This window comes from Medicago truncatula, chromosome 4 (assembly GCF_003473485.1).
Source record: "Medicago truncatula cultivar Jemalong A17 chromosome 4, MtrunA17r5.0-ANR, whole genome shotgun sequence".
Classification (NCBI taxonomy): Eukaryota; Viridiplantae; Streptophyta; class Magnoliopsida; order Fabales; family Fabaceae; genus Medicago; species Medicago truncatula.
The window spans coordinates 60,719,469-60,853,003 of NC_053045.1; the positions used below are offsets into that span (position 1 = coordinate 60,719,469).

Genomic DNA, 133,535 nt, shown 5'->3' on the forward strand with positions numbered 1-133,535 from the left:
TTCTTTTTTCCTTTGATAAAAAAAAGAGAGCAATAAGTTTACGTGGGAACTCCCAATTCATGCATTGAAGGCTGCCTTTATAATTATGATATTCATGTCCCAAACAGTGGTAACTCCCAATTCATGCACCTCTTTGATTCATTTTTTTTTTACTTACAATGTCCGTCAAAGACCTATAATTTTTCATGAAGAATATGTTTAGTTCTCTATATATTTATATATTGTTGTTTCATGCTCCTTGTTCTTAAAAAAAAGCGCCAGAAATTTAAAAATAATTCGTAAAAATTTTAAGCTTGGAGCTTCAAATTTAAAATTTTGGGAAAAAAAGAATGATTCCAAATTTTTGTGGACAAAAAAAAATGGAATGGTTATTCAAGTAGTAGTGGTTATTCACGTTCCAATTTTTTTTGTGCAATGGCCTTTCCAAGTTTACATTCAAGTAGTAGTGGGTAATTAATATAGGAAAATAGTGAATTGTGATTTCAATTATTAGAAGGGCAAACATGGAAAAAAATTTCATTTGTCAACAAATTTAATAAAATAATCAACTTTCTTAAAATCCGTGTTTTTTCTAAAAGAGTCCTATAATAAGGGACGGAGGAAGTATATTCTTAACTATTTCATCAAATTGTCAAGAACATTGCTTGCTGGAATTTTGACTAGAAGAGAATAGAGATGGAATGTATTATGTTGCTGGAAATTTTTTTCAATTTTTCAACAATGACAAAAACACCCGAAAATTGAATCCAAAATCAAATGCATTTATTAAATCAATATTATATGTTAAAAAAATACAAGCATAGTGGGTCACTTAGCCTATTAATCTCAACCATTGAAAATATTCAAACTTACATCTAATGGATAACATTCCTTTTATAAAAAAAAATTCAAATCTTGCACCGGTAGGAGGTCCATGAAGGTCATACCTTACCAAGAGGGCGCTGGGTGTCTGTTCATGTTTATTTAGTTATCAGCTCTATAAATAATAATATATCCTCTATTATCTTTTTTTGACAGGAAATCTTCTGTTATTTTGGTATGTGAGGATATATAGTTCGATCAATATTTATACACAAAAATAAATATTTTTAAATAAATTTATGATGTATATTCTCCAATTCTTTGTATCCACATAAGAATTAGTCTAGTTCAGTATGCTGATAAAGAAGTAAATGAAAATGTAGAAGATTAATTTTATTCCTTTATTTTTTGGTCAAGTAATTTTATTCCTTTATATTTTCACATATAATATCACCACACAAAAAAAACATATAATATATTTTTTTTTACAAACAAAACATATAATATCTTGGTGCTGTGAACAGAACAAAAAAATGTCTTGGTGTTAGCCTGATATAAACACACCGGAAACATCCATATAAAACACTCATAACCACTCAAAATTTTCCTATAAAAAAATATATTTAAAACTTCAAAATTTGAGCAATTTGATTGCATAAACTCTTTTTAGTGGTGGTCGGATTCGAATTTGGACCTTACATATATTATTTTTCTTATCATCACGAAAATTTTGATTGCATAAACTAAAACACTCATATAATATCTTTTTTTTTTTATAAAAAAAAAATAAAAAATGTTAATGTGGTAATTTGATTGCTAAAAATAAAAGTGGTAATTTGAGCAATTTCTCATAAGAAAAGAGAGTGCAAAAACCGTGAAAATTGAATTTTTTTTCTTCTAAAATTAAGTAAAGCATTGAAGGACTTTTTTATTAACGTATTCGTCAAATTTCGTGCGTGAGTTTGTCACACCATATAACATTTTCCTTAATACTATTATATTTGTGATATCTGATCACAACAATGAACATTATCTATTTCAGTTAGTCTATGTCTCCTCGCGAGTTAGACCCAATATGACTAATCGGCTGCCAGCTAAGGACAATCTCCATCGGCGCGGTGTTATTGATCTTCCTTCCACGGTGTGCGTGGCAGGATGTGGGTCGACAGAATCATTAAATCATTTATTTTTACATCGTAATTCTTTTGGGTCTGTTTGACATCATATTTATAGGTGGATGGGCAGCTCAGCGGCGGTCCCGTATTATGTGTCGAACCATTTTAATCAATTCAGTTTCAGTGGTGGTATTTTCAAGGTGCGATGTTCAATTCTACAGGTCATTTGGTTTGCTACGGTGTGGGAAATCTGGAAGGAAAGAAATAACAGGCTTTTCAATGATAAAGTTTGCTCGGTTCTTCAGGTGATAGATAAGATTAAGTCCCTTGCTTTTACGTGGTTGAAGGTGAAGTTTGTATCTCTTCCCTTCAATTATCATGGTTGGTGGCTTAGTGCGTTTGCCATTCTAGGCATAGGCTAGTGGTTATTTCTTTTCCTGTTTTAATCTTGTACTGGTTCCCTTTATAAATATTGTTTCGACTTTGTTGTCTACTCCCTTGTACATCTTGTATTAGGGAAGACATTTTATTTTGGTAATATATTCCCTTATAGTCTCTTAAAAAAAAAAAGACCCAATATGAATACTTTTATTAAAAGAAATCAATTACATTGAAAAATAGAGATTAGAATAAGGTTCTATAACTATTTGGCAAAAGAATAAATAAGTCTGAATAACTTTTTTAGCTAGTTTAGAAGTTTTTTCCATCAAAGTAGTGATATTTGGTAAATGAGCTGTACTAAAAAAAACATTTCAAATGGTGGTTGAGATAGTTTAGAATTCATTATGTTTTTTTTAGGAAAGAATTCATTATTTTTTTTTTTTTGAGGAAAGGAAAGAATTCATTATGTTCTCTAACACATTTTTATCCTTTGCTATTTTGTGTTTACGTTTCTTTTACCCCCTTTCAAACTTTGAATAAAAATAATCTCATATTACGAGTCTTACATTACATAGATAAGAAAGTATAATATGATATTTAAATTGTGATACTCTCTCACCTAATAAACTAGTCATTTTGAGTTGAATTATCCGCATAAAGTTAAGTCATACAATCACCTGCAATGCTAGTTTATAAGACTCATATTTCTCCTTCTAATTTACCACATGCATTCAAGATAGAATTGATCAATTGTCAGCTTGTAATAAAAAAAGTATAATAAATTGTCAGCAAAAAAGCTATATAGAAAATTTATATTTTCTGTACCAAAAAAAGTTTTTATGTATACAAAATTATATCAAAAGTTATAAACGTGTCATTTTTCTATATTATTCTATATCAATGAATAAAAATATGAACAAATGGGTATTGGCAGTGAGAACTTCATATATGTAACATCCTTGTGATGAGACTGGTGGTGAGGGAGAAGCTACAGCTTTTTAGTTTTGATTTTCACGGTGACACTGCGATTCCAATTCATTTCCACGTACATAGGTAATAAAACTTTCGGCACATTATTAGCAAGACTTCTTCAATTTATGGTAACAAGTGATTCATGCAAAACACTTGTCCATTTGTTGAATGCAGATGAAACCACGTCACGAATTGAATCAAATCCAAATCAATATCAATATTACCATGATCCTTATCGTCTCTCTATCGGTAGTAATTGACAAGAAACTTTATATTTATTTCGGTACAGAGGGACAAATGAAACCGATTAGTTATTGCTGGATCCGCAATGCTTGCAAGTAAAGTATTAGTCCAAACAAAATCCTTTAAATAATTCTTTATAACTTATCTACTCATATGGGTGACAAGACAAGGACAACCTCGGAGTATAAATAATTGAGTTCGTCTTTGGTTTTCCAATATTAATTATAAATTATTTTTACTGCTTAAAACTCACCTGAACATAAAGTGATCTATATCTTGTTCAAGAAAAATATAAAGTGTTCTACAATAAATTTAAGACACAAAATTAATCGTAAAGGGTAAAGCTTCAATTATATAGTCTCAAGTTAGAAATAATTCTCCGAAAGGTTGATAAAATAATACCTAACACTAACATGAGATATCACAAGTTGTAGATGATTGTGTTTGTTAATTTATTTGATTAAATGTTCTATTTCTAACTGGTGAAAATAAATCATAAGAAAAATATATGTTTAAAGAGGTCAATTCCTCTAACCGAATTCAACTATCTTAAAGAATTAGTTTTTGCAATTGTGAGAGAAATAATCTTGACTTAAAAAAAACCTTGCCACTTGCACCGTTAGCATTGAAAGATAGCTATACTTCATGCATTGCTACAATTTCGTCATATTTTCCAAAGCTGAACTTTAGTGCTAAACATAGTCTATATTATATACAGTATATATAAAAGGAAAATATCAAAATTGAAATGTTGAAAGAGAAGAGTGCAAAAAAAGGAAAACGACGGAACTAGAGCCAAATATTTAGTATAGCTTTGGTCTTAAAGAAAATGTGAAATAGAAAAATGTTGGCCCAAATACATAGCATCAACCGTCACCTAGTTGACATGAAACAAGAAGACGTTTCTTTCGATTATCTGTATAATGTATAGAGAGACAAATTAACAGTTACTTGTATAAATTGTATTTACATAAGTTTATAAAATTCATTATGATTATATCATCATGTACAAAATAAACATTGTGCCCACTACAAAACTTTCAAAATTTACTATTTGAGGCACAAGTTTATTATTGGTTAGTCCAAAAGAAAAGCTTAGAATTGAATCTTTGCTTGCAGCTACGCCTTGTAAGTTTTGGCTTAGTGCTTCGTGGAGTTTCCACTGCCTCAGGCTTGAGGTTTAAGCCTAACATGTTCCACATCAACTCCACATCTCTGTAACCGCACATTTCTACATCACCTCGAAGTTTCATCAATCCACCACCAACACCTCCACCTCCACCGCATTCGTCACCGAATTCAACCACATCGGACCCTCGGCATCCAGCAACACCACCAGCCCCTGGGGAATAATAAAATGGTTGAAATTAGTCAATGATTCAAAAATAAAAAAGAAATAAAGTGTATGTTTGATATTACCGAACATGCAAGAAAAAAAGAAATTATAGATGACCTACCAGATTTGCGAAGCTTGATTCTGGTGGAGAGAACAGTCAAAGTTCTCCTAAGCTTATGCCACCAATCCATCTGTGTAGTGAACTGGCGCAAACACATAGTATGTTATAGCAATAGCAATATATAGTAAGATTAAATAATTGAATTCCATGTAGTGTAGTATGTGAATAATGAGAAATGAAGCATTAATTAAATTAAAAAAGAGAAAGGCACCGAAACCTATAACACGTTGGTTGAATGAGGTGCCAAGCGTCTTTGAGTAGGTACATTCCACAAGGACCCTTTTGTTTTGCTGCCAATAATTTAAATGCCATGTAAGCATCACGATTTGACTATTCTTCAAATTTTCCTAAATCTTAGTATATATTATTGATTCGGCTTCGGCTGCCCTTGTCACATTCTCATAATCTCTTCAAAATGGTCCACGTTATTCATACACCACCCTTCACCATCCTCTATTTAATTTAATTTCCTCCTTTATTATACTATTTCATTCTTGATTTTTCATTATTATTTCAAAAATTTATAGTTGACTCAAAAAACATATTTACAGCTTTTTTATGTATGGTAAACTTTAGACTTTTACCATAATATTTCATTCCATTCAAAAGATCTTCAATATTTCATTATTATTTTTGAATTAATATATTAAAAAAAATTATAGTTGAGTCAAAAAACGAAAATTAAAATTTATAGTCCATAAACATCATAAACTTCTATATACAGTGGCGGAGCCCTTCATGGGCTGGGTGGGCCACGGCCCATCCGGAAAAATAAAAAAAATCAACGATTATAGGTCTATTTTGCAATATTTTATGGAGTTTTGTGTCGGTTTCATGTTTTAGTTGATCCAAATTCCTGCAAAGTGGTGTAGTCGCCCATCCAAAAATTTAAATAATTCAATTATATGTTTATTTTACGAGATTTTATACAATTTTATGTCGGTTTTAGGTTTCGGTAGATCCAAATTTCCACAAATTGGTGTAGTGGTCCCACCCAAAAAATTTAAATAATTCAATTATAGGTCTAATTTGCGAGACTTTAAACAATTTTTCAATAGTTAATTTTAGTGGCCCACCCTGACATTTTTTTCTGGCTCCGCCACTATCTATATACATATATGAATATCTTTATTTATTAAACAAAAATGAATATCTTTATTAAAAAGAAACATGTATACGTGAATATCTTATAGCGATTGTCTCTCTTTTCAAAATGATAAATTTCTATATACATGAACTATTTGGTTAATAAAAAACTATACATGAACTTCCTTAAAAAAAACTATACATGAACTATAATCAACCGCAATAAGACGTGGCAAAATTGATGGATATAAATTTTGATCTTAATGGATGGTTAAAAAAAAATTCAATAGTCCATTATAATCCAGAATTTTTTTAGTAAAAAAAGTCATCAAATCCATCCATTAAATAAAATATCAATTCAATTCATCAATTACTAAATTTTAATGGATGGATATCTATCTGATCCATCAAATAAAATGTGTTTTTTTAATTTGTTTTGCATAATTATTTTGTTAATAAATTGAAGAAAAAGAAAAAAATATTCAACTTAATATAAAGCCCAAAACATTTTTTTTTGTCAATCCCAATTTTTTTATAAAAATTAAATATATATTAATAGGTGGTGGTGCGTTGACTGGTGCTGACCACGACGGTGATCCGCACATGTCACGGTGGTCAACGGTGGATCTCCGACAACTTTGGCGGAGACACACGATGGTCGGCGACGGAGCTTCGACGTTAACGATTGTCAATAATAAAATATTTACATAACGTTGGTTGGAGAGAGAGGGTGAGTGTGGAGACGTCGACTATTAGCTTGAGAGGAGATGGTGCGAGGGAGTGCACTTTATTATTACATAACGTTGTTTTTGGAGGATAGTATTTATGATGCATGGTGTTGGCTTTTAGACCTTGTTCATGGTTATTCAGTTCAGGAAGCATATCGTTTTCTTACTTCCGGTGAGCAGGTGGATAGAACTCTTGTTGATGATGTCTGGCATAGACACATTCCAACAAAAGTGTCTCTGTTTGTGTGGTTCGAAACCGTCTTCCCATGAAAGACAATTTGATGCGTCGAAGGGTTATTCAGGTTATTGACACCGCATATGCTTAAGGTTGCGGTGACTTGGAATCAGCTAATCACCTCTTCTTAGAGTGTGAGATTCCCAATTTGGTTTGGTTACATGTGCGAAATTGGATAGGCTTTTCTACGGTGTCTTATTGTTTAGTTGCGAGAACATTACACTCAATTCTCGTTAATGGCAGGTATGTCTTCAAAGTAATTTGGAATGTTTGTGCGTGGATGATTTGAAAGGATCGTAATGACCGAGTCTTCAAGAATATGGGATCAAATTCTCATGTTCTCATTGAAAAAATCAAACTGAGTTATTATTTATGGCTGAAAGTTAATAGGCCGTCCTTTAATTTATGTTATCATGATCGGTGGTAACACCCGCTAGCGTGCTATTTTTTTGGTGTTGGAGGTGGCTCAACTTCTTGGCATCTCTGGTTGTATTTTTTGAGCGGTGTTTTCCCTTTGGCTGCAATTTTTCTGAAAGCATGATGATAGCCATAAGTGACCCTGTACTCCCCGCAATTTTTTCAAACCGCCATTACTTGCCGAGAACAATTCAACTTCACAATCAAAATCTCATACACGCAGTATCAACTTTCCGGCGGGGCGCTTGGATTATCCGTGCAAGCCATCCAAATCGTCCGATTCAACACAGGTCCGTGCCTTTTTTTTCTCATTCTAATTTCATTCAATCCAACAAACACAATTGTAAAGCTAACACCTATTATTTCATTTTTTAGGGAACAAATGTGGCTAACGTGTTTTCATTTCTCCTGGAAATGCTTCTTTTCTAGACTTGTTTCTTTTTACTTGTTATTATCTCTTAATCTTGTTGCTGTTGCCTCTGAATATCCAACTCCTTCTACTTATTCATGTGAGGATGTTGCCAATTACTATTCCCCTTTGAAGCATTTCAGATTAAAAGGTGAAAAACTCAAGAGAAAATTGAATTCCATCATTGCTCCACATCATTCATTGTCCTACCAAGAGGTCATTCATATTTTTAAATATATATATATTTGTAGCCGTGATTTTGATTTGCTTTGCTAAGGATTTTTGTGTAATAACAGGTGTGGGATGCTCTTAAGGTTCTTGATGCGGCTGATATTGATAAACCAGAAGCTTCATTGGGAATGTATGCATTCCACTTAACATTGTGTCTTTCTTTTTTTTTTTTTTTTTTTTAATTTCTTTATTTGCTTCGCACTTTACATTGAGTAATGCTTTTTATTTTATCACATAATGTTAACTGATTTTTATACGCATGGTGATTTATCATATGCAGAGTTGAAATATACTCACTGAGAGTTGTTCCAAAATGGCTATCAGGAAAACCAGAGGGATGGAATAGTGAGTCATCTGGTCAACTCATTGGACTTATCATTATTTTGATGTTGCTGTTTGATTACTTGGTTTTTTAGCTGTTTTGTTTGCCCTTTTTATTTGTAGCATATACTTTCTCAGTTGGTAATTGACATTTGTAACAAAAGGGTAAAAAATACATGTTTGATGAGCATGTCATTGATGGCGAATGGTAGACCATGGTGGAAAGCCAAATATCCGCCGTGTAAATCGCATAAAACTCGATGGCACCGCCATCCTTCACAAATTGGTCATGGCGGTTGTAAAAAAACCGTCTGCCACAATCTGCCATGGCCGATATTTGACGACCTACTGATGAGAAAATGAACATGTATCTGATCAAGTTCCTTTTTAGGTCATGTCAAAGTAGAAAGATTTGTGTTGAACTAGTGTACTCTATAACTTGTTTTGAGCAATTGATCTTTAACAGTTTATGAACTTAAAAGAATGTTCGTGATAATAAGATAAATTAATCACATAATTTAGGATAAGAAAAATATTATTTTGTCTTGCCTAAGGTCTCCTTTAGCAGTACAAACACACAGAGAGGGAGTGATAGAAATTAATAGGAACTGGATCAAAATATATAAGAAAATGGGAGATTAATGATTGAACATGTCTAGTACATTCCAGGTACTTCATAGATTTTTTTGGCCACTCTAAATTCCTTTCCAAAACCAAAGATATCCCTCACCGATCTTCCTTTCTTCTTATTTGTAAACTTTCATTTCACTTTCTCTAACTATCTTAACAGCAAACTATGTATGTGAATTACCCATGAATACCCCCCTAAACATTCACTTTGAACAGTTTGTAGCTGTGGAAAACAAAATCCCAAGGTTCCATTATTTGAAACATGATGACCATGACGATGATGGAAGACTTTGAAGTCACTGTTATATCTCTCTTATTACACAGACTCATGTGATAGTTCAAATTCTACTTTGTTCCACTTTGATCATGTTTTCCTTGGAAAGTCCTTTTCAGTCCCTTCCAAATCTCCTTATGTGGAAGAACTTGAGTTCGGCATCCTGTTGGTGATGTTGGGTTGAGTATTGAAACTTTAACCATGATGGTTATCACTCGTTCTTCCTTCCCATTATCCCAAGTTCCCATCTTGATCCCAAACTAGAATATCTGAATTAAATTCTAACTGAATCTGCCTGACCACCTCCTTCTCATAGGTCCACCGTGTCTGGTTGCTCCCTTTATACTATGGCCACCATTGAGGCACTCCCTTGCAATGCCTTCTCAACCATGATAGCTTCTCCTCTTCGGGTACCCTGTTGCCTCAAGATACTGATTTACATTGATCAGCCACCAATAATTCTCCCTTCCATCAAATGTTGAGATCGTTTTCAAGATGCAATACCCAACTCTAATAGTAGACCTTTGATACCAATTGATAAGAATTGAATCAAATATAGAAGAACCTGGTGTTTTTTGATAGAAAATTTCTATTACATTCTCTGTATTCAAGAAATCTGGTTCTCTCCCATTTAAATTCTTATCCAAAACCAAAGTTAGCCCTCACAAATTTTCCTTCTTATTTATATGTCATTTTAAATTATCTAACTAAGTCACTTATTTATGTAATTGTAAGTCACTTATTTATGTAATTATATCTTACAGGGGAGCATCTTTGGCCTCGTTCTTATGGGCTGACAACTGTTCCATCTTTGACTGATTTACACAACATTCGCCCTGCTGACGTTAATGGTAAGGGGAAAGACAGCACAATATTTTCCCAACATTGCAACTTTGGTTGATATTACTAGTTTCTTTTAGTGAACTCATCAAGGGGAAACAAGTACTATGGGGAATGCATCACTGGCTCGACCAAATGTCTCAGACCAGCCAACAAAGAAGCTGCTTTGGACACTGAAGCAGACAAGAGGAGGTGGGCACCGCCTAAGGAGGTCATATTTCTTTCAGTCATTTTTGTTTTTGATTGTCATTTTCAAATCCTTTTAATTGATTGCTGATCATGCTTGAAATTTTACTGATATCTGGCCTGGTAATTCCTTCATATGTTATCTGAGCTATTATAGTTAAAGGAATGTCAGACCGGGGTTTGAGCATTTTTAATCTTTAAGTCCATGACATTAAGATTTTATTCATTCTCTATAGCTGATATTCACAGTTAATTTGTACCTTGCAAAATCGTAACAGTTGTTAAAAGAACCTGAATTATTGGTGAAACCTCTAGTGTCATACTACTTCTCTTTTCAAGTAGCTCTGATGTCTTTTTACCTGAACAATCAGTATATTGTTGATTCAAACATTATATCGAATATACTTTGTATTTATATCTTGAAGTTAAAATAACCTCAGGTTAGAGGAGATATTGCGAGGGCATTAATGTACATGGCAGTCTGTTATGGGTTTCCACAACCAGGGGGAAGTCCAGGTCTTCGCCTTTCGGACACTCCAAATGTTGGTAGGTTAGACTGTTGAAGTTCTCGCTCAGTTAACAATAATGTTTGGATTATGACCTAAAATCCCAAGGGATGCCTTACCTGTGTTGGATGAATTTTCAGTGTATTTATCTTGCTTTTTATTTGGCTGTTTATTAAAGAGTTTGAAAAATGATTGAAGTGTCCAACTTTCATTACTTTTTTTAGTTGAAAGTTTAAATCTTTATTGCAGAAAACAGAGAGATGGGACTGCTTTCCACATTATTAGAATGGAATGAAGTAGATCCACCTTCGAGGGAGGAGAAACTGAGAAACGAAAGAATATGTAAATTTTATCAGCATAATCGGAATCCTTTTGTTGATCATCCAGAGTATGTGAATCTTGTATGGAAGCAAGTTGTTTCATGGCGTGCTCATAATAATAATGATAATGATAAAAATGTCTCCAACAAAGGAAAAAAATTAGGACGAGGAGCTCAATTACTTCACTTGTGATATTTTTTTGCCCTTTTCATTACGCCTTTCAAATGATGTTTAGATTTTTTATAAACATTAATCTGTCTTTATTTACAATAACGTGATTGATTCTAAACAGATATTTTAAGTATTATTGAAGTTATAATAAAATCATTTTACGAAAGAGATTTGATAAGATGATTCATTATTTATTTAAGTAATGATGTTTAGAACATAGTTTTTTTGTTTGGTCAGAGCCTCGTGGCTAGAATTCACTTTATAAGATGAATAAGTGAGGTGTCCGGGGTTCGAACCTCAAATCCATAATTTTCTCAAAGTTTGTTATATCAAAAAATTATATATTTAGTTAAGAACCATACGAAAAGCACCTAAGTAATACCTAAGTTTTCTCCTATTATTTAGCCTACGGGAAATGTTATTTGATGGAAATGCATATTTCCGTGAATGATGTATAAACGAAAATCAAGAATCGCACAACCACCCACCCCATATTTTCCATCAAATAACATTTTTTTTTTTTAATTTATAACAAGAAAAAAGAATTGTAAAATGGAGTGTTTTTGTTGCAGCCATGTGCATGTTTTGTGGTTCCATTAAATTTCATTCCTTTTTTTTTTTTTTGGAGTCTGGAGTTCGAACCCCGAATTTTGCTTATTAATTGAATATATAACACAAATTTAAAATCCTTTGATGTAGAGGAATGTTAGCATCAAATACACACTCTACTAAACATGTTATTTTTCATTCTATGTTTTAACTAATTATTTTTTTATTTAAAGTTATAATTGAATTTTGAAGTTTTAGAAGTTATTTTAAACGTGTTTGTAAGATCTTATGAAATCTCGGTTGTAATATGTGTTTTCTACAATCACAACTGTTACAAATCTCACTATCATCTCTCTTATCTCTTTCATGCCCATTCAACCACTATTATTCATTCAATCATCCAAATTCATTTTCGTTTTTTAACATAAGAAAGAAGAAAGATGTTCAATTCCATAAAATAAAAAAAATAAAAAAATCAATTTTTCATTTACGTACATTTTTCGTTCTCTATAGGGTTTTAGAAGAAAAGAAAAGAAAAAAATACAAAAGGCTGCACAAAAGAAGTTGCTCTTAGTTTTATTTATTTGTTTTGAAATGACATTATTTACCGTTTTTATAATAATAGAAATTGTTAAATATTAAGATAGTGGTAGAACCGGTCACACCATCAATGTTATTAAGAGGCTGAGAGAGTCTGTAACGGCACTTTTTTGAAGAATTCGTCCATTGTGAAGGCTATGAATTTGCAACGTTTAAAAATGATTTTGATATTGACATAGACTCGGTAGAAAAAGATTATGGTGAAGCAGCGTTAGATGAATTCAATGGCCTTAGGGATAGGTTTGAGCCAAAATGGTAGTGCATTTTACATGTTACCAAACACGAAGATGATGATTTATGAAGTTTTACTTCAACTAGAATCCGTTTAGTTTTGATTTCAATTATGGTGTCAAACAATAAGTTAGTAAGAAAATAATGATTAGAAACTAGAATTTAATATATATAACATAGATCAAGTTGAACATATTTGAACAAATATACTTGATAATACAAAATGTGATAATTAAACTCATATGAATAGATATATTCAATTGTCGAAAAAAACGTGGAAGAAAAAACACATTTCTTTGATAAAAAGAATCCACATATGATATAATTAAACTATAATATAGACATAAAATATGGTAAAAATTGAAGAGGAGAGTCTTATTCTTATTCTTAGTTTGTCATTTGTCCCACCATCCATTAGGGAAGAAAATTTTTCATTGGTAAAATGAAGAGGGGAGAGTCTTATTTGTGTAAAATTTTACGAGTTTTTTTAAAGCTTTTTCAGCCACCTATGTGATGAAAATTATATGTTTAAATATATGTAAAATGTATAGATTTAGATTCAAACTAAGATATTATCAAGATATAATTTATACATTTTTTTAGAGACAAGTTCTATGGTACATCCAACAATTTGAGTGTATTGGTACACCAAATCCTTAAATTAATAGTTAAATGAGTTATTTTTTGTAGGAAAAAATTATTTTCTATCACCTATAATTATAACAACTAAATCTTATTTACCAAAAACGTCAACGCAATAAAATTTGATTTTTCTGAATTCTTATTACTCATAATAGAGAATTTTGAGTATTTTTTACAATAAAATGTAAAAAAATTAGTATGATTTTTATAAAAAATGAAATGATGTTTTTTTTCATATAAAATGATATTTTCTAAAATATATATGTCAATAAACACCTATTTTCTTCATAAAAAATTATAGTTAATTTATAAAAATTATAAACAAGAGTATCGGTACACCGTAATTTACGAGTGTACCATAGAAGTCCCCTATATAATATACTATATGATATATTTTAACCGTTTAAATCTCGCCACGGTGGTAAATTGTGTTTTGAGTAAGGAGTAGATGACGAGTTTGACCTTTAAAACTAATATTATTGCAACGATGTTAAACAATTGACCAATTTCAATTTTGTTAAAAATTGCATATAAAAGTTTTTATAATCATCTATTTTTTAATTTGTTTTAGCTCATATCTTATTTGATTCACTGATATCGATAGAACATACTCATCACTTGTATACTTATTTATAAGAGTTCTACTAACTAATGTTTTAAGGATACTTATTAATATTTTTCTTTTAATAGTGAAAACAAACTTTTGAATAGGGCAAGCAATACCTACCTCACTTATATACTTGAAACTATCAAAAAGACTGATATAACCCATACAGCTGCCATTTGATTTGAAGTTTAGAAGCCAATACTTTTTAGGGAAGAAAAAAAGCTTGTGTGGTACGTTAAACCAAATAATTTGTTCGATAATAACTCTAGGATGAATGATCCCTCATTAGCTGTCATGGACCCACATACCCTACACTAAGATAGTCCTTAATTCACCAAAGAGTAGACAAGTCAACCCATATCTATACTTCACTCCACACGTTTGCAATATTTTTCTCCAACCACTTCCACCACCTCAAAAAATCCAATAGCTCTTCACATTAATAATTGTCTCCTCCCTATATATACTTTCACAACTTTGCATGCAATATTCCATTCCTTACCAAATAAACTTCTTTTCCCTTCAAATTAAGTTGCTTTCTATTCACCAACCCAAACCATAGGCATATTCATCACTAGCTGTTTCAAATGACAAATAAAATAATACTTATTAACCTTCTTCTCATTACTTTTTTGGTAGAAGCCTCTGCTGCTAGTAATTTTAATCAATACTTTGATATAACATGGGGTGATGGTCGTGGCAAAATCCTCAACAACGGACAACTTCTTACTTTGTCTTTGGACAAAGCATCTGGCTCTGGATTTCGTTCCAAAAATGAGTACTTGTTTGGAAAAATTGACATGCAACTAAAGCTTGTGCCCGGTAACTCTGCTGGCACAGTCACAACATATTATGTAAGTGTCTTTCATTAAATATGTGTTTTTATTATTTAATCTTCAATCGAAATGTTTAAGATGAATTAAATTGATGAAATATATTTTTACTGAATATTAATTTGTTATGATTGTTGCAGCTATCTTCTCTTGGTGATGCTCATGATGAAATAGATTTTGAATTTTTGGGTAACTTAAGTGGTGATCCTTATATTGTTCATACAAACATTTATGCACAAGGGAAAGGAAATAAAGAACAACAATTCTATTTGTGGTTCGACCCCACCAAGGACTTTCACACTTATTCCATTCTTTGGAATCCTCAAAGCATCATGTATATTCTAATAAGTTAAAAGATTTTTTTTAAAAATTTAATTAAATATTTCTTCTAGAAATGATATCTTACTTATTTTCATATCAGATTTTCTGTGGATGGGACTCCATTAAGGGAATTCAAGAATTTGGAATCAAAAGGTATTCCTTTTCCTAAAAGCCAAGCAATGAGTATATATTCAAGTCTTTGGGATGCAGATAATTGGGCCACAAGGGGAGGTCTAGCGAAAACTGATTGGTCCCAAGCCCCATTCACTGCTTCATATGGAAACTTCAACATTCAAGCTTGTGTTTGGACTTCTTCAGGTTCCTCTTGCTCTTCCAAGAATCCATCTTCAAATCACTCATGGATGAAACAATCCTTAGATTCTACAGGACAAGCTAGGATTCAATGGGTGCAAAAGAATTACATGATTTACAATTATTGCACTGATACTAAGCGATTTCCTCAAGGCCTCCCTCCTGAATGCTCACTTGCATGAAAACAAAAACTATATATATAATATAATCATATCATATTATATCGTGGAAAAACTAGGTTTATATATTTTATTGATTTTGTTTATCATATTATGCATTCTATTATCTTTGTCTTTAAAGTAGTATGTAAATGAGATTCATTGTTATTTTGGTACTCATAAATTTCATGGAAAAAGTTAACAAAACTTTAGATAACGCAAACACTAATTTGTAAAGAAGAATGCTTTGTTGAGTTTATTTTCCATTCTGACTTCTCTTAGTTTAGTTTTTTGACAACATATATTTGAATAAAGACCCATTTTGTTTGGTTCCTAAGGAAAAAAAAAACACACATAGACCTATTTGATTTTTAAAAATAACAATTTAGTCTTCAAAGATATTGCCGTTAAATATTAGTCTTTTCCAAAACTATTTTTAACCACCGTATTCTGTTGAAAACTATATTTACGTACATTAAGATTTAGATAAATAGTTGTACTCTTTGTATTTAAATCAATTGTTGGTATAATTGTTAACCATATTATAAAAATCAAAATTATTTTCTATCACCTATAATTATAATAACTAAATCTTATTTACCAAAAATGTCAACGCAATAAAATTTGATTTTTCTGAATTCTTATTACTTATAATAGAGAATTTTGATTATTTTTTACAATAAAATGTAAAAAAAATTTGTATGATTTTTATAAAAAATGAAATGATATTTTTTATATTTTCTAAAATATATATGTCAACAAACACTTATTTTCTTCATAAAAAATGATAATTACTTTATAAAAATTGTATGCGAGAGTACCGGTACACCGTAATTTACGGATGTACCGTAGAAGTTCCCTATTATATATTCTACTTCGAATACTACTTCAAATCCTAACTATTAATGAGAATCAATTTTAGTCTTCTAGAAATGAAATCAAATATAGACAAAGGACATAGGTGGCATTTAGCTTGGACTCATGATAGTATTGGTCCATCTTGGACCAAAAATTACAGCCATTGGATTAATTTGTAAGCAAATAATAGAATACACCTTATACATTTGATTATTTATTTACTCTCCAAAATTTCCTCTTCCTTTCTCTTTTCCTGGGATTGAATCAGAATTCATGATTGGAGAAGAAGAAGATATTAGTGAACAAGATCATCATCATGAGTGATGATCAACCTCAAATCTAAAGACTATGCTCACACCACTGGTTGTGCTCATATCGTAGATCCGAGTATCCGACCCAGATTGTACCACCGCAACTTCAACCCGGCGATGCAACCCCCACCCTCTGTGTCACTCAGGCACGAATTGCTTATTCTAGAAGTTAATTAATGTTGAAATTAGATTTAGCAAAATTCCAGCAACATAGTAAGATCTATAACATGCCATGGCGCAGGAGACCAAAATTATTAATAACAAAAAGCTGTATTAATTTTACTCTCAAGTTTTTAAATTTTGGATTAATCTTTGGTTAGCCATGAATGATGAACCATTGGGTTAGAGGGGAAAAAATGAGAAGAAAAATTGTATTAGTTTCTTAGCATACGGGAACAAAGAAAGATAGAAAGAGAAGATATAGAGTTGGGGATAGATTTGGTATGTGCAGACTATGATAAGATCTGGTATATAATCTAATCAAGCTGTCAAAAAAAAAAAGGTCCATGATGAATCAAAATTTTCATGGGTCCATTTTAAACTATATTGAGAGATGACTTTTTTCCAAGATGTTGTTAATTGATCATCAAGTGCAGTTGAGAATGGGATAGTTAGGTCCCTGCAAAGAAAAACAATGGCTTCATTGATTGGTTGTTAACTATTCTCATTACATTCAAGTTGTACACAGGGTAAATTTCAATGTGACGTACGAACAAGTATTATTTTAGATGGAAAAATTCAACGGATACAGTTGTTGAGTTTATTACGATAATATAAAAGGAATCCACTGTCTCTATTGGACTTTGAAGTTTATACATTTATAGGGGATGAGGAACGTAGAGAAATATAGTATGAGCTGGTTTAATTTTCTTGTTTCACCAAATCAACTTTCTACCAAAATTGGGTACCAAAACTAATTGGTAATTTAATACAAAAAATGTAATTATGAAATAATTTTTTCACTCTTTTGAAATTGTTATTTTCAATCATTTTGTAAGCTGGTCAAATGTGGCTTTCGTGCAAAGCTGGTTGTGAATGAGAAGTACTTAATATGCATGAGAAGTGAAATATCGTATTCCTAGCCAAGACCAAGACCATTTCCTTCTTATGGTATTGTATTGTGAATTGCGACTTAATCGAGGCTAATTCTTTTTACTTAGAATAGGGATCCACCTACTCTATGAGTTATTCAATGAATTGAGGAAAATCGTTTCAAAATTCCCTCCTATCCTATGTATCAATTTAGCACTACATCATTTTTAATTTGGTTTTGGAAGAAATTCCTTCCATCTAAATCTAAATTAGAAGACATTCATTACTCTATATACATATTTTGATCAATATAGAGTAATTATATTTTGACAATTTTCTCTCTTATATTTACCTTACGTTTTTATTCTCTCTCTACCTTTTTCTTTCTCTATTGATTTTGACCAATCAAAATATAGAAAAATAAAATTGTCTAAAAAATTGATCACAAAGAATTGTACAAATATCACTACTCATGTTCTAACCTCAATCCTTTTATATGTGCCGATATGGTCATTTTTGGCAGACAAATATCACAATCTTTGTTAACTCTGTTTCTCAATAAAAAGAATTCACCAACTAATGAATAATTAAGCAGAACGACAGGGCTAACTGCTAAGCATCATGATTTTAAAAATAATAATTGTATAAATATCAACATCAATTTCTACAATGTGTAGTAGTTAAGTTAGTCAATTTTATTTGTTATTAATTACGTCTTACTTACTGGAATATTAACAATGACCGATTTTGGAAGAAAGGAAGAAAGAAATAGTTTAATTTGGAATTTTCCTAGCTACTTGTGGCAAGTTGAGGTGGGCTATTCTGTTCCATGGAAAGCTTATAAAACATTACATCGTCATTAGTTTGCCAGCCATCAATAATACCGCTGTCTTCCATTAGACTTTGTTTGGGAGTTTGAAGGGGAAAGGGGGGGAGGACTTTCGAGGTTGAAAATATATAAAAAAAAAAAAGACAAAAAAAATTCATATTTTTTGAAAGAACAGTTTCTTAGAGAATGATAAACTAATACTTATGATTAATATACTTTTAATTTTAAGAATATTATAACAACATAGATTAGATTTGAAAAATTCATATAAACCCTCCATAACCTCCAAAACCCTCCCCAATACAATTTTTGAGTTCCCCCAAATGAGAGAGATTTTTTATTATGAGTAAAAAATTAACCTCCAAAACCCTCTCCTTCCAATGTCTTCTATTTCTTCAACTTACTCCTTTCTTTTTTCCAAAACCCTCCCCTCCCCTTCCCTCCAAACTCCCAAACAAAGCTTAAGAAGACTCATTAGTCTTACAGAATTGGATCCCAAATAACCCCCACACAACACAACAAACACATGGCAATTGGCAAATACTAGTTGAAAACTAATTTCCCTATGCAAATTCACTTTTGCTTATGTAAATCTTATTATTATTTTGGAATGCATTAGCAAGTTGGAGTGTGCTTGGTTCCACATAGATATAAATTAATTTTAAATGAGTAATTTAAAATATTGAATTTAGTTACAAATAACTAGGGTGTAAAATTAAAAATTGTACATGGATCGGTTTGAATTGAATTTAACCAAATTTAAAACCCAAACCATATAAATACTTTGATTTGCGTGAAGTAACACGATCACGTATTACATTGTTGGGTTGGTTTGACCAAACCCCTTAATTTTCAATTTGGGTTGGGTAAAAATTGTGTTGCATTGGCAAATCCAATTCTAAAATAAATAAGATATGTAAATAATATGTAAAATGATTTATATTCTAATGTATTACCGTAAAAGTGAGTTAAATAGTAAACTTAAATATAAAAATTAGGTTTGCAGTCAAAACCTACAAATCTTATATTTAAGCTATAGAATCAATTCTATTAAAAACAAATATGTCAAAATTAAGTTGGTTTCTCTTAGGGATGGCAATGGGTACGGTACTACAATGTCCGTCCCCATACCCGCATTTATAAAAAATATCCGTATCCGTGCCCGTACCCTCGTGGGCAACAACTTTAGTCCCCATCATCATACCCTATGGGTACTTAAGTGTCCATACCCGCACCCATTACCCGCACTTTAACTATGAAAAAACAAAAAAAACATCACAAGTAAAATAAAACTACAATCTCAATTTTTTAAAATTAACTCATAAAATAATATGAACCGTGGTATTTAGTCAAATAGAAAACATCTGAAATATTCCTAAAAAATTATACACCGGCATGATGAAGTTGTTATTGTATTAAGTAGTTGTTTGGTTTAAGTTTAGGTTTAGGCTTAAATAGCTAAATAAATTAATTAATTATACATAAAAAATAAATAAATAATTTATGATATTATATAAATATGTATATGCGGGTCTGAGGGTCTGGGCAGTATAGTACCCTTACCCGTGCCCATACCCATTTTATTTTGTGGGTATTACCCGTACCCGTGCCCAGATCTATAAAAGCGGGGTTTTACCCTATCTATTGTGAGTATTTTTTGCGGGTATCCATTGGATCTGGGTCCAATTGCCATCCCTTTTCTCTAAAAGTGAAATCAAAGATACAATTCCACAATAGCAGGTTGTGTTCTTTTTTGGTAGCTAGCAACTAGCAAGTTGTAGTTTTGGTTACAAGCAAGTTGTAGTTTGGCACTACCTACTTTGTCAAAAAGAGGGAGAAAAATAAGAAAAATCATACGTGGATAGAAACTTCTCTTCATTGATTTTGTGAGACCCTCTTATGTCTTATGTGCCATTTACAGCATGTTTGGAATTGCGGCTTGCTTTAGTTCACCACACAGTTGGCCGCCTCCATCCGTTTTTATAAGAGATGAGCATGGAGAACACTCTTCTTTCAAGACTCTTGTTAACAATCATTATTTCATTTTGTAAAATTATCGTGGATTCTTTTAGAACCTTCTATACTTTGAAAATTATTTTTACATTAAATGGTAGGATTTATATAATAAATTTTATTTGATAAAAGAGTAAAGGTTAAAAAAAATGTTTCGAGTTTTAATTGGTACACACTCTAACAAAAGGACCATGTTAAATTAAAGTTTGATTAGTAATCAAACCTGATCAATAATTATTTCATTTAAAAATCAAACTCGTTTTCTTCTAAACGGTTTTTTAATTTTTTTTTCTTCTTAAATCTAACCGTTATTATATGACGGAGAAACTAGGGATGGCAAAAATACCCATGCCCACGGGTACCCATGGATAAAATCCGTCACGAACACGGAGCGGGTAGCTAAACGGGTATCCACATGTATAATAAACGGGTACTTGACTACCCATTATTATATGGATACAGAGACGTATTTGATTGTACCCATACCCGATATTAAAATAAGTAAATTATTAAAATATTCTCATATATCTTATCTTATTACTTAAAGTTGTTACTTTATTGAAGGAAATTTTACCGTCCACCTAAGATTCTTCAATAATAACCAGTTTTACTTTTTTTTTTTTTTTAATTCATCTTATTAAGTTCACTGTTTCTACTTCATTTACATCAAAAAACATATCATATATATGGATTATGTAAGAATCATGAATTTTCTATGGATTATGTATGATTTATGAAATTTTGAATAGATTGTGTATGGATGTTTAAAATTTACGGATTTTTGATAATTAAAAAAAAATTATTATTTGTACAAAAAAATAAATAAATTAAGAATCCATGGATACCTCAATATCCGCGGGTACCCGCATAGTGGATACCCATGAGGATACGGGACGGGCACGGGTATCATATTTATCCAACGGGACAGATATCATACTATCCGTACCGCATTGACATCCCTAATGACGGAGCAAGCCAAGTATCTTTATATAATATCGAGAGGCCAGATTGCAGTGCATGTTTATCTTTTAGATTGTTGTTGATCCACACAAGTATGAAATATATGACTCAATTATTGTTCGAGTCAAGCATGCATAGAATGGTAGGTGTGTGTTCACATGGGAAAGGTTAATCTTTTCCCACCATGGGAAAGTTAGATTCAATGATTAGATTAAGTGAAGAACATATTCTTAACATGTTCTCTCAACACTAGATTTTTCTTCACACTATCTTCCAACAATTTAAAAATTCTGAAAATTAATTTTCAGAAATTAAAAAAATATAAAAAATTCAGATTTTTTTTTTTAAATTCTGTAATTCATTTATTGAATGTTAGAATTTTTTTTTTTGAAAAAATAAAATTATTTCAATAAAAATAAAATTTTGGAAACTAAGATAAGTTTTTATTTTTCTAAAAAGAATATATTTTTTAATTTCATAATAAAATAAGATATTCTGAAAAATAAAATAAAAATTCTAAAAAAAATATTTTGAGATTAAAGTTTTTTATTTTTCTAAGAAAATAAAATTCTGGATAATAAGGTTTTTGAAATAAAATTCTGGAATTTTTTTTTTTCATTTTTTCAAAAAAAAATTCTAACATTCAATAAATGAATTACAGAATTTAAAAAAAAATTATCTGAATTTTTTTCGATTTTTTTAATTACTGAAAATTAATTTTCAGTATTTTTAAATTGTTGGAAGATAGTGTGAAGAAAAATCTAGTGTTGAGAGAGCATGTTAAGAATATGTTCTTCACTTAATCTAATCATTGAATCCAACTTTCCTATGGTGAAAAAGGATTAACCTTTCCCATGTGAAATGCCACCTCGAATGGTATGCGTCGTAGAGCTAAAATTTTGTCTCTAGCGTGATGTGCATGCAACAAATTTGAAGCAATCCACTTCCACAGTCCAATCATCTTCCACTAAGCTTCCCCAACATGTAGTCTTTCCTCAAGTATTTAATATGATATATGGTATTCTTTTTTCGAAAATACAATATATTTGGATTATAAAATCCGAAACAGATCTTTCAAAAAAAAAAAATCCAAAACAAATTGTTAGGTATTTTCGGAATTTAGAAATCGAAAAAAGCAGAATATGAAGAATTGTTCGTATTTGATATCAAACGTCTCTGCTGACCGTCATACAATCCCCGCATAAACTACAAAGCAATCACATGGATTGTATGAGCGGTCAGCAGTGACAATGATATCATAAACACTCCTATATAACTAAAAAAAAATGAAGAAAAAGGCAAGAAAGGATGGGAAATGGAGAAAGAATGAATTTGTTGAAGCATGCAAGACTATGTATAGTCATAAACCTATCCTAGATTGTAACTACAGTCAAAAGAAACGTTTACAAAGCTCCAACCGACCAAAAATATATTGAACACACCACGAACTGTCCAAACCTCTGGTGAAACGCCACAATCCACACAGTCTGGAAGGTTTCCGATCATATAATCTGAAACTATAAATATTTTTGGATTGTATAATCCGAACACCACCAGACTCTTTTTAAGTTTGATTTTTGGAGGGTTTTCATGTATGAAAAAATAAAAAAGGTACAAAACATAATTAAATGGCTCAAAACAACATAATAACATAAGTGATGAAACTTTTGGGAATGTGTTTGAAGAGGTGTTTTTGTACTTGATCCAACTGACCTACCAACTAACATATTTCAATCGACAGACCAACTGAATTAAGTTCATAAGAACCTCTTCGGAATCAGATCTGCAACAAAATGATGAAATGCAAGGTGTTTTAAAAGAATTGAGTTAGATCGCGTTGCCTTGCCAACTGACATATTTATATTGCCAAGGCAGCAAGATCTAGCTCAGAGCAACCTCTTGGTGTTCATATCTTTCGGAAGATTTTTTAGAGTTTTTTGTTGTGTTTCACAACAAATGAACCGAAGACACCTATTTATAGAAGTTTATGTGCGTTGTAGACCACATAAACTTTCGGTGCAATAGCTCACCAAAACTTTATATAGACTAGCTCACCAAAATTGACAACAAAGATAATCGAATCTAAGATTTTGAAAAAAAAAAATTAATTTGAACTATGTAATCACTCTAAGTACGTGTACATATAACTTAATTGAGTAAGACTTAAACGGTCACACGGCCAAATATATAGTGATTTATGTACGGACGCAAAGTTGCACATATCCTCAAAATGTAAGATCATTTATTATTATTTTAATAAAATATATTTCTGTTGTGGATCTACCTTAGTAATTTAGTGAAAAATATATTAAAAGGTTTGAGAATGTCTGTATTGGACCGCATCAAAATATTCTAAATGTATCCATCCCACAATAGAATTGTCGTCCGGCAATATTACATTGTTTCGATCCATTCTATGAAGCACCCTTAAAATACAATAAAATATAATGCTTCTCCAATGGTTTCATTTTTTGTTTTTCAAGATAACAATTAACGACAACAAAAAATTGCTTAGTAGAAAATCAAACAGGAAACTCATCAGGAAATGGTTGCTGTTGCCAGTTGTTGAATTTCACCCCTTCATATTTGGCTATGTCAATACCGACCAAGACGGCTCAACTTCAACTTCAACTTCAACAAGAATACATTCTTCTAACAATGCCTCGTAGATTACTTCAACTCCAAGGTTTCATTTTTGTACCTTGCTAATCAAATGATATACAATAATGTAATAATTGGAATATGATGTAATAAGCGCATTTTTATAGCTGTGTTAGTTTTTTCGTGTTAATTTTTCTTTGATCAATAATGAATGAAATCTTGTGATGTGGCAGAGACACCTCCTTCATCGCCGCACCACGTCTCAGGAGCTTTGTACTTTTTCCTCGGAGTGATCGTAGTGCTTGTCATATTGCTCATTATTCTCTTTGTATTCTGGAAGCGTTTTAGACGTGGCAGTGGCAAAACAGAAGAACTACCGGAGGAGACAGCTCCACCACCACCTAGTCAGACACAGAAGCAAGGTAATATGATAAAACTTCATAAAAAGTTTACCACAAAATATAAAGTAAAGTCAAATTGTTTTTATAAACTTTACTTAAGAATTGATGGAAATAAACTGAAAACAACTTATGGACGTTTAAAAAACTATTTTCATAAGCTCTTCAGACTTGCAAGCGTTTAAGCAGTGGATAAAAATAACCATGGTTGTGCTTACATAATATTCAAACAAGCCTAAATACAAAATATTCAACACCTATACTATTTAATGCTTAAATAGCAACATATATAATTTAGTTTAATTTTGCCCATGGTTGCGCGGCTTATAAAAATAACCATATTTCTGTTATTTGTGCTTGGCAATTTACCAGAAGAGGTGATGAAGAGGATTATCCCAACTAATCAACAGTCAGGTAGTTGAAGTATATTTGACATTATACATATACCATAGCATTGTAAATATCAATCTGTGTTGAAGTTTCTATATGTATAACAGGATTCATGGAGTTCATTAGTGGGAATCTTAGGACAATTAGCTACTTTGATTTCCAGACATTGAGAAAAGCCACCAAGAATTTCCACCGCAGATATCTTCTTGGAAGTGGTGGATTTGGCCCTGTCTATCAGGTATAATATAGGTACTAAATCTAATGATACTTACTTTGATACACAATTTTGACCTGACAATGAGAACCTGAATTCTTAAAGTCTTAATCATGATGCACCAATGTTACTATTATATTACATAATATCAAATTGAGTTTTCTACCTTTGGTAATTGTGGCTCATATAAATTCACTTACTTATTGAGGACTACTTGTGTTTTGACAGGGAAAGTTGGCAGATGGAAGGCTAGTTGCTTGTAAGAAATTGTCTCTTGACAAATCTCACCAAGGAGAAAGAGAATTTCTAGCAGAAGTGAGAATGATCACAAGCATCCAGCATAAAAATCTTGTTCGCCTTCTCGGATGTTGCTCAGATGGACCTCAAAGAATACTTGTTTACGAATACATGAAGAACAGAAGTTTGGACTTCTTTATACATGGTATATATCCCAATGTCCATTCTATATCTTTATACTATACATTTTATCCTTCGGAAATAGTATTTTTCTTGAAGCTATGAAAGAACTGAATAGTATTTTACGCTTGATGTTCCACTGTGATCAGGGAAGAGTGATGAATTTCTTAATTGGAGCACTAGATTCCAAATTATTCTTGGAGTAGCACGAGGATTGCAATACCTTCACGAGGATTCACATGTAAGAATTGTTCACCGAGATATTAAAGCAAGCAACATTCTTCTTGACGAAAAGTTTCAGCCGAGGATTGGAGATTTTGGACTAGCTAGGTTCTTCCCTGAAGACCAAGCTTACCTTAGCACTCAGTTTGCCGGAACATTGTAAGTCCTATATTCAATTGGCACGATTCAGACACCCACACATAAGATTACATTAAAATAATTTATTTTCTCAAATTAGTACTATGGATGACATGTGAGTGTCGTGCTCAGTGTCCGTGTCACTTCAAATTTTTTATTGATCTTCATTTCTTTTTGTCTCTTATGATTAGAGGTTATACAGCTCCTGAATATGCAATTAGAGGAGAACTATCTGAAAAGGCAGACATCTATAGTTTTGGAGTTCTTTTGCTTGAAATCATCAGCTGCAGAAAAAACACAGATCTCACTTTACCATCAGATATGCAGTACCTCCCTGAATATGTAATTTCTCATCTTCATTTCTAAAGTAATCTTAGTTATTATTTGAACCATTTTTTATCTTATAAGAAGCTTGAAAATTAATGTTTCTATGAATCTTAATATTTAGGCATGGAAACTTTATGAGAAGTCAATGGTAATGGAACTTATAGATCCAAAGCTGATAGAAAAAGGATATGTAGAAAAAGATGTTATGCAAGCATTCCATGTGGCCTTTTTATGCCTTCAGCCACATCCAGATTTAAGACCTGCTATGTCACAGATTGTAGCATTGTTAACATTTAAAATTGATATGGTTACAACACCAATGAGGCCAGCTTTCCTTGATCGAAGGCGCGTAATGGACGATGAGAATCATTCTTGGGAAGTCATATCTGAGGTTTTACAAACTCCTGCAGCTAGTGATTCTACGTTATAATGTAAAAAAACCAATATATGAATATCACTGATCCATTATTTCTATTAATTAGGAATTGTAACCTTAAAGATCAAAGAAAGAAGTAAAATGTTTGAAGGCTCAAACCAAGAATGCATTCACTATGTGTATATATGTGTATGTGAAAATCAACTCTTATTGGCATAAATTTGGCAATTTTGAATCTGTCGCCCTTGTCAAGTTAAATGGAACCTTTGTACTAACAGTTTTTTAAGTTTTTTGGTCCACTTGCACTATTATCTTTTTCTGTTAATGTGCCTCATTTCAATTCTTTAGCTCTTACTCCAAATCAAGTGCAATATAGGACCTAAAGTAGTTCTTGTTGAATGTGTAGTAAGTAGATGAGGGTAATGTTAAGTTAAGTAATGATTGGAGTGTAAGATAGTTTCAAGTTCACCTTCTTTGGTATAACAAGTTTTTGGGTTCTTTTGCAAACTTAAAATTTCTCACAAAATTCCCACAATTGATGAATTTTTAAGGAAAATTATTACGGTTGGGGAAATAATTATGGTTTACACTACCAAAACAAAAGTTTACTATAGGGTTTGAGGGAGAAAAAAAAAAGTGAATCATAGTAAGAGGAAGAAAATGAATTTTGATTTTTCTTTTTTCAGCTTTGAAACACTTATCTCATACAAACACATAACTTAAAAACTTGCATATACAATTTCACCTTCATTGTCATGTCCTTGTTTCTTATATACTTACAAGTTACCCTCCTCATATCTAACGAGGATGAGAAATTAAATATCATCTCCGTCCCTGATAGATTTAGGTATCCTCGTCCTCGCCTCATCCCCGTACCCGCAATGAATCATTTTTTTAATAAAAAAAAACCAAGTTTTTTCTAACCCAGACGACAATGTTGTAATGCATTATCCAGCAATATGCTCACTTTAACATTTATTTCTTTAACCAGATATGTTGTTACTCCTTTGAATATTAATGGAAATTTTTATTAACATGGAAATTGTCAATCATTCGGGACGGATTTGGGTATGGGTTTAAAACCAATACCTATATCCCCATTACCCGTATTTTGAAATCAAGGAAAACTCAATCAAAGCGGAGAAAAATTGTCAAATCTATGTGGGTTCGTATCTATGGATGACAAAATGAAACTAACAAACTGAACCAATTAGTTTAACATTTTATTTTCAACGGAAAAAAGTTTAAATTTTAAACTAGACCATTTAAATTGGTTTGTCCCGCTTAACTTTAAGATAAAATAGGGTAGTTTCAGGATGAAGTACCACTTTTTAATGTATTAAATATATAATTTTCTTTAAAAACTTGTTTAAATTTGTTAGACAAATACTTTAATAATAAATTTATGGATATTTTGATATGAACGTACATCATTAAAACTATTCTTTTAAAATAGTAAAAAATTTGAACCGCCAAAGATTTGACATGAGTCCTAAAAAATATTAATGTCGTAATGGACAAGTAACCGAATCATTCTCATCACAACTTTCTAGTTATCCCTTCCCCTTTCGTATGTCCGAACCTTCCATAGAAACGATCATCAAAGTGTTCCAAAAGATTGAGAGTGAAAGACAAATAAAAGGAAGAATCAAACAAACAATACTTTCCCCATCCACATTGACTATTCTCTCTCCCCCATGTCATTCCTTTTTTTTCAAATAGTATTTTTTGTTATTTGACTCTGTTGAATTGCCAAAAGGGAATATAGAAATAAAAATTTACTATATGTACAGAACATAACCTCGAGATATACAATGTGAGAAAGGGACCGTATACAAGAATGGCAAAGCACCATGGTTGATGTCAAAAAGTAGCTTTTGCTGGGATACAAACAGGGAGACAAAGACAAAACCAAATAAAATTTATATGCATTGAGTGTTAACCTTACCCTTTCTAATTAATATTTGCAGCTAGCATGGCAGTGATGACATTCATTTCTCCCCCTATCCGACACACATTTAATGCCGTTTCTTGATTAACAATGCAGGTTTATGGATCATATCACAACCACCTTATTTCTTTTTTTTAACCTATGAATCACATCAACACCCCTCACCCAAAATGTACGTGACCCCTCCTCTTTACTTCTATTTTGTCATTCTCTCATAATTCTTCACGCCTTTCCATACAAATTTAATTTATGTTCTATGTTTTTATTTATGTAAAGGGGAAAAATATATCAACTTTTTGGCCCATACTGGGTGGAGCTCAAACACAAAGCATATACATGAAAATGGATACATCATTTAATTGCATATATACAAGGCTGTTTCAATTGCCTATTAAAAGAAAACAATTTCAACGTTGCTATCAACAATGCCAATGTCATTTAGTAATAATAATTCATTTACATTTTACAAAATAATATAAAGAGGAAGTCAAAATTAAAATAAAATGGGAAAAATTCAAAGGACAAGCTATAAATTAAGTAAATATATTAAAAGAAAATGCACATATTTCTTCCAAAAATTAAGTGTGTATTTAGAATCACACATTGAGTTTCACAAAATTAAGGTAGCACTTAGCTAATATGATTTTGTTGAAACTCAAAAGTCCAAAGTATAGCTTATGGCAAAATCATAATGATACAATGAGATTCTGCCTAACTATAACCTGTTAATTCAAACACATTAAATCAGCTTAACTATATTACATTACATACTCCTATATTACTTAATGGAAGAGAAAACATGTTTGTCCATGTCCATTCCATGATGTCTTGTTTGTTGAAAAACGTTGATGACTTTACTACCTGTTGTGTAGTGGATTTGGACCTGTAGGAACGACCCTTTTGTCCTCTGATGATGACGTGTTGTTGTAGCAAGAAGACAAGTGTTTTCTTTTGTGGTTGCATTTGTGAACATCATCATCAAGTACTGCCACACTGCTACTGTTCTTCTTCTTTGCTCCATCAAACAAATTTCCAACAAAAACTGTTTTCCTTGCCACTGTAGTTGACCCAATACAAGCCCAAAATAAAATGCATATCACAAGTATCACTTCTTGTAACTTCATCTTCACAATCTAAACTTATATAAAAGATATAGAATATAATACCTAGAAATTTTTGAGTCAAATAGGGAATATTGGTGGCAAAGAAAATAAGGAGATGAACAAGAAGGAGGTAGAGGAAGCAAAAGGAATTGATTTATATTGTTAGTGAGGGAAAGAGAGAGTGTTATAAGAATGGGACATTAACTATGGTACCTCGGATATATGCAGTAAAAGACTTTGAATTTGATACATCACATCTCTTTGGTCAGAAATTTCACCAAACCTCATTAATTCACTTCAATTCTATGGTGACAAAATAATAGCAATAGTAATAGTAATACTATTATTTTAACCAAATGGAATTTTGAACATAAATGATGAGTAAATTAAGGAGTGAAAAGTGCAACATTCCGTTCCTTAGAATTTGCAACCTAGTTAACAAAAAGGTCCTCTCCTCTAATATCCGATAGATTAGAGAAAATTCTTGTTGAATATGGGGGAGGTAGCTATGGCTTTATCACGTGATGCTCGAATTAAGGACCATGCTTGAAAAGCTGACACTTATTGAGAGGAAAAAAGGAGTTTGCAGGGGAATTAAATGGGTTGTTTTGACTGTAACAATGCATGCATTGAATTTAATTTCATCAATCGACGTTTTGCTTTCGAAACACGTCTTCTTGGCTTATTAGAGTTAACTGTATGTTCTTATATACTTGTGGCTTTCATATATAATTCCCACACACAAACACATGTATATTGTTTTTAAATATCTTATAAATGCAAAGTATTTATCAGTTTACCAAAAGTATTTGTATGAGATAGTAAGGAATTTCTTTGGGTTTAACTAAATGTCTTGGTTTTGAATTTAACTCAGATACTCTTATACTCCCTCCGATCTTAAATGTAGGAAGAAAAAAAAATACACCAATTAAAAAAATAAATTGATTACATTGAAGTCATGTTAAAAAAGTACAATTTTTTAATTTTGCCCTTGTCATGTTTTAGTAATAATTAATGAAAGTAACTCTTGAACTCATGGAGATGGGGTAAAATTGGAATAGTAGCATTTATTAGGTTGTTTTTACTATACTTTTTCTTACATTTGAGACCACAATTTTTTTTATTTTTTCCCTACATTTGAGACCAGAGGGAGTATTTTTGAAGGAGAACTTTATCATTTTTTGTAATCATACTCAGCTTGTAAAATTAACTCGCGTAAAAGATATTCAATTTAAAAAAAAATTTGTCAGTTTTGTAAATGATTAATCTTCATATTAGTAGTAGAGTCTCTCTTTTCAATCATCTAAATTAAAAAAATTATTTAAAGAATTTAAGTTGATGCTGACGCATGTAGATAATGTTTTAAAAAAGTGTATAGTAATAACCTCCTTCATTCATGTGACAAACAGAGACAACCTGGGATGATAGGTTAACTCAATGGAATTGCCGTGGCTATGAAACGACAGTTGATACTACATTAAGGGTCTGTTTGTTTTGGGTGAAAGTAGTAGGAAAGATTGAAGGAGGACAGAAAGTATAAGGATTAACAATCTTTCTATCGTTTGGAATATCCTTAAAAAGAGGAAGAAGAGTACTGATGGTTGGGCTCCACACTAAGAATGTTTCTGCTCTATTGAGGATAGAAAGTCTAAGGAATGCACTATTTGAGGAAATTACATAAAAGCCCACAAACACAAATGCTTTTCAACGTGATAATAAAGCATATTAGAATTAGAATATAAAGTAATGAAAATAAATTTTTATGGTCATGTTCTATCAAAATAAAAAAAACCATATGGTTATGTAGTTTTTTTTCGATTATTACTAAAATTATAACTTTAAATTCCTTGAAAAAAATTATAACTTTAAATTAGTTATATATATCACTTTTTATAGGGATATTTTAGTCTTTTTATTAAATATAAATCTTTATTTCCTTCAACTATCATTCATACCAAACAATTAAAAAATCATCACACTTTCCACTCACTTTCTTTTCATTTTCTTTCCTATAACAATCATTCCTTTCACTTTCTTTCCTTAAACTTTCCTTTACCATCCAAACACACCCTAAAGCCGGCCATTTCTGTTTAAACGGGAAGGTTACTTGCCCATCTTCCTATCTTTTTCAACTATTCGCACCCCCCTTTCCCACTTTGAAAAGGTGCAAATAAAAAGGTGAAGAGGTCAGCGCTAAGTATATATTACCTATATGGGTTAGTGTAAGAGTGATGATAAAATATAATTTGATTACTAGATGGCTTTACATTTTAATGATTCATTTATGTTTATAGAATAGATTTTATAAAAACACTTTTGAGAATACAATTACATTTATGAAATAAAAAAATAGTTGTGCATAAAGCTCTATCCCAATCCCAAGAATGTTAATGTTATTGCATTTTCAAAACTGATTTTGAATCTAGGCTATATGTTATGTTTAGTTAGGCAGAAAGAAACCTGAATATCTCACACAAGTGCTCTTAGATAAGTATGTGTGTCTATAACTTCTACGGTACATTCACAAGATGAGGTGTACCGGTACTCTTGCATCTTAATTTTATAAATTAACAATTATTTTTTATCTAGTAAATAACTATTTGTCAATATTTATATTTTATAGAACAACATTCCATAAGAAAAAACATCATTTTACTGTTTATAAGAATCATAGTAACTTTTTTTACATATTATCGTAAAAAATAATAAATGTTCTCAATTATGAGTGATAGAAATTCAAAAAAATAATAATTTTATTTCGTTGACACTTTTGATGAATAAGATTTAATTATTATAATTATAAATGATAAAAAAATAATATTTTTCTTCAAAAAACAACTCATTTAACTATTAATTTAATAATGGATGTACCGGTATACTCAAATATGTTTGGTGTATCATAGAATTTGCATATATATATATATATATATATATATATATATATCAAAGTATATATAATGATGATAACACATTTTTTTAGTAAAAAGTAAATTTTAAATGATATTAGCAAAAGAGTAGCATTCGCCATAAAAAATAAAAATAAAAATTGTCAATGAAGAGATAGTACGGGTTTTTTAGTGTGTATGTGTTTAGTTTTGTGTGATCAAAATTGATTTTCAATGGTGGATCGAAAAAAAAATTGATTTTCAATGAATTGATTATGAATAAAACTAAGTTGAAGGTAAAATAATTTAAGTTTAGAAACATTTATATAAAGATGAGTTGAAAGATAAATTTAAATGTAAAAATCAACTCTACTAATTTCTAACTTCAAAATTAAAATCAATTCTAAAGGTCAAATAAATTTTACTCGAGAGCAATTAAATATATCAAAATCAATTGTACGTATCTAAAATCAATTTTTGCTCATAGAAAAGAAAACCAAACATACATTAAAAAATATATTAAATAGTTAATTTTTTTTTATCAAGAAGAAAGCTTAAAATAGGAAAATAGAAAGACAAAATTACACTTTTTTTTTTTGTTAGTCTAATGGCTAGAATTCGTCTTGTAAGATGAATAAGTGGGTGTCCGGGGTTCGAACTCCGATCCATGCATATAATAATGCATTGTCCTACCAACTGAGCTATGCTCAAAGGACGACAAAATTACACTCTATCAATGATTAGATAGTTAAGCTTAGTATCACACCAACGTTTAATTATGGGCAAACATTTAAAAGTTAATAATTTGTATGTGCAGTTTAACTGAATTTACAAAAACACCGAAACAAGATAGCCGGCATATGTCAATTATCATCGTTTTCAGACTTCCAAAGCCCCATAGAATGAGGTAAATAGCCTTTACAAAAAATATTGTTCAAAAAGTTGTACATCTGTGTTTTTGTTTTACATTGTACATATGTTTTATGTGAAGAAATGAGAAGAAGTAAATATGCTGCGAGTGAATTACGATAAAATAGTAGATATACTGTTCCGGTAAAACAAAAGAGATATTATTCTTAAGATCCAATCTCAGACATAGTTGGAAGAAACGGCCGAAGTGGGTGCTAGGAAGTTGATGTGGTTGTTGACGACAGCGGTTCTTCATGGGTGTGGGATGTACCAACAAAGACATTCCAATACTCAAAGTCAATGATATCTCAAGGTGTTTTAAGGCTTTTCTCGAAATGAGAATGTGCACATGATTTTGCAGTGGATTATTCTATTTTTAGATTTTCAGTTCGTTCGTTGCATTAGTACGTGCTTTTAGACGGCTGCACACTATTGCCTCTGAGAGCCTTATTTAGTGTTTCACGGCTCTTTACATATATAAGAGATCCACGACTGCATTTTCGCGCCTCATTTTACCCTAGCCCCCAAGTCATTGTCTTGTTCTTTGAGGCGAAGACTTAAAGATTCTAGTGCTCTAACATCGACGATTAACTTCAGGCGGTTATTTTTGTTGGGCTTGTGCTCCAAGTGATGATCACGTTTGGTGAAAGAGTCCCAATTTTGTGTTTACCCATATGAGTACAATGTGATTAGAATGAGGAGGTCTCAATGATGCTAAGGGACATGTCTTTTCATTTCAAAATAGCCTTAGATTTCATGCATAATGACTGTGTCGGCTAATTATGTTTTTTGAGTTGTCGCTTTGTATCGCCCGTGAGGACACTCGTCAAAGGATGTTTGATGAAGGTGTGATATTTGCGAGTGCGTTTGTTTGTGGCAAAGGTTGGGATTATTGAATTTTATGTCAATATGTAATTTGTCGATTTAAGGAGAATGAATCACATTTTCCAGATTTATTGTATATTGTATATAAGTGTGGATCTTGCCTTCTAAGTGAGTTTTTGTTTTTCTTTCTTCTTTCTTGAACCTTTCAAGTGTACATGTTGTATGGAGAAATTATTGTTATTCTTGATTGAAGGTACGTTTTTCTTCTTCCCCCTTTTTTTGTTTACGTTTGAGGGTAACGAGTGATTTGAGAAAGGAAGAGAGGTTACAACTATGGCTTACTTACCTTATCGTTGATTGTTTTGTGAGATTTCTTGAGTGGAGGTAGAGTGTCAAGCCATTTGTGAAGGTAAGAGTTTGGCCAAGTCATCTTCTTATGATTTGGGCAAGAATATGAGAGTGAAGAGAGTAGAGTAACCCATTTGGGGAAGTCAAGACCTACCTTCTAATGCGAGCAAATATCCTTGGATAGCTGAGAAAGTCATGCGCCTTTGACCTTTGTACTCTAATTTTGATAATTTTTTGAAGGTTTGAGATTACATAGATCAGACACCCTGATGACTGGGAGGTTCCACTCCCTTATCACAACGTACGAATTTGTAATTGATCCCCAAAAGTGGGGTTCATGATGTACAGACCTATTTTCATGAACTTCAGTTTGGTCCCACTCTTTAGTGATTTTGAGGTGACACTAATGAGACACTGTTTTCTCGCTCATTCGCAAATTCATCCTACTTTGTGGGGGTTTATTTTGGGTTTACATAAGTTGTTTCGTTTCTTGGGTGTGCTTGTGTATGTTTTATTCTTTAGTTATACTATCTTTCAACCTTTAGTGGAAGAGAGGCCTCACAAATGTGGGTCTATGTTGACCAACCTCTCTTGAAATTGTTTGAACCGTACATGGGCTATTTTAATGGCTTAGGAACAAATATTTTTGAGTCAAAGTCGTTAGCCCTTCGATTAAGTGGGAGGCATGCGATGTCCGAGATTCAATGGTGTAAGGTGGAAGGAAAATTGTCTAACTCGACGTCAAGCCTTTGTGAGATATGTTGTTAAGTTTCCGTTAAGTTGGTCAATGGAGCATTTTAAAATACCCTCAAAGCAATTAATATTTGAAAAGGATTGGTTATGTTCAAATTGATTACAAGCACTTGCGAATGTTAAGACTAAACAAATCTAAACGAAATCACATTTTGTCATTCTTCTAGACATAACCCGTAGAAACAACATATCATGTTTATCATGATAATTATTAATTAGTAGTAAGATTAGTACTAGTAAATCTAACCATATACGTATAATAATAATTCGTCCGTGCATCTCACATGTAAGATCTAGTTTATCATGTTTCCAAATCCAGGTCTGATGATAGCAATGAACATGACTGAAAATGATTTTCCACAATAATCGTCACACTGTCGCGACCCTTTTCTTCCTCGCATTGTTCTTTCTCACTATTTTCTTCTATTCATTCTTCTTCTTCTTCAACACAACAACCACTCCTCTCTCTCCTCACACAGATCTCTATCTCCAACTCAAACCTTCTCTTCTTTCTCTCTCTCCGCCACCACCGCAACAATCCTCCACCACCGTTACCGCGATTCAACCTCAATCCGACATTGACAGTGCCACCGTCGATGATCATGAATCTGTTGAATCCATTTTTGATACTCGTACGGACGAGGTTGATGATGCGATTCTAGCTTTGAAGGAATGCGATTTATACAATGGAACTTGGGTAGAGGATGGAGATTATCCGATTTATGAGCCAGGTTCTTGTCCTTACGTTGATGAAGCTTATGATTGCAAAATCAATGGAAGAAATGATACTCGTTATACCAAATGGCGCTGGAAACCTCATGGATGTGATCTTCCAAGGTCATTCTCTAATCAATTTCTTAATCTATGTGATTTTCAACTATTTGCATGTTTGATTAGTTCATTTGTTCAATGTGATGTTCATAAATAGGATTGAAGTAATTTGGTTTTATTTAGGGATAAAACATGCTACTGGGTAATATAGAGCCTTGAGTTCAATGTTGGGAAAAATTGTAAATGTTATCTAGTGGTCACAGGACAAGATGTTGGTTAGAAACTAGAAATTGTAAGTATAAGCACTGTGCAGAAAGTCATGGTAGCACTTGTAATGGAAAAGAAGTTAAATATCATTTTGATAGGAATGAAGAATACATGCAAGTGCTGCATTATAAAGGGAAGATTGGATTAGTGGTAGATAGTCCTGTAACTGTTGATAAATGGAGACTAATGAAAACTATAAGTCAAACGATTAAGATGGATTTGGATTTAAATGAATTTTTAGTATCATAACTTTAGCTTCAAGCTAATTCTAGTTGAAGAGCTCCAGGAATGATACTCATATCCCATGAAAACTGAAAAGCATGTTCAACTAGTTAGCTGTGTTCCTTTAAAACCGTGTTTTGCCAGCAATTTTTCAGGCATTAACCATTCTATTTGTGGAAACAATTTTAAACTTGTGGGTACATTTATGAAAAGTTTCAAGCATAGCTTCTTTTGATATGGTGAGAAAAGTTAAGTTGTTGTCTAGCAAATGACAAAAATAGCAAAAGAGTCATAATGCAATAGTGTTTTTCAAACATCTACCCTTTGCTTCTCAGCTGTTAGTAGTTTGCTGGAAAGTTGGTTATTTATATTTTCTCCGTCCACTTCTTTCGCATATTACTGTAGGTTTAGTGCCAAGGACTTTTTGGCAAGACTGAAAGGTAAACAACTAATGCTGGTAGGAGATTCTATGAACCGAAACCAATTCGAGTCCATTCTGTGTGTACTTCGTGAAGGCTTGGACAATAAGAGCAAAATGTATGAGATACATGGTCACACAATATCTAAAGGAAGAGGCTACTTTGTTTTCAAATTTGAGGTAATTTTTTTCTTTTACTTTTCAATCATTTTTTGTTTGAAACACTTTTTCTCTTTCAATGAAATGTTATTTAGCAAAAAGTGCCAATTACATGAACTACTTCATATTATTTTCTTTTAGAAAAAAGTATATTTTGTCAGTAATCTATTCACTTTCTTTGTAAGTTTGTCTCTTCAAGGTTTGATGGGCTGGAATAAAAAATGTTTGCAAATTTTAATCTAGCTTGTGCTATTATTATATAATTTTGTTTCTTCTCCCAGAAAATGACATTGAATTCATCTCTCTTTGAAGCTATCAGTTCGTAACTTATAAAGTACTGTCTGTATTTTGGTAGTTATATGAAATGTAAAATATGAAAATGCTTACAAAATGATTAAGGTGCTGCACTCCATCATTTCCCTGTGAAAATAAAATCTGGATGGGCACACTGCTGTTCATTATGCTAAGATTTTGGAACGCTTGAGCAGGACTATGATTGTACAGTGTCATTTGTGAGATCTCATTTCCTTGTGAGGGAAGGAGTTCGTATGAATGCACAAGGGAGTTCAAATCCTACATTATCAATAGATCGGATTGACAAGACGTCCAACCGTTGGAAGAGGGCTGACATTCTCGTCTTCAACACCGGGCACTGGTGGGCTCATGGAAAAACTGCTCGAGGGTTAGGATACAATTATTTCGTATTTCATATTTTGATTGTGTACATTCAATTCAGGAAACTGGTTGTGCGAGTTTGTTTGTCTCCCCCATGTTTATTGAATTCTAACATGGTCAAAAAATAAAAAGGATTTATCTAAGTATTTGCTGCACTAGACTATTGACCTATATTTGTAACTTCTCTTGGCAACAACGAATGTTCGCATACACTATTCTATCAACCGATTATATGTATTAGGCAAGAATTGACACTGTTGTCTAACATGTTTATCTTGTTAAATTTTGGTTTTTTTCCCTTTCACAAATTAGTTTTTATTCCCTGTTATGTGTTGGTTTGTCTTTCATTTCATAAAATTAACAAATCGTCTATCAAAAATAAACAATGGGAATAATTTTTATAATTATATTAAATACTGTGTATGATTTCTGCAGAATAAATTACTATAAAGAAGGTGATTATCTATATCCAAAATTTGATGGAGTTGAGGCATACAGAAAGGCTATAAAGACATGGGGAAAATGGATCGACAATAATATCAATCCAAAAAAGCAGATTGTCTACTATCGTGGATATTCTTCTGCTCATTTCAGGTATCAATGTTTTTTATGATATTTTTCTGATGCTTCCTTGTCCGTTTTCCAGTTTATTTCTACCGAGGGCCTCGTATTTTGTAAATTTTTTAAATGATTTAGCTACTTTTAAGTGAAGACTAGAGTGCACTCTAGCGAGAAAATACAGTTATAACTATTGTCTGGAAATCAATGGCTGAGGTTTTATGAAAAGTGAAAACACAGTACACATATAGCAAACCATGAAGTTGAAAATCACTTAGCTGAATTGCAAATCATTAGTTATAATTTCACACTTTTCTATCTAAAATGCACCCTTTCACTTTAGAACAGCTAAATTTAGTAAACGAAATCAAAACCTTATATTCCAACATCATTATGGAGAATAGGAAAGTAGAAGAGAGAAATGCTAGCAAGTAGCAATATACTCTCAAGCACATTCTTTTCAAATAATAAAAAGTATGCTGCTAATTGTACACCACTACTAATTGCTCCATAAGTCATATCATATTGCTGCTGAATCTTGGACAGAGGTGGAGACTGGGACTCAGGTGGGTCATGCAACGGTGAAACTGAACCAGTTTTAAATGGGTCCATCCTGAATAACTATCCTTTGAAAATGAAGATAGTGGAAGAAGTGATCCAGGGAATGAAGGTTCCAGTTAAGCTACTAAATGTCACAAAGCTGACTAATTTCCGCAAGGATGGTCACCCATCTGTCTTTGGCAAGAGCATAACAGGCGGAAGGAAAGTCTCCTTAAAGCGGCAGGACTGCAGCCATTGGTGTCTTCCTGGGGTCCCTGATGCATGGAATGAGCTAATTTATGCCACTTTGGTTTTGCAACAGACTAATTCAAGGAATTAACTTAAAGAGTCCTTTCTTTGAAGGAGTTTACTTTTTGTGCGGGAAAGAAAGAAGTAAAAAAGAGAAAGGCAATTGAGGACAATGGAAAGTGTACCATTAGTTGTATATCATGACAATTCTTCAAACATGAAAAAATCAACACAATAGCTAATAGCATGATAAGGCTTTTTCATTGATGGTTAAATTTCCACCCCTTGAATTCAGCAGGATTGTGTTTCATTTCACCCGTAAGGGTCTTGATCTCATCGGTTGTTTGATGTGGAACTCCGTTGGATAAGCTTATTCATCAAATGTCTCTTGTACGTTAAAAGCATATATAAATTAACCAGGCTTTGGGGTGTAGGATTCGACCTGTTTAGATTTTGATGTATAAGTTTTTACATTTTATCTAACCTTAACCTCTCTTCATCGGTCTCATTCTCCCACACTCACTCGATATCTTGTTTCTATCTACTCCATTACGAGATCAGGTATGTCTCTCTCGTCATGACTGCATCTCTATTTTATTTTTCCTGCTTGTTGTCCTTCTCTATTTGCTAATGTCTGTTATATTTAAGTTCTTTTTTTTTTTATCCTCTTCTCAATATGAAAAAAGCACTGACCTTGGTTAAATCTGTTATTTGTGAGTCCCATGCAATTTTACATTTATCTACTTTTTTGAATTAATGGTAACCTTTATGTTTTTATTTCCTATATAAATCAATTAACAATATGTTTTTATTTCCTATGTAAGTAAAAATTTATTTCTTATTATCACTTAAAAAACTCTCTCACATTCACACACTTGGATAAATTCCATAAATATTTTAAAATAACTTTTGACAAAATTCACTTACTTCTACAGTATTTTTTATTTAAAATTCTTTAAAGTTATACAATTTAAGCACAAACTAACAAATTGACTGCTCTCAAAAAAGGCGTACATAATTACTTGTGTATTACAATTTAAACCAAATTAGCCACATAAATTGGTGTCGGGGAGAATCGAACTTGAAATAGGGACACCCTCGAAGATTTCAAGTTATCACCAGACCAACCCAAATGGGTTAACAGGCGGACAATGTTTTAGGACCATCATTTCAAATATGCTCTTTTATCACTGTAAAAGGGAAGAAAAAAAAAAAACTCTTATCATAAATTATTCATACTAGATCAATTTCCCGTTTCACCACATTGGTGTGATGATATTTTAGTAAAGTGCTTAAATTATTCGCTTTTTTAAACTATTTCACTTTTTCTCTATAGGTTATATATTTTACAAAATGAATTGTTGGATTGAGATTTTATATGGAAAATATCATTAAGATGCATCAAGATTAACTTATAATTAGAAAAAGTTAAATTAAGTTTAATAGAAAAGGTCAAATTCAAAGAGTTAAATTAACTTTTATCAGCAGAACTAGTCAAGAAATATAATCTTCCACAAGAAATATGAACTAGGAATTTTCATAATCATATTTTCAATAAAGCCTTGGTGTATTTCACACCATTATGACCCAGATACAAATCTTGCTGATGTTATTAAATTGCAGTGCAATGCCAATGGAGTTGGTGGAGGCTGATGAAAGAGATGACCAAATGATTGGTGTCCTGTGACCGCGATCCTTGTTTATTATGGCTGTGTAAAGACGCTCTTATCCCGTGTTTTCTTCATTAGGGTGGGTCTTGTTTTCACGGCGTATAGGAAAAGCATGTATTAAAAATAGTGAAATAGACAAAAAGGCAATGTAACTTTCAGTAATATAAATTAAAAATGAGATTACAACATGAACAAAAGTCAAATTTTATTTCCCTAACAAAAGTCAAATTTTATGTTTAAAGATTTTATTTTATTTGACAGATGGTAGGGAAAAATTATTAAGTCACTTTGCTTAGATGCCAAGGAAGAAATCCCAATCTTATGCACTTTGTCAAAATAAAATAAGAAAACCAACTTGTCTCAAAATCTTGTACAGTGGGAATGGGGTCCGACAGATATCATTATCATGTTGGAATAATTTTGAGGCGAATAGTTGAAATATCGTTATTTTATCTGCATTTTTTTAACTATGGAATAATTCATCTGCAAAAAAATTCTTGAGTAGGAATATTATTTAGAAATTATGTCTTTAATATAATATTAGTATATATTTTTTATTTTTTTTGAAGAAGCAAAAATGATATATATATATATATATATATATATATATATATATATATATAACTAACAGAGACGTCTCTAACACAAGACATATAATATTAATATAAATAGCTCTCATGAACATCTAATCTTGCTATGTTGATGTATTTGAGTTGTAGTTGTCAAAAACAAATGTCTAGAAAATGTTTTGAGATTGAGAGAGTATTATGTGTGGTTTATAGGGAAGAAAACTTGCTAAATGTGCTTTACTAAAAAAAAACTTGTTAAATGTACTGGTCAAATTCTTTCCAAAAAAAAATGTGCTGTTCAAATTATTTTTGCTTCAATCCATTTCACTGGCAGACTCGCCCGATCCTCCGTCTTATAAAAAATGTTTCATTTGCAATATTTATTTATCATAATATTTTCATTTTAAAATACCAATAAAACTTTAATTTTTTTCCATTATATTTATTTGTTGAATCTCATCTAAACTACTCTACTAGTGATAATTAATAAAGATATTTTAGCTGGATAGAGGCAGGTTTTGGTGGCGAGATATGGTGAGGAGGCAGAGAGGTTGGAGGTTAGAGGCCGGAGTGTTTCATCTTGGTGGAGGGAGATAGCGAAGATTAGGGAGGGAAGAAGTGAGGATGATGGGGGCTGGTTTACAGAGAGGGTGTCGAAAGTGTTAGGGGATGGAAATAACCCTTTTGCTGGTTTGATAGATGGGTTGATGATGTTACTCTTTGTAGAAGGTTTGCTCGTTTATTTGATCTTGCATCAAATAAATTTAGCACGGTCGCTGACATGTCGGCGTTAGGGTGGGGGGCAGGTGGTGAGGCGTGGAGTTGGAAGAGAAGCTTGTGGGTGTGGGAGGAAGAGATGGTAGAGGAGTGTAGGATTTTAGTTGACATTGTTGTTGTACATGATAATGTTTCTGACAGGTGGCAGTGGGATTCGGATACTAATGATGGCTATACAATGAAGGTGCTTATTAAATTCTGACATCTCCGACCTTCCTTACAGTTGATGCAATAGATGAGCTTGTCTGGCATAAGCAGGTGCCGTTGAAAGTCTCTATTGTTGCTTGGCGTTTTGATAAGTGCTCAAAAGTGATATAAATCTTGTGTTAATTTAGGCATTTTAATGATTTGTTTTACAAGTTATCGATGGAAAAGCTTCAATTATGTGCAATAATGCCATTTATACTTTACATGCCTTACTCAACCCTTTTTGTGCAGGAAAATGCAAGCAAGGATAAAATTGTACCAAGTTCACAAGATTTTCGCTATTAGCGAACAGCATTGCAAGTTCCATAGAGGTTTCGCCATCAGCGAAGTTGTGGGCGAAGTTCAGAAGCAGAAGTCCAAATTTCGCCATTAGCGAAATTGCACCAGAAGAATTTCGCCATCAGCGAACTTCAGGAAATCAAGTGGATAAGGGACACGTGGAACAACTCCATTGGTGCAGAGGCAGATTTCATACATTTCACCAATAGCGAAATATTTGGCTATTAGCGAAATTTCGCAGAAGTGGCCCATATAAATAGTTTTCTCTTCTCTTTCCAACCATTATTTTACATTGTCTTTGATATTTTTCTGGTTTTAGAGAGAGACTAGGGCTTTTCTAGAGAGAGAAACACAAAGCAAGGTAGTTAGGAGTAGATTCAACCCAAGATTCATTGAGACATCATGAATCTTGTCATGGAATCTTCATCCTTTGCAAAGCTATCATAGACATATGTAGCTACATCTACTATTGTGGTTTTGAGGTATTCAAACAAGCTATTATGTAATCTTTTGATCATTTAATATATGGTTCTAGCTATTTATTCAATATTGTTGTTATTCTTGCATTTAATGATTTATTGAGATTCAAAATGATATGGACACAAACTTTTGAATCTAGAAATAGAATAACAATCTATCTTAAGTTATCACTCTAGACATGGATGTTAATATTTGATAATCACTTTTAATCTAGGACTTAATGCTTTTGGGTAATTTAATCGATCGGGAAATCGTCAATTAAACTATCCAATCGACTTTGTGATCGTTTAAATGTTTGGGAAATCGATGTTTAAACGATCCCTTAGAAATAACGATATCATTTGGACACGAATGATATTGTCGAGTGATTGTGATAATATTGTTTAAAAAGCTAGAATCCGTTAATCGATCGAGAGATTGCAGCTGTTACGCTTGGTTGATGTCTCTGACCCCAAGCGAAATAGCCCCATCTCTTCTCGTTTTACTTTTATGTCGAATAGGAAAATAGTTTTACACAAACAAACAATTTATACCCCAACACTTAATGTGACAAATATTGTGAAAATGCTTATGAAATACGCAACTCCGTGCGGAAACGATCCTGTTATACTTACGTGTAAATAGTTTTATGACATGTAAAAATCTTACATCACGTTTGCTGAAGGACAGATTACCAACAAAACTTAACCTTCAAAGGAGCGGTCTTCTCCAGGCCACAGACATTCACTCATTCTACAGGCCATTCAAAGGCTCACATGTCGTTCTTACAATTAATTTGACTTCTTTGTGTGTGGCTGGTGTGGAATGAACGCAATAACAGGGTGTTCAATAACATTGAAACACCGATTTTACAGCTTTTCAATAAAGCTAAATTTCATTCGCTTTGGTGGCTAAAAGCCAAAAACACCAATTTTGTGTACAGCTCTCAGAGATGGTGGTCGGACCCTTTTCAGTGTTTGGGTATCGACTGACCTTTTGTTGTAATTACTCTGTATTAACTGTTTGTTAATCGGGGTGAACTCTTGGGTACACCTTGTACTGAGGAGCTTTCATCGCCGTTGTTAGGTACTGTTTGACCCGACTTTTTTTTTTTTTTTTTTTTCAGCTTCTCTACATTTTTAAGAAGCTAGGCCAAACACAGTATCAATAAAGTACCTTAAAAAAAGTACCTTTTTTAGAATGCATAAAATTGAATGGAATGAGCTTTAACCAAAAGTTGTTGAATGCTATTTTTCATAAGCACCTCTCTTCAACTCACGCATGCAACCTTTTCTTTTATTTTTTAATATTATATTTCAATTTGTTTTTTTCTTCTATTTAATTTTTTTTTTAACCGGTCCATATAATTTTTTTAAAGGAGGATCAATTTAATTTTATTATCTATTTTTGAAGGAATTTTATTATCTTTTTATCACTTATATATTTAATTTTAATATCGTTTAATTATCATAACCTCACAAATATATTTATTCATGCTGTCATTGAATGACACCGAATATTTTTATTCCCTTTCTTCAACCTCACAAATATACACACACACACATTAGCGTTTAGAGTAATATTTTATGTTTATTTTTTTTGTTACGCTAATGCGTATATTTTTTTAGTGTTGCGTAATGCGTACAATTATTATTTTTATAAAATTTTGATTTTAATTAAAAGTACAAGTGTAGATGCCTAAAAAATTATACTTATATATATATATATATATATATATATATATATATATATATGCATATCTTTTTCTTATTAAAAAAACTAAACATATATTTTTCAATGACACCAACAATGTAACAAATATAATATCATATAATATAAATTCATATCTTTTTCAATGACACCAAAAATATGGTATTCTTATAACAAAATTTGTTATACAATATAATTGGAAAAGATAAAAACAAACTATTATCTAGCTTAGCTCAGTTGATATAGACAATGCATAAATATATGCAAGGTCGCGGGTTCGAACTCCGGACACCACCAAAAAAATAATAAATTCAGAGTTTTGTACAATATTTTGCCAAATAACTTTAGAACTAAGAAAAAAATAAAGAAACCAAATAACTTTAGTTTTTTTCTTAAAGAGCTTTATTTTAACTTTGTTTTAAAGTAACTTTTAGACCGAAAAAAAGTCTGGCCAAACGGTACCTTAATATATATATCCCATTTTGATTTTTTAAAAAAAATAAAATAAAAAAAATAAAGATATTTTAGCAAATGAAATTTATTTGATAATTAAAATCAACCTAAGTAACATTTTTTAAGGAAAAATCAACCTCACCTAATTATTTTCTTAAAAATTATGCACAATTCCAAGTAAAGATATTTCCTTCAAAATAAAAGTAAGATATTTATCATGAGACAGGGGAATACTGGTAATTAAGAAGATTGTTTGATCCCTAAAAAAATGTATGAGAATACTCCTCCTTACTATTTTTTATTTTTTATTTTTGCGGTCTTCATATACTAGGTTCCTAATTCGATTTCTTTAAGAAAATAAATTTCTTAGAAAGGAGTCTTGTCTTTTGCTGTCCTGAACATGATTTAGTTTTGTTGCTATGAAGATATTTGGGAATTCCGTCCAAATTGTTTATGACATTCCACTAGAAATTGGTAAACACGTTTAAGAAATATATTCCATTTTATGTACTTAAATGTACACTATTTTGACTATAATTCTAATTTAAAATATAATACAAGGTAAAGAAAATATTATGTACAAATATGAGAGCACATAAAAAAAAATTCATAGTACTAATTTTGGAATTGCGATCGTCTACCGTCCAATTCATGCAATATCCCAGAGTAGTTAATCTCGATCATTTATTTAGGATCGAAAGATTCATATTGCACCGTCTATTTGTTTGTGTAGTGAAATAATCTCACCTGTCGATTTAAATCAAACAGATACGAACTAGTAGCTGTATGTGTGACATAGTTGCAACCGGGGAATCCAATTCCCTAATTTTGTAGGAAAGTAAATCGGGCAGTGTAAATCATGGAAGGGCTTTCTTTCCTATTAAAAATTTGTAAAAATAAAATAAAATAAAATCGGTTGTAACCTTTCAATTGAAGGAATTTTAGGTCATTACGTGTCCAAAAAGGTAGATACGAAAACGAGAGACTATTACTGTTGTTTCTTCAACGTAGGATTTATGGGATCCAACACATGTACACCTTTTGAAACAAAAATAATATTGAACTATTTTATATGGAGTCCCGTCGTGATTTAAACGATAGATAGATAGATAGATAGATGTTAGGAGACATTTTATATATTGACTCCCCAATCTCCCAAAAAAAAACACGCTATAGTTTTACATGCATTATACCAACTTGTAGCATGTATTGTGTACATCATTTTTATTTTAAAATATCATCATAAGCAAGCGCACTCATTAATTCTTTCATAGCAATGATTTTTAAAGATTAGAAACATTTGCACTTGCTTGGATAGTGTTAGGACTTGTCAATCATCCCATGCAATTCCTCTCAATGGGTTGTTGCCTTTGCTACTTTGACTTGAAAACCTACTTGCGGGTTGGTAATCATGAGTGACCAAATTACTAAAGCACGCATCCACACATTCATATATTTGGAATATTAAGATATATAGCGATCATAATCTTCCTTCCATTCCGATCCTTTATTTTTTTTGAAAACGCGTAAGTTTTTTTCTGATTAAAAATAAATCAGTTATACGTTAAAGATATATAAGACCATGGTCCCATGAAGAGAAGTTTACTCCAACATGTATGCATGTATGTATGTATAATTAAAAACACGTCAAGAAGAAATGTATTGAGAAATTTGGGTAGGACTTCCTTAGAACCCCACACACCATATTAATAATAAATTAAGAAAGATATCAAGAACCTAGTTTTTATTCAGAATATATATGAAGTGGTTCATAGATATATAGGATATGGATTAATTGAATCAAATCGATTACAAAATCCTATCTATATAGCTAGATCAGATTCATTATTCCAACAATTTAATCCTTGTTACTAATTATTAATTAGTGGACTCACTTAGGGAATTGTTTTGATCAATCTCTTTGAATTTCAACCATCCAAACACTTATTCCTTATCTGTACGTACTGACTAAATAGCATATATAGCTTCATTCAATCAAATAATATAACAAGTATAAGAAATAGTGAGTCCAATCAAAAAAAGAAATGTTGAGTGATATATTGAATCAATAAGAGAGGCACCTAAAAAATTAATTAATTAAACTACACGTGTCTAACCAACGTCCCAATTTCATATACCTAATGTGAGGAATTGGGGATACACGTGTTTTCATTTTTTTTTTCCCTGATTATTTGCTAGCTTTCTGTAACAAAGCAATCTAATATCTAAGCATTATCAATTTCCCACCTCTAATTCTAATTTAATTAATTAACCATCAATTAATAAATTATTCTTCTGATCTTCATTGTGCTTCAACGGTTTCTGCTCGCAAGAAGAGCACAAAGTACTATGAGTCACCACTGGTTTTGATGATAAACGTTGAGGGCATAACGGGAATTGTCCAACAACCTTGAGTTCCTGCAATTCCTTCTTTAATCTTTTGTTCTCATCACTTAGATTTTGACAATGTTTTTTCAACAACTCATAATCCACCTCTATCTGCTTCAGCTTAGTCCTGTGTTGTATAAATAATAAATACAACAATTTATAAACTAATGGAAATTAAATACTATAATACTACTACCTACATCCACAATCGATAACTTAGTCAACAACATAAATAAATAAATAAAATTAAATAGGTGATATATTCAGTTACGAAACCCAGATAATATGAAGAAAAATTAATGTTAGACAAAAGTAACAACATAGTTATAAGATCAATGAAATGGACCCATAAATTAATTAATTAACGTACCTTGCTCTCCTGTTCTGAAACCAAACTTCAATTTGTCTTGTCTTTAAACTCAATTGGTCAGCAAGTGCTATTTTCTGAACCTGCATATATATGTGAATCCAAAACTAACGCATAAAGTTCTTGTCAAATAGAAAAACTAATTATATTATAGTTGAACAAAAAAGAAATAGTAAATAGAAAATAATTTGTTTTTCAATTTGCCATTAAAAATAATAATATAATTCGGTCTATTAAAGTTCTACAACCTTATACATAATATTTTTTAATGTTGCTAAAATCACAATATGACAGATTATGTTACATGCCAATACATATTGGTATGAATGAATGAATGGATACCGGATTAAGAGTGTTATGGAGCTTGAAGGTGCTCTCAAGCATGGATGATTGCTCCTTTGTTAGCCTCAGTTTCTTTCTACGATCGTTGTTATTGTTGTTATCAGAATCAGTGCTACACGTTACATTTTGATAATATTGGTGTCTCTCCAAATTGATTCTTTCACCCTTGTTGTTGTTGTGTACGTTCATAGGTTCTCCTTTTGAACAAAGCTCAAAAGCTAGGTCAAAACAAGGTGCAATCACAGGTTTATTCACCAATTTCTGCTTCTTCACCTTCGTTGCACCCATTCCAAGACCGAGACATAGACCTGTATTGCATTCGTCATCACTTTCCATGGCTACAATAGTTAGTTGGTTGAGAAAAGAGAAAGAAAAGTAGAAAAGAAGGGTGTTGGAAAATGATAGTATGATTTAGTCAAATAAATATTATTGGGAAAGTTGGGATTTTATGGGAAGGGCTAAGGTGGATTTAATACAGATTTTATTGTTGGGTTTGGTCATGGTCTTGTAGATCATTCAATCTCAATCAGTTTTTTTTTTTTTTTTTTGACGAATTGTTGTTTTCATCACAAACAAATAATAATAATATTAGTGTTACATTTATATATGGAGTGGTTATACTATATGATACTAATTATTAATAATGATGTATAATAAAATGGGAGAGGAGAAGTAAGACCATGCGTTAGACTTGACTTATGACTCCGTTTGGAAAACTTTTCTTAATCATGATAGTATTTGACAATTTTAGTTTTTTAATCATTTTTATTTCCTATCATATCTTATGATTATTCCTTTGTTTCATATATTCAATATTCAATATACGTCATGTCTTACCTTATGATCGGCCCAAATGAACAAAGGTAGCACTTCAATTTTTCTTATAGGATGTGTTCTTTTTTAGTTACGTTGTCCTTTATTATAAACAGAAATCATTATTATTTTATCAATTGTCTATTATTAATTTCTATCTGATAAAAAATTAATATATTAAATCTATGAAATACTTTAGAAAAATCAATTAAATTTTGTATAAATAAAAATTAGTTATGTATCGGTATATAAATGTTAATTACTTTTAAGAATATTTGAAAAAAATATTATTTACTATTTTATTTAAGAGGTCCATATGATGTGTCTTACTATTTTAAATAAAAAGTGGATTTATAGTATAATTGAAAAGTGGTAAATTATATATAAATTATAAGAATAATTGAAAATAATATTATTTACTATTTTATTTAAGAGGTCCATACGACCTGTCTTACTATTTTAAATAAAAGGTGGATTTATAATATAGTAATAAAAAATTCTCTTAATGTTATTTAGTTTGTTTGTGTTTGGGTTATTTAGAGGGAACATAACAACCGCTATTTCTGACAAAATGAAGTATCGCTTGTTCATATCTTTGATAAAGTTAAGCTATTATCTTTTTCATGGTTGAAAACTAAAAGTTCAATGTTAGATTTTGACCTTAATCATCGGTGGGTGAATCCGTCAATTTAGCCACTTAGCTTACATGCTTTGTTGGTTTCTTTGTTGTGGTATTGTATTTACCTTTGAGTTCTATTTGTGCACATCTCGTACTAGGTAGGTAGAAGCTTTTTGTGGTTAATATGCTACATTTTGTCTTGTTAAAAGGGAAGAAATGTGATATTTTTATTAAAATTTAACTATAAAAAAGTGTAAATGTTTACTTTTGAATTATTTTAGAGTTACAGTACCAATCGTTCGGGAGAACCCGAGTTTGATTCATTGGTGGCACAATTCTTAGCCATATTATATTATTTTATGGTTAAACGCTAAATTATGAAGGTCTTTCCTCTAAAAAACCGAAAGATTAACCCTAAATGTTATATGCACTCGATGACTCGAACTACATAGTATTAACAAACATGTAGTTTGATGAATATTGATTTCCCATATAATGGAAAGCAATTTCCTCTAGAATTTTGCGGTACTATGAATCTAAGGGCATTTTAGAAAAGGAAAATTATGGGTTGACATCCTTTTTTTACCATACCACTCATATACCACTCCAAATGACATTTTTTATTTATATTTCTCTTCCCTTTTATCAATTCATTTCTCCCTCGTCCACTAAACAAATGGCACATGAGGGTGTACAATGGAGGGTTGTCATATAGGATGGTCAATGTATCATTACTTTTTAAAAAATTAGATTAGATCGGCCTAAATTTTGTGACAATGACGTAGCAACTGTTTAGATGACATAGACGTCCCAAACTGAAAAAATTCATTACATTCCTAAAACATATCCTTACTTAGCTAATGTTGCAGGAAACATCTTTGCCATTGATTTTACTATTTCCGTCCTTAATTAAAGTATAACTCTCAGTTTCAAATGACTTAGATAATAAGTCTTTTTTTCGTTTTTTTGAAACAAAATATTTTTTCCAGGACATCGTTGATTTTAGCTTATGACCTAACATTTGTTTGTTTCTGTGTATTTTTTACAATGATTTGTTAGTTTAAATTTAAAATTAATCAGTGGTAAATATAGTTTCCCCTAGAATAAGCTCGTTCTCTATGAAAATTACTACAAAAATTACGGGCTGTTATAGAATTGGTAATTATTGAGGTTGGACCACACTAATGATCAATTAATTATAGAGTTTCTAATTGTCAATAGCCAATTATTCAAGAAACGGCTTGAAATGAATGGTACTAGTATTACCTAAGGCAAAGGTAAACTGCTGCATGGTGTTAAACATTGAAATGCATGTATTAATTTGTTCTCTATATGTTGCCACTCTAAGAGGATGGAATTGAAGAGACTGATCCCCACTACTCAAACAAATGCTTTAATAATCATATAATTATGCAGCTACTTGTAACATGCAAGTTGCAACACACATGTGCATTAACAAACGACAACTCGACAAGAATCTATAATGTTGTTTATTCCTACCTGTTACGGCAATACAAGAAGCTAACTTTCATTTTTTCTTCTTTCCATTTTTAGTTTTACAACATTTCAATTTTTATCCATTTTGGGAATTACAACACCTCATTCATGATCTACCATTTCTTTCGGGGAATGCTAACTCCCACCGGACACTCTTAATAATTTATAAGTATCCTTAAAGAGTGTTAGGAACAATCGTTAACAAAACACTTTCTTTTTTAGTTGTTATTTTAGAATTATGAGATGTGTTATTTAAATACAAAAATGTTAGATATCATATCTGGTTGTATAAAACGTAACTGAGATGTGTGTGGTGTTGGAATCAAAAAGGGAGAACAAATAATATAAAAGTAAAAAACTATATATACACCAGTTTTGTCATTGGATCACTTCAAAAACCAACAATCGGTATATTAAAAAAATATTGCTTTGTTTTTTTTAACAACCATCACATATGATAGTTTAAACCAAAATCGATATTATAAGTTTTCAACCATCAAAGTGAAAGTAACTTGACTTTATCAAACATATGGTGAATTATATTCACTATAAGAATTCCCCTATTTACTAACCAATTCAAAATTGCATTACCGAGGGATTTAGACCCTCAGTAATTACTAGCGGAATAACCCCTTAGTAACAACAAAAAAATCTTCAATAACGTTATTAACAGAAAAAACCCTCAATAATTCAGACATTTACGCTACTGACGGATAAATCTGCCAGTAATGTTAATGACGAACTTGTCTCTAATTACCGGCGGAAATTTTCGGTCAGTAATGTTAATGAAGGATAGCTGCATGTGCCTTTGTATTACTGAGGAACATAAATCTGTCAGTAATGTTATGACAAATTAAATAATCCGCCACTAATCATTAATATCCGCCAATAATATTGTGCATTAAAAATCTGTCAATAACTCAAAATATCTATCGGTAATCTGAAAGGAAACTTCGTCAGTATTCAAAAAATCCGTCGGTAATGACGAACATACTAATTCAATTTAAAAAAACAAAATAAGAAAATTAGAACAATCAGAAACACACATTTGGGTTTCATTCAAGAAAAACACACATCCAGAAAAACATATGTATTTAGTTTTCCCTCTGCTCCATCTCAATCGTTCTCCTTCATCTGGTTTGCCATCCAATGGTTTAAAAGGAGCAAAGGGCTGGTGTTGAAGGAGCAAAGGGCAGAACTTGGTGAACCAGGGGCGGTTCCTTTCATGTAGGAGCTACCCCAAAAAAATAATTATTCTTCAATCGGTCGGTATGTATTTATATCCGGCTACCTCAAATAATAAACATTGAGCTACCCCAAACAAGTTCAATTGTTGAAAATTAAGATAAATAAGAAGGTAAAAATATTATTACATGATTGATATATATATATATATATTGGTTTGATACTTTCAGTCTTAATAACAATTATAGAGAAAACTTTGTCAACAATAAAAATTATCAAGACAATAGTCATAAATAAATTAAATGAACAATGAGTTTATTGCAAATAACCTATTAGTTTACATTGGAAAATATATTATTAATCTATATATTTAGTAAACACTCAATTATTTATAAAACTGGTTTCTTGAAATGCATCTTGTCCAAATTTTCTAATAGCTATTGTCAATTTTTATCCTTTGTTGTTGTTTTAATTTACATTTCATATAAGTAAAAATTATTGTGATTTTTGTCCTGTATTTATTAATCTACAATACTTGTGATTTTTAAGTTAAGTTCATACAATTTTGTTTAATTTTAGTCCTTGATTTTTTGTTATAGATATTTAATGCAAGACCAAAAATATTTTTTTGTGAAATTTTAAAAAATCGAGACAAAAGTTGCATAAAATGTCTTTAAGGACTAAACCTTAAAAATTACAATCTATAAGACTAAAAACATACTTTATCTTTCAATTTAATATGTTGGTTTTTAAAAAAAAATTATAGTTTTTTTTAGTAATTTTTTATTTTTTATAATTGGCTCCTGCATAAACTTTTTGCTAGCTTCGCCGTTGTGGTGAACCCACACGCATGATCAAAATCTCGAAGGTTCTCTACTAATTGAGGTGAATTTCTTAAATTAGGTTCTAATTATAGCAAAAGGGGACTGGCATTGGCAATTAGGGTTAGGGAAATTGACATGCAATGAATGAGGATTGAAAACCTAGTTGATTTTCCCTTTTTGTTATTGTGTTGTTACATGTGTGGATTTTCCTTTTTGTTTAGTTAGCCTGAAAATCTTTATGTGAGATCAATGGGTATTGTGATATAGAGTGAGTTCTTGTTTCAGCCATACTTTTATGTTGTAATACATTCTCCACTTTAACAGATCTGAGAATGGAAATTAATTAATTACTCACAAGTTGTTTGTTTTGTGTTTGGCTCAATTGCATTTTGGCTCTGTTCAGGTTCAGAATTAGAATGTAGAAACTTTAGTTTTATTTAGGAAGATAAATGTAACATAAACACTAATTAAGTACTAACTAAGACCATTTAAAATGGCTTCTAGATGAACATGGAAGTGCAAAGTAGGCCCTATGATTTGGAAGCCTTATTACCTTAAATGTTTCTTTTAGTCTTGCCATGCTTAATCTTACTCTCTTTTGCTACTTGTAGAAGTTGTTTTGGCTAAAATGTTTGATATTTGGAGTTTAATTCACCAAAGATAGATGAATGATAATGTCCTCTCATTAAATATGAGATGGTTATCAATACCTTAATTTAGTTTGTGTTTGCAGTCTATTTGTGTGATTATGTGAATTATTAACTCAAGTTGTTCTTTACATCTCTATTTGTATGATTGTGTTTATTTATAAAATATAGATTGAAACATATTGCAAAGATGTAAAATCTTCATTTTCTACTATATATATATATATATATATATATATATATTTGTATGATACAAAAGTAAAATTTGAATGCACAAACCATCTTGCACGAGTATTTGAAATCAAAGGGCTAATTTAAATTAATTTTGTTGTTTACTGAATTTGATCTTTAGATTTCCACTTTGACTTCTAGACATTTTACCAAGATTGGTAAGGAGCAATCTATACATATACCTATTATGAGGTCTGTAAAGTCTTCCCGGATACTTATCCAGCCAGATAAAATTACTGACTGTTCGCTTCATATTTTGCCGAGGTGTTCCCATTCATCTTCTGATCTTAAGCACATTTTTAAGGTTGTCATATTTTTAGCTGCTTAGACCTTAGTTGAGAGAGATTGAGATTTGAGAGAGAGGGTGAAAAGAGAAGAGGCGCTGCTGTTGTGAGTGAGTGTACTGTAAGTGTTTTATCTATTAAAAAAAAAAAAATAGGGAAAAGCATGTGGAGCTATAGTCCCACATAACAGCCGAGTGATCTTTCGGTTCTGCAGTTTTCTATTAACCTTGTTATTTTTTGCTGTCATGGCCTGTTGTTGGTGTATTGTTCCCTTGCCCTTTTAGATACTGCTTGTGTCGGGGCCTGTTGTTGGTGTGTTGTTTAGGCTGGCGCGGTCTGAAGGCCTTCTGCAGCTGCTGGTATGTTGTTAAAAATAAAAAAACTATGACTGTGTGAAGGTTTGAATGCATAAACTCTCACCTCAATTTTCTTTATTATTTTGATTTTGTCACTAAAACTTGGTGTTTGAGATGTTTGAAGTGTTCAGTTAATGTTAATTTCTTGTTTCACTTTTTTGTTTTCTAGAAGCTTTGATAACATGTTAATTGACATTTAAGGGTCAAGCAACATTTAAGAGTTTCCCTGATAGCTCGGTATGGTGGTGATCGCGTTTTGCTTGACACGCTAAAGACCATGTATCCTTCAAGCGTTTCTTAAGCTTGGCAGTTATCTCCAAGCTGAGGCAGATTGTACAAAAGCAATAAGAATTGACAAAAAGAGTATGAAGACATACTTCCATACAGGTACAACTAGAGAGATGCTGGGCTACTACAAAGAAGCAATTGTTGATTTTAAATATGCCCTTGTACTTGAGCCAACCAACAAAAGGGCTGCTTCAACTGCTGAAAGATTGAGGAATCTAATACTCAAGAAGAGTTGAAGGATTTGCAAGGATTTTGAGTTAGGAGGGAGATCAAGATCAAATTTTCCTATATTATGATAATTACTTTATTATGTTAGTTTTTAGATTGTACGAATATTATTGATATATTCATGGTTTTGTACGAAAATGATTTATGGATTGTACGAATATTATGATGATATAGGTCAGTTTAATTAATTTTTGTCTTATTAAATTAAAAATTTATTTCATTAATTTATTTGTGTTTAATAAATTTTATTTCTTTAATTAAAATTAAAAAGTGGAAAAGAATAAAAAAAAAAAGTGAGGAGTATATTATTGGCTGAAATTTTCGTCAGTATTGCAGATCAATATAAACATTACTGGCGGAATTTTCCCTCAGTAATGCAGAGGTAGTTTTGACAAAGCATTATTGAGGGAATGTTTTGTCAAAACTACCTCTCCATTACTGAGGGAAAATTTCGCCAATAACATTACTGACGCTCATATTACTGAGGGATTTATATTCGCCAGTAATATGTACTACTGAGGAATGTTTGGCGTTACTAAGGGATTATTTCCGCCAGTAAAAACAAAAGAATAAAAACCAGAATTCTTGTAGTGATTTTCCTTAGCTTTGAAAACTATGTCATTCCTTCATTCCACATAACTCAAACACAACATAAACCAAAAAAAAAAAAAGCTTTGGTAGTCCTCACTCTATTTCTCAATCAGGTTGGTGGTATTAACAACCACCAATATTGATTTTCACATGAGCTACACCGGATGAAATGCTAGTTCATAACAAAGATCAAATAAAAATTAATGGGTGTATCCTAACAAACTTCATATATATATATATATATATATATATATATATATATATATATAATAATAATAATAATAATTAAGATAAAATAACTAATGAACATGACATAAAATTTCTCTCCACTTGACATAAAATCTCTCATCTTAAGATATAAATTTAAAACTTAATTTTTTCTTTTTCTTTTTTCTTCTTTTATCTCGTTACTTTGTAACACAAAAAAAAACTATCTTGAACAATCTCGCAAATGCTTATATCTATAAAAAATAAAAAAATAAAAAAATCTCAAAACATTATATGCAAACAGACCATTAATCGGTACACATGTGTCTCACTCACCTAATAAAGTAATCAACCCTAATGCATGGTTAACCAAAATGTCAAGTATATTAAAAATTGATCGAGGGACCAAACTCATGGATATAAAATAACCAGGGACCAATATAGTAAAAAAAGTAAAATAGGAAATCAAAATTACTCCATTCGGAATCACTAATTTTGTTTATGAAAAAAAATAATATTTGTACAACTATTTTATGATAACTTTTTGATAACTCTCTCTCTCATACTCACGTAATGTTTGCATTCTTTCTCTTCTCTTTTCTTTCTCTATTATTTTTTACCAATAAAAATAGAGAAAGAAAAGGTTGTCATTAAAGGCTTGTTTGTTTTGGGTGATAGTTGAAGGAAAGATTGAGTAAGGATAGAAAGTAGAAGAATGAGCAATCTTTCCATAGTTTGGAACAAACTTAAAATGGTGAGGAGGGATACTGATAGGTTAGGTCCCACACAAAAAATGTTTATGCTCTATACACAATGGAAACAGTGGCGGAGCCAGGAATATTGTAAAGCCCGGGCAAAAAAAAATTTGCAACACATTTATAGGGCGTACATAAGAAATTGCAAGCAAATATTAAAAAATGTAAAGAAATTGCCCAATTTATAGGGATTTATATAAGAAATTCATAGGGATTTACACAAGAAATTTGGCCCGGAGCCCAGGCAAGTGCCCGGGGTCACCGGGCCTTAGAACCACCCCTGAATGGAAAGCATAGAGAAAGCACTATTTAGAGGAAAATTACATAATAGACCCACAAATGCATATGCTTTTCAATGTGACATTAAAATATATTAAATTAAAATTAAAATATACGATGTAATGAAGTAAATTCTTGCTGTTGTTTCTATCGAAATAAAATAAATGTGCAATTGTATAGATTTATACTATTAATAAAATTACAATCTTTCTTTCCTTTCACTTTCACTAATACCAAACAACTAAAAAATCATCTCACTTTCCACCCACTTTCTATTCACTTTCTTTCCTCTAACAATCATTCCTTTTACTTTCTTTCCTTCAACTTTCCTTTATCATCCAAACAGAGCCTAAAGGATTGTACAAATACCATTACTCTTTTTTTTTTTTTACAATACCATTACTCTTTAAGTGATGTATTCTCGTGTAAATTTAAATTTAATGTGAAATGACAACTGAAAAATTCCACAATGATATAATTTTTTATTTTCATATAGTAAATTATCAATTTACAGTATTTTTTTTTTTTAAACTAGCGGAAAAATAATATGACATTACAAACTTTTATATTGAGAGATTTTTTTTCTTCTAAAAGGGATGCAAACAGCACGAACCAACAAAGATTAAGAGAATAGATAACAAATATGAGTGATTTAAATGATGTAATATGATATAAAAAATAATGAGAAAATGAGATGAATATTTTTTTTAGTTGAGAGAATGAGTCATTGATTTTTGAGATAGATAGATATATTAGGAAAATTATGAATGAATCATTGATTATTTTTTTTTAATTGTTGCTATTATTTTGGGTATAATCGATGAAGACGATGAGGAAAAGGGAAAAAAATTAGATGTTGGTGGTTGACTGTAGGATATAATAGAGTTGCATGATTCAACGAGATCATCCATTTAAAAAAGATCAAATTGTTAAAATAAAAAAATTTATAAGGTCTATGGTAGACCACCTTCAATATTGATCTACCTTAGATAATTAAGGTTAAAAATTGACGGAGATGATTCAAAAATGTAATGACATAAAACATAAAGGACCATATTAAGACGTTTTTTTAATTATGAGACCAATTTAAAACAAATAATTAAATTAAAAAAAACCTGAATGAACAATTAAGTCATTAATAACCATACACCATATGTTTATCATGCAGAATTTTCCATTAAACCCTCATAACAATGTACACCATATGTCTTAGTTGTCCCCATGCGCAAAACCTACACCAAACTTGTGCTAGTTTTGATAATTGATTTTACTAAGAAAAATGATTATTGATTTTTTATCAAGTAGCTTTGTGACTATAAATTTATTTATAAGGTAAATAAGTGGGTAATTTGGAGTTTGAACTCCGTCACCTGAATATATATTATGATGTCTCTACCAACTGAGTTATATTTACGAGACGAAAATATTCATTAATTTTGTTTATGAAAAAAATATACAAATACAATTAATACATTTATTCAATTAAAATACTAACCTACACCCTCTTTGATTCAATTTAGTAAAAAATATAAGTAAACTTCAACAAAATTTACTATATTCCTCCTCAATAAAAAAAAAATATATATGTTTGATATTATTATTATTCTTTCAAAAATATCATTCAATGTATGTTCTTCTAAAACAAAATCACGTAGAAAGTTAATTAAAGAAAATTGGTAGTTTAGAGAATACACCAATTTGTTTGATTACATAAAAAAAAATATGATTGCTAATTTGAGTAGTTTTAAATAAATATGATATAATTTCTTCGAAAAAAACAATACGATATAATTGTAAAGGTAATGAGACAGGAAAATGAAAAAATTTATACTGAGAGAATGACTGATTGATTTACATGATTTTAAAAGATTATAATTCAGCAATATGATGTGAAAATGCGATAAAAGAATTACATCATAATATAATATACTTTTTTATAATATAATCCAAAAAATACATTTAAATTTTTTCTACGATAGGAAGGCCATCTACGTTTCTTATTCGAAAAAGTGGATTGACAATGTCTGTCTGCATGTTACTAATAATAATAATTTAAAAGCTCTTTAAAAAAAAAAGTTAAGAAAATATATAATTATATAGTGAAATTTTGCCACTCATTGATCTTATCCCACTTCAGGCATCAATCTCAACAGATAGACGTGAAGGACCCAGTTCACACCAAAAAAATCATACGTTAAAACTTAAAAGCCAGCTATAATCTATTGCAACCTATAGTTCTATCAAGTGTAAAGATATGTGGCAAAGGTTAAAGGGCAAAGGCAGCCAAAATCAATGATGCTTTCATTATATGCGGCAAAGGGTAACGGCAGCCAAAATATTGCCGAGCTAATGGTAACTAGCTGATTGCATATATGAAGAAATAACCCTCCCCAACATTTTTTTTTTGTATATATATATGATATGATATGATCACATATTAATTTTTTTTATGAAGTTAAAATGAAATTTATTCAAAACGCAAAGAACCCTAGCGAGCATAAGGAATGCTAGACTAGAAATCTTAAAGTAATAACATACAAAGAAAAAGTGTGTCGTGTATATGCGGAACACCCAAACAAACAACCATACATCAAATATAAACTTCTAGAAACAAACCAAAAACACCCTCAAACTTCCACAAACAAATCAAAAACACCCTCTACTGAGGCCCCAAAAAGCAATAAAAACTAAACACCAAAACTAAGAAGTCATTTCCAAAAACTAAAGTCTAAACATCCGCTCAATAGCAGAAACAAATCTTGTGCCAAATCGTTGCAAAATCCTCCAAAATAACCATCAAACCTACCAAAAACTCGTGTAATCACACATTGCTTCTCTTCTGCAGGTGAGTGCAATTAAACACATGTAAACAACCAAAAAATCACCACCTAGAAAACACATACAACCCCACAAAATCACAATGAACTGGCTTGAAACAAGCAACACCGTCTAACAAAAACCACAAAAAACAGAACTACCACCGAAAACCACCACTAGCCACTACACGCACCACCACAAAATTACGAGCGCAATGATGACATATTAATTATATATAACTAGCGTTTATTCGGACACTTGGTACACGTCTGTCCGTTCATTTTATTGCACTAATGTATATAAATTACGAGCGGTAGTTTTTATGAAATTTTAATTAAAATTATAGGTATAGATAATAAATGTTTTGCACTTTCATATTGGAACAAACTATATTTATTTTTTTCAATGATACGCACAATATAAAAACTATAATATCTTTGAAAAGAAATTATCAAATATAATATAAATTCTTATATTTTTGAATGACATAAACAAATAGTATTCTTTTCTTAAAGGTATAATTGGAAGGAGAAAAAATCAGTCGAAAGAGTCTACTTTCTTTATATATATAATATAGAATAGATACATAGTCCGCACTATATATATATGTGTGTGTTGGGGTTCAAACCCCGAATTATCCTGTTATTTACCTTATATAGGATGGATTTCTAGCCATCAGAGCTAGGTTACTTGACAAAATGTAGTCTTAAATATGAATTAACTAAATTTTCATTTATTAAAAAATATATTTGACCAATTATTTTGTGACAACGTTTTGACAACTCTCTCTCATACTCACATAATGTATGTACTTATAATATGTTTTCCTTTTTCTCTCTATATTGTTTTTGACCAATGACAAGAGAGAAAAAACAAGGTTGTCACAAAATTTGTTATCAAATGATTGTTCAAATATTATTACTTAAAAACAAAAATTTTAGCCTTGTTTTTACTATAAGCGTCCAAAAGCAATCTTGCTATTAGTTTATGAAAACTACTATTCTCCCTTTCAAAATTGTTTATCCCTTATACCGGTGACAGTTAGCTACCGCTGAAAAATATTGAACGACAGTTAATTGCCGCTGATATAAGGAATGAGCAATTTCATAAGTGAGACGAATAATTTTCTTAGGCTTTGTTTGCGAGTTTGGAGGGGAAGGGATGGGAGAATTTTGGAAAAAAGGACTGAGCAAGTGGAAGAAATAGAGTACATTGGAAGATGAGGGCTTTGGGGGGTTAATTTTTCTTCATAATATAAAACCCTCCTCATTTGGAGAACTAAAACTTGTATTGAAGTAGGGTTTTGAGGGATTTAGAGGGTTTATGTGAATTATTCAAATTTGTTCTATGTTGTTATAATATATTCTTAATATTAAAAATATATGAATCATAAATATTAGTTTATCATTTAAAAAAAAAATACTATTTTAAAAAAATGTGAAGGATTTCTTCATTTCCCTCTATATTTTTCATCCCCACAACTCTTCCTTCCTCTTTCCTCCAAACTCTCAAACAAAACCTTGGTGTATGGCCCTTGCCTACGGAAATAAGATAGTAGATCATCCTGATATTTTGCTGGTTGATTAGCAAACTTTGGGCCATGAGAGCTCGTGTGTTGTTGCCACTTTCCCATCCTCAGACCATGTTAGGTAATCGACTGTTAATTTGGTCCATGTGGTGTAGACCCAAACTGTCGAAATTTATGTTTTGATGTTTCTGCTTCATCTTTCAATCTTAGAAATGGTGTGGAAAAGTGTTCATTCCTTAGATTGTGGGTTACATTCCTAGTAAAAACAATATGGAGTAAATAGGTAGATTAATCTTTAAAATTGTAAGCATCAATTAAAATAGTCCTATATATTTAAAAACCGGCAAATGCACCCCTTAAATTATAGTGTTAGTCAAAATAGTCGTCCATCAACTCTTATTGTTAAAGTCTATAACATGACATAACACATTAACTAAAAATGTTGTCTACATTGATCGCACATGAATGTCACATCACCAGGGACTAATTTGCTTATAAAATTTATACATCTCACAAACTAATGTGTCAACAATTAGTCCATATATAATTGCAATTGCCAACGGATTTTCACCAAGATTATCTAAATTGCATAGATACATTAGCCGTCGGTGAGATGATATTGACGTGAAATCATTATGAAGTATAACCTATAATGTCATAGTCTTTAACGAAAATACAAAAAATATACAACTATTTTTACTGGTTCTTACCATTTTAAGAATCAATTTATCAATTCACTAAAAAAATTATGGAATGTCATAAATTAGAAAGAAAAAAAAAGGTGGTCAAAACAGATGGTTTCTATTTACTTTTAAGAATCAATTTATCAATCCACTAAAAAAATTATGGAATGTCATAAATTAGAAAGAAAAAAAAAAAAGGGTGGTCAAAACAGATGGTTTCTATTTCCTTATCATATTCATACATTTGTTCGGAGCTTCCATTTTGAATCAACTTTAATTTGTAATGTATCCATCAAATCAATGGAAGTGTTCCCATGTCATTTCATTCATGTTGTTACTAATAACATTTGAGATGTCTTATCACTCCCAACCCCAATCCCTTTGAGTATTCAAATGGGGCACATTGACAAAAACTTAAAGACATAAACATCATCAATCTTGCTCCTCAATCTAGACATAACTGTCAATAGAAGATCGTGGTAATCGCGAGCCCCTCAATGATTGAAATCATTCACCGGTTGATCTCTTGGTTCTTGACATTGTATAATACTAGCTGCAGATATATTAGATCTAGAATATATGTAAGTGGATACAATTGGATTCTCCATCCAAATTCAACAACTCTGCAGTCAATTCACTAGTACTTTCCACTCCAGTTACTTGCTTTAGGTAAACTGAGTGCATATTTGGATTGATGATGAGTTTGGCATAATTAATGTACTTTGTAACTTCAACAAAATTACATTGATAGTGATTACTGTACCTAAAGATACACTGAATCAATTGTTCGAAACCAAATATTCCTTTCTACACCAAATAGAAGAGTTGTCATAGCAAGTGCAAGTTGGTCAAAACATTTGTTTGGTCAAAATAATTGTTAGTTGCTGAACACTTCTTCCAACTAAAAATGAAATATAATTGAGTTATGCAGTAGTTGAAAGGATGGGAGATTCCGAGCTAAGAGGATACGCCTTGAGTAAATCACAGCAACAAACAAAAGTCTCAAGATAATAACAAACTATACAAATATATTGAGAGAGGGTAAGATATCACTGAGATATAGCAGCCAAAGGATGATATATCACAACCAGTCTTTATTGTTAAGGACAAGACATGAGTTGATGATGTAGCAGTATGGTTTCGTATGGCATCAAAATAGATATCTTTCACTATAATAATATCAGAGAGAGAGAGAGAGAGAGAACAGTCCAACATAACCACTAGAACCGTGGGCACGCATGTCAAAACATGTTTACCAGCTCCTTGATCAATAATTGCATCCACCTTTTTTCTCTCTCCCTCTCTCTCTCCCTCCATCACTTCCATCTGATGCACTTTCGATGCTCGACTATATAATGTTTGATGCAGCAACAATTTCCCCTATGGGTAGCAAACCTGATTTTCATCACATGATGAGTTCTTCAATCTTTCTTTTATGCTGCTTTCTCACACTCTCTTTGTATTCCATCTCCCAACACACAAGCAATACTTATTCTCTAGGTTTTACACCAGCAAGGAAGTTGAGCATGTCCGCTCCTGGACATGACCACAAATTTCATGAAACTCAGGTATGTTAGTCCCCTATTAATTATCTTAAAGAGTAAATAGTGAAAAGATAAGCAACATGATACAACTTATTATCAAGGAAATTTCCTCGGCATAACTTTTCCTTCTCCTTAGTGCATTCATACACCTTGAATTTACTGCACATGAAAAATCATGGATCTCAAACATTTGCTAAAGATCGAATGGCTCATATTCTATTTCATCATAATATGAGTTGTACGATCTTCATTCATCACCAGATATCCTTTCAATGAGTAATTTCCTTGACTAAAGGAAATTTAGGTCCACCATGCCCCTTTCCTTATTGCTTCCATTTCATAACATGAATGTATAAAATGCAGGTATCAGATGAGGCAATGGAAAGCACTCCAGCTAATGCAGATTTAACAACACTAGAAATTACCGGCAACAGTTACAGTCCTCATGATCTTGTCTATCATACAGATTATCATGGAGTAACTACTCATCCAACTCCTAAGCATCCAAAACCATAGGCTGAAGATTTAATTTTGATTTGTGAAATATGCAGACATGTATTCTAGTTCTTACCAATATATAAAATGTAATGCCCTGTGTGTGGGAAGAGGAAAAAAAAAAGTTTTGTTTATACACTGGACCTGATTACATGATTCATTTTGCTCATCTAGTTTGACCAATACATTGGCACATAACTTGTAAGCCATATATAGTTCACAGAAACATAGGAAAACTGATGAGCTGGTCAGTAAGACGCTACTGATGTCAAGCATTCCAGTAGGTGAATATGATCCAGTAATTCTTTGCCAAAGCAGGAAAAATTGAAATAAAATTAAAAAAAGAAAAAAACATTATTACAATTTATCATGAAGTGAAAGCATTCCATTAATATATTGTCTTCTTGTTTTTTTATATTTCTGAAGAAGCATCATGTGACGAGTTACAACATCCTCAAACCACGAAAGCAGCTTCTAATTTGTCCTTGTGTTTGGTACACAAAGAGCATAAATCTTCAATATTGAAAGATTTTTCTGTGTTGAATCCACTTCTGGCTTCTTTTTCCATACGAAGAACCTGAAGCCATCGGATGTGCTCAAATGGATCTTTATTTTTCTGAATTGCAACCTCTATGTTACTCAGCACTTCCGAAAATCTACATTCATTACATATTCTATCAACCAAGTGGAGAAAAGTCGTTCTCTGCTTCTGAATAAGCCTATGATAAACATCTGGCGGCAAGGAAACTGCAGCAGTCAAGCATGCTTTCCGAAAAGTAGGATTAGAAGTGCAAATAATCCCAATGGCAACATGTAAAAGATTCACAGACACAAGATCAAGTTTTTGAGACAGAGAATTAATGCAACCATAACACGGTCTTCTTTGGTTTTCATTCCAGCAATGAAGAGCAAAATGAGCTACTCCTTCCCACCTGCGTTTAGAATGATATAGAATGAGCGAAACCAGATATCTAAATCACCATAACGATAACAAGTTTCTTTAACATGTGCTACAATATTGTGAACTCTTTTTAGCAGTTCAATCTTTCATTTGCAGTGATGCAGTTGCTCCATTAAGAAATTGCCCGCCCCTATAACTGCTTAAGGTCTCTTCAATCGCCTCACCCAATTGCAAGTACAATTACCAAATTGAATTCAAACATAACATAAATCTAGCAATCAAATACAATTGAAGTAAAAGAAAAATCAAACAGAAAAATAAAAATGATAAATTTAGGAAGACGTAATGGATAAATAATCTTCCTAAATAAAAGAAACCCGGTCATAACATATCTCTCATAACATAACCAAACATAGTAAGTCCAAGTTTCACTCTCTTCATGCGGACTTGAGGACAACAAACCAGCACGAAGATGAAAGGTTGATAATATTACACACATCCTTATCAGTAGGGTAATAATTGAGGTAGATTAAATACTATGAAAACTGGTCCATGAATCAGCTTTGCATAAACATGGGTCTCTGAAAGCTTGGCCCGGTGTCCTGCAGACACACTTGTCTAATTTTTAATAATTGATTTTAGAGTGGGTCACTCCACATGCATAGTTTCAGTTTTCTGATTCAAGAAACATCTATCAAATGATTTTTTAATCATTCGATATAGTGCTAAAGCAGCTATATACAAGAACAACTTAAAGGGAAAATAAATTAAAAATAAATTTACTCATAATTCTTGGAATCAACGAAAATCTGAAAAATAATTGCTAAGGAACAAGAGGTCCGCCCATGATTATGGCCATCATACAGTGCTTTGACTAGATAGGAAAGAATACACAAAGATGTAATGATTAGTTATATTATTTTTTTGGTTTCCCAAAGGTTCCCTCCACTAGACATAATGCCATTTGAGGCATATTGGGCATTAAATGTGGGTACTTCTCCCAAATGGGAATCAAACCTTGGTTCACTACATTGTAGGAGTCTATAGGATTGTCGACTGAGCAGTGTAGAATTTTGTTTTCAGAACATCTCTTATTATTTTTACACTGAGAGAAGAAAAACTGAAACTACTAAAATATGCTTTTGTTCCCTGCAAATATATAACTTTTTGTTTATAGTCCGTGTAATTTATTTATTTTAATCCTTGCAAATAAACCACTTTTATCTTTTGTTCCTTGTTATTTTGTTGTAGTCCATGAAATATTTGTTTCCGTTTAAATTGATGCCTATATGAGCTACAAAAGAAGTAAAATGAATATTACACACATAATACAGAGACTAATTCCAACATAAACAAATTTAACAGGAACTAAAACAAAATAACAAGATCAAAAGTAAAAAGTTGTATATTTGCAAGGATTAAAAACTCGAATGAAAAATTTCAGACTAAAACCAAAAAGTGGTATATTTGCAAGGACTAAAAATATATTTAAGCCAATTGAAATTATATTATCTGAGCATTTGTGAAATCACTTGTTTGTAAGAATTAAAATATGAACTAACTGGCGCCAATTGGCCATTTTCTTTCTAGGCATATCTACATACTAGCCTCTAAATCAGTAATAGGTAGGATATTGTAATATCATATTAAATCAAACTAATCTCCATTGTAGCAATATTAATAATGCTTATAGTAAACAAATGCAAAGCATTCGACCAGGAAAAAAGAGAAAAGTCAAAATCACACTAGATAGGGGAAACTGCCAAATAGGTATTAAAGAAACTCCAAGACTAAGATTTGCTAATTTAACAGAAAATATTTCTGAAGGATTTTCTGATTCTCCATATATATTATCCATCCTATGTTCGGTGTACTTCTGATTTTCTATTTTGAAAATTGAAAGTATTTCCAGAACAAATTCAAGCAATCCATGAAATTCAAAAATCCTCAGCAACAAAAAGCCTTATTTTTGACATCGGCCACTGTCCGCACATTGGTTAAGCATCCACTGTCAATGGAAGACATGCACTGGAAACAGACCACTTAATCCAACAACCAATTGCTGGCATGGCATGTCTCCTTTCTCCGGTGGATTTACACATAAGTGCTTGACTACAGGGACAGACACTGTCTAATTTACTACACTCAATACCTGTTACTAGCCTGTGTGCACACCAAATGTGAAAGTTTTATGCTGAAACCATAATTCATAGTTTTGCAATTAAAAGCATTTTCGTCAACGTGAAACAAAGGGACCCACAAATATCTACAAAACCAGTTATGAACTGAGCTCAGAGTAGTCAATAGCGGTGCTATAGCGGCCGCGTGTAGCGTAGCGGCGACAAACCGCTACGATAATCATCGTAGCAGTGCAGAATCAAATAGCGGCCACTTCAGCTGCTATAGTGGCGGAGCAGAGTGTAGCGGATAACAACCGCTTCAGCCGCTGTTTGATTTTAGAAGGAAATTTCCAAATTGACCCTATTTTTAAAACCTTTTTGAGAGCATTTTGGGGATTTTGTAAACCCTAACACTTTTCAACTCTTTCTCTATTCTCACCTGCCCCACAAAACACACTCTTCTACCTTCCAACTGATAAACACGACATGGGGATCTCTCTTTCTCTGTTCTTTTTTTCCTTCCTCTGTTATTATTTGTTTTATGGTTTCTCTTGTTTTATGATTTTTTATTTGTTCCTATGTCCTTTGTTTTTTTGGTGTTTTGATTTATTAATGTTTCATGAGATTTGAGTGTTATATTTAATTTTATATTAAATAGAATTTTGTTTATCCTTTACAGTATTATTATTAGTGTAATATGTCCAAAAAATCATCAAATATCGGTGACTGCTTTTTGGCATACCGTTATACGCTATCCCACTTTTGGGATTGGCTGCTACACGCCGCTATCCAAGATTGACTACTATGACTGAGATTTTGCTGATTTCTTTACACAGGTTTTATCCAATATTCTTCATCAAGGAATTCTTCATGAAAGATTCAGATCGACTTAAAAATGTTGTAAATTATTTGCCTTTTCTTTTATCTTTACATTTCAATGACTAGTTTAGCAATCACATGATAGAACGGAAAGGCCAAAATACCCATTCAAAGTTCTATACAATTGATTTGCATACTTGCACCCAACATCCTGAGCGAGAATGAAATTTACACAAAATATAGACACGTCTAATTGTTTATCTACCTATAGCTCCCTCGGTCAGTCTCTTATCATCGAAAAATATTCACTTTAGAGTTCGGTTCTACTTACAAATAATACATACACATGCAATTATGGCATAGTTGCAGAAAGTCTAAAGTTTATGAAACATGAAAAACTATGTATTTTCCTTTTTTCTTAATTTGTGTATCGTCCTAATATGACTGCATTTATGTAATAGAACTTAAAATGTATACGAAAAGGAAAATAAACAAAAAAAGAAAAAGAAAAGGGACCATGGTAAACTTAAGTAAAGCTTACTGCAACCATTAAAAAAAAATTGACGTTAACATTTACTTACTCAAAAGCAGGTTCAACCTCAATACTGAGTGTAAGGTGCAACGAAAATCCAGGAGAACCATCATCAACACCATAATTTGTATAAGCCTCATGTGGAAAACCTCTGGGAATATACAATACATCACCCTCCTTGAGAAAGAACTCTCTTCTTACAGCTTTTGTACAGTCAACATCGGAACCACAGAGACTATCATATAAGCGAGGTAACAGCTGACCGGGTCGAGAAAATACTGTCCACTTCTTGGAGCCAAAAATCTGGCAGACAAACACACAGTGATCATCAAAGTGACGGGCCAACCCTTGAGAATTAGCTGGTGTTAAGTACAAATTAGCACCTACTGAAGGTTGGCCAAACATAAGTGCTAATGTATCGGCAATAGAAGCAATGCGCTGATATCGAAACTCGAGACCACGCAGAGCAACAGTATAACCCTCTTTATAAGCTTGCTCGCACTTTAAGACATCTTCATTAGTAAAATACAGAGGTTCCTTATGGCATTCCGGATGAAAGTAATGTGTCTCTTTTCTGGATTGGCTATCGGCTTTTACAACCCGTATATCCTGCTGGTAGATTATAGGACAGCCTAGTCTATCTTTCACCTCAATTAGGAAATTGAGGATGTTTTGCTCCTCTGAAGCAATAGGAAAACAAGACACGAGATCTTGAAGGATTGAATGAAGTAGGGAAGGAACACTCCCATTCCAGTTCAAAGATTGTATAAATGGGCTAAACATATCATTCACGTTGTGATCCTCCGATGTCCTTGATAGAAGAAAAGGTGAAACTTCCCAATGATTTGACAGAAAATCTTCAAAACTAGAACCACTTGTACCAAAAAGACCTCTTTGGACCACTTCAAATGGCAAAGAGACACTAAGTTGTGAAGCATTAATGGAAAGCCTAAAGATGCTGTCGGCAAGATCACAAACTCCAACATTACTCTTACAAAAACGTCCTTCTACATTAGATTTCACATCACCTCTAATCACCAAATGATGAGTAGCATTTGCCCTTATCTCTTTTAGAAGGCTCAGGAATGCTTCAGAAACACTTTCAGGGATATTATGTAGTTGCTCAACATTACAGACATTGATAAGAACAATAATTGCACTGAGCAAAGCCACCGATAGTTCATCTTCCCTAATCCCAATCTTAAGAGCGTGAAAACTTTGATTTCCCTCAGACAATAAACAAACAGATTCCACGCGCTTAAAAACCTGAAGAAACACAGACCTAAGGAAATTTTCAATATATCCAAAACAACAGATTTTCAAGTGTAAGATTTTACTTAAATAGTTTATTTTTTCCTATACAGCGATAAATTAAAAGAGCATGTTAGAAATAAAAGCATTGCATGTTAGGGCCTTGTTTGGATAAACAACTTAATTAAGCACTAATAGCATAACTTAATTAAAAACGTATCATATAAGTGTTTATGTATGAGCTATTTCTGTAACAAAAGTTGTTTGGATTGACCTCTTTAAGCTTGCCTACTTACATAAACAGTTGAGAGATTGTATAGAAAAACTTACGGAAACAGCTAATGGCATGTCCATAAGCTGTTGTCAACTTATTTCTATAAGCTCCCTATGATAGTCTATGAAAACAAGTTATAGCTACATAAAAACAGTTTGAATTGATTTTATCTTTTGTTATAGAAATAGCTTATACATAAACTGAAATAATTCAATCTAAACAGAAGCTAAAAGTAATTGCAATAGCATATAGCCTTACATTAGTTTGTGCAAGGCAGAGAAATTGAGAAGTTGCTGTTGAGCGAAAGCTGTGGTAGACAAATCCAAAATGGCATTGCAAGCGGAGGATAAAACTTTCCTATCGGGATTCTCCAACAGAGAAATTAATCCCTTGATGGTTTCGGAATCCGTAGCGATTTCTTCGTTGATTTCGAGGGAAACGAGGGAGGCAGCGCCGGTGATATCTGCGGCGCGGCGTGCAATTGGGGAGTGTGTGGAAGATAGGAGAGTTGGAAGTAAAGCGAGGATGGGTGTGACGGAGGAGGAGGAGGAGGAGTTGGAGAGGAGAAGAGAAGGGTGAAATTGGAATAAGCATTTTTTGATGAAGGATTGGTTGGTGTTGGAGTTTGAGTTTGAGTTTGAGAGAGATGCAAGTAACAGAGCGAATAGGGTGTTGGGATGATTGGAGAGTTGGGATTGAGAGGATGAACAAGAACGTTTCCTTTTCTTTTTTTTAACGCCGTCAGATACAACAACTGCATCACGCTTCTTCATTCTTCTCGCTTTTGCTTGCAGATACTCTGTTCTCTTCTCTTCTGCTAAGGGCGGGGGCCAAAAAGCACCTATTCGAGAGTTGAGATTTTATTTTTTTAGGCAAAATGTTTTTAAATTTAAATTTTAAATTGTTTTTGTTATAAATTGGTCTTTTAAATTTTAAATTTTTTACAATATTATTTTATTTTTATCAAATTCAATTAAGACATGTTTATGTGAACATTTAATATTAATTTAATATGTTTAAATTCACCCTTCTCAAAATTAAAGTTTATATGTGTATTATTCGATCTTGGTTTCCAAAAAATTAATAATTACTTGATTATTGTTGATGAATTATTTATCTCTAAAATTAAGCTTGAATTAAAAAATAATAAGAAGAAAATGTGTTTAACTAATCATGCTTGATATCATAAACACTTTTAAACTTACCAACTTAATGTTAAATGGTTGGTTGAAAAATGGGTTACAATGTATAATCATACTCTAAATGTATTGATCCATTTTCTATATCTAATTCTATGTTAAAAAAAATGTAAAATATTGATCAAAATTATTCATTGTCTAAATTACATTATAGTAAAGCAATATTTATTTGGTGGATTTGAGCGCTTTAGAAATTAACATACTCTTGATTATAAGCAACCAAAAATCTCATAATGTCCTTCATTTTGTAGACATCATACACACTAACATTACTTTTGTTAATATTTAGAATCACATTTATCATTGGATTGTTAAGTGAATCTTCCCTCAAGATGAATGCGTAAAGTTGCATGTTGATGACAGTTCTGATGCTTCCGGTGATATTGGATGATAAAGTTACATCTGATTTTTTTTTTTTTCATTTTTCAAAGAGCCTAATGATCAAGCTCTCACACTTATGAAAGTGAAAATTTGTTGATTTGAACCCATTCCGATAGCATTTTATCATTTAAGTTATGAGTAAATAGTCAATTTTTCCCTTGAAATTGTAAGTTTCGTCAATTACCCCCCAAAATTAACAAAACTTCAATTACGCCCTGAAATTGCATAACGTTAATCAATTTACCCCTCCGTCAAATTTTTCTGTTAACTGTTTACGGTTATGATCAAATCCCCCCCTGAAATTTTGCAGTTATGTGCAAAATATCACCCTAAACTTAAAAATTTAGATTTTTTTCTTACCAAAAATCATACATTTAGTTCTTCAAGTAGTATATTGTACCTATTGTCATAAAAATTCTATTCACAAGAAAATGAATGAATATATACCAAAGAAATCATGGTTTTGTCATGTGCAGCCTTTTCATTCATATTTCATATTTATCAACAAGCCTTGTTTCTTCTTCTTTCTGCAGATATTAACATATGAACACACAATTATCAAAGACTTGTGTACACAGTTTGTAACTTCGCTTATATAGCTTTTCTCTGTTACATGTGAATCACACTCCTGCTTTGCATAAATATGCACCTACCAGCCACCAAGTCAAGTACCATTTCAACCAATTTAATATCAACATTTTCTTCAAATGATGTTGTAGGAATGATGAGGGGAGTGCCTCGATTAGAGGCTGAGAGATCTTAATAGTTGTATAATGTTTATCGAGTTTGGTTGTAGCTTGTGATAAAATACTTTGTACTAGTAAAGATACTGTGCAAGATTGTACTGACGTTGAGAAAAAAAAAATGGCGGAAAGCATAGGTGAAACATATTAGGTGTGAAATCCAGCCACATGTGATTGGGGAGAATACTTTTTCATAGATTCGATCCGTGGCGGAGCTAGAAAAAATATCGAGGATGGGCTAGCAAAATATACTCTAATATATAAACATAAATTTTTCAGTTGTAATAAACGCTAAGCACAAAGTTTCATCAAAAAAGTAAACTACATACCTTAGAAAATTAAAATAATTGGTTACGTAATCCAACTAACTTGAAGGTTTTAAGGTTATGAGTTTGTAGTTAGGTCGCATTTTCAAAGAGGGAGAAGTTGTGTCCAACGTAACAGGGGAAGGGAAAAGGCTAAGAATGTTGGGTGGGTCATCTAGGAAAAATAATATAATCTGAGGATATTTTTGTAACTTCCCTAAAGAAAAAAATATTTTTTTTTGGGGGTGGGCCGTGGCCCACCTCAGCTCTTTAAAGCCTCCGCCACTAGATTCGATAGATAGACGGTCTCATTAGGGACACTCTTTAAGGATTCTAAATTAAAAAGTCAAATATTTCAATTTACAATAGATTGATTACATAAATTATCAACTAAAAAAAATTACTCCAATTAAGATTCCCCCAAGAGGTACTTGCTGGGAATAAGGAAACAGGGAGTGCCCTGCAGGCCTGCACAGGGGGCGCTGATGAGGTGGCTGGGTGTATTGTAGACAGCCTTTGTTTCAATTGGAGCCTAATCAGACATTGCACGAAGCACTAAATAACATACACAATGAAGATGTATTTGTATAGGAGGTGTGCACAGGTCTCTCAAACATTACCCTTCTATCAAATGGAATAAAATAGTATACTATTATTACCCCTTAGCCTCAACTTTACAAGGCAGAGAGAGGTAACGTGACATAATTTTGATGCGAGTAGTTGGCAGAGTGGACAAAGTGAATAGGCTACAAATTTAATAATTTGTCTTCAACTATGAGTTATATTCTATCCTATTGATATGAATTCCTTAACTCAACAAAATGTGCACATTCAATCCTTACCAGGGAATATGATTCACATGCTCGGAGTGTCAATATGCAGTAGTAGAATGCAGGTTTTTGGGTGTTCAATTCAAAGACATGATGTTGCACTTGACTTGCTACAGGGAAACGAAGATGGGGTGGATTCCATAAGTGAAATTACCTTATAGAGTTATAAAGCAAATTGGGCCATCATAATCAGCTAATAAAAACACTGAAAAGAGTTCAAAGCAGGAAGATTGATTCTTCATTCTATATAGCAATATAAATTTTTAGCAGCTATAATTTGTAAATATATTTGTTCAGAGCATTTGTAGTGAATGTAAATGTACATTAGACGCAAGGCAGAACAAATAAAACAAAAGGGCAACCATAGAAGATCAACATCTATACATAAGGATGGTACTGGAGAAAACTATACAGGAGGTATGTTAGAGAATGAGAACCCTTTGTATCCCTTGTAAGCATAGTATGCAATCCGTGTATAGTAGAAACCTGGTATGAACAAGATTGATCCCAGTATTGCAAAGAAGAGACCTGTATATCATTCAATAACAAAAATTGATCAAACAAAACCAAAAAATAAACTAATATTAGTCCTATGCTCAGGTCTAGTGAAATTGTTTTCATCTTCTTTATTATTAATTTCTAATTTCTAATAATAAAAAAATCACAATCCAAGAAATTTTCTCAATCAATTTCAAAAAAAAAAAAAAAAGTTAATTCTGAATCAGGGAAAGAAAGATGGAAGAGGAAAAGGAGGTGAATGTTACCGTGAGCAGTGTCGCCGCCGACATGATTGTAAGCCATGAGAGAACCGATGATGATACCTAGGGTTCCGAAAACGAGAAGAGCGACGGCGAGAGCAATCTCCTTGATCGGTGGTTTGTTATTCGCCGTGTATGATGTTTCCATCATCATGTCTTCATCGGAAATCGAGAATGCGTGATCTACGTACATTTTTAGAACTCTCTCTGATTTTTTTATTTTTTTTTGTTTCACCTAATTCAGATTGTAGATTCAGCTAAAGTTTTTGATGAGCACGAGTATCGTATGCGTGTGTTGATTGATTTATGCTTTCTTTTTGCTTTGATTTCTGACTTTGTCTTCAAGTTTCATTTTTTAGAATCCGTACGCTATTGGATTTATTTCTATTCGCCCTCAATAATCAAAATTATACAAGATTTCAACAAAGGTCTGCATTATTAAAGTATTTTTGTTTTTGAAAGAGCATTATTAAAGTATTAAATCTTTTATAAAAATATAAGGCTAAATATAATTTTTTAAGAAGATAAATGTAAGTGTAAATATCTTAATAAATAATCTAAATAATTAGGAAGTCTAAAGTATATTTTTGTCTCTTTATAATTTTTTTTGTTCCACCAATTATTTTTTTTGTCTCTTTTAAGAGTTTTATACTTTATATAAGAAAGAAAATTAAATTACGAAATTAACTAAGGCAAACCAATTCATCTGGCACCATCTTCTAACAAGTTTTAGAGTTGAAGGAAAAACATTAAAAAAGGGAAATGTTAACCAGTGTCTGAAAGCAATGGGTGGTCTTAAATAGTAATTTTTTATGAAAAATTGTGTAATCAGTGAATTGAAAATTGAAAATTTTGACATTTGTAAAGAATAATTTCTTAATTTAGCATGTTTAAAGAGTGTTCCGGAGGCACTCGTTAACAAGACCCTTAAAAAATTATAATATAAGGAAAAATATATTTAATAGGCTAACATATCATAATACTAATTGGTCTGGCCATAAATGTGATAGACTGAAGTGCTTCAACCTAGATCGTGGATAAAAGGCTGGAGGAAGATATTTCGAAATGATCTTCAATTGACCATAATAACAACAATCAAAGAATTCATCTAAAAAAGAATCCAAAGTTTTGCCCATGAACTAATTCTGTATTATTACGAGAGTCTCCCTCCAATCGAGATATTGATAAAACCCAAGACTAAAAACTTACTCCAAACATCTCACAAGATGAGATCGTTTGAAAACTTTTTATCTCTTCTAATTTTCTTAAGACATGCCTAACAATCTTAAAATAGTCACCACATCTAGGATCAAGTAGACCACTAGGGATGCAATACAGAGTTGAGCGTTCAGAAGAGATAATTTAGCATGTGTTTATATTCACAATTGGAGCATCATTTGCACGTTCCGATGCACTTTTCACCGTGATTTAAAGAAGGTGCAAAAACAAGCTTCTCCTCCAACGTGGTTTTTCCATAGCTGAAGTGAAAAATCCACGGTCAAAGCAAACATGCATGCTATTAGTCATTTTAATGGAAAGAAAGGATATAGTGGTCATTTTCACAAATAGTGGCATAATGGTAATTACCATATGGGGCTGAAGTAGTGGAAAAAAGGGTGAGAAAAAATTCTCTCGCGATCTGCTCTCTCTTTTCTGCTGTTTCTCTCCCATTTTTGACACCTTGGAGCTTGCATGTGTCATCCTCCTCTTTAATTTCTCATTGGAAGCAAGGTAAGTGAAAAGAATTTCCTCCCCCTCTTTTCTTCCTCTCAAATCCGAACCTAACCCATTTTACCCAATTTCTTCAATTACATGGAATTAAAGCCTTACATGTGTGATTTTCCATGTATTGAACATGAATAATGAATGGGTGTTGTTAGAAGCTGAAGGCTTGGAGTTGAACAAGAGCTGGAGGAAAGGGGGAAGGCTAATTTGAGGTGGGTTCCTTATTTTAAGTTTAATTTGAATTTGATTATAGTAACCATGGGTTGAGACATCGCTTTCTCTTATGAAATTAATATTTTCAGCCTGATATTCAATTTTTGTTTCTTTCCGTGGTTATGAATTTTATTATTTATGGAATTGCTAAACATTGCAGGAATGGTAATTAGTAAAACAGAAGTAAACTTGAAGAGATTGCTTGCAGCTGCTCCTCAGCAGCAAAACCAGGCAAAACTTGTACATGTATGTCTGAAAGTAAACCCTGACTATTTATTGTAGAGTAATCAGTATCGTGTCAGAAGTGGAATCTTGGCACAATAGTTGATGTTTACGCTGTGTTGTTAGGATGTCACAGATTTGTTTGAGTTATGAATTCGATCTTTTTGCAAATATGCAAAGTTGCCTGCAATAGATCCAAAATAGACCGGACCTTTGAATTTCGACCCCATTACGGCAGTTTCTTTATAGCACCAAGTTGCCTTATTTTAGGTTTATGTTGGTCTCAAGTGACTATAATTTATTTGCTAATTTTATTGAATTTAATCATTTGATTAACTCTTGAAAAGAATGACTCTGCAGTATGTTGCTACTTTGCGTGAACAACTGGAACAATTGGCTGAAGAGAAGACTCCAGAAGGCTTGCCAAGGTAGTAAGTCTCTTTATTTACATTCTCGTATACATACATAAATATCTAGGAATTATATGGGAGACTGCAGAGCTTTAGTGTTTCTATATAGTCTGCCATCTTTAAAGCTGTCAATTCTTGCTCTTAATTTTATGCAAGTTTCAAAAGAAAATTACTTATTCCCTTATTCATCATTGAGAGCCATATAAAGAAGGACTTATAGCCAGAGTTGGTTTGAAAGATATAACCAACCTGTTAAAAATTGAAAATATAAAGGAGTAAAGTAAGGGAAAAGAAACAATCTTCTTATCAAAATCTAAATTCAAAAAGTAGGTACACAATCAAATCCTAAAGAACTAATCATTAATTCCTAAAATACTTCTACACCCTCAAGAATTTCAAAATTAGCTAGGAATAGTCTTTTGGTCAGGATATTTATATTTGCCTCTTGTTGTACAGTTAGAATAAATGGCATACAAGTAGCTTCATCATCTACCTTTTCCTTGATTAAATTTCTGCCAACTTCCACATATTTATAGGCATCCCTGATTTGTCAAGAATTCTTTTTAGACATAACATCTCACATACTCCATGAGATGTATCTATATGTTACACATTTTGTTTTATGCTTTTCCATTTAACTAAAACCCCGCGCAATAACCTCATGTAGACTTCCTATTCATGATAGATCTTGTACAGTCGGCATTTAAGTAGGCCTCAATGGTCTGCTGTGCGCTTTTTTGTTGAAGAAATGATATTTGGCTGGGACATTTCAAATTTTCTAAAATTCCATTAAATATGCGTTAAGATGTTCTTCATTGGCAAATCTATGATCTGGCTAGCTAAACGAAATACCAGGCCAATGAGTCATGCATTTTGTTCCCCTCAAGCTTTTGATCAAGGTCAATAAGAGTTTTTGCTGGCCGGCTAACACTGTACCATTTAAGCTTCTTCCTTCAAATCTCCATTTAGAAATCTATTCTTCACATGTAGTTGTTGTCGAGGCCTGTCCAGATTTGCCGCTGGGCTTTGGAAAAACTTAATAAAGTTTGAGTAAAGCCTTTGGCAACCGATCAAGCTCCGTGTATTTCAAGATCCGGTACTTTCAAAGAGGATAAAATTTTTTTTCATGAATGAGCATTGTTTGGGTTTTAAGCATGTAAATGTTAAGAATTAATACCTGGTGAAATTTCAGGGATTAGATGGAAAATGAAAAGATTTCATTAAATATAGGATTTTGAATAACTGCTGTAATATAGAAACCTAATTCAAAATTTCTATATAATAAGTTCCAAGTCAAGAACAAGTTTAGATAAATTAGTGTAAGCTCAGCTGACTAAAATAGGTAACAAAATCCTATCGCACCAATAGTACTAATATTCAAACCATACATACTTAAAAGGTTTTAGAAGACTGTGGTATATATATGGCAAAATTACACTTTTAGTCCCTTAACTTAATTTCAGGTAACAGTTTGGTCCTTTATCTTTTTTTTCATTTCAATTTGGTCCTTTTTGTCCATTTTTATATGAATTTTTAAGCTTAAAATTCATGATTTTATTTTCTTATGGTCTTTCAGTCTTCAAATCTATGATCCTCGTCTATGTTTGCATAAGAATATAAGATTTGAAGCTTGAAAATGTATTTGAAAATGGACAAAAAGGACCAAATTGAAATGAAAAAAAGATAAAGGACCAAACTGTTACCTGAAATTAAGTTAAGGGACTAAAAGTGTAATTTTGCCTATATATATGGACTCCTTTATTTACAACGAGTTCTCTTTGAACATGTCTCTCAGTGAACATAAGTTGTATTGTTCCTTGTTTTTAATTCTTTAAGAAGATCTTGCACGCGTAATGATTACATAATCAGTTTATTTCCTCTTCTCTCTTTCTTAGATCATTGGTAATCCATGATCTAAAGATGTTATATTCCTGCTATATGTTTCTCTACTGAGTATCTGCATTCATTGATGTTTGTATATGATTGATTGGTCATGCAGGATCTCAAAGGCTACGTTGAACGATTATTCAGAGAAGACTGAAGCCATTGCTTCAAAATTGGTTCATGTGGTATGTATTTGTTCGCTATTGTATCTTTAGAGATATTGAAATGCAAAGGGATCATTAGAGCAACTGACTAAACATTTGAGGTTCCTTTTCGCATCAATATAATGGGAAATTTCATTAACATAAGTATGAAATTTGAGTATTTGAAATCTAGTGGATATCACAAAATGGTTAATTTTATTTGTTTATACCTGTTTGTTGAAAGTAAAAACAGATTAATGCAGTTACCACGTGGTATAAGATATCAATGCGTTGCAAACAATTTCTTTAATATGATTGTAAATAAATAAGCCCCATTTTCATCAATAAATATCTTAACTAGTATTTATTTCACAACATGATTGTTGTATCCCCTATCATAGCTTGCTCCAAGTCGTGTATAGTAACAAAAAAATTCTATAGCCAGCCATGTCCTTTTCAGCCAAAAAAGTCGTTGTAAGTTAGTATTTGTTTATATATTTGCAATATATGAATTTCAAATACAAACTTTCTAAAATAAAAACCCTTTGCAATATATGAATTTCAAATACATACTTTCTAAAATAAAAACTTTGTACTAACTGAAAGGTGCGCAGATTGCATAAACTTAAGTCTGAGCCTCTGAGGTCTGCTTGGTTAAGCAGGTGTTAGTGGTAAGGTGGAAATTTAATGATAAAACTTCAAACCTGTTTGGTATGACAAACATTAAAGAATGGCAAATATAAATATGCTCATTTTGATAGGTCACAGGAGAGAAGTACAAAAGAAAACCAACAAATTTGAGGCAAAACCATTAGATTAGTTATATGGATTAGCACAGTTGAAACTATTTGGTGGTTATGGTTTAAAATGGTAGTAGCATGAATTTGGAGGAAAGGGCGATAGAACAGGATTCTGAATTATTGGTATTGCAGAACTGACCATTAAGCTTAGTTGTAGATTGGGAAACCCATTGTTGAAGAGGAAGCCCCTAGGAGATTTCTCTCTCTCTCTCTCTCTCTTTTCTGTGAGGATTCTCTAAACCTTTGAAGCTTCCTTTTCTTACTCTATTTCTCAGCTCTATTGCTCGTGTGTTTGTAATGATTGGCTCAAATTCGTTTTAACTCCATCATTTTTTGCACTCCTACTCAACCAATCAAACCTTAATGATTTGTTATATGATGGAGAACATCACATTGCATTAGTTATAGTATGTGAAGAGTGTATATAAAGTATTTAATGGCTTGATTATTGGTATTTGATTGGAATGCATCATAAGGCAATGAAATTTCCTCCATTGTTTCCTTTTTATATATTCCATTTTAGTTCTTGCTAAATAGGCACGCTTAGTGATTGTCATATAACCATTTAAATTTTCAGTCTGACATAGAAGTATCTGAGGACACTGAAAGAAATGTTAAAGAAAACCCTTCTGAAATTGAGGATAAAATGCCGATGTCGCCTTGTTCTGGGCTGCGAAGAAGGCCTGTGTAAGTTAATGTTAACCTTTTTCACTGCTACTTGTATTTTGTAGGCTGTTTTACTGTTACTCATCTGATTCATTGGACAGAGCTGCCTCAAGCACTGAAGATAGAGCACATGAGCCTGATGAGACTGATCACTTATCATCTGTTAAACTGGATGCTGCAGGACATGCACATATTGAAAAGCACAGGTACACTTGAAGTTTGTGTTATGATGAGTCAGTACTACTGCAATGAAGTGTCCATAACCTAAAAACCTCAGGTTCCTATGCATATTTCTTAAAAACAACAAAAGTATATTTGTATTTAGAAATAGAAAGGATTTTTTTGGTACATTATTGGGCTATTATATTGTTGGTAACTAACCAGTCACCAAATGTTACTGAATATGTTGAACTACTAGGGTGCTTTATTTGCAACTTTATTTTATTCATCATTGACTTGTTTCAGGACGTTTCTGAATCATTATGTTTTGATACCAATACTCTCGCAGTTGCTATTGAATTATATGCAAAAATGTTTTAGATAGCTAATTGTTATTGTCATTTGTTTGCTCTTCATGCTTGCTCTTATTGAATTGTTTTTTCACTGTTCTGTCAATTTTTTCACTTCTTTGTTGAAACTTATATTCCTCAGAAAGCTTCAAGATGATTTGACAGATGAGATGGTGGTGTTGGCAAAACAACTCAAAGAGAGTAGTCTCATGATGAGCCAGTCTGTGAAAAATACTGAAAAGGTCTGATTCTCATTTTCAATCTCTCCTTCTCTAACTTTTTATTGGCTGTATGACTTGATTGTGCAAAATGTATCTCATTTTGGCAATGAGGGATTGTGGATGATGTTAATACCTTGTGATGGTGGTCAATACAATCAGTAAAATATGTTTCTTATAGAATAATATCATATGAAATATCTCTTGTGAGGTTTTAATTAACCCAATGAATGATGGCTTGCTTGCAGATACTTGATTCTACTGAAGAGGCCATTGAGCATAGCTTGGCAAGCACAGGTCGTGTCAACGTAAGAGCAAACACAATATACTCGGAGAGTTCCAAGACGTCTTGCTTAACGTGGCTTGTGATGTTTGTAATGACGTGTGTGTTTGTCATGGTTATTCTTTTAATCCGTGTCACATAGGGTGCAGTAAACACTTCATAGGGTAAATTAAATTACTTCAAACATAGCTATTTCCATATTGTAAATTTTTCTTCTATTCAGATTATAGAAGTTATATCATGCAGTTTTTTTTGGGAAGGACGTGCAAATTGTTCTACTTCATTGTATAAGAACTGTAGTATTTTCTTCATATTATGTATAGATTCATTCAAATAGACTACAATAACTTTTACATAGCCAACACATGTTTGTTTAGTTGGTAAAGATTCAGCTCATATCCTCAAGGAGCAACCGGAAAACTTTCTTTCTATTCATTTAGGAGAAAAAAAGTTTAGTTCCTTCAAACATTTTATTTAATTTGTGTCTATTTTCCTTTTATACTATTGTATTCCTTCATTATCATAGAAACTATTTTGTATTCTTAACTGGATTAAATAAAAACAATATTTTTTTTTGTAATGGCGTTAGATAAGACTAAAATGAAATTCAGGTTTGAAATAAACTTAAAAAATAGTTATAAGAACCAAATATATTGAATTCCAATTATACATTTCTTCTTTTGAAAGGATAATTACATATTAGGCTTGTTTGTTTAAGTTTATTAAAAAAACCTCATTTTTGATATTTTAGTTATGTTTGTATAATTTATTTTTTTTATATAAAAAAAAAATCATTATTTTTTGTCATGTGATAAAATTCTGAAAAATCTTTTTTTTTTTTTGTTAAAATCATTTTTAATGAAGTGTTTTATATCAAATAAAAGAATTTTATTTAAAAACTTAGGCTAAATGAATGATGCCTCAATTTAAAGCAGATAAGACTTTAGGACTTCATCCTTTCAAAAAAAAAAAAAAAAACTTGAAAATTGTTCTTCTAACATTCATAACTTCACAATAACACAAGTAAAATACCAAATTGCCTTCGGCGATAGTTAACTACCGCTGAACCCAGCGGCAGTTAACTACCGCTGAAAAGTTGCTTTTCCGTTTACAATCCACTTGCTTTTCTCTCTCATCCCTATCTTTATTCATTATCTTTCATCAACCCACGTGCTTTTCTCTCTCATCCCTACCCTTATTCATTATCTTTCATCATCATCAGACTCAAAATTTCTACACAATAAAATGTTGACTTAGAAGTATCATAAACAACTTTTGTTTCAATATTGGGATGGCAATACTTGGTTAGCTTGAAGATAACCTTCTACCCATTTACCATTCGCTTAATAACGTTTAATGCACCAGCCAATACAATCTGCTCTTTAACTTTAAAAATCTCTGTTGTGTAAATTTTTGCAGCATCATTCTCAAACTCTTGAAGAGATGGGTCAACACAGATTTTAAATACAAAGACTTGTTATGAGCCATCAACTCATTGTTTCTATATTTTCTCAAAGTTTGGCTCAAAACTAAGCATAAATTCCAAAACATTGATTTTCTTCATAATATATTCGGTGATGATTGAATTAAGAAAGATAGGGATGAGAGAGAAAAGCAAGGGGATTGTAAACAAAAAAGCAACTTTTCTGCGCAGCGGCAGTTAACTTTTACCGGTTAGCCCAACGGTAGTTAACTACTGCTGGGGATAATTTGGTATTTTATTTGTGTTATTGTGAAGTTATGAATGACAAAAAAGCAATTCTCAAAATACTTTAGGACTTCAAGCACGCTTGTAAAAAAATTTAAGTTATCTTCCTTCTAGTATATATTAGTAGAGACTTGAAGCCTATATGAAATAAACTCAGTGACAATATAGAGTTGGCTTAATACATGTTTTGGTCCCTTAACTTATTTTTTATTTTCACTTTGGTCCCCTAACTATAAAATGTTTCAATTTGGTTCTATAAATCTTCTGCCGTTTACCAGTTTAGTCATTTCCGTTTGTTTTTTAATGTTAAATATTTTTGATATTGTTTCAACCATTCGATTGCAGGTCCATTGTACACCACACTGAACCACCAACATCTAATTTTTTTCCCAAGCTTCATCTTCTTCATTCCACCACTTCTCCATACAATAGACCTGGAAAAAAAAAAATTTAACATTTAACCAAAAATAAAACCCAGATTCAACACAACAAATAAAAACATATTGCAGATTCATTAAAAAAATATCATAGAAATCTTCAACTACATATTATCTTCACCGACATTCATTAAAAAAAAATCCAGAAAAAATGAACAACTCATAATCAATTAAACAACATCACCACCAACAACAATATCATAGAAATATTCATCTCTTCTTCCTTTCAAAAAACACTACAATGACCCACATATACAAAATTGCACACAATTTCACAACACACAAATTTTAAAAAAACTTCAAAGATCTTCAAATTCTTCTTATCTTTTCTTTCGAATTCTTTCTCATTCTTCTATTCTTTTTGTTGAATTTTTCGAAAAACCCCTTACCCTTAATTCTGGGCTTAATTCGAGTTGTCGTTGGTTTATGGGTTTACCTGACATTAGTTTAGAGAAGAGAGTGCTGAGAGGTTTTTTTGGTTTATTGGATTTGAGAATTTTTGCATTGGATATTTTGGGGTAAGGATGAAACGAGTCTGACGGCGAAATTGAATTTGTGGGAATTGAAACAGTGTAGTGTGAGAAGGTTTTTGAGAAAAGAAGCCATGAAAATGGAAGAGGCGAGTGATATTGTGCTGATGGTGTAATCAATGAAGAAAAAAAAGATGATGTTGAAGGAGAGTTTAACTTATGTTTGTTTTTCTGACCATGAAGAAATCGTTGATGTTGTTGTTGGAATGGAAGATGAATTTTGTTATTATGAATGAGAGTTTTGTAGTTTTGATTTTTTTTTTTTTTTTTTTTTTTTTTTTTAAGATGATGAATAGATATGAGTTTTATTTGGGGATGAAGAAGAACATAGGGAAGAAGATGGAGGAAAAAATTAGGTGTTTGTGGTTTATTGTAAGCAACAATAGATTTCTCCATGATCCAACGGTCTCCATTTAAAACAAAGATCAAACAGTTAAAAATGAAAGATTTAATAAAGTTTATGGTGGATCATCAATAAAATTGATTCACCTAAGACATTTAAGGTTAAAAACAAACAGAAATGATCAAAATGGTAAACGGCAGAAGATTTATGGGACCGAATTAAGATACTTTATAGTTAGGAGACCAAAATAAAAATAAAAAATAAATTAAAGAATCAAATCATGTATTAATCCTATAAAGTTTGTCCATGCATTGGCTTGTTGCTATTGATTGTTTGCTTTGTTTGTTTATGTTTTTTTTGCTGACTTTGTTTGCTGACTTTTGTTCCTAACAATGGTAACTGATTGATGCTGATGGTGGATTGATGGTCTAGAAGGGTGGTGTCCCTTATCACAGATTTCTTTTCAAACAAATAAAATAAAAATCTTAAAATGTCGGCAAATATTTATGACAAAGTACCCCAAACTGTCGTAATGCATGATGTAATGCAACTCAATTAATTATGTGGTTTTTGCCTAAAACAATTATGTGCTTTTTGTTAATTAGTTCCATTCATTTTCTGTGAACTTGCTGCTGCTCTTATTCGCAAAATAATTCAAAAGTAAACATGCCATGACGAGTGTCTTTCTACTCTATTTTTCGAATTAAATTTCACATTATGTATTATATTAAATTCTCGTATTGTATGGATACAACTGAAATATGAAAATAAATAACTATTTGTAAAATATTAAAAACATTTCAGAAATAATGAAAGTAAATGAAATTATAAAATACAAGCATCCTTCGTAATTAATACTAAACTTGCACGCTGTGCTTTATGTGCTGTTTTTGTTGTTTCTCTTCAAATTTTAAGGTGTTATAAAATAAACATATATATTCACTTAAGAGTTTAACTGTGGTGGGTTAACGGTCCAAAACAATTTTACACACACGACCAATCAAAATATTTTGAATTACCACGTCAATTAAAAATAGAGCAATAATTTAATTGACGTGGTAATTTAAAATATTTTGATTGGTTGTGCAAAATTGTTTTAGAATGTCAAATCATCACCATTAAACTCACTGTTAAGAAATTAAAATATATTTCATTTTCCTATAATTAGTACTCAAATTAATAATTACTCAAAAATAAAAGTACTCAAAATAATTATATGTAAGTTTTTTAAAGATAAATTATTGTACATAGGTCGGATAATATGATTATCAGCAATATCAAATTTCGTGTTGTTTCTAAATACTATATCAAATTTTGTTTTGTTTCTAAATCTTCATCGTTAAGTTTCTAATTAGATTTAGTCAACAGCCAAAAACTGAAAATTAATGAGTGATGATCCTTTTTGAACCATCCTAATTTTCTAACGGTCCACATTAGTCATTGATAAAAATAAACTCAAATTAGTCTCTATCATTTTCATACTATGAACAAATTATAATAGAATGTTTAATTTGTCTCGAATATGAAAATGTGATGGACTAATTTGAGTTTTGTTTTTATCATAAACTCTTGTTAAAAAATTGTGAAAGACCAAAATATTCTTCACTCTTAACAATTAAGACACTCATTTTTTTAATACTCCCTTTTGTAAAATCACAACAGTCACCGTAATTCATCCAAATTCAAGGAGATTAAAACATGCACATAATATAGCAGTGGTGTTTACTAATCAAACCAAGAAGCAAAACTAAGGACGATATTGGCTAACACTAAAGAGAGAATGACAATGATCCCCACATGATTAGAATTGCATTTACTTGGGAGTATTCTAGGAAGCTTCCTTGTCACTGCACCTACAAGTACAATTTCGTATTCTCACTATGTCATTCTCCACAATTCAATGTACACGTGACAAGTATTTTTTCCTTGTAGGTACTCTTTTCACTGTCATTATTATAATACAAGATATAATCACTTCAGGTAGGCCTTTCAACATTTCTCTCTTGCTTTTCCTTCCTCTAGTTTTTTGTAAGCATGGGATGCTAGCAATAGCATTGTTCAAAGAAAGAGCAAAACAAACAACTAAATGGGAAACTGCTTGACTACAAGTCTTCAATCCTCAGGCGATTGTCCCAACTCTAGTACTGCCCCTGACAACAACAATCAATCAGGTAATTGAACCAACATGTCCACAATTTTATGTTTGAAATCATAGAAACTATTCATCTTATGTTTGAAATCACATATTCTTGACTTGAGGAGAAAGAGAGAACATGCTTTGGCCTTGGTGGCCTTCTATTGTTCATGACTTGTCTTTGTAGTATAGAAATAGAAACAGACAAGTTCATTTCGCGATCTTCACTCACTTCATGTTTTGGAAGTTTGATGTCAAATTCATCAATTTTCTGATATAGTTTCATAACATGACAAACTGTATTTCTCTTCATGCTTCGACGTTGAGATTAATATAATCGATAAGTGGTCAGGCGCTCGAGCTTATGGGAGCAAGAGCATCTTCCCTTTAAGCTTGGCCCATCTGTATCTTGGATTTGTACTTGGAGGGTTGGAGGTGCAGGGTGAAACCCCTCCTAGAGATAAACTTGTCTTGTAATTTGTACAGTGGTATTTAAACATTGTATTGTAACTTTGCCTAATCAAAAAACTACAGCAGCAACTGTCGGAGACATAAACACAATTAGCCTATCTCTGCAATCAATTGTTTGTGTTCTTGTTTTGGAAGTTTGATTTCAAATTCATCAATTTTCTAATATAGTTCATAACATGACAAACTGTGTCTCTCTTGATGTTGCAATGTTGAGCAGGACTCATTCATTTATAAGTGGGCAGTCACTTCAGCATAGTGGAGTGAGAGTGTCTGCCCTGTGGGCCAGGCCCATTCATAGGTTGGATTTGAACGAGGTGGGTTGGGAATGCGGGGGTTAAAGTCGTAGTAGTATGATTTAGTGGTAAACTTGTAATTCAGACAGTTGTATTTAAACATTGTACTATAACCCTAAGAATTGCCGAATCGAAAAACTACATCAACCACTGTCGGAGACATAAGCACAATTAGCCAAACTCCGTAATCAATCATGTCTTTTATTGCGTGTGTTTATTTATTTATCTGTTTTCTTTGGAATCAAATTTGATATTTTATCACATAATAAAATCACATACCGTGTCTCTCTTGCTGTTGCAATGTCACAGGGAGTATTCTGTTTTCTGCTGGTCTCAGCAACTTAAGATTGATAAGGAATGGCAATTCCACATCTCTTGGGCATAGCAGCAACTCTGGAGGAAATAGCAGACTATTTAGTAGTAGTAATAATCACTCAACAGGCAATAATACAAGTACATCCTTTTGGGGCTCTGAGAATAGCCAGGCCTCTCGAATAAGAGATGAGGACGAGTTTCCTTATGGGCATATCTTGGATGCTTCAAACTTGAAAGTTTTTACTTTGGCAGAACTGAAAGCAGCCACTAGAAATTTCCGTCAAGATACTCTGTTAGGAGAGGGTGGGTTTGGTAAAGTATTCAAGGGTTTTATTAAGGAGAGAGCAGAATCCAAAAAAGGAGAGGGTTTGACTATTGCCATCAAGAAATTGAATACTAACAGCATGCAAGGAGTTGCAGAATGGCAGGTATTGGCATTACTGCATCATGAGTTAGACTTTCAAATTTAGAAGATCACATTCACAACTTTTGTTGCTATGCGGTGGCTTCTATTTATATTGATAATACTTTTTTTTTTTGTTGTTTTGGGTACAGTCAGAGGTGAATTTCTTAGGAAGGCTTTCTCATCCCAACCTTGTAAAGCTGTTGGGATTTGGGCGTGAGGAAGATCAGCTTTTTCTGGTGTATGAGTTTATGCACCGTGGCAGCTTGGATAACCACCTATATGGAAGTAAGAGCTGATAACATTGTTGAATACTTTACTAGGACATCCACAAAACAAAACTACAATTCTCCCCTCTTTTCGTGTTGTGTGTATTTTCCTTGATGTTATTTTACTCTGCAGGAGGTTCAAATGTTCAGTCACTTTCATGGGACAGAAGGCTGAAAGTTATGATTGGAGCAGCCAGGGGACTAAATTTCCTTCACTCCTTGGAGAAGAAAATTATATACAGGGATTTGAAGCCCTCAAATATACTTCTTGACAAGGTAACTTTCATTTCATCTTTTGGTGAATTGAACATCCACTAAGCACATTTTGCTCATATTGTGAAATAATAGAAGACAGAAGTTAATTATTTCTCAATTTAATGGAAGAAAATATATATAATCTTTTGGTTTGCAATAGGCTTCCACAGCAAAGTTATCAGACTTTGGCTTGGCCAAATCTGGTCCTTCTGATGATCACACTCATGTATCAACACGGGTTGTGGGATCACACGGCTATGCTGCTCCGGAGTACGTTGCAACAGGTAACTTCTGCACTGCAAATTTCCTCTTAACCCCTTCTTAAACGTGTTTCAAAAGCATGAGGAGACACTAAATTAGTTTTTTGATGCCAATTAAACAGGTCATTTGTACGTGAAAAGTGATGTGTACGGATATGGGATTGTGTTGTTGGAGATATTAACAGGCAAGCGGATAGGCGAGATAACACGCCTTAGTCAGCCAAAGTCCTTACGTGACTGGCTCAAATCAAATCTTTTAAATAGAGGGAAGTTGAGAAGCAACATGGATGCAAAGTTGGAAGGAAGGTATCCACCAAACTTAGCTTCACAGGTAGCTCAACTTGCTTTCAAATGCATCCAAACAGAACCCAAAATTAGGCCATCAATGAAGGAAGTTGTTGAAACATTAGAAAGTATCGAAGCAGCCAATGAGAAACCGGCTGATAATAGAAAGAAGACTACTAACTCCAAGGCAGTTCAACAACAACATGGCCAACCAGATGGTGGTTAATGCTATGCTACCCCATGAACACCATCATATCCATTGGAAATGATAGATAAATGTTTGCACTCAATGGAGCCTATGGTTAAAGATGCATCCCAATATTTTTGGATTTTGGGTGAAGCCTAAGGATAACTACGCGCAAAATGGTGAACTCGTGACAATCAGCTTTACGAGCACTCTAAAACTAGGTATGACCAAGGCTTGATGTTTCTTTTTATAGACAAATGTAGCAGTAAATTAGTAGCAATGCTAGTTTTTCAGAGTTTGAACCCAAGACCTCCGACAGTTAAAATATCTTCGATATCCCTCAACTCACCAATAGAACAGCGTGTTTGGAAACTTCACTAGGCTTTGATAAACCAGTAGATGATGAAGTTCTATTTTTCGAGTCCAGTTAATTTTGCATCATGTTCTTAGAGCTTGTAAAGTATCAAATTATTGATTAGTTTTTTTTTTATCTGTAAAAATATTTAATGAAATACTGTAGAGAAATTATTTGACATTTGGCTATTATTGAAACATGAATGTGCAATAATAATAAGTTATAAAGCTAAATAGAAATCAACAAGTGTTAAAATTGCAGTAAGAACATGAAGAGAAAAAAATACCGGCGATGCGGTGGTGCAACTGCGCAACTACTGCATCAGGTGACCCGAATCCATCTTTTTGAGCAACTTCACACTTTCTTGTTTGTGAGCTCTTGGTATTTATTCAAAATTTCTTCGATTTATCTTCCGATCTATCAAAAAAAATACATTTTGATATGTTTTTCTTCCATGGAAAACTATCTTGGAATCGCCAAATCGTAGAAAATTAATAATAATATATTGACAAAAGCTGATTGGATAATATGGATATGTGTAAAAATTAAAAGGTTCATTTAAATGATGATAATTTATTTCTATTCTTTTTTTATTTCAATATTTTATTTAAGAATAAATCATCTTATTCTCATTTTGTTTCATGTTTCTAAAATTTTATATTGGTATCGGTGAGAACAATTGTTTCCTTTTTTTTTTTTTTTTTTGTTACATGAGAAAAAAGACAAAGCAATAACAAAAATAAGAAAGAGACTACTAGCCGCGATGATAAACAACATTCATATTATCTATCGTAAGTAATAAACAAAACTCAGTTGGAGGATTAAGCACAATCAATATATCACTCGTAGATCTTGTTGCAAGCTTGACTAAAAAATCAGGACACATATTGTCCACCTGAGAGTGTGACATAATTGAAAAGTCCAATTCTTAACCATGTGCTTTATAATAATAACTAACTCATTTTCATAGTGGCGAGTGGAAACATCAGCATGCTGCACTATGTGAATAGTATGCATGGAATGAGTGTAACAAATAATGTCTCTTAGACCTTTCTCCCAACAAATTTGAATCGCATGCATTAATGCCAAGATTTCGGCATGAATGGTATTTGAGTAGCCAATATTACCATGAAAGCCACACATAAATTGTCCATCGAAGTCTCTAATTAAGCCACCAAATCCTCTCATCCCCGGGTTGGTTTGAGAACTATCATCCACATAAAGAATATATGAGTCAGGATGACCTCTTTGCCAAAAAATAAGTTGAGGCTGAATGCTAGTACTCTCCTTATGCATACCTCTAAAAGCTTGAGTGACCTTGATCTTTGACAAAGAAACCATTAGAGGCATGCTATATCATAAAAAAAAAATTGCATTTATAGCACATCAAATACTCCACATGGTAATAGGAATCACAATGCCAAGCTTGTCAACATTATCATGGGACCACATGAATATCGAGCTATCCTCCTCGGGTAAACCGAAATTAGAACCCACCATCAAGTTCCATAGAGCCTTTGCTTGGTTGCAATTAAACAAACAATGAACCAAGGTCTCAAGTTCATTATCACAAATAGGACAAATGAAGTCTAGTGAGATACATCGATAATTCAGTATAATTCGTGTCGGGATCACAAGATGCATCAATTGCCAAAGGAATAGAGGAACTGTCTTTTCATCATTCAACCAACTATATGCAGATTTTGTAGTGTAGACACCATATGTACAATTAATGCAAATCTAGTTATCAGTGACATCATCCACTAGATGAGTCGTCGTTTTCAAAATCTTACTTATGACATCTTGGGGCAACATGGTATAAACATTTTGTAGGTTACCTCTATCCCTAGTAGATAATAGAACAATTGTTTCCTTTACAAATACTAAAAAACATTATTTTCAATTTATCTACGAAACGATAATTATAATATTTCATTAACAATAAGAATTTGGTGGTGCTTTTGAAGTTGTGTATGTTGTCTCTATGAATTGTCTTATAACAAACTCAACACGAAGCTTTTAAAATAGTGAGGCCTATATGCGACGCTTGTAGAACAGTAGGTACCACAAATGGATTTTTACTCCACTTTCGAATTTGCTTATATGATTAGTTTTCATTGGTTGTTTGGTAAATCACCCATGATTTTTCAAAGTTAACCTAAAATTTTTTTTTTTGCGGTCAAAAAAAAAATTAAGATAAGGAATAGAGTTACCTACTTATCGGCGACGCATTGTGAATCAAATTCAAAATCAATCGACTCCAGTTTAAGATCATGCACTCGTTAAAGCGAGTAGAAGTTCCCCGACTTCACCTTCATCTACTAAATATGAAAAGGAAAATCATTCCATTTTAACTCTCACTACAAGAAATTTGGCATTTTGCGATACTTAGTTTGCGACCCTTGAACTAGAACTCTCACTATTAGTCTATTGTGACAATGTTGTTAGTCTATTGTTGTATACTAGGAACTAAGCCTTTTGATTGATTATATATCCAATTGAACAACTAATTATTATATGTGCTTACTTATAGGTAATTATTATTTGTCTATTACAGACCGATATCTGATGTTTCTAGTGATCTTAGTATCAAAATAGGAGTTTCATGCTATGCACTTCACAAGGTAACAAGAAAAGCTTCCTTTCTTATATGTTATTGCATATTCAGTAGTGTTCTTTGAAAAATAAAACTCACAATTTATTATTGATTATTGCAGCTATTTAAATTGAATTTTCCATGTCTAGCATATGCAATCATTCAACTAGGTTTGTGTATTACAAGCCGATATCTGATGTCTCTAGTGATCTTAGCATCGAAATAGGAGCTTCGTGCTTTGCACTTCACAAGGTAAAAAGAGAAGCTTCCTTTCTTATATGTTATTGCATATTCAGATTTTAGCAGTGTTCTTTGAAAATTAAACTCACAATTTACATATAGTAGGGGTGATATGTATGATGCTACTAGAAATCATTAGTTTAGTTTTAAAGAATAATAGCAATGCTTGCTAGGAATAAACACAAACAGTTCATGAACTATCATGGAAATGGATTTGTCATGAATCATATTGTTATTGGATTCTTATTCTTAATTTTCACAAACTGCGCTATTGAAATCATATTGTCATTGGAATAAACTCAAACTGCTTCATGTAATGGATTCTCATTTTTAATTTTCACAAACTGCTATTTAAATCATATTGTTATTGGAATAAACACAAACCGCTTCATGTTCTCATACGATAATAATATATTTATTGTCTAACTTGACATTGCAAATATATCAGAAAGTAATTATAGTTTTATTGCACAATAAGTTAGCATCCATGAGTTTGGTGACTTTATTGTTTATTTTTGTTAATTGGTGTGTTATCTTTGATTTGTTTTTAGGTGGAAAGACTTAGAACCACCAAACAGAGCATGCCATTCTTTGGAGTCTATTCATCGCTAGTTGATCAAAACAACTTCTTCGTGAGAGAACATCTACATAATTGATTTTTTCATGTAGGAACTCAAGAAACGTAATTATATCACTTGTTTGTGTTTTATAGAATCATTTTATATGAATGTAAAATTCATATTTTAGTTTATGAATTAGTTCATATTTGTTATTTATGAATTATAATTTAGTTTTGTCATAAAAAGATGATAGTAAAAAGTTTATTAAAAATTCATGAAAAAACTGATTTATTATTTTTTTTAAATAAATTAATCAAACTGTGACGGTTCCAAACTGCCACAATGGGTTTTTAAAAATATTTTTCATCAATTGCGACTGTTACAACCTGTCGCAACATCCCTTTCAAACAAAACAAAATTGTACTTTGTGACTGTTTTGAACCGTTGCAATACGCATTGCGGCAATCGTAGTGACTGTTTTGTGAACTGTCGCAAAATGCTGTTGCGACCTCAACATCTCTAACAGTTCAATAACCGTTGCAGATGTGGATCTGCGACCCTTAAAACAATCGCAATCCATCATTTTAAGGGTCGTAAAATACATTTTTTCTTGTAGTGTCTGATAGACATACCAATGTCCACACTTTACATAGTTATGTTGAGTAGAAATTTTATCATACATAGGACACCCAATGGTGGTCATGCTGAAAAAAAGCTAGGTTCTGGGACGGACCCATTTAAGAGGGATTGTAGGCCATGGCCTACACTTGATTTTGGAAAATAAATAAATTTTAGTACTTAATATAATGCAAAAAGAAATAAGATTCATCTATTAAAGCAATGATATTTGTACATCCATTTTATGACCACTTTAGTGACAATCTTGTTTTTCTCTCTTTTTATTGGTCAGAAACAATGGAAAGGGAAAAAGGAAGATAGAAGATAAGACCATCATGTGACTATGAGAGAGAAAGTTGTACAAAAGTTATCACAAATTGTTTGTACAAATATCATTTCTCTATAGATTATGCCTACACTATATTTTTTGATAAAAAAAAAAAAAAAAAATTAATGTGTGAGATGTATTGTTAGTCTTTAAATGTGTCTTTAATTTGTTAACGTGGTCATCAAATAAATTTTTGCTAATCAATTTGATAGATAAAACTATTAACAAAAAGGATATTTGAGAATTCGTTTGTAATTTTGATAAATTCATATATGTGGTGATAATGCATCACACATCTAAGAATCAAAATGATTAGAACTCTATATATGACACATTTATTTAAGGTCTGTTTGGGAAATCCAAAAAAAGAGCTTTTAGCTTTTAGCTTTTAGCTTATAGCTTATAAGCTTGTTTGACAAAAAAAACTCTGTTTGGTAACACTTTTTCACCATGAGCTTATAGCTTATTTCACGAGCTTATAAGCTATTTTTCAGAAGCTATTCCAAGTAGCGTTTGAGCTTATAGCTTATAGCTTCTCACTTTTTCTTTCAATTTTACCCTTATTATTTCATTTAAATTGTATTTTTATCCATTATAATTTTTATAATAAGCTACGTAATAAAGACTACTATCCCTTTATTCCAATTTTTGTATATATATCAGCTTGCCTTTTTTTTTTTTTTTGAAAAAATATATACCTTAGTTTTTTTTTACGGAACAAAATACTATTAATCTATTAGTGTTGCTTTTTTATTTTTTATTTTTTTGAGGTAAGTGTTATTTTCTTTATTCTCTGTTATTAGTATTACTCTATTAGTGCTACCTTTTTTTTTGTTTTTGAGGTAAATGTTATTTTCTTTATAAAGTAGAACACTTAATGATAATAATATAAGATAAAATTTTAGTGAATAAAATTTAATTTAATTTATATACATAGGATATATTAAATTAATAAATTTAAAGTATTTTTTTTAAAGAAAAATTAGTTTACAAAATTACAAATACTTAAATTAATGATACAATTTTTATTATGAATTAAGAATACCCTTTATATATGTCATTTTACATTTATCAGCTAGTTGAACCGCTATTTTTACCAAACACTTCAGTTAGCTTATCAGCTAAAAACTATCAGTTAGCTTATCAGCTAAAAGCTATTTTTACCAAACAGAGCCTTAGAACTCTACATGTGAGAAACAGCTAAAAGATATTAATGTTGTCTTCACTATTCAAAATTTATGTGTCACTTCCTGATTAGGTTGCAACCATGGCTTAAACGTAACAACATGAGTGTGTGCTATTGATCAACTCAGTTCTAGACTCTATCCTAATTTTTTATTATTATGTTGAAAACTCTTGTCTGCGTTTAGAGGCGTTTCTCTTTTAAGATCCAAAAGGTCGAATATGTAGTGGAATCATTAAAAAAAAACATCTCTTAGAAGTCGTTTTTGGAAAAACCAAGAAAGAGGTGCTGCATGTTTCATGAAAGGTACGTAAATCTTTAGGCTTTGTTTAGGGGTTTAGAGGGAGCATAAGGGATGAGTTTGGAGGTGAGAAATATATATAAAAAAAATGGATAAATCTTTTATATTTTTTGAAAGTGCAATTTTTTTATAGAATGATAAACTAATGCGTATGATTAATATAATTTTAATTTCAGAATATCATAACAACATAAACTGAGTTTAAAAAATTAATATAAACCCTACAAAACTATCCCTAATACAATTTTTTAATTCTTCCAACTGAGAGTGATATTAAATTACGAATAAAAAATTAACCACTAAAATTCTCTCATTCCTAATGTTTTCTATTTCTCCTATTTATTCCTTTCTTTTTTCTAAAACCCTCTCCTTCCCTCCAAACTTCCAAACAAAGTTTTAGGTTTGATGATTTCCTAAGCCTTCCCCCTCATGTACCGAAGGTTGGTGCTCCACCTTCCTCTTTCTCCTTGATTTAATTGTCTGTGTTTCAGTGGTTTGAATACCACTTGTTCTTCTGCATGGGTTGCAGGATTGGTACATACTTTTACCTTTTTTTACTCATTCAATATTTTAATCTTTTGCCGTTTAATAGAACCCTGTGACAACTCTTAAAATTTGGCTTAATACTAATTTAGCCCTACAAAATTGATTTATTAAGTGAGAGATGTCTCACATTTATAAATATATTTTTTGGCTATAGTAAAATTTATTTTATTTTGGCTACTTTCATTCAAGAAGAATATATTATTAAAGTATGTTCCACTACACTCTAGTACTCACTTTTTTATTGGATGAAATAAATGTATGTCCCACCATTTTATGTAAGTTCAATTTTTAAAGTGTAAATTCTCAATGATTTAAACTAATAAGATAGTGAGTATTAAAGAGAGTGTTTAAAAGATAATGTTGCTAAATTCCTCATAGAATTGTAGATGAGAAATATTTACAAAGTGGAATAGAATTGTGGAATATATTCATACTCTCAAGGAGAAAGTTAGAAACCATTTTGGTGATTTATTCTCAACCATTTATTCTCTAAAAACTTAAAGGTCAACTACAATTAACTCACAGTGTTTATCTAGCAATTACCCAATTTTGTCCACAAGCAGTCATATCCGTGGTGAGCTTTTGAATTCCATAAGATTCCAAGACAATGAAAATGTTATATATAAATGCATACCATGCTCATTAATTTTTCAAAACAAACCAAGTAGCTATAGGACATTAACTTCATTTTGTTCCCGTGTGTTAATTCCAAACAACGAAAGGCTAAATTAGATTAAAAAACGGTTATAATATGAGGTAAATGGTAGGGTACATAGCAAACGTCCAAAGCACAGCCTTTTGGAGTTATTGGTGTATGGTAGGTTCCAACCCGTTCACTTCACTGTGTTGGAGTTTATTAAAAGGACGAAATTAGACCATGCATATATGTTATCACACATAAAAAATGAACATTCAACTTTAACCTGCCTACTCAAAAATCACAAATTTAGGTTTCTTGTACAGGCATGAATTCCATATAGAAAGATAAACTTCCCCATGGTCATATTTGTAGTGTTGAGTTTAGAGTTGAGTTTAATTTTTCTGAAAGACTGATATAAAACGTTAGTCTACATTTAAGACCTATATTATACTATTAGCATATTTAAACAAATAAAATCGCATATGTTTAAGTAGACTAGCAAATGTGTAACCAAAAAAAAAAGTAGACTAGCTAATGAGCTAATAGACAAATGATCATTAAACTAAATTTTGATATTTAACACGACATTAATTTTAGAAAATCCAACTATATATAATATCATATATCAATTCTTATTTATCATAATACATTTAAATATACAAAGAGAAATACAATAATATAGACTAAGAAGATTAAATTATTAAAAGGGTTAGTTAAATTTTAATTTAATGTAAAGTACAAAATCTAACATAATATAGATTTAAAAAAATTTAGTCCTTGCAATTATATTTTTTTAGTTTCAGTCCCAATAAAAAAATTGTTTAGATTCAATCCATGCAAATTTTAATATTGTTGTTGATCTTAGTCGGGAAATACTTGGGTGCCATAGTTTTTTGGTGTCATTGGTGACATAGGTTCATTTTAGATGAGAGAGAATGATGAATGAATAATTAAAATAAATTATTTTGATGAGAGAGAATATGTTGGTAAGAGAGAGATAGACACAAAAATATCAATGACACCAAAAGGCAATGGCACCAAATTGCTACCCGTCTTAATCTCTCACATCATACATGACCCAATAGAATCACGTCACATAGGCTAATTAAATAACCTAACTCACACACACACACTAGTGGACTTATTTGTATATCTCGAAATTCTAAACATCATTTTTCTAAAAATTGGGGTAGATGGAATTTTTAATAATTAAAGACGACATTAATGATCATTTTACTCCTTAAAAAATTAATGATCATTTCACAATTGTTATCATGGGGTTTGGCCAGGGTGCGTTTAATTTGCTAAACAATACTCCCTCCCGTCACTATTATAAGCAAAACTTTACTTTTTAGATATATTGAATAATTAATGTATCTAGTTTTTATTATAGTATGGATACATTAATTATTCAATGTATCTAAAAAGTGAAATTTTGCTTATAATAGTGACCGAAATGAGTATACACAAGACAAAACAACACAACACAAGGCAGAACTGCACATGACAAACTTTTATGGTATTGAATAATTTTTGGTGGACAAAAATTTATTTTTGTATTTTAGATAACTCATACGTGAGACAAAAAATTGTGTTGAGGTTTAGTGAGGGACAAAAATTTCTGTTTTTGTCATGTCCCTTGACTCCAGTTTGTGATCCCTTCCCAAAAACAGTTTTATAAACCAGATACTATACAACTGGAGTTATCTTATCATGTCCTTCGTTTTTTAGCAGATCAAACGCATCCTTAAAGATAAAAAGGCTAAACTTTTTTTTTCTTTCAAGAAAGGCTAAACTTTTACACATTATCACATACTGTTACAAACATCATTTGATTTTAAATAAAAAGTACAATGCCAAAACTACCAAATATTTAAAATGAAAAGAATGTTATTAATATGTGTAATTTAGTCAATTTCAATAATGAAGAATTCATTTTTTGTTGAGAAAAATAATTTAGATTGAGGGGATGATGCCCCAATATAAGACAGAAAAAATCTTTAAGTTAAAAGAGCACTTACAAGTGTATTTATGTTTACCTCTTCTAAGAGAGTGCCTTCAACATCCATATTTTTTTGAATTTGAATCCTCTCAATTGTGAAAAAAAAAAACTTGAGAGAGTTACTGCATGATCACATCTATGCATTTTAATAGTAAAATTATCCAGATAACTGTCACCATTGTGAGGATTCAAATCCATATATTTTGTTCAATCTATGAACAACTTTAACTAATTTTATTATATTTAATGCTATTATAAATACTCTTCATTGATTTAAAATTTTATTCTCTGATGCATTTTAGAAATAAATATTTTTTGGCAAGTAATATATATATATATATATATATATATATATATATATATATATATATATATATATATATATATATATTATTTTGACAAATGAGTTCAATAATCATTATATCTTACGACCGTGTGATTTTGAACTTCATTCTTTGTGGATACTAAAGTCAAACTACTTTTTTTTCTCTGTGAACTTAGTTTAGTTATTAAGAACAATGCATAATACATCATCCGGTCACAAATATAAACAAAAATTTATATTTTAAATTCATTTAATAAATTATGTATGTTGTCTACATGTAAAGACCACATAAATCATTTATTGAATGAATCTAAAACATACATTTTTGCTTATATTTGTGACCAGAGGGTGTATATGCAAAGTCTGGAGTTCGAATCCCAAAAAAAAAAATCAAAGTTTTATTACTATTAATTAATCTAACATCTCATAGACAATTAAGGCTATATTTAATAAAAAATAAAAAAACATATTTAATAATAAAAAAAATAGATTTAATTTAGGGTCTTTTATTTTCAGAAGAGAACTAATATTCAGCAACACATTTAATACATTTGATGTATACAAAATAACACAATAAGAATGCTACAAATACAAGAGAAGAGATAACATATCTTAAGCCTCGGGTGATGTTTGATTAATTTAAAAAAATGAGAAGAAACTTACTATAGATATATATAGTCCTATATATACCGTTGCGTTGGCTGTGTGAAGATGGAATTGAAGAATTAATGTTGGGAAGAAAGTGCATAGTTAGCTAGCAAGGTGCTAATTGAGTTGGTGTGATGGTTTGGTACGCAGAAGAAAGATAGAAGTTAGATCGTCAGGTACTTGAAAGAATTTTCTTTCTTGAGATTGAGTAGATGTTCTTCTAGTTGTTACTGCTAGCCGTTGACGTTTTTTTGGAGGTGGTGGACAGACCAAGTCAAAGGAGTTCTTTGATGGTGATGTGGGTGGTGTGTGGTAATAATAATGCTCTTCCTCTTGTACCTCCTTTCTTCTCTCTAGATCTGATGATACTTCTTTTTCTTCTGTGTGTTGATTCAAGGTAGTAAATATTCTAGCTTGAGGAACTCTTTGTTTGATTGACAGAAATTCTTCCAACATTTCCAGACCCATGTTGCCTGCAAATTGCTGCTACTTTTGTGTATGAGAATATTTTCCCGCGAGGTACTGTATAAGAAGAAGGCTGCTGTGAGAGAGAGAGAGAGAGATTAGTTAATTTGAGAGGGTAGGGTAGTGATGAATGATGATGGGAGGTGGGTGCTGAAAGAGAGATAGATGCATGAGAGAGAGAGAGAGATAAGAAAGCCAATCAAGGTGGGGTGTGGGTGGTGGGAATCATAAATACCAACACCAATTAAGTCTATTACTCCCTCCGTCGTTAGAGTGTGTAAATCCTCTTTCCTTTTTTCATATTTTTTTTAAAAAGTTATCAATATAATTAATATGTCTATTTTTTGTATTAATATTATTAAATTGTCCTTTATTTATATGTGTATTAAATTTGACTTTTCAAATTTCAAAGACAAGTTAATAGTATTAATTAAGGATATGCTTAGAAAAAAAATAATAAATGCATCTTATAATTTAAAAAGGGGTTTACATTTAGAAAAAAAAATCAAATCAAATGGGTGGCTACATTAAGAGACGGAAGGAGTATTTATTAGTAATAGAGAAAAAAATCCAAACATTTTTTTTATAAAAAATCCAAACAAAATAATAGTATAACTTAAGACCCCGTCTTATATGATGAATAAACATATAAGATCTAACTCAATTGATATCGTTAGAGCATCTACAATGGAGACCCTCAATTTGAAGGTCCTAAACGGGTCCCACTTGTATACATCACTTTTTTATTACTTTTTAATAACAGTACCTAATAAGAACTTATTCACTCCAATAGAGACATTCTGGCAAAAAGTCTAAATGGATCCGACAACTAACTCTTCTTCATTTACATTCCACCACTAATATATTATTTTAATAAAAAAAAGTGTGTGGGGACCACTAAAAGATGGGGGTCTTAAGTTAGACCCTGGGTCTTATAAGACCCCCAAAAAAAAATTCCACAATGGAAGTACCTATTACGTACTAGGTCTTAAATGGTGAAGACATCACTATTATGTATGTTCTTAGGTTGAACATCTTCATCTGTATTTAAACTCATGATTTCATAATTGTATTTTGTGAGTTTTGCTGGTGTTTTTTCGACTTCGTCTGCAAACAAAAAAAAAAAGACTATAAGCAAAAGAAAGAGAGCTAAAATTTATTAAATTATTTTATTAACCGTTGATGTGTTTCATACTATCATAATTATGCAAAGTGGATTAATATCGTACTCCCCAGTCCCAATTAAAGTAAGCTTTTTGCTCATTTCATATTTATTAAGAAAAATGTATTAGTGAATGAAAGAGAAAAATGATTTTAAGTGCTCTTGATAAGTATTGATGCATTTATCATTATCATAAATGTAAAGTAAAATATATTAAATTGAGAGTGATGAAAGTACTATTGAATACAATTATAATTGAAAAAAGTACTACCTCCATTCCTTTTTAATTGTCACATTTTGACATTTTACACAAACCAAAACAATCAATAATTGATGCTACTTTTACTATAATGACCTTATTCATTTAATATCTCATTTCATATATTTCTCTCTCCGCAATAAATAACTAAGGATAATATTGGTAAAACAACATTTAATGTTGCATTGAACTTTGAAAGTGACAGTTAAATAGGAACAAAAAATTTCTCTAAAAGTGACACTTAAAAAGGAACGGAGGGAGTAATTAATATTGCATTGAAAATTAAAATGAGTCAGTTATTTTAAAACAATATTTTTTACAAAAGACTCGCTTATTAAGGGACGGAGGTATGTATTTGTGAGTAATGTGCAAAATATTAATTAGATGATGATATATAATTAAGAAAAATGCTTAATTAATTATTTGGTCCCTTAAGTTATTTGTTGGTTACAATTTGGTCCCATAAGTTATTAACGTTACAATTTGGTCCATTAAGTTAGTATATGTTAGCCAAATAAATCCTCAACGTCAATCTCTTGCCAAAATGTTAAATAGGCACATGTGAACTGTTACGTGACAACTTGCAATGTGTATCCACCTTAGACATTGGATTAACGGTTTTGACGGTGAGAATTTATTTGGTTGACGTAAGATAACTTAAAGGGACCAAATTATAACATTAATAACTTATGAGACTAAAATGTAACCAACAAATAACCTAAGGGACCACATCATTAATTATGCCTAAGAAAAATTACCGTATTAAAAATAAAAATGACATTTATTTTGAGGTGTTTTTTCTTTTTTTTTTTAAAAGTGAAACTCATTATGAAACGGTTAGAACATTTTTTCATTATTAATTAAAGTGATATTAATGAAAATTTTACAACCGTCATCGAGACAATTTAAACTCAACATCTTGAATCTTCAAAGTTAAACTTTTACCATTAAACTAGCTCCTCAAATGTACTAGATAAAACACTTAGTTTATGATAATATAAATATCTAATTTAATCTCTCAATTAATCATAGAAAATTGAAGTGCCACTGATTCAGTTACAATAAGTTTTGAGATATAAAATCATCTGATTTATAGATAAAAATATCATACAAACAAGCTTATAGTTTTGATTGTGCTCTTGATTGGCCAGATGCCCGTGCTCGAGAAACCTCTACCGAACATATGCCAAATCACGAGAAAGCCCAACAATGCTTTCTTAACCGATAATTGTTTTTTTTTACATTTAATAGTTCTTAAAAACATAAGTAAAATACTAAAATATCTCCAACGATAGTTAATTATCGTTAGTTGTCCAAAACACATCAACTAACACCGACCATTGCCCTCAAAGGGTCTAAAGACATAAGATCCATTGGATCTATAATGGCCCCGACCATTGACATCTGAAAAATATTTATTCAAAATTTTATATGATAAATAAAATTAATGGCAAAATACTTATATGATAAATATGAAGTGATAAAATTTCATTATCATTATTATTGAGTAAAATACTTATATAAATTTTTAGCAATACAAAAATGATAAAATAATATCATTTTCATTTGAGCAAAATATTTGAGATTATAAACACTACTATTATACATTAGAAAAGTTAAAGACACCTTAGCATCTACAAATTGAGATTGTTCTTTTCGTGTCTTTATATTTAAAAAGTATTGTAGGATATCAATCAAAATTTCATCTCAAATGTGCTTACACATTTGATTTTGTAAAACTCGTGAGAGAAACTTTTTCTGATATAAATTTTCATTCAATAAGGACAATCTATTATTTTAAGAGGGGACTATGATTAAAATATCAAAAAGTACTTAACAAATATAACAAAAACAGTAGTGAGACAGTTGCCCCCAATCTACTATAATATAAGTAGATCCGTCAGAGTCACTAGCCCCGATCATTAACATGATGTAACAATTGACATTTACGATCATTGATGCTCGTCGTCTCTAACCGTTTGCAAACATCTACTTTGACTGCCACACCATCAATTTTAGAAAAAAGGTTCTTAGACTACAATTCAAGTTACATACTATCTATAATTTACATCTCACTTTTTGATATGTTACTGACTTGAGAGTCGGAGTGTTTATAGACACCTTCTAAATATGAAAAATTTGTAACAATTAATTAAAATTTGTTTTTAACATCATAAATACTATTTAAACAAATAGGTAAGTTCTAAAGATTTTTTTAAAAAAATATATTATAAAAATAAAAAATATTAAAAGTTATTTCAAATGCCACAAAAAATATAAATTATTTTAGTTTATTCTTAGTTTTCCTTAAAAAAAATTGAAGTGTTTTATTTTTAAAAAAAAATGAACTAAACGGGACCCTAAGACCACTGGACCCCAGAAACCTTCAATGTAGCATACCATCGATCAGAATCCATATTACAAAATAACAAGATCAAAAATATTAATTACCCTAATAAATATTATTTTTTTGAGCGGATCTTAATAAATATTATTAAACATGTACTATTATATTATTAACCTAATAAATATGAAAAAGAAATCCATCTTCTTATTCCTAAACAAAGCTTTGTCGCCCTAATTTTAACCTAATATTTTAGCAACTTTTCTCTCCTTCAAAACCTAACCATATTTCCTAATTTCCCTCCTCCAAACCCTAACCATGATTTCCTAACTTCACTCCTCCTAAAACCTATCTAATTGATTTCCATAAACCATATCTCCTAACTCCCCTCCTCCAAACCCTCACCAATATATTTTAATCATTTATCCTAAACCGAGATCTCTTTTTAAAACCATTTCTACCTATGTAATTGATTTCGATAAACCATATTTCCTAACTCCCATCCTCCAAACCCTCACCAATATATTTTAATCCTTTCTCTTAAACCGTAATCTCTTTTTAAAACCATACATTTCTCTTAAACGTTCCTAAACAAAGCTTTGTTGCCCTAATTTTAACCTTATATTTTAGCAATTTTTCCCTCCTTCAAAACCTAACCATATTTCTTTTTATTTATAAACCTAACATTGTTGCCCTAATTCCAACTAATATTTAACCTAAAAAATTATAGCCACTTTTCTCTCCTTCAAAACCTAACCATATTTCCTAATTCCCCTCCTCCAAACCCTAACCATGATTTCCTAATTTCCCTCCTCTTAAAACCTAATTCCCCTCCTTTAAAACCTAACCATATTTCCTAATTCCCCTCCTCCAAACCCTAACCATGATTTCCTAATTTCCCTCCTCCTAAAACCTATCTAATTGATTTCCATATTTTCTGTTGCCATATTTTTTTCCTCACTTCCTCAACTCATTTACCCTAATATATTATCTTTTATCTTTTATTTATTAAAGTTAACCCGAATGCTAATTGTTGCCCTAATTTAACTTAAATTCAGTGCTTGCTTTTACTGTATTACCCATGTTTAAAATATCAAATTGCAGAAATCTCCTATTTTTTTTTTTAAAAAAAATTGTTTCCTACTAAACAGATAAACTTAAAAAAAAAAAAAAAATTACTCCTATTAACAAACTGTTCCTATTTTATTGCAGAAATTCCCAATTCTTTTGAACGAAACAAATCCCTCCTATTCTTTTGAACGAAACAAATACCTCCTATTCTTTTGAACAAAACAAATCATTATTTCCTGCTGCTTTTGCTAATAGATTTTGTTACTCGCATCCTTGGAGGTTGACTGGTCTAAACTCACATAGAATTTCTGAATCTGCTAATATCATTTGTGTAAGATGATGATATATGCAATGATTTTCAATGTTTTTTCTTTCTCCACCATGTTTTGATCTGTAGCTTTATTTTACAAATTGCAGATTTTGTTGATGGAAATGTGGATTTGGGGATATGCAGGTATGTTTGTTTATTTCACTTTCATTATGTAATTGTTTCATTCTAATTATTATTTTTTCTTCCCTTTTTTTGAGTTTGTATAGAAGTTTTTTTTTTTTTTTTTTATAAAATTGCCTCACTTTCTCTGATGGTTCCCACTATGTCGTTGGATTTATCACCAAGAAGCTGGAAGGGTTGGTTCTATCCAGAAAGTTGCAGATAGGCTTCGTTGTTACACTTGGTCATGACTTCTTCATCTCACTTCAAAATTGCAAGTGCGTTTTCTCTCTCCATGCGAAAATTATTAGCTTATCTTACAATGGAATTGATTTAATTAATTAATTCATTATGTATGTAACAAACAGGGCTCCACAATGATTTAATTGTTTCATTCTAATTTAATTTTTGTGTTTATATAGAAACATTGTTATTGTGTTAACATTGAGAAGAAAAATCAAATGGATTTTTAGCTGCTCCTCCTCTTTTCTGTGACTAAGGTTAACCACACATCTTTCTTTCCATTCAATTCCTCTATTGTACAAAATAGCTTGCAACAGCTTTTTAGGCTTCTTACAAAATCAAAGTAATTGTTATATAATTGGTGTGGGGTTTAGTTTGTTGATTTTGCAATTCAGGAATTTTCAAATTCGGGGTTGAAATAAGAGTATGAGCATTTGTTTAGTTTGATTTTTGGTTATTTGTAATCCGATGACTTTTTGAATTGGATTGCTATCTAATTTATTATCATCTCTTTTTTTGTTTGTTATATTCTAGAAGGAGATTTATGCGGTGGTGGTTGTTGCAAGAAGGCCCTCGCGGTGATAATTTATACGGTGGTGGTTGATTATACTGATGTGACTGTGTCTTAGATATCCCCTGAGCTATGCAAACTACAAATTAAGTTGTAAACTATGATTCATATCATTGTTTTAATAAGGATTGGCCCAATGCTTCATGTGATATTCTATTGGCTGAATAAGGATCTATCTAAGCATATGATTGTGTCTTCAAAATATGCTTAACTTACCATTAACTATAAGCATGATCATTGCAAAACATTAATTGTAAATCATACCTTACCTACATAATATAGCTATATATTTCATGTTATTTTAATTTACGGTTTTTATGTGATGTTGAACTCCTAAATTACTAATATATTGTGCTCATCATTGACCCGTGTGGTAGCACGGGTTAGCAAATTATGAGGTTTTGCTTGACATGAAGGCAATTTCCGTTATCTGTCGTCTCATTTGCAATGACTATTAACAAGAGTCAGGGTCAGTCGTTGAAACATGTTGGTGTTTATCTACCGTCTCCTGTTTTTTCACATGATATTCTATTGGATGAATAAGGATCTATCTAAGCATATGACTGTGTCTTCAAAATATGCTTAACTTACCATTAACTATAAGCATGATCATTGCAAAACATTAATTGTAAATCATACCTTACCTACATAATATAGCTATATATTTCATGTTATTTTAATTTACGGTTTTTATGTGATGTTGAACTCCTAAATTACTAATATATTGTGCTCATCATTGACCCGTGTGGTAGCACGAGTTAGCAAATTATGAGGTTTTGCTTGACATGAAGGCAATTTCCGTTATCTGTCGTCTCATTTGTAATGACTATTAACAAGAGTCAGGGTCAGTCGTTGAAACATGTTCGTGTTTATCTACCGTCTCCTGTTTTTTCACATGGACAGTTGTACGTCGCAATATCACGGGTTACTTCGAGAGGTGGTTTAAAAATATTGATTAATGACGACGACGGCGATGATATCGATGTTGCATCAAATGTGGTCTACAGAGAAGTTTTCCGTAATGTGTAGGACTTTTTTGTGTACTGTTCATTTTCTTACTTATTGAAACTATTTGCATGTCAACGAACTTCAATTTCCCTTTCAAAATTATATGTTATTTTAAAGTAACAGGAACTACGTACTAGAATTATGGAACAATAACAAAGTCTTTGATATTGACATTATGCTTTGATTCACGACAATTTTTAGATTCACGCGAACTACAGTGTCTTATTTTTTCAGTGAATATTATCTTTTTTAAATGACATGTGCGTTAGCACGGGTCAATGGTCTAGTTATTCTTAAAAGTTGTTAGGTTTGCACTTTGCAACCACTAAACCCTAAAATTTTGGCTCTAATTTGGTAGCATTAAATGCTAATTAGGTTAACTCCAAAAATATTTCCCTCCTAAATCCAAGCCAGTTTGAATTTTTCCTAAAAATAAGTGAAAAATCGTTGGCATTTTAATTAGACTTTTAATGGATTGAGTGATTGAGGATATCCATGCGTGTGTTATTGGAATACGCTTATTGTCAATGCCATGCCATGGAAAACATATAGTTTTGTTCTGAATGAGAATTCACATCTTCCCAATACATCGCTCTTCACTCTCCTAATTTTGAATTTCAAATTTGAATCTCTAAAATCCTTTATTTATCTCTCTGTACACAGCTATGTCCCCCTCTCTCACACACACTTCTGTTGAAGGAGAAGAAGATAGGATACACCGCAACCTCCGACCACTCTCTTCCTTTATTTGTTCTACCTTCCCGCTGTTGCCCCTCACCATTTCCAGAACTTTCGTTTTCCATTTCTTCTCTTCATATTCGTTACCAAATACAGACAACATGAGACAGAAGCTAGGTTCCCCAAGGCCCATAGAAATTGTCCTAATGAATAGTGTCAGATGAATTTGAGATAAGGTCTTTCTTTCTGATTGAAAATCTTGAGTGTTGTGAGATTTTATCCTTTTCCTGTTAAAAGTTTTTTTGTTACATATTCGATTTTTCTATTGATTTGGTTATAGGTGCAATCACTACTTTAAGACAGTAAGTCAATATCATCTTTTTATTTGGCCTGGATTTTGTAAATTCTGCACTTTGCATGTGTTTGGCCAGATTTTTAAACATTTTGATTTGGTCTGTTTTTTCATAACTATTTGCCCTAGAATTTCTGTTTTGATCACTTAATGGAATTCTGGGTTATGGATGTGATTTGAGTTATCATGGATACTTACTGATTTACATGTTAAATTTTATATATTGATTATTTACTTTATGAAATGACCAAATATTGAATTTCTATTAGTGTCAATTCTGCACTACCGGTATCAAAAACACAATTCTGCATTTTTTTTCTTTTATTGGCCATATTTATTCATCTAACATAATTATTTCAAATATTTCATCAGGTTGGAATATGATGCAGTCTTAGATGCTGAATATTAATCTGTTTAATTTAACATAGTTTTGGCATACCTTTCTGTTTTAACTTTGTAGAAGAGGCTTTATTTTTGGAAGAGAAGTATTTCTTGATGCCCACCGGTGAAAAAATAATCACTATGTTCCAGTAATGATACAAGAGGGTTTGATGGGATAATTATAAACAAAACATCTTCTCTATAACTAGAATCCTTTCAGGTCGTCCTCAGGAGTCAGATCCATGAATATGGTTGAGATAATATGTACGAAGGGAAAGAACATTATACATAAAGGGTTACCAATTTAACTTTTTTGTTTGTTTGACATATTGTGTGCTTGAAATGCAAAGATTGGCCGACAAACTACTAATGTATAGCTTGAATATATTTTATTTTAATGGTTACATATATATCTATTGAGATTATTTTACAGTTTTGTTTGATGAATTTGTTTCTTGAAATCTTTATATATAACAACATTTACTTAAAAGTTTTTCTGCACTGTTTTGTTTACTATTATTGTTGTGTCCTATGATAACAGAAGAACTGATAGTCACAAATTCAATTGTCTTCTAATTATCAGTTTTTAATAGTTTAAGTTACATCTTAATTTGGAATTCACAATTACAAGTGAAGATAGAATGAGTTTCAAATAATTTCATGCTACTTATACATTGAGGGAATATATTACGGATCCGCTCCACAAAATTATTAGGTGTGGTACTGTCATATATTCTCATAAGTTTGAACTCATCTCCATTTATCAAATTTCTTTTACATTCTAAACTGCGGTGTTTTTTTTATTTGGCATTTGTTAATGGCAAAGTCACGAAAGCTCTTGCGAATAAATTCAACATAGTTTATCATCAGACTTTATTGTTATTAGTCTCTGCCAATTTTATTAGCTATGAATGTGGGAGACAATTTTCCCTTTAAAAACTTATGAAGCAATTTAATGGTAATCTGATATTGCTGCTTACTTTGTCTGTGTCTTGATGCTTCATTGTTTTAGACGGAATGAATTGAGGTTTTTAAGGTTTAAACTCTAGTTCTAAAGAAGAATTACAGTTAAAAATTTAGGATCATCATAATTTAGAGAATGTGAAGACAATTGATGCAGTATGATATTGATGAAACTATGTCGTAGTTTCAAGAAGGATCTCTGGACCGCACACGTCAAACAATATATAATGTATATTTTATAAGTTGATATTAGATAATTAGGTGATTGTCGAATTATATGTTTCGTTACGGTTACAACTTCGAATATTTGAATGAGAGTCATTGTCGTATGTAAAGTTGTTATTCAATGCAGTTAATGGCAAAGTCACTAAAGCAATTTGCTATTTATACGCTTTATACTATGTTACTCCATGAAGACATACACTTTATACTATGTTACTCCATAAAGACAATTTCAGTTTAATTGAGTATCAAATTTCTTTTCCATTCTAAACTGCGGCGTTTTTTTATTTGTCCGTTAATGGCAAAGTCACTAAAGCTATTGAACATTCAACTTTATATGTAGCCTTAATTGTATTGATCTTTAATCTGCAAATAAATGGATTGGTTTGATATCAGTGTAATCCTTTTGCAAATAGTTAATTTCAAATAACATGAAATGCAGTATCGTTTTTATAATTTACTTAGTTATAGCAATGGTTCGGATTACTAACTGTGGCTCCTAAGTAGTAATAAAAAATATTACTTTTTAAGCATTAATAACAAATTAGTGCAAAGATCTTATAAACTATTACATTTTATCGTGTATCAAAAAAAAAACTATTACATTTTATCGGTATGTAAAGATTTTCAGCTCATAAGACTCGTGCGGTGCACAGATCATCAATCTAGTAGTACAAAATAAAAGTAAGTGTTGAAATTTAATTTATACACGGAATTGGATTCAATTTAGTTCGATTTCAAAAATAATTAATGATCCAAAATTCAAGTATTTAAGGATAGATAGTTCCTTCCTCCTTCAAAAAAAAAAAAGGATAGATAGTAGCATTATCTTTGAAAAAATGTACACGACTTGAAATATATTTTTTGGTTGAAAGGATTGTTAAAAAGGATGTGATTGATACTACTGAACTACCTGCAGATATAGCAAAAGCAATGGAAAAAGAAGAAGCAAAACATAGGTTAGTGGTGTTGTTGTACACTTGTACGTGTATGAAAGTGAGTGTTAATCTCTTTGTTTTGTTGCACTTGCACATCAGAATAGCCTTCGTCTGAAAAATACCACAAAATTAAAAAATAAATGATATTTTTCTTTAGAATAGAAACATGTATCTGTATGTCTTATATTAAGTGGATAATTTATAGTGTAGAAACTCATATAATCAAAATAGTTTGGTAGCAATTTAACTTCATATGGTTTATATTTAGATAAATTTATGGGAAAATGAGTTAATTTCTTTACCTAAAAATATCAATAAACTGTAAATTGTTCATGTTAATACGAATGTTAATTGACAATGAATTTATATTGATTTTGTTTAAGCGATGTGTCACAAACTCACAACATTCTTTTTTTTTTTTTTTAAAAAAAATTTCTGACTGTCACACAATATTCTTAACTATGATACGTAGAAGTATGGGGCGGAGGAAATTAAGTATTAATTTATGCATGGTTGGTAGAAATAGTCAATATAAGGCATTAGTAACCTCTTTCCATTTTTCCTATAAAAATCATAGAAATCCCCAAAATAAAGCCCTCTAGTGTTTGGCATATATTTTAAACATAGTTGACATCCAAAACCACCTTCATTTTAAACATAGCCTAGCCCCATACCATATTTGCATGCCCAAGGTAAAATGTTACTCCAACATTCCTTTTAGTACGTTAGACACGTTTGTTCCATATATGAATATGTGGATGGTTTCAAGTCCATCTTCTTGCATCACGGATAAGCATCCTATGTGTGAAGGAAATAGTGCTTAGCTCCTGGTAGGTTGCACATCGTAATCTCATAAATCATTATCATAGTCCATAGACGTGAGCCTCAATCACACAAATATAGGAGGAATTTTGAGGTTTTGGTGATTTTAATAATTTAAAATGCATGGGAAGAAGTCTAACCAACAAGGTATCCGATAATTTTTTTTCATATATATATATTTATATACTATTATAAGGAAGATGCTTCCATTTATTAGGATATTATAATATTGTTGCGTTTGATTTGTCATGGTTCTAACTCATGATCACATGCATTTCACACGGAGCTAAACTAATCCAATCGACTAAATAACATTGATTTTGGTGGGTCATGGCCAATTTCTAAGATAATGCTCACATGGTTCAGCCTTGTCTGTCTACTACTTTACTAAATTTATTTTCATATTTAAAAAAAAAAAAAAAAACCAAACAAACGTCCATGAAAATTTTAAAATAAGAGTTCAATTTTAATTCACTTTTAAGGCAAATTTTTACGTACAATGTCAAGAAAATACATTCAATTATATGTGTGGTTTTATTTACAATGTCAAGAAAATTTAATATCCTAATTAATTAACCATCGAAGTCATTTCATATCTACTATACTGTTGTTTAACTGAACCGGCAGGTAGATAAGGAAAAAACATACTTGGTAATATTAAACTAATATTAATATCGCAAACTTAAAGACCCGAACCAGTTAGATACAAGTTCGTTGGCATATAGTTATCGACCTACCATAAAAACCAATATATGACACAGTTTTATATAGCCTTGATTTGGTTGGTCATGGAAATACGAGGTCAGTTGCAGCTTCTTTAAGATCATCAACAAATATTGCTCTAGCTGTAAATAACCAAGTGAAAAGAGTTTCTTCAGGAGTACTTTTTTCTTCTTTTCTTGAAAAAGCCAAAAAGAAAATAAATGAAAAGCTAACAATCAAAGTACAAGAAATGCTAGGATTCTCGGATTGAAAAGTTTTTTTTTTTGTCATTGAAAAGTTACAAAGTTATTAATACATAAACAATACAAAAAAAAAAATGGTACCTCGAAAAAAAAATATGAATAAAGTTACACTTAAATATTTGAGTGGTTGAATATTTCATTAATAAAAATCATAAAAGATTGTACCAAAAAAAAAATCATAAAAGAAAAAAAATTAGCTTTGCGCTTATTCAAGGGTTTTTTCTAAATTACCTTAGAAGAATGGTGGGTAATTTACCCACCAATCAATGAAAATGAGCAATTTATTTGTGGGATCAAAATAGTTCATGAATATATGCTTATGTGGCTAATGTGTATTGGTTGGGGTAAATTACCCATCATTCTTTCATGGGTAGCCTAGTTGCCACCGGTTCGGAGTTCAAACCCCAGCCACAAAAAAAAAAAAAAAAAACCAAACTAGCCATTTTACTATATACTAGATTTTTGACCCGTGCTCCGCTCGGGTTTATTGTAAAGGGATTGACATACAAATAATAAAATGCAATATATAATTGGTAACGGTGAAAAAAAAAGTTGTTAGGTCTCGTCTTTCCATTTGCAAAGCTCTAAATATAAAAATATATGATTTTTGTAAAGGGATTGACATACAAATAATAAAATGCAATATATAATTGGTAACGGTGAAAAAAAGAAGTTGTTAGGTCACGTCTTTTCATTTGCAAAGCTCTAAATATCAAAATATATGATTTTTGTGTTGTGTGTTAAATTTTTACACGGTTTAGGGTTTTTTTTTTAAAGAAACAGTTTACGGCTTGGTATATATAATCAAGTTTACATGGAAATTACGGAAGCTGAGTTTGCATGGAAATTGGGGTATTCTGTTTGTAAACATATTAAATAAGTGTAGAAAATATTGTCAAAAAAAAAAAAGGCAACAGTATAGGAATGAAATAAAGGCATGAAATTGGTTCAAAAAAAAAGTGTACAAAATATTGTCAAAAAAAAAACATGAAATTAGTGCGATGAATTTTTCTAGTATTTGTGTACAAAATGTTGTCAAAAAAAAGGCAAGAGGATAGAAATGAAATTGGTGCGACCAATTTTTAGGTACAAAATATTTTCTTAAATAAGAAAGTGTACAAAAAAAAAATCCAAAAGAAAAAGTATAAAATAGAAGGCATCAAACGTGATCATTGATATGCTCATAGTTTCTAGAGAAAACGTGCAACATCAAATAAGTGTAGAAAATATTTCCTACAAAAAAAAAAAGGCAAGAGGATAGAAATGAAATTGATGCGACCAATTTTTTTAGGTATAAAATATTTCCTTAAATAATAAAGTGTACAAAAAATTGTCAAAAAAAAGTATAAAATAGAAGACATCAAACGTGATCATTGATATGCTCATAGTTTTTAGGACAAACGTGCAGCATCAAATAAGTGTAGAAAATATTTCCTTCAAAAAAAAAAGGCAAGAGGATAGGAATGAAATTGGTGCGATGCATTTTTTTAGATGAAATTTGTTAGGTTAAATAATTACAAACCTAATAAAGCAAATGAGCGGGAAAAAATTAGGATAAATTAATGCAGACCTAATAAAATTAATAAATAAAGATAAAGGTGAACTAAAGACAAATGTTACTCCTATAATAACGGTTACATTTGCAAAAAAAAATATTTGTTCAGAAGAATGTTAGTTTTCTTTTTAATATTATTTTTTAATTAAATTTTTTTTTAATTATATCATCTAATTAATGCTATTTTTGTTGAGTGGCTAGAATTTGACGTTGAAATATTAAGGGATGAAGTATAAACCCCATCAAAGATAGTTGTATTATTGTCACATTAATTAATAATAATTTTGATAAGAATAAAAAAAAACTTCATAATAATTTCTCTCTCCTTCAATCTTAATTTAGAAAACTTTTTACATGATTTCCAACTTATCATTCTCTACTTCGCATTTTTTGAAGAAAAAAAATAGGCAAAATTACACAATTAGTCGCTTAACTTTATTTTAGGTAATATTTTCGTCCTTTATCTTTTTTTGTCACGATTTAGTCCTCTATGTTATAAAATAACAACATAGTTATCCTTTTTTATGAAAAAAATAATCAAAAACTCCAAAAAAAAAAATCATCAAACTCATAGGCAACGCAAATCTTCATCATACAAGCCTAGAAAATCAAATTTCTTTGAAAAAAATCTCATAAAAAATGATAAGATATTGTCATTTTATAACATAAACGACTAAATCGTAACCAAAAAAAAAGATAAAGGACGAAAGTGTTACCTAAAATAAAGTTAAGAGACTAATTGTGTAATTTTGCCAAAAAAATATTTCAGTGTAACAGTAGGAGCATACAATCTAAATGGGGTGCAGAAAGTAACACTGACCAACCAAAATATGCCCAAACCAACAATGTATGAAAATATTATAAGACAATAAGCGCAAACATTTCTTATTAGCACCTTTCTTCGTAGACAATTGCTCTTTACACTTCATGAAATTCTATCCCACACCTGAACATGGCCAAAATGCCTCAAACATCATTTAATTGTCGTTCGCTCTTAAACTGAATGCAAAGGAGCGAACAAAAGTTAACTGTCTATGGGGATTCGAGGTCATTTTATGGTGCAAAGAGCAATTTTGTTAGTGAGAAGAATAATTTTCTTCTTTGTATGGTTGCTCAATAGACACTTTCGAAATTAAGAGTGATATCAATAATACATATCTCATTTCGATAAGTTTCCACCTTTGGAGAAACTAGAGGTTAGAATGGTGGTAGCATCGTATTTGAGTGGTCGTAGTACCATATCGATATTTTGGAAAAGTTAAATGTTAGAATGATGATAACACAATAATTGAGTGGTCTCATTACTATAATAGAATGGTCAAAGTCATATTATAGTGGTTTCAGTTAATCACACAATTGTAGCTGGACTTGTATCATTTTGAAGGCAACATGGTTGATAGTCTTGCACAATTTTGGGCAGAGTCACAAAACGTCTTAAAGAGAGCGATATGATCGTGACTCAACCTAGTTATAATTTTGATGGATGAAAATTCATTTTCAAAATAGATTTTTGAAATTCAAAATATAGCAATTTAAAAATCCAAAAACCGACATCTTTTATGCATGATGAATCGACACTACATGTATTTTGTTATTTTGGATTGGTAAAGGATGTGAGATCAAGCTTTGTTTCAGGGATGGATATTTGCAAAAAGTTAGTATGTATCCACTAATTCATTCATTACACTAATTATGCAATATAGGTTCATACTATCTTTGATGTTAAGAAGTCCCGATTGCCATTTGGAAAAAAAAATCGCATTGGTACGTTCAACTTCAAAATGTTTGAGGGACGATGTTTCTAGAATATATGGTATGTTGTAGTATATCTATGTGAAATATTAGGCACACCATCTTCAATAGGGTTTGAGCTTTGACCATTTTGGAATTCTTGAAGCGCATGGATAACTTGCGTCAACTATCCAATATGAGAAGTTGATATCATCAATTTTGGACTCTCTTAGCCCTAGTATGAACTAAATTAATTGGGTCATGATATATGTAGTAATTTTGGACTATATCTAGGGAAACAAAAAAGAGGAAATACTTCTATTTCTATGATTAATCTTCACTAGTCTTGTCCTGTTTTTGATCTTTCGAATAAGCATCGTTTGTTTTGTTTGGAAGGAATGTTTACCTTCCAAATAATTTTGAGAGTTTCTTTGAATCTCCAAGGTTTATTCTCTTATTATTCACTCCAATCATGAATTATATATTGACTATTTTGAGTGAGTATTTATCATCTCTGGAGTAATCTCAGACAAGGGAGCTTGTTTGGTTTAACTCATATAAAGTATTCTAAATGATTTTCACATAGAAAGAAGGAAAAAAAAAAGCTAAATTATCTTTTTGATCCTCTAACTATTTAATTGGTATCAGATTGGTCCTCTAACTAAAAATTGATTTATTTCGGTCCCTTAAGTTTCTCACCGTACATACTTTGGTCCTTTTCGTTAAATTTAATTAAAAACCGTTAGGGTTGATCAATTTCTGGAAAATAGGAAGAACACCATCAACAAAACAAAACCCAAAACCCAGCAACAAGAACAAACAATAACAAAACCCATCATCAACAACAACTCAGCAATAACAACCTACAATAACAATCCAGAAACAACAACAACTAGAAAAATGAGTAGCAAAAACAACATATTAGGATTTGTGAAAGTTGGAGGATCAGAAGAAGAAGAAGTTTGGGAGAAATTGATATCTCAACCCAAATCGATTGAGAAATAGAGTTGAAGTTCTCTGAATTTCTTTGTACCATTTGCTGAAACCAAAATTTGAATTTGAATTTCTTTGTATCTCTGGATCTTAAAAATCTGTAAAATTCGAATTTGGGGGTGAACCGAAATTGAAATGGAATTGGGGGTGAGTGAATTAGGGAAGGTAATAAAATAGAATTTGAGAGAGAGGTCATGGGAGAGGAGAGAGGGAGAGAAAGAATTTTATTGGTTTTTTCTGATTTTTTCTTATGAGTTTTATGTTGGATGTTTTTATGAAGGTGAATGAGGAAGATGATGAAGAAGTTGAATAAAGATGATGATCTAACAAACCCTAACGTTTTTAAATTAAATTTAACGGAAATGACTAAATGTAGTAACGGTGAGAAACTTAAGGGACCAAAATAAATCAATTTTTAGTTAGAGGACCAATCGATAGCAATTAAATAGCTAAAGGACCAAAAAGGTAATTTAGCCAAAAAAAAACGCAATTTTGACGTTGCTGAATGATTTTTATAATTTTTCAAAGACATGTGTGATTATTTTTCATCATTTTAAAAGGTTTATATATAATTTATTTTTTTGACATATTTTTTGAAGGATAAAAGCTATATATATAATAACACGAAAAAGATAGTATTTTTCATTTAATCCACTTGCTTACAAAATATTTTTTCAAATTGAGTGTTTTTAAATCTAGGAAGGAAATTTTACACAGAAAATTATTACATTTCATCAATAATCAAGGAATTAATATATGTTGAATTCTGAATTACTAGAATCTGTTTTTTAGAATCGAAGAGTTAACACCGAGATATTTACTAAAATTTTAGAAAAGAACTAAGAAAAAGTAAAAAGGTGGCCACTTTAGCTTATGAATAAACAATCATGTTAGCTAGTCTCCTAATGAACTCAACTGTATTAGGGTTAAGGTTTGTTGCAAGAAGATAATAACCTAAGACATTCAAAATAGAGTAGAGTCAAATTCAATGACATCTTGATCAACCTTTTTGATCCCGTCCACGGTTGTTTTGACATATAGCTCAAGAATAATAATCTTCATATTGAGATCCTATATCCAACTTGATAAGATTAGGCCATAGTCATGTGCGCTCTAACGTTTGGAAGGGGTGGTGACAGTTTAGAAAGATTTCTAGTGCAAGTTGCAAAGATAAATTGGAGAAGGCATGATGGTACACTTCTAAAATGATGTTTAGATTTCGTCAAAATTCCTCCTTGAGGAAGTCGTTAACGAGCCTACTATAGTGATTATGAGTCATTACAAGTGGTGTGGTAGATTATTCTAATGGTCAGAAGAAATTACTAGAGAGATTTTCTAGCACTGTTTGCTCTTAATATTATGCATGAGATTGTGATTTGTTTTCCTCGTAAATTTAACTCAGTTAATAGGAAGAATACATAATATATGTAAGGTTCGGGTTCAAACTCCGGTCACCACAAAAAAGATTGCGATTTGTTGTGCAGAGCAGATGACTGATCATCGGGATTGATATTGTTAGTTGGGGACTAAATTCATCTGGTGAGTGTATAGTACATTGATCCAAAATTATATATGTGAGCATATTAGAGCAAGCTAGCATTGAAATCGGTCCATATTGATATGGACAACCCTGATTCAGTGTATTTAGGAGTAGGACAACCCCATACATTGGTCCGTATGTGACTTGAAGGGACCTGGTCTATACCATTGAGAAAATGGACCCCTAGGCTAGTCCATATGTCCCGATGTCACCACACTCTAGAGCAAGCTGGCATTGCAAAACTAAGTTGAACATAATTTGGTGTGAACAATGAATTCACCAAACCTTGTCCTAACTTTATGAGAGCTTTTTACCCTGACCCTTAGATCCATATCGACGAAAGAGCCTAACATCAAAAGGAACCATATATGCCACCTAATACCAGGCTACCAGCTTTGATCAGTGTCATTCCTTTTCACAAATATCCAAACAAAACTTGAATCATTACCATGTGGATTGTTCATCAAATTTCAACTTTTTTTTCTTTCAAGCAATGCAATCTTGAATACATTGTTTCTATATTTTATATCTAATAATTGTTTGGATATAATAATAAACCTAAATTTATCTGTGAAGTATGATTTGGTCCTTCATATAATTTAATGTTGACTCGATTTGGTCTTTCATAAATGGACATTACAAAGGCAGATTTGAATCAGCTGGAAGGGGGACCCACTTGGACACCAATCGACATTCTAATGGACCAAAACTGAAATGTCCACACTCTACTATTCTCTTTTTCCAACTTTACCCTCATATTCAAAATTCATCTTTGACTTTGTTTCCATTCGCACTCTTTCTTTTCAACTCGTGGTTATGGAATCTATACTTTTCTTTCAACTTGGATTAGACTAGATCTCCGAATAATATACTAAATCAATTAAATTAAAAAAAAACTGGCCCAAAGTTCAACCAATAAATAAATAAATAAAACTTGTATAATTTAATTTCATCATAATTGTTTTGCCGGATTTACACAAAAGTCCTTATCACAACTCGTAGACGACTCATTCATTGCGTTGCGGTCCACAAAAGTAAAAGTTGACTTTCCTACTCTTTCTTCCTTGGAATCTCCGTTTTTTCTCCGTCACCGTTACAGTTAGAGCATAACTCCGTCATCAAATACAAACGGCCGGTTCTCACTTTTCACCACAATAGATTCCGTATATTTTCCGATCACCACGGTCGCTCAAAGAGGCTGAGATATGAATCCGGCGCCAGTTACGACGGTTTGTGCGTGACGGTGCTCTCCCTCGTAAGTAACAACAAGCATATTGGGATCGTCTTGTGCTCTTTCTACATGCTTCCTCGCCGGACATCCTTTGAAGCTACTGCACTTGTAGTAACCACTGCAAATTTCATAAATATACATCATTAATTAATTTCAATTACAATTAGATCTTAATTAATTAATTTTTATTTCATATGGTTGAGTTTGACGGTGATCAGAATAGAAAATTACCGTGGGTAAGGTGAACCTTTAATAGGTTTTTGACCGTATTTCCTCCACGAAAATTCGTCTGATGGTATATCAGCGACCTTTGAACTTATCGCCGGAACACGAATTGTTCTCTTCACACGAGATTTCCTGATTTAGAAAAACAAGATATTTATTAATTTTCTATTTTAATTTATTTAATTAGCAATTAAAAAAAGAGGTTTGGATTTGGTAATTTACCTTCTCTTGGAGCAATGGCAGTGACCGGAGGATGAGACTTTGCCAGAGATTGTGGCTTCGTGACACCTTTTCCGGTGAGATGAAGCTAGAGGAGGCTTGCCAGAGGAAATGATAGGACCTATTTTACCGTCGGAAACGCTTCCATCTCCGGTGATGGTGGACATGAAAGAAGAAGTAGTGGTAGAGATGCTATAAGCTTCCTTTGATTTGGAGTATTGAGAAACAGATAAATCAGTAGATTGATTAGTTTTAGGTTTGAGATTGGGATTTGGATTTGACTTAACTAATTGAATCGGTTTTGCAAAATCAAGAGTAGTTGACTGTGGTTGAGTCTTGAATTTCTCAGGTTGAGATTGAGATTGAAATTGATAAGAAGAACAAGGAGGAGAAGAAGGTGCACGACGAAAACGAGCGTGACCGGTTCGATTTAACAAGTTAATAACCGTTTTAAACTTAGAAACAGTGAAATCAGTAATTTCAGTACAATCAAGTTTATTGACCAGATCTAGTTGGTTAAGTTGATTTGAAGAAGAAGAAGAAGAAGAAGTTTGAGAAGAAAGCACACGAATTAGTTGCTCCATACTTTTCAATCCAGCAGAAGCAGCTTCTTGAATAGCTCTTTGTTCATCCATCCTCAACTTTGGAATAACTACCGGATCTACAACCATCTTGAACTAAACTTGAAAGAATTAGAAGAAAGTAACAGAAGAAACTATGATGAGGGAAATGGAGGAAGAAAGTAAGAAGAGAGATTTTTTGTGTTGTGTGTTTTTTAGGTTTGTGTTTGGTTGAAGAAGAGAAAGGGTTGGTTATAAAAGAGTGGAGGATGGGAAAGTCAAACAAGTATCGTCAATCCAAGGGTACATAATGGTTAGACTTTTTCATTTTTTATTATTTCAATGCAATTTGAAATAATTAATAATAATGGCTGAATTACAACGCGACAAAAACTATGTTTACTTTAGTATGAAAGTCCAAAAGAGGAGTTGGTGGTAGGTCCTACCACTCTCTTCTTCCAATACGAAAGTCCAATGAAAGTGGCAAACCAAGAAAACAAATCAAATAGTGTCCATAAATAAATCAAATCTTCATCTAAACATGAATATCATCACCTTCCATAAAAAATCAAAATAAATCATCACCGCCTTGCCTAGTCCAAAACTTAGCACCAACTCATATCATTTATAAAAACCTAAATTAATTATTGACCATATCATTTTAAAAAAATTAATTAATTGACCCTTATTTTTATAAAACAAATATTTGAATGATTTTGATAACTTTAATTGATTGATAAAATACTAAAAATAAATTATTTGATCAAAGAGATTAGAAGAGATATAAAGACAAAATCAACAAAGACATCAATCTCAAAACTCAAAAGCATTGAAATGAAACCTTATTATAGTGTAATAAAAAAAGAAAAATGCTAACATGGTATTTCTGGGCACGGTTAAGGATATGAAAAACAAAATTATATAGTAGTTAATACATTAAAATTATATAATAATTTATAATAAAGTCAAAAATAATTTTCCTTTATTGTAATAATTCTCTTTTATGATATGTTTAACGAGTGTCCGGGGCACCTGTGAGCAAAATCCATGAAAAAATAATACACGAATATTGTGATATTTGTTGGCAAGCAAGCGATCAAGTCAACGGAATTGGACGTATGGTACTAGTTTCCTTAACCGATCAACTACGTTCATTGTTTGTAAATTACTACTACTTGTATTTTATTTTTTAAAGCCTAGTTTTTTTACTCGTGTTTGATTGGTTTAGAATCTTGTCCTTTTCAAGCATTTGCTATACTATATTAATGATAAAAAACAACTCAATGGTTAATAAGAGAAATGATATTTATACAATCATTTTTTAATAATTTTTAAACAACTCTCTCTTTCATATTCACCTGTTTTTTTATTCTTTTTTTATTCTTTCTCTCTCTATTGTTTTTATTCAATAAAAATAGAGAAAAATAGTTGTCACAAAGATTGTTTAAAATTGGTTGTACAAATATCACTCGTCCAATTATTAATGTTACATTTTATGATAGGTGTTATTTGTAGCATCTTGCTAATTTCGATCTAAAAATGGAAAATCAATACTAAAATTTGTTGGTTTATAGCTGACTAGCTGTGCAACAGATCACAATATTAGGATATATATTTCCTTTTTTTACAAGAGGATATATATATATATATATATGTAGATATCCTGAATTTGGCTTTTCATATTTTGAAATAACAATATAGTTCACATTACTTGTGATTTGTGAAGAGTTTCTTGTATGTGTATCCAAAAATAAAATAATATAATAAAGAGGTCATTTCTACTTGACTTCTATAAGCTTTGATGGTACCATCGCATAGATACCACACAGTGCATTCCACTAATAAAATAAAATAAAATAAAATTATAGCGATCTCTCCTCGTAAGTGTCTCCCTACAGCTTTTCCACTTTGTTGTTTTGTTTATAGTTGACCATATGTCTAGGTCATGGCAACGGGTAAAAAGCAAGTAGCAACTAGTTAGAACTTTACTAAATTAATAATTTTGAATTTTATCATGGATTCTCTTACGATGAAAAAAGTAATATTGTTGCATATAAAGATGAAATAAAGTAATCAAGACTACTCAACTCGATTCCTTTTTGTTAGGTCAATGCCTAATTTGGCCAGCTTTTGATGTAAGTTAAATGAATCATTATCATACGGTTACGGTATTCGCCAAAATATCGATCTGGATCCTTTATATCTAGTTTACTTTAATCTCTTATATTTTTTGTAAAAAACTTATATACATTTCCTCATATAAATTCAGTCTCTATGTCTTGTCTCCGTGAATTAAAATCAATTAGTTGGAATAATACACTATAATATATAAAGGTTGGGGTTTAAATTTTGAACACTATTCATTAAAAAGGTGAATTTTTAGTCCATAATTTTTGAAGAAATTTTTAGTCCATACCAAACTTAACAAAAAGAAAATCAACATCTTTATAAAGAAACAACAAAAACAACACATGTGAAACTGCATCTTTTTTTTTTCTGAGGGATGTGAAACTGCATCTGAAATTTATACTTTATAATCTCTCACATATATTATATAATAGAGGCAGTGAGGGATATAAATGATTGAGTATTTTTAACCTAGCAATTTATAACTTCAAGAGTTTAATCTAATGCTTTTTAAATTTTAACCTAGGAATGGTAAATTTGCCTCCAAAAGGTGATATTTTTTCTAGATGTTCAGAATTAGATAAATAAATCACCATTTTAATTGGCAATGAAAATCACCAAGAGTCACCACTTTTAGAGGCTAAAGTTATAGATTGGAATCGAAATTATCACAAAAGTGGTACTTAGGGTCCAAAAAATTCAATTCTTAAATTGGATGACTATTTTTGCGTGCTTTAAATCAAAATGGAGAAGATCAAAAGCATAATTAAGCAAAATAACATATTAAATGATAGAGCATTAGAGATTTATTTCATATGCATGTGCATCCTATATTTTTTTTTTTTTGTATTATTTAAAGAAAGCATTAAAAATCTCGTGAGTTTAACTCAGTTGATAGGAATATTGCATATTATATACAGGGGTTGGAGTTCGAACCTCAGACATCCCACCTCTCCATATTTAATTGTGTGAATTCTGGCCAATAGACTACTTAAAAAAAAAACATTAAAAGTTTGTATCAAAACCAATGGTTTTAAAAATTAGAATTATATGTTTCGTGAGCTTATCTCAATTAGTAAGAATAATGCATAATATATGTAAGGTTTTGAGTTTGAATCTCAGACACCACCAAAAAAATGATTAAAATTATACAACATAGTGAATCAATGTATGAGTTTCGAATATCAAAGATTATTTAACTTAATTTAAAGTTTTACATACTTTTTAAATAAAAATGCTCTTTATCTTCTCATAAAAAAAGTTTGTTTTTTAAGATAAGAAAATGTCTTTTATATGCCAATAACCTTTGATTTTTAGCGGGGACAATAATATTTTATTTAAGTATTTGTTTGGTACTCATCATTTTTAATTTAGACTTCGAATCACGCATGTACATCATTTTCTTCTCTTTTATTTTAAATAAATTATTTTTATATAGATCAAAATGTTATGTGTTTTGTTTTTATTTCATTGTCTCGGTAGCGTTGTTTGATTTTTCGTTTTAATGCAGTGTTTATTTGATTTTTCATCTTGTTGCTATTCATCTGATACAAATTGACTAGGTCATCATCTTTGATCAATTACATACGGATTCAACTAATGACCACATTGTCAACGTTATTGATATGGAATCATGCATATTCCTATCTCTTTGAATTTGTCACATTATTTGAGTTATTTTATCATTTTATAACATTATAAGTTTGTTCGCAATTTTTTTTTTTTTTTACGATATTGAATTATTTTATCGGATATACTACACCAAATCGATTGAATAAACATCATTTTATAACAAAAATAATGATAAGAAAGGTTTTATTTTGACCGACCTTATTTGAAATTTGAATGTCATTTTGACTAATATTTAATAAACAAAATAATTTTGATTTACATTTTATTGAGACAAGAATTGTAAAATATATAATAACAAATTACATTTAAAAATAATAATAAAACAACATCATTTTTTTTCACGATATTGAACAAAAAAAAAAAAAACACTAAAGATTGAACGTTATTGTCGTTTAGAAATACAATAGTTTTTTTTTTTTATCGACAACAGGATTATTTGTTCTAAAATAGAAAAATAACCTATTTATATACTAGAAAAAGTTGAAATAATGACATAATTAGGCTCTTTTGAAATGAACTTATTTTGAGCTTATGAAAAAGAACTTATGTAAATAAATAATCTTTTATGTTAATTTTATAAGTTCTTACTAACGAAAATCGTATCTTCATAAACTATTTTTTCATAAACCACTTTTACAAGCTTATAAATAATACATAAAGACTTATTTATTTACATAAGTTGTTTGCATAAGCTCTAAAATAAGTCAATCCAAACGGACCCTTACCAATTTTTTCTTCTCTAAGTCTTTAACGACGATATTGGAGACATATTTTGCATACATCTTTTTTTCCTCTATAGTTTTGTGTGGTAATAGTCATTTTAGTCCCTGAATATGTAAGAAGTAGTCATAATAGTATCTTAATTTATCAAAATTCTGAAATGATCCCCAATTTTAAAATAATATCTCAATGTTGACGATGATTATTTTTCTGTAGGGATTGATATGACAATAAATAACTACTTTTAGAGATTGATATGATAATAATTATGTATATTGAAGGACTGTTATGACAATATTAATAAAACATTTTAACATGAAAGACTATTTTGATTAAAGAAGTGCACAAACATAGACTATTTTAAAATTTAGATACAGTTAAGAATTATTATGATTATTTGTTACACATTCAAGTAATAAAATGACTATTAACTCAAATTAGGTCAATATTTAAACTTCTAATATTGTTAAGAAGTAAGTCAAAATGATCTATGATGAGTTTTGTAATACTATCCTGTCAATATTAAAGGAAAGGATGCATAAACAAGTGATGTGCTATGTTTGTAAAAAAAAAAGTGATGTTCTATGTTAGAGTTTGAATTCACATTACTCCTCTCCTCAATAGTTGGTGTCCGTGAGTTTCATTGCTTAGCATCGATGAAGCACAAACACGATAGGAGTATTGGATACGATGCATATCCGACACGACGATACGATATTCATTGAAAAATATAGGATACGATATGTTTGATATACGCGTATAAAAAAATTATATATATATATATATATATATTATTGTAATTTAAGAAAATTAAAATAAAAAGATCGCTTTGAACATTTTTTTGTTTGCATAAATTGAATGTGCATTTATAGAAAAGATATTTACTACCAGAAGAAAAGATAACACATATCTTAAACATTTATAGTAAATATAAAATGGAAACTACATTCTTAAAAAAATGGAAACTGCAATAGTAGGTTAATGTATAATTGAATGGACATCTTGTTAAATGTATCAACTATCAATTAAATAAAAGAAAACTGTATCTGCAATGAGGAATGGAATCATAGAAAAGTGTACTATCTATTAAACGAAAGAGAAGAGGTAATTAAAGGAGAGAAGGGTAATTAAAGAGGAGAATTTTTTTATTGAAAAACTAAATGAACTAGTTGTATCTCTGGCATATGAGACGTATCGCCGCGTGTCAACGAAGTATCTGAATTATTTTGTGTTTTAAAAATAAATAAATAAATTGGATACTCCGTCGATACGTATCGATGGAGTATCAAGACGTAATAGTGTATCGGATACGATTCGGTAACTATTTTAAAGTATCCGTTCTTCATTGCTTAGCACACTGGTAAAAATTGGTAAAAGACTACAAACTATAGTTATAGATATTGGGCTTTTATGGTGGTGAGATGGTGTGGCCAAACCATTAATCAAACAAAACAAGGGGTTCGGTTTGACATTTATGATACTTGGTTTGACATCAAAATCAATATTAATGTGTTCAACGTTTTAGTACAACCAATCAGTTGACTAGTCCATAAATACGTAGAGAGGAAGAGAACCTGTTTTGTGTTTTCCTCATTGTGTGATTTTGACAAGGACTATCAACTAACATTTGATGAGGCACATGATCATCCAACGGCTAGAGTGTGGTAGTTGACCTAAGCTAGTACTACATGATTTAAATAAAGGAAATGTTAACTAGTGTCTTTAGAACACTAATTAAAAAGATTAATATAGAAACTATATGAAAAATGTAATATTTAATTTTATGAAAGTAAAATAATTGTTGTTTTTAATAATTTTTCTTTTATTTTTGACATACTTAACCATTGCCCTTGGGCACTAGTTAACAAAATCTTTTTAAGGTTGTCAAATGACCACGATGCCCAATTTAAATTTAAACTTAATTTTCGATTCATCACACGTGGTGCGGATATTCAACGCCCCCAGGCCCAACAACAAGAGGGTCTAGTGCCAATTTATATTTAAGTCAGCAACCACAAAAAGCTATCAGAAGTGGTTGATAGCAAATAAACTACTCCCTCCGTTTTTGCAATGTTTATTTACATCAAATAAATTTATACAGATGACTTATAAACTTTTGATAGCTTAAACTAATTGGTTGAGTTTGCAATGTTTGGTCAAATTAGCGATTGAACAATCTCGTAAATATGATATGATATAAGAAAATTTATACTATTGATTTTTTTTTTTCAATTAACATTATAAGGATGAAATTGCCTGAAGCTACTTTAATCAACTTATAAAAATTTATTGTAACCTAATTAAAAATAAAATATAAGCTTGTGAGTAAATGACTGGTATTAAATATAAGCTCCTAACTGTCAATCTGATCAAGGAAGAATTAAATTATTTCCATGTTTATGCCGTACTTATTCAGAGTATCAAAGACCTCCTCACTTCAAGAAATTTCTCTCTCCATCATTCGTTAAGAGAAGGGAACTAATGTGTTGATTTCTTTGTCAAGTTAGGAGCTTCGAATGATGTGGATTTGACCATTCACTCCAACCTGAAGGTGAAAAACACAAGAAGGGGGGGTTGAATTGTGTTTTCTTTTTCTCTTAAAAAATACTTCTTCTGATAAAACTTCAGAAGCAGTTTGATTGCTTCTGATGAAATGATCAGAGTCAGATTGCAGCGGAAAAGAACAGAGCAGAGAAAAGAAAGACAAAGACACAAGCAGTTATCCTGGTTCCTTCCACAACACGGAAGTAGTCCAGTCCCCCTTGTACTTCCAAGGAGATTTCACTATAATCACAAAGATTACAACTGCTCAATACTTTCTAAGTATGAGACTTCACAAAAATGCTCAAGCACACACGCAAGAGTCTTCCAATGCTCAAGCACTAAGCAAGAGACTTCTAATGCTCAAGCACGCAGGCAAGAGACTTCTGATGAAACAAAAATACAGAGAATTGAGTTTGAGTTAAACACTTGATATACAATCAGTGGTGTTCACAATACAATACAGTACAGACTCTAGACTTTGAATTTCTAAGATGTATCAAATCAGTGCAGAAATTCAGTGTGCTTTGTATAATCAAATTGACAGAGTTTTGGCGCTTTTGAACTTATGTATTTCTATCTACAATCTTCAAGTCTTCACTCCTTTATATAGAGGCGTGAAAGAGACGTTGAGATAATCAGCACGTCTAAAGAGTCGTTTGAAATCCTTTGATTATCCACCAGTGATCCTTTGCCTGATTTGGGTGTAGTCCTTTGAAGAATAAGCTTCAAATTCATTCCCATCTTGAACGTACAAATTCTGCAGGCATGGCTGTTGTTTTGTCTTGTAGCGTAGACAGAAAACAGAGTAGTGGAGGTAGTGGTTGTACACTTGTACTTTGTCAACTCTATTAACGAGAGACAAGTGCTCAGTGCTATCCATATATCCGTTGATACCTCCCTTTCAATTCTTCGTTCTTCTTGGATAAGACTGAATTGAGAATCAGCTACTTTGAATCTTCAGTTTGATTAAAGGATCAAACGTAGCTTCTGGTGAAGATATTGCTTCTGATGAAAACTTTTGCTTCTGATGACCTTCTGCTTCTGATGACGTCATCACTTCAGAAGCACTTCAGCTTCAGGAGCAGTTTTCTTCAGATGCTCAGAATTTCTTTTTCTTTCCATTGTTCTTCCAAGACCTATTGAAATAACTTGAGTAGCCTTTGGTCCTGTACACTTGAACAATTATTAGTAATAACCAATTGACAATTTTTAATACCTTGTTATCATCAAAACTTAATAAGGTTCATTGTGAAACACATTTTGTTCCAACACAACCCCCTCAGAAGACCTTCTCCCTTTGCTGCAGTTGGACGAATTAGGAACGCCTTTCTTAAGACGTTAGTTTTCTTCTTTCTGTTTGTTTGTTTTCCTCTTTTTGTTAGCCTCGTAACAACAAAAAAAAACAATTTTTTTTATTCATAGAAACGTATAAATTAGGGTTAATAAGTTTTTACCTCCTGCCATATGAACGTCTTTTGGTTTACCCCCCTAAAAAAAAAACTCGGAGATTCCCCCTTGTAAAATTTAAATTCTTTGGTTTTCAACCCTCATGACATTTGACTGTACATTTCAACCTATGTGGCACACTGAGTCACATTTTATTGATTAGGTGGCGAGCTGATTGTATAATTATTTTTATTTTTCATTTTTTTATTGCATCTCACTGACATGTCTTTATTTACAATTATAAAAAAAAAACTTAAAAATACATCAATTTTTTTTTTCTTCGGAAACGTATTTCTTTTCTTACTCATGTATATGTTCCTTTTCTTTCTTCTTTCTTTTAAGTTTCTTTTATACTTCACTTCTTTCTTCATCCTAATCTTTTCTCTTCCAAAAATATTTTTCAGAAACTTCATAGAAAATCAGCAACAACAACAATTTTTCGGTGGTTTTTTCAAATCCAGGATTTTTTCACTGAGAGAACACTACTAATGCTTGAATTAGCAGCCATCCATCCAACCACCACATCACCACCGCCGTTAAACCGTCACCGTCGCCACCGCCGTTAAACCCGTCACCGTAGTATCCACATAACGTCGCCGTCACAATCACAATCGTCGTCACCGCGCACGACCTCCAACCATCGCAGATCCATCACCGTCAAACTCGACCACCATCTTCATGCTCTCTCACACGACTTGATTTTGATTTGAGAATATAAGAGAAGAAACAATCATGGATTTGGGAAGAGAAGAGAAGAAAAGAGAGAAGAAGATAAGATTGGAGAAGAGGAAAAGAGAGAGTCCTTTGAATATATTTTATTTTATTTTTAAAAAAAAAACCTTAACCAAACAAATCTCAATTGGATCAGTGTTTTCCTTATTGTTTTGTTTAGAGAAGGGTTAGCATTAGCATGTATTGATGTTATGGGTTTGAGTTAGGGCTGGAAATGAGTCGAGTCGAGTCGAACTTGTCTGAGCTCGGCTCGACTCGATAAGAATTGGTTCGGCTCGAAACTCGATTCGAGTTTAAAATGAACCTTTTTTTGGGCTCGAGTTCGGCTCGTTTAAAGTTTACGAGCAACTCGGTTCGGCTCGTTAGGTTCATTTACTCGAATCACATAATTTTAAAATTTATTTTTTTATTTAAAAATGCATATTTTAAACCTATTAATATTTTAAAAAAAATTATAAATAAATAAAAAACTAAAGCAAAGAGGACTCTGCCATTCCCCAACCGTGAAATAATAAATTGCCAACTTTCATATCAAATAGTAGCAAATCCGCTTCTTTTATAGACAAGTATCGTTGTATCTCTCAAATACTTTCAATGTGGGACAAAAATAAAGTAGTGCAGCTTTGCTAAAACACCATGGTACTACAAGCAACATATTTCCATTGCTAAAAACTATCCAGGTCCACTCTGTTACAATTGTTGTTTTATATTGCTTCTATTATATTTTACTATTAGTTAAATACTATTACCTAGCTTTGTGTGTGTGTGTCTATATATATATATAATCGAGTCAGTTCGTGAATCAAACGAGTCGAACTATATATAACTCAAGTTCAACTCATTTAGTTAACGAACTTAATCTTTAGCTCAAGTTCGGCTCGTTTGGTTCATGAACCAAGTTTAACGAACTAATTACCGAGTCAAGTTCCGAATTTTATTCGAGTTGTATCGGTTCATTGCCAGCCCTAATTTGAGTAGTGTTTTTCTGAACTAAATTAAGAACCAAAATTAATAGACACAAACAATTGAGATTTTGTTGTTGCTCTGTTGAATCCATCTTTAGATTTTGTATAGTTTGGGGGTACATTAGCAATAATTGATGATAAAGGAAAGAACAGAATGGGAAGAATAGAGAAGAAGAGGCCGCTGCAAGAAGATGAGAAAAAAAATTGGGATTTTTTAATTAAGCATTAGGGGTACATTAGACATTTCACATCTTTAGGATTAATTTAAAAAAAAAAAAGTATTATATGTCCCACATGGAATTTAACAACAAATATCAAAACTAAAAAAAAAATAACACATCATCGTGTCACATCATTTCATTGATCCAGTCAGATGGCTTGGAGGTGTAAACCAAATAATCTTGATATTTCAAGGGGGAATCTTCAATTTTTTTTTCTTCATAGAGGATAAACCAAAAGACATCCATATGACAGGGGTAAAAACCTATTAGCCCTATAAAGTATAACCTAAAAACTTAAAAATATGTCTTGTAAAACAAACTTTATGTGTAAATTTAATATCATTAGAATTGTTGTGAAATTACATTAATCTAATCTATTGCGATTTCGTAAAACTACGCTCTAAATCTTTTGTAAAATAAGATCAAATATAAAGTATCAAATCTTTCGTAAAACTTCTGCTTGTTTCATGCCCCAGCTGTGCTGGTTTTTCTGGGGCAGCGCTGCTGTGCTGCTGTCTTGACAGTCCAGCAGCAGTTGTGACTGTTTTCAGGCGGTTTTGGCTGTGGTATGGGCTGTTTTCTTCGTAGCTTCGGTTGCTTTTTCGTGGTGGATGTCGGGATGCTTGAGGCATAGCTATGGAATTGAATTTCGGTGGTCCGTACTAGATTTCAGAGTCATAGCTTAAGCCATTTTGGAATGGTTCTTGGGTGTTTTCTTGGTTTTATTGTCTTCCATAGTTCTTCTCGGTTTGGCATTTGGACGATGTTACACCTATAGATGGTATCCTTTTTTTTTTTTTTTTCACCGTCTCTTAACGCCTTGCGAGAGTTTTGAATTAATAATATTTGCCGATTAAAAAAATAATGCACTAAACTATTTTCATTCATTTACGTATTGTACTTGACAATATCCTCGTGAAATATGGGACCGGGAATGGTCAAAGACAGCCACATAAATGTTAACTCATGCTTGATACTTCAGCCATAACATGTAGGCTCTATTTGGTAAAAATAGCGGATAGCTGATAAGTTAGCTTATAGCTGATAACTGATGACTGATAGCTTATAGCTGATAGATGATAGCTTATAAGTTAATTAAAGTGTTTAGTAAAAATAGCAGTTGGACTAGCTGATAAATGCAAAATTACATAAATGGACATTATTAATTCATATAAATGTTTATATATTATTAAATTACATTGCACAATTAAAAGCACAACAACAATAGAAAAAAAATTGTATGTGTCTTATACTGAACAATGGTTTTGTGATAGAGATTCAGCCATTGTAAGCTTAATCGTGTGTACATGCAGATGTAGCATCGTTTTTGTTTTGTTTTAAATTATAATAAATTAATTATTAAGGGTAAACATGGGTTTTAGTTAAAGTGGTAAGGGTATAAATGGAATAAAACATGATAAGATATAAGCTATAAGCTCAACGTTACTTGTAATAACATCTGAAAAATAGTTTATAAGCTCGTGAAATAAGCTATAAGCTCGTTGTAAAAAATCGTTACCAAACAGAGTTTTTTCTATCAAACGAGCTTATAAGCTATAAGCTCATTGGATTGGCTTACCAAACAGTGTACAACGTTATTTAAGACTTTAGCCCTCGGTCAAGTTTGCATAAAACAATATACGTACAGATGGTAGTACTTCTTAGCAATAAGCATTCATTATCAATAGCTAGCAATTATACGCTTAACAGCTCAAATTTATATTCACATTCTCATATTTTTGATCGAGATAGTAGAATTAAAAAAGTGGGACGCATGTTTATATAATTTTTCGGTCAAATATATAAGGATGTGATAATTCAACCGGTTTGAGTTAAAGGTTAAAGAGTTGGAGGTTCGTGTTCGAGTTTAGACAAAAAAAAAAGATTTTGCTAACCAGTGCCCTAAGGACAATGGTTAAGGATGTTAAAAAGAGAAATTTTTTATTAAAAACAACAACTTTTTGACTTTCATAAAGTTAAACATTCAACTTTTCACTAATTTTCAATGTACAATTTCTATATTAACCTTCTTAACTATTAAGAGCACTAGTTAGCATTTTCCTAAAAAAAAAACTAACATAATAATTAATACACTAACATTTACCATTAAAAAAAACAAAAAAGGTCGAGGCATATCATGATCGGATAGCTCAACTGGTTTGAAATAAAGGTTATTGAGTTGAAAATTCATGGTTCAAGTCTTGATTAAAAGAAAAAAAACCAACATAACAATTAACACACTAATATTATCATTAAAAAAAGGATCAATGCATGCTACAAATAACAAAAGTTTTGGAACATTATTTTCAAATTACTAATAAAAAAAATCATCATAAAAAAGTATAAATTTTCATTTGAAATCAAATTACATTTATACCGTACTTCTGAGGAGAAGGGGGTTAATCTTCGTTAGCT

At 31.4% G+C, this 133,535-nt stretch overlaps 12 protein-coding genes and 1 long non-coding RNA gene across 20 annotated transcripts; 7 read left to right on the forward strand and 6 right to left on the reverse strand.

Annotated features, from left to right (window-relative positions):
- Positions 1-4,373: 4,373 nt before the first annotated feature.
- On the reverse strand, positions 4,374-5,276 carry LOC25494246 (uncharacterized). The gene is made up of 2 exons (XM_013603046.3): positions 4,970-5,276; positions 4,374-4,854 (listed from the first exon to the last, which is right to left on the reverse strand). Exons 1-2 carry the CDS (start codon positions 5,064-5,066, stop codon positions 4,583-4,585), a joined length of 369 nt encoding a protein of 122 aa, XP_013458500.2. The 5' UTR covers positions 5,067-5,276; the 3' UTR covers positions 4,374-4,582.
- Positions 5,277-6,706: 1,430 nt separating this feature from the next.
- On the forward strand, positions 6,707-11,446 carry LOC11446737 (extracellular ribonuclease). 6 transcript variants are annotated; one of them, XM_024782941.2, is made up of 8 exons: positions 6,717-7,725; positions 7,811-8,060; positions 8,141-8,205; positions 8,356-8,420; positions 10,065-10,151; positions 10,221-10,351; positions 10,767-10,876; positions 11,082-11,270. In XM_024782941.2, the coding sequence occupies exons 1-8, from the start codon at positions 7,556-7,558 to the stop codon at positions 11,125-11,127; spliced, it is 924 nt and encodes a 307-aa protein (XP_024638709.1). In that variant the 5' UTR covers positions 6,717-7,555; the 3' UTR covers positions 11,128-11,270. The 6 variants fall into 6 exon arrangements, with proteins under 6 accessions (XP_024638711.1, XP_024638712.1, XP_013458501.1 ...); XM_024782940.2 differs by having other exon boundaries at positions 6,719-7,725; positions 7,988-8,060; positions 10,767-10,872; positions 11,082-11,446; XM_003609959.4 differs by having other exon boundaries at positions 6,755-7,725; positions 10,767-10,872; positions 11,082-11,446.
- A 2,938-nt stretch (positions 11,447-14,384) lies between these two features.
- On the forward strand, positions 14,385-15,636 carry LOC11445531 (probable xyloglucan endotransglucosylase/hydrolase protein 23). The gene is made up of 3 exons (XM_003609960.4): positions 14,385-14,806; positions 14,926-15,119; positions 15,207-15,636. Exons 1-3 carry the CDS (start codon positions 14,540-14,542, stop codon positions 15,598-15,600), a joined length of 855 nt encoding a protein of 284 aa, XP_003610008.1. The 5' UTR covers positions 14,385-14,539; the 3' UTR covers positions 15,601-15,636.
- Positions 15,637-23,904: 8,268 nt separating this feature from the next.
- LOC11445780 (putative receptor-like protein kinase At4g00960) lies at positions 23,905-26,934 on the forward strand. 2 transcript variants are annotated; one of them, XM_003609962.4, is made up of 8 exons: positions 23,906-24,265; positions 24,414-24,602; positions 24,951-24,992; positions 25,076-25,206; positions 25,411-25,624; positions 25,749-25,980; positions 26,151-26,301; positions 26,408-26,933. In XM_003609962.4, exons 1-8 carry the CDS (start codon positions 24,172-24,174, stop codon positions 26,714-26,716), a joined length of 1,362 nt encoding a protein of 453 aa, XP_003610010.2. In that variant the 5' UTR covers positions 23,906-24,171; the 3' UTR covers positions 26,717-26,933. The 2 variants fall into 2 exon arrangements, with proteins under 2 accessions (XP_039688896.1, XP_003610010.2); XM_039832962.1 differs by lacking the exon at positions 24,951-24,992 and having other exon boundaries at positions 23,905-24,265; positions 26,408-26,934.
- Positions 26,935-35,641: 8,707 nt separating this feature from the next.
- On the forward strand, positions 35,642-39,918 carry LOC11441724 (protein trichome birefringence-like 5). The gene is made up of 5 exons (XM_024782762.2): positions 35,642-36,273; positions 37,102-37,294; positions 37,762-37,955; positions 38,384-38,542; positions 39,053-39,918. The coding sequence occupies exons 1-5, from the start codon at positions 35,786-35,788 to the stop codon at positions 39,384-39,386; spliced, it is 1,368 nt and encodes a 455-aa protein (XP_024638530.1). The 5' UTR covers positions 35,642-35,785; the 3' UTR covers positions 39,387-39,918.
- Positions 39,919-47,447: 7,529 nt separating this feature from the next.
- Positions 47,448-49,036, reverse strand: LOC11443759 (homeobox-leucine zipper protein HAT22). Its single transcript, XM_003609958.4, has 3 exons — positions 48,517-49,036; positions 48,178-48,257; positions 47,448-47,934 (listed from the first exon to the last, which is right to left on the reverse strand). Exons 1-3 carry the CDS (start codon positions 48,850-48,852, stop codon positions 47,688-47,690), a joined length of 663 nt encoding a protein of 220 aa, XP_003610006.1. The 5' UTR covers positions 48,853-49,036; the 3' UTR covers positions 47,448-47,687.
- A 14,420-nt stretch (positions 49,037-63,456) lies between these two features.
- LOC11421920 (uncharacterized) lies at positions 63,457-64,547 on the forward strand. The gene is made up of 2 exons (XM_003609954.3): positions 63,457-63,916; positions 64,256-64,547. The coding sequence occupies exons 1-2, from the start codon at positions 63,689-63,691 to the stop codon at positions 64,406-64,408; spliced, it is 381 nt and encodes a 126-aa protein (XP_003610002.2). The 5' UTR covers positions 63,457-63,688; the 3' UTR covers positions 64,409-64,547.
- A 294-nt stretch (positions 64,548-64,841) lies between these two features.
- LOC11424668 (uncharacterized) lies at positions 64,842-71,135 on the reverse strand. The gene is made up of 3 exons (XM_003609955.4): positions 70,543-71,135; positions 68,809-70,041; positions 64,842-65,319 (listed from the first exon to the last, which is right to left on the reverse strand). Exons 1-3 carry the CDS (start codon positions 71,055-71,057, stop codon positions 64,842-64,844), a joined length of 2,226 nt encoding a protein of 741 aa, XP_003610003.2. The 5' UTR covers positions 71,058-71,135.
- A 2,822-nt stretch (positions 71,136-73,957) lies between these two features.
- On the reverse strand, positions 73,958-74,901 carry LOC11443758 (transmembrane protein 230). Its single transcript, XM_003609956.4, has 2 exons — positions 74,507-74,901; positions 73,958-74,270 (listed from the first exon to the last, which is right to left on the reverse strand). Exons 1-2 carry the CDS (start codon positions 74,691-74,693, stop codon positions 74,149-74,151), a joined length of 309 nt encoding a protein of 102 aa, XP_003610004.1. The 5' UTR covers positions 74,694-74,901; the 3' UTR covers positions 73,958-74,148.
- Positions 74,902-76,009: 1,108 nt separating this feature from the next.
- LOC11418616 (uncharacterized) lies at positions 76,010-81,935 on the forward strand. 2 transcript variants are annotated; one of them, XM_024783043.2, is made up of 9 exons: positions 76,010-76,231; positions 76,325-76,437; positions 76,599-76,684; positions 77,021-77,088; positions 79,070-79,139; positions 80,475-80,584; positions 80,665-80,769; positions 81,215-81,314; positions 81,539-81,935. In XM_024783043.2, the coding sequence occupies exons 3-9, from the start codon at positions 76,601-76,603 to the stop codon at positions 81,713-81,715; spliced, it is 714 nt and encodes a 237-aa protein (XP_024638811.1). In that variant the 5' UTR covers positions 76,010-76,231; positions 76,325-76,437; positions 76,599-76,600; the 3' UTR covers positions 81,716-81,935. The 2 variants fall into 2 exon arrangements, with proteins under 2 accessions (XP_024638811.1, XP_003610013.2); XM_003609965.4 differs by having other exon boundaries at positions 76,381-76,437.
- Positions 81,936-86,339: 4,404 nt separating this feature from the next.
- Positions 86,340-90,344, reverse strand: LOC112421341 (uncharacterized). Its single transcript, XR_003011612.2, has 3 exons — positions 90,105-90,344; positions 87,769-87,882; positions 86,340-86,741 (listed from the first exon to the last, which is right to left on the reverse strand). It is a non-coding gene; the product is annotated as an uncharacterized lncRNA (long non-coding RNA).
- On the forward strand, positions 86,597-89,996 carry LOC11440737 (probable serine/threonine-protein kinase PIX13). The gene is made up of 6 exons (XM_003609966.4): positions 86,597-86,762; positions 87,799-88,232; positions 88,360-88,495; positions 88,610-88,752; positions 88,892-89,015; positions 89,114-89,996. The coding sequence occupies exons 1-6, from the start codon at positions 86,678-86,680 to the stop codon at positions 89,500-89,502; spliced, it is 1,311 nt and encodes a 436-aa protein (XP_003610014.1). The 5' UTR covers positions 86,597-86,677; the 3' UTR covers positions 89,503-89,996.
- Positions 90,345-119,405: 29,061 nt separating the features above from the next.
- Positions 119,406-120,970, reverse strand: LOC11424670 (probable WRKY transcription factor 11). Its single transcript, XM_003609972.4, has 3 exons — positions 120,177-120,970; positions 119,961-120,086; positions 119,406-119,847 (listed from the first exon to the last, which is right to left on the reverse strand). The coding sequence occupies exons 1-3, from the start codon at positions 120,842-120,844 to the stop codon at positions 119,688-119,690; spliced, it is 954 nt and encodes a 317-aa protein (XP_003610020.1). The 5' UTR covers positions 120,845-120,970; the 3' UTR covers positions 119,406-119,687.
- Positions 120,971-133,535: the final 12,565 nt, after the last annotated feature.

Excerpts from the sequence above, each read along its gene's own strand:
- LOC25494246 (XM_013603046.3), bottom strand. The coding sequence starts at position 5,066 with ATGTGTTTGCGCCAGTTCACTACACAGATGGATTGGTGGCATAAGCTT. Across the intron at positions 4,855-4,969 it reads AATCAAGCTTCGCAAATCTG|GGGCTGGTGGTGTTGCTGGA; the intron begins GTAGGTCATCTA and ends ATTATTCCCCAG.
- LOC11446737 (XM_003609959.4), top strand. The coding sequence starts at position 7,556 with ATGATGATAGCCATAAGTGACCCTGTACTCCCCGCAATTTTTTCAAAC. Across the intron at positions 8,206-8,355 it reads CCAGAAGCTTCATTGGGAAT|AGTTGAAATATACTCACTGA; the intron begins GTATGCATTCCA and ends TATCATATGCAG. Across the intron at positions 10,352-10,766 it reads GGTGGGCACCGCCTAAGGAG|GTTAGAGGAGATATTGCGAG; the intron begins GTCATATTTCTT and ends AAATAACCTCAG.
- LOC11445531 (XM_003609960.4), top strand. The coding sequence starts at position 14,540 with ATGACAAATAAAATAATACTTATTAACCTTCTTCTCATTACTTTTTTG. Across the intron at positions 14,807-14,925 it reads GCACAGTCACAACATATTAT|CTATCTTCTCTTGGTGATGC; the intron begins GTAAGTGTCTTT and ends TGATTGTTGCAG. Across the intron at positions 15,120-15,206 it reads TGGAATCCTCAAAGCATCAT|ATTTTCTGTGGATGGGACTC; the intron begins GTATATTCTAAT and ends TTTTCATATCAG.
- LOC11445780 (XM_003609962.4), top strand. The coding sequence starts at position 24,172 with ATGTCAATACCGACCAAGACGGCTCAACTTCAACTTCAACTTCAACAA. Across the intron at positions 24,266-24,413 it reads TAGATTACTTCAACTCCAAG|AGACACCTCCTTCATCGCCG; the intron begins GTTTCATTTTTG and ends GTGATGTGGCAG. Across the intron at positions 24,603-24,950 it reads TAGTCAGACACAGAAGCAAG|AAGAGGTGATGAAGAGGATT; the intron begins GTAATATGATAA and ends GCAATTTACCAG.
- LOC11441724 (XM_024782762.2), top strand. The coding sequence starts at position 35,786 with ATGATTTTCCACAATAATCGTCACACTGTCGCGACCCTTTTCTTCCTC. Across the intron at positions 36,274-37,101 it reads CATGGATGTGATCTTCCAAG|GTTTAGTGCCAAGGACTTTT; the intron begins GTCATTCTCTAA and ends ATATTACTGTAG. Across the intron at positions 38,543-39,052 it reads TATTCTTCTGCTCATTTCAG|AGGTGGAGACTGGGACTCAG; the intron begins GTATCAATGTTT and ends AATCTTGGACAG.
- LOC11443759 (XM_003609958.4), bottom strand. The coding sequence starts at position 48,852 with ATGGAAAGTGATGACGAATGCAATACAGGTCTATGTCTCGGTCTTGGA. Across the intron at positions 48,258-48,516 it reads TCCATAACACTCTTAATCCG|GTTCAGAAAATAGCACTTGC; the intron begins GTATCCATTCAT and ends ATATATATGCAG. Across the intron at positions 47,935-48,177 it reads TTTCAGAACAGGAGAGCAAG|GACTAAGCTGAAGCAGATAG; the intron begins GTACGTTAATTA and ends TATACAACACAG.
- LOC11421920 (XM_003609954.3), top strand. The coding sequence starts at position 63,689 with ATGCTCGACTATATAATGTTTGATGCAGCAACAATTTCCCCTATGGGT. Across the intron at positions 63,917-64,255 it reads ACAAATTTCATGAAACTCAG|GTATCAGATGAGGCAATGGA; the intron begins GTATGTTAGTCC and ends TATAAAATGCAG.
- LOC11424668 (XM_003609955.4), bottom strand. The coding sequence starts at position 71,057 with ATGAAGAAGCGTGATGCAGTTGTTGTATCTGACGGCGTTAAAAAAAAG. Across the intron at positions 70,042-70,542 it reads TCTGCCTTGCACAAACTAAT|GTCTGTGTTTCTTCAGGTTT; the intron begins GTAAGGCTATAT and ends AAATTTCCTTAG. Across the intron at positions 65,320-68,808 it reads GAGGTTGAACCTGCTTTTGA|GTGGGAAGGAGTAGCTCATT; the intron begins GTAAGTAAATGT and ends TTCTAAACGCAG.
- LOC11443758 (XM_003609956.4), bottom strand. The coding sequence starts at position 74,693 with ATGTACGTAGATCACGCATTCTCGATTTCCGATGAAGACATGATGATG. Across the intron at positions 74,271-74,506 it reads CGGCGGCGACACTGCTCACG|GTCTCTTCTTTGCAATACTG; the intron begins GTAACATTCACC and ends AATGATATACAG.
- LOC11418616 (XM_024783043.2), top strand. The coding sequence starts at position 76,601 with ATGGTAATTAGTAAAACAGAAGTAAACTTGAAGAGATTGCTTGCAGCT. Across the intron at positions 76,685-77,020 it reads ACCAGGCAAAACTTGTACAT|TATGTTGCTACTTTGCGTGA; the intron begins GTATGTCTGAAA and ends ATGACTCTGCAG. Across the intron at positions 80,770-81,214 it reads GCACATATTGAAAAGCACAG|AAAGCTTCAAGATGATTTGA; the intron begins GTACACTTGAAG and ends TATATTCCTCAG.
- LOC11440737 (XM_003609966.4), top strand. The coding sequence starts at position 86,678 with ATGGGAAACTGCTTGACTACAAGTCTTCAATCCTCAGGCGATTGTCCC. Across the intron at positions 86,763-87,798 it reads TGACAACAACAATCAATCAG|GGAGTATTCTGTTTTCTGCT; the intron begins GTAATTGAACCA and ends GCAATGTCACAG. Across the intron at positions 88,233-88,359 it reads AAGGAGTTGCAGAATGGCAG|TCAGAGGTGAATTTCTTAGG; the intron begins GTATTGGCATTA and ends TTTTGGGTACAG.
- LOC11424670 (XM_003609972.4), bottom strand. The coding sequence starts at position 120,844 with ATGGTTGTAGATCCGGTAGTTATTCCAAAGTTGAGGATGGATGAACAA. Across the intron at positions 120,087-120,176 it reads TGCCATTGCTCCAAGAGAAG|GAAATCTCGTGTGAAGAGAA; the intron begins GTAAATTACCAA and ends TTTCTAAATCAG. Across the intron at positions 119,848-119,960 it reads AAAGGTTCACCTTACCCACG|TGGTTACTACAAGTGCAGTA; the intron begins GTAATTTTCTAT and ends TGAAATTTGCAG.